General features: G+C 51.2%; 29 protein-coding genes across 29 annotated transcripts; 13 read left to right on the forward strand and 16 right to left on the reverse strand.

The window, feature by feature from the left end:
- Positions 1-11,267: 11,267 nt before the first annotated feature.
- ACET3X_005630 (uncharacterized protein) lies at positions 11,268-12,737 on the forward strand (the record flags this gene model as incomplete). Its single annotated transcript, XM_069451861.1, has 1 exon — positions 11,268-12,737. One exon carries the CDS (start codon positions 11,268-11,270, stop codon positions 12,735-12,737), a length of 1,470 nt encoding a protein of 489 aa, XP_069305990.1.
- A 1,176-nt stretch (positions 12,738-13,913) lies between these two features.
- ACET3X_005631 (uncharacterized protein) lies at positions 13,914-17,381 on the reverse strand (the record flags this gene model as incomplete). The annotated part of the gene is made up of 4 exons (XM_069451972.1): positions 13,914-13,955; positions 14,104-14,632; positions 14,679-17,106; positions 17,156-17,381. The coding sequence occupies 4 exons, from the start codon at positions 17,379-17,381 to the stop codon at positions 13,914-13,916; spliced, it is 3,225 nt and encodes a 1,074-aa protein (XP_069305991.1).
- Positions 17,382-38,919: 21,538 nt separating this feature from the next.
- ACET3X_005632 (uncharacterized protein) lies at positions 38,920-40,842 on the reverse strand (the record flags this gene model as incomplete). Its single annotated transcript, XM_069452082.1, has 1 exon — positions 38,920-40,842. The coding sequence occupies one exon, from the start codon at positions 40,840-40,842 to the stop codon at positions 38,920-38,922; it is 1,923 nt and encodes a 640-aa protein (XP_069305992.1).
- A 255-nt stretch (positions 40,843-41,097) lies between these two features.
- Positions 41,098-42,975, reverse strand: ACET3X_005633 (uncharacterized protein; the record flags this gene model as incomplete). Its single annotated transcript, XM_069452193.1, has 2 exons — positions 41,098-42,599; positions 42,651-42,975. 2 exons carry the CDS (start codon positions 42,973-42,975, stop codon positions 41,098-41,100), a joined length of 1,827 nt encoding a protein of 608 aa, XP_069305993.1.
- A 5,552-nt stretch (positions 42,976-48,527) lies between these two features.
- Positions 48,528-50,235, forward strand: ACET3X_005634 (uncharacterized protein; the record flags this gene model as incomplete). Its single annotated transcript, XM_069452302.1, has 3 exons — positions 48,528-48,540; positions 48,609-49,868; positions 49,919-50,235. The coding sequence occupies 3 exons, from the start codon at positions 48,528-48,530 to the stop codon at positions 50,233-50,235; spliced, it is 1,590 nt and encodes a 529-aa protein (XP_069305994.1).
- A 1,325-nt stretch (positions 50,236-51,560) lies between these two features.
- Positions 51,561-52,829, forward strand: ACET3X_005635 (uncharacterized protein; the record flags this gene model as incomplete). The annotated part of the gene is made up of 1 exon (XM_069452413.1): positions 51,561-52,829. One exon carries the CDS (start codon positions 51,561-51,563, stop codon positions 52,827-52,829), a length of 1,269 nt encoding a protein of 422 aa, XP_069305995.1.
- Positions 52,830-52,957: 128 nt separating this feature from the next.
- On the reverse strand, positions 52,958-53,844 carry ACET3X_005636 (uncharacterized protein). The gene is made up of 3 exons (XM_069452522.1): positions 53,642-53,844; positions 53,542-53,573; positions 52,958-53,325 (listed from the first exon to the last, which is right to left on the reverse strand). The coding sequence occupies exons 1-3, from the start codon at positions 53,729-53,731 to the stop codon at positions 53,217-53,219; spliced, it is 231 nt and encodes a 76-aa protein (XP_069305996.1). The 5' UTR covers positions 53,732-53,844; the 3' UTR covers positions 52,958-53,216.
- Positions 53,845-54,061: 217 nt separating this feature from the next.
- On the reverse strand, positions 54,062-55,799 carry ACET3X_005637 (uncharacterized protein). The gene is made up of 4 exons (XM_069452579.1): positions 55,464-55,799; positions 55,197-55,371; positions 54,301-55,148; positions 54,062-54,247 (listed from the first exon to the last, which is right to left on the reverse strand). The coding sequence occupies exons 1-4, from the start codon at positions 55,710-55,712 to the stop codon at positions 54,152-54,154; spliced, it is 1,368 nt and encodes a 455-aa protein (XP_069305997.1). The 5' UTR covers positions 55,713-55,799; the 3' UTR covers positions 54,062-54,151.
- A 142-nt stretch (positions 55,800-55,941) lies between these two features.
- ACET3X_005638 (uncharacterized protein) lies at positions 55,942-58,541 on the forward strand. The gene is made up of 3 exons (XM_069452590.1): positions 55,942-56,069; positions 56,123-56,179; positions 56,292-58,541. The coding sequence occupies exons 1-3, from the start codon at positions 56,043-56,045 to the stop codon at positions 58,251-58,253; spliced, it is 2,046 nt and encodes a 681-aa protein (XP_069305998.1). The 5' UTR covers positions 55,942-56,042; the 3' UTR covers positions 58,254-58,541.
- A 1,162-nt stretch (positions 58,542-59,703) lies between these two features.
- Positions 59,704-61,238, reverse strand: ACET3X_005639 (uncharacterized protein; the record flags this gene model as incomplete). Its single annotated transcript, XM_069451862.1, has 3 exons — positions 59,704-59,830; positions 59,974-60,823; positions 60,887-61,238. The coding sequence occupies 3 exons, from the start codon at positions 61,236-61,238 to the stop codon at positions 59,704-59,706; spliced, it is 1,329 nt and encodes a 442-aa protein (XP_069305999.1).
- Positions 61,239-62,690: 1,452 nt separating this feature from the next.
- Positions 62,691-63,948, forward strand: ACET3X_005640 (uncharacterized protein; the record flags this gene model as incomplete). Its single annotated transcript, XM_069451873.1, has 2 exons — positions 62,691-63,746; positions 63,802-63,948. The coding sequence occupies 2 exons, from the start codon at positions 62,691-62,693 to the stop codon at positions 63,946-63,948; spliced, it is 1,203 nt and encodes a 400-aa protein (XP_069306000.1).
- A 305-nt stretch (positions 63,949-64,253) lies between these two features.
- ACET3X_005641 (uncharacterized protein) lies at positions 64,254-68,475 on the forward strand. Its single transcript, XM_069451884.1, has 3 exons — positions 64,254-65,738; positions 65,793-66,526; positions 66,593-68,475. The coding sequence occupies exons 1-2, from the start codon at positions 64,448-64,450 to the stop codon at positions 66,479-66,481; spliced, it is 1,980 nt and encodes a 659-aa protein (XP_069306001.1). The 5' UTR covers positions 64,254-64,447; the 3' UTR covers positions 66,482-66,526; positions 66,593-68,475.
- Positions 68,476-70,099: 1,624 nt separating this feature from the next.
- Positions 70,100-71,625, forward strand: ACET3X_005642 (uncharacterized protein). The gene has a single exon (XM_069451895.1). The coding sequence runs from the start codon at positions 70,217-70,219 to the stop codon at positions 71,249-71,251; it is 1,035 nt and encodes a 344-aa protein (XP_069306002.1). The 5' UTR covers positions 70,100-70,216; the 3' UTR covers positions 71,252-71,625.
- Positions 71,626-77,258: 5,633 nt separating this feature from the next.
- Positions 77,259-78,811, reverse strand: ACET3X_005643 (uncharacterized protein; the record flags this gene model as incomplete). Its single annotated transcript, XM_069451906.1, has 2 exons — positions 77,259-78,335; positions 78,386-78,811. The coding sequence occupies 2 exons, from the start codon at positions 78,809-78,811 to the stop codon at positions 77,259-77,261; spliced, it is 1,503 nt and encodes a 500-aa protein (XP_069306003.1).
- Positions 78,812-79,241: 430 nt separating this feature from the next.
- Positions 79,242-82,399, reverse strand: ACET3X_005644 (uncharacterized protein; the record flags this gene model as incomplete). Its single annotated transcript, XM_069451917.1, has 6 exons — positions 79,242-79,251; positions 79,986-80,662; positions 80,711-81,844; positions 81,923-81,990; positions 82,127-82,261; positions 82,321-82,399. The coding sequence occupies 6 exons, from the start codon at positions 82,397-82,399 to the stop codon at positions 79,242-79,244; spliced, it is 2,103 nt and encodes a 700-aa protein (XP_069306004.1).
- A 176-nt stretch (positions 82,400-82,575) lies between these two features.
- ACET3X_005645 (uncharacterized protein) lies at positions 82,576-83,274 on the reverse strand. The gene is made up of 3 exons (XM_069451928.1): positions 83,167-83,274; positions 82,948-83,062; positions 82,576-82,827 (listed from the first exon to the last, which is right to left on the reverse strand). The coding sequence occupies exons 1-3, from the start codon at positions 83,196-83,198 to the stop codon at positions 82,750-82,752; spliced, it is 225 nt and encodes a 74-aa protein (XP_069306005.1). The 5' UTR covers positions 83,199-83,274; the 3' UTR covers positions 82,576-82,749.
- A 331-nt stretch (positions 83,275-83,605) lies between these two features.
- Positions 83,606-84,428, reverse strand: ACET3X_005646 (uncharacterized protein; the record flags this gene model as incomplete). Its single annotated transcript, XM_069451939.1, has 2 exons — positions 83,606-84,220; positions 84,279-84,428. The coding sequence occupies 2 exons, from the start codon at positions 84,426-84,428 to the stop codon at positions 83,606-83,608; spliced, it is 765 nt and encodes a 254-aa protein (XP_069306006.1).
- Positions 84,429-84,788: 360 nt separating this feature from the next.
- On the forward strand, positions 84,789-85,305 carry ACET3X_005647 (uncharacterized protein; the record flags this gene model as incomplete). The annotated part of the gene is made up of 3 exons (XM_069451950.1): positions 84,789-84,824; positions 84,903-85,116; positions 85,172-85,305. The coding sequence occupies 3 exons, from the start codon at positions 84,789-84,791 to the stop codon at positions 85,303-85,305; spliced, it is 384 nt and encodes a 127-aa protein (XP_069306007.1).
- Positions 85,306-85,668: 363 nt separating this feature from the next.
- Positions 85,669-86,311, reverse strand: ACET3X_005648 (uncharacterized protein; the record flags this gene model as incomplete). Its single annotated transcript, XM_069451961.1, has 3 exons — positions 85,669-85,732; positions 85,785-86,149; positions 86,216-86,311. The coding sequence occupies 3 exons, from the start codon at positions 86,309-86,311 to the stop codon at positions 85,669-85,671; spliced, it is 525 nt and encodes a 174-aa protein (XP_069306008.1).
- A 305-nt stretch (positions 86,312-86,616) lies between these two features.
- Positions 86,617-87,297, forward strand: ACET3X_005649 (uncharacterized protein; the record flags this gene model as incomplete). Its single annotated transcript, XM_069451973.1, has 2 exons — positions 86,617-86,952; positions 87,010-87,297. 2 exons carry the CDS (start codon positions 86,617-86,619, stop codon positions 87,295-87,297), a joined length of 624 nt encoding a protein of 207 aa, XP_069306009.1.
- A 255-nt stretch (positions 87,298-87,552) lies between these two features.
- ACET3X_005650 (uncharacterized protein) lies at positions 87,553-88,878 on the reverse strand (the record flags this gene model as incomplete). Its single annotated transcript, XM_069451984.1, has 1 exon — positions 87,553-88,878. The coding sequence occupies one exon, from the start codon at positions 88,876-88,878 to the stop codon at positions 87,553-87,555; it is 1,326 nt and encodes a 441-aa protein (XP_069306010.1).
- A 481-nt stretch (positions 88,879-89,359) lies between these two features.
- ACET3X_005651 (uncharacterized protein) lies at positions 89,360-92,324 on the forward strand (the record flags this gene model as incomplete). The annotated part of the gene is made up of 2 exons (XM_069451995.1): positions 89,360-92,116; positions 92,319-92,324. 2 exons carry the CDS (start codon positions 89,360-89,362, stop codon positions 92,322-92,324), a joined length of 2,763 nt encoding a protein of 920 aa, XP_069306011.1.
- A 4,319-nt stretch (positions 92,325-96,643) lies between these two features.
- On the reverse strand, positions 96,644-97,459 carry ACET3X_005652 (uncharacterized protein; the record flags this gene model as incomplete). Its single annotated transcript, XM_069452006.1, has 3 exons — positions 96,644-97,090; positions 97,140-97,262; positions 97,313-97,459. 3 exons carry the CDS (start codon positions 97,457-97,459, stop codon positions 96,644-96,646), a joined length of 717 nt encoding a protein of 238 aa, XP_069306012.1.
- Positions 97,460-101,251: 3,792 nt separating this feature from the next.
- Positions 101,252-103,065, reverse strand: ACET3X_005653 (uncharacterized protein). Its single transcript, XM_069452017.1, has 3 exons — positions 102,368-103,065; positions 102,248-102,318; positions 101,252-102,201 (listed from the first exon to the last, which is right to left on the reverse strand). The coding sequence occupies exons 1-3, from the start codon at positions 102,588-102,590 to the stop codon at positions 101,320-101,322; spliced, it is 1,176 nt and encodes a 391-aa protein (XP_069306013.1). The 5' UTR covers positions 102,591-103,065; the 3' UTR covers positions 101,252-101,319.
- Positions 103,066-106,906: 3,841 nt separating this feature from the next.
- ACET3X_005654 (uncharacterized protein) lies at positions 106,907-108,878 on the reverse strand. Its single transcript, XM_069452028.1, has 2 exons — positions 107,566-108,878; positions 106,907-107,516 (listed from the first exon to the last, which is right to left on the reverse strand). The coding sequence occupies exons 1-2, from the start codon at positions 108,638-108,640 to the stop codon at positions 106,954-106,956; spliced, it is 1,638 nt and encodes a 545-aa protein (XP_069306014.1). The 5' UTR covers positions 108,641-108,878; the 3' UTR covers positions 106,907-106,953.
- Positions 108,879-109,465: 587 nt separating this feature from the next.
- Positions 109,466-110,591, reverse strand: ACET3X_005655 (uncharacterized protein; the record flags this gene model as incomplete). The annotated part of the gene is made up of 2 exons (XM_069452039.1): positions 109,466-109,700; positions 109,747-110,591. 2 exons carry the CDS (start codon positions 110,589-110,591, stop codon positions 109,466-109,468), a joined length of 1,080 nt encoding a protein of 359 aa, XP_069306015.1.
- A 1,473-nt stretch (positions 110,592-112,064) lies between these two features.
- Positions 112,065-113,197, forward strand: ACET3X_005656 (uncharacterized protein; the record flags this gene model as incomplete). The annotated part of the gene is made up of 2 exons (XM_069452050.1): positions 112,065-112,442; positions 112,634-113,197. 2 exons carry the CDS (start codon positions 112,065-112,067, stop codon positions 113,195-113,197), a joined length of 942 nt encoding a protein of 313 aa, XP_069306016.1.
- Positions 113,198-114,609: 1,412 nt separating this feature from the next.
- On the forward strand, positions 114,610-116,309 carry ACET3X_005657 (uncharacterized protein; the record flags this gene model as incomplete). Its single annotated transcript, XM_069452060.1, has 3 exons — positions 114,610-114,745; positions 114,796-115,189; positions 115,241-116,309. The coding sequence occupies 3 exons, from the start codon at positions 114,610-114,612 to the stop codon at positions 116,307-116,309; spliced, it is 1,599 nt and encodes a 532-aa protein (XP_069306017.1).
- Positions 116,310-116,596: 287 nt separating this feature from the next.
- On the forward strand, positions 116,597-117,656 carry ACET3X_005658 (uncharacterized protein). The gene is made up of 3 exons (XM_069452071.1): positions 116,597-117,142; positions 117,197-117,339; positions 117,395-117,656. Exons 1-3 carry the CDS (start codon positions 116,663-116,665, stop codon positions 117,555-117,557), a joined length of 786 nt encoding a protein of 261 aa, XP_069306018.1. The 5' UTR covers positions 116,597-116,662; the 3' UTR covers positions 117,558-117,656.
- The last annotated feature ends 4,240 nt before the right edge of the window (positions 117,657-121,896 follow it).

The following is a 121,896-nucleotide window of genomic DNA, read 5'->3' on the forward strand; positions in this document are numbered from 1 at the left end:
CAGCTCCTCCTCGTCAACCTGATTGGCTAAGTGCTCCATGAATCTAGCCAATACGAAGCGGATAGCGGCAACTTGCGCTACATACGGGGTGATGATAGCGACCTGCTTACCAGAAAACCCGCCAGCGATCATCTTGCAGACGGCCCGGAGGGTATAGGGAATGAAGTCCTTGTTGTAGCGAGACTTGGTGGCACCGACGATGTCGTGGCTACCTTTGACGCTGACGAAGATGACGCGATGGCCGGAGGAAATGTTGAACTGCTCCATCGCGATCTCCATGGCGCGAATGTTTTCTTCCCGGTCATCTACCCCGGGGGCCACTTCCATACGGCCACGAGGAAGGATGTGGTTGGTGAGAGCGTTGATGTCGGAATTGAAGCGGTACTGTGTGTGCAGGTAAATAGTGGTACAGCCGCCTAGCATCGCACGATGGAAGAAAGGTAGGTCCTGCTGATCACTGAAGACGTGACGTTCCTCCGAACCACCGGCAGCAGAAGGCTTTGGCTGATGGATATCGCCGAAGAACAGGTGGGGTGTTATGGCCTTGCGCTCGACCATCAGCGGGCCCTCGTTATTATAGGCGTGCGTGTACACGAGAGGAGCGAGCGTGCTTGACTCGCTTGACTTGCCAGCCTCGTCGTGATGAACGGCATACGGCTGCTCGAGCGTATGAGTACGCGGCTGCGAGATTACGTCGGAGGTCATGCCAATGGCTACGGCCAGTTGAGCGAGGTCCCTAATGATCTCGTTGGTGAGAGCAGTCAGTCGGCGCATGTCATCGGCGTCGAATTCTTGGCCTGAAGCATAGAGGTCGAGCTGAAAACGGAAATCGCGGTACTTTTTTGGTTGGGCGATTTCGTGTACCACTAACTCGTTCGTATCGGCATTACGCTCCGGCACTCCGGCGAGGCGCAGAACCCACGCACCCTCCGACAGCATTTCCAACTGAAGTCGCTTGTCGGTGAAAGACGACTTTGTCTCGGACGTCTCAAGAAGGATGCGGAATTGCGAGTCCACTGTCAGTGCGTCAAGGAACGCCATGGTCCGCCTGTCTTCACTGGACTTCTCCTGGTAAGCCGCTGCCTGCTCTTTCAGCTGGTCCTTGGTGAAGTGCTCTTCTTCGATGTATTCAAAGTAGGGCGGCTTCTCGTTCTTTAGCAGGACGTTGCGAGCAGCTTCGGACTCCTTGCGAACAACCGCTGTCTCCGTCTCTTTCATATGGCGTCGGATTACGATAGGGAAACGTGCCTGGATGCCAGCGGCCTTGAGCTCCTTCCGTCGCTCTAGGCAGGCCGTGTAGATCCTGAGCATAGCGTCGTCGAGCTGCTTGTTCAACGGCGACGTGACCCAGAAAGCAGCAAGGCGACCAAGGCCATGGATAACGCCAGTTTGTTGAGCCTCGTAGTGCGCAACAGCCAGAGCCTCGATGATGCGTGTCTTGCCAACGCCACCAGGACCTTGGATGAGCGCTACACCACCGGCAAGGGCGCGAAGCTTCTGCAAAACGTCGGGTTGGAGTGAGCGGTTCAGACGCTCCATGATGCTGTCCTTAGCACCGTTGTCTCCCAAATACGCGAACATGCCGGCGAAGTAGTCCACGATCTTGTCGTCTGGGAAGCGAAGGTAGGAGTTGTGGAGGATTTGAGTGACATCGCTAAAGGCATCGCCGCCTCGGAAGTAATGGTTAAGGGCGTTGATCTGGCGCTTAATTCCCACGGTGGCAGGGTTCAAGCGAGCAAAGACGTAGATGCCGCGAAGCTTACGCAATGCCTCTTCAGCTTCAGGCAAAGTACGATAGTTAAATGCACAGCTGTAGTGAACGCCCTCCTTGAACAGGGGCTGCTCGGCGAAGGATGCACCCAAGCGAGGGCGGTAGAGAAAGCCGCCTATGTAGCTAGCGGGCGTGATGCCTGCGGACGGTTTGATCTCAAATCGCCAGGTGTCCGCTTGCTCCTGGTAGGGACTGAACTGGATGTCCACGAAGGCGCCCTCGCGGTAGCTGGCGCCCTCTGGTACCCTGAGCTCGGCGTAGTATAACCGGTCACCGCCGCCGCGAACCTTCATAATCTTGGTGTCGGTGATCTCGAAACCCTTCTGCTTGGCGGCCTTGCGCAGTTCGTGGACAAGGTTCTGGTAGTGCACGGTGACGTACTGTGTGTTGTTCTGGAATGCCCACTGGGGAGGGACCTTGAATCCTTTCGGCTGCTTGTCGACAGAGATCTCCATGCCAGTCTGAGGGTTGACACGACAGTCCTTCCAGTAGAGCAGAATCGGGTCGTTCTTGTATTGAGCTTGCATCTCTTTGTACACGGTATCCATGCGCTCTTGTGCTGACTCTGTGGCGACCGTGAAGAAGTGCAGCACGGTGCCCTCGCCGCCATTCTCGAGGATATCGCGAGCACGATGGATGACTTCATCGAAGATCCCAAAGTTCTGGTGGGAGAAGAACCCCAATCCGTAGAGGGGGCGGGAGTTCAGAGGTTGTCCGTCAGGTTGTTCGGTTTGGAGGTCGAAGCGGAAGTGTAGGAGCATCCCTAGTTCGCTGAGTGCAAGCTTACTAGCAGCTCGCTTAACATCTTCTTGGGAAACCCTTGAGGTGAAGAACTCATCGGTGATCTTCATGGGAAGTACAGTGCAGTTGACGATGTTGTGGGCTGTCAGGGTAATGGAGGCTGCCCGATGAGCGTGGCCACGGAGGGTGATACTAGCGTCGTCGCTCGGATAGGAAATATCCATCTCTACACTAACGGAGGAGACATAGTGAGGGATCTTCCGAGTGAATAACTTTGTTGTGAAGCTAGGTTTATCCAGTGGTGGGGCCATGGTTTGGGCAGGAGGAAGCTCGTCTTTGCCATCCTTGGAGACGTCCTCCTTGGAGACGTCCTCCTTGGAGGCGTCCTCCTTAGGAGCACGAAACTTGCGGGTTTTGATCGGCTGGGGATAGAAGCAATCCGAGGCAACGTGGCCGAGACGGTTACAGCCGTTGCACCTAGGGCCCTGGTCTGCTGCTGGCTCACTAGGGCATTGCTTGGAGAGGTGCCCGTGACCACCGCAGTTGAAGCACTCGTTCGTGGGACAGTCGCGGTAGACATGGCCAACCTCGCCGCAGTTGGAACACGCTTGCTGTTCGAGCTTCTTGGGGCAATCTTTGGCCCTGTGGCCTGGTTCTTTGCAGGTGAAGCAGGCGTGCTTCTCTCGGTCAGGGGCGTCGGGAAGGCCTCCGAGCTGGACAGAGTCTTTGCCGGGTGCCTCCAAGACAGCAATGCCCTGGTCGTAGACTTCTGTATCATGCGGCGCCGACGTCGGCCGGTCATTGACCATGTAGTGCATGACAGACTGGTCGGCCATGCTGGACGATATGCAAAAACAGAGTTTCAACGGTAGGTGAGACTTTGTTTCTATACGGACAGCACATCGTTAGCAATCGATCAGCGGAACAGGAGGCCACAACAACTTACCGACAAGGGTCAATGGGTAGGTAGAGATATCGACGTTGAGAGTGGTTTGCTTTCAAGAGAAGCAATTCGGGGAAGGTGTCAAGTAGTTGGTGTGGAGGAAAGTGTTATTTGTGCAGGACTAGGTAGCGCGAGCGCGAGAGACGCTAACGCCAAGCAAATTTTGCGTTGCTCACCTTGGGTTGTGCGTGAGGAAGCGAGGAGCAAGATAAAGACACGTGAAAAGAAGGATTGGATGGAGAACGATAGGGACGCGAAGAGGATATGGGGATCACCCGAGTTCTACAAGTTGGTACCAAGAGACAGAAGTGGACAGCCAGTCGACCTTTGGGCAATAGGAAGATAACTATCGGACCGGCCATACAAATAAGCGAGGACATGCCAAGGTGAATGGGAGATCTAGCGAGCGTCAAGGCCACAGCAATGCGCAGCGTGTAGCCGGCTACGTCTTGGCTCTCTCCTTCGCGACTACAGTTAGTCCTACGGCTGGGTGATCCCCATATCTCTTTTCGCTTTCTTTTGTTTGGTTCTATCAACTTCTATGCTCGATTCAGTTCACGATGACGGCCAGAACTGCGTTTGGGTGATCCCCATGTCTCTCCCTACTTTCCCTGCTCCTTGTCTCTCTTCTCCCTCTGCTCGCTTTCTATACACTCGGGTGATCCCCATATCTTTTATCAACTTTCTCTGTTTCGCGCGTACGCAACGTGAGCCCGCGTCAGAGTCTTGTGCGCTGTACCCGCAATGCTCAACAGTGAGCGCTCACGCCAGAACCGGGTGGCTATACTATGCCCTACTCCTGGTCATCGTTCTACTAGGCTCAGTACGGGCGACGAGGCTAAAATTACTGGGAGCTTCCCCTTTCACTTTTCACCGCTCTCCGGCTGTTTCCTCGCGCATGTTGCCACAACACGAACGTTGCGACGCTCGCCGCAACACCACCCACCCACCACGTACCGCAGCATCGTCAACCTGCATACACCTTCTACCACGGGTGACTAGGATGGACGATAACACGCAGTCACCCGCCCATCCACCGGCAGGCGACCCCAGCTCCCTTAGCTACTCGGGGAACCAAACAGAGATCTTCCGCGGCTTCGGCATCGACGACGCCACCAGACAAAAGGAGATAGCCAGGACGATTGACAAGATTCTTGTGGACAACTACCCCGATGCACGCAATCGAGGTGCAGCAAAGCTCAGCGACACTGCCAATGAAGACCTGAACAAGAACCTACACGCCCTGGTCTGGAAGTCCGTACCCGACTTCCGCAACGAACCCAAGGCGTGGAGGACAATGGCGATTAGCAAGTTGATCACACATTCTCTCAATCGCCTGAGGAAGCGTAAAGCGGAAGGCGACCATGCTAAAGCCCCAACCCCCAACCCCTTGACGGCAACCTCTACACTCCAAAAGCGCGAGTTATCGCCAGAATCAACGCACAACTCCAAAGACCACCCACCTAAGCGCTCTCGATCCAGAACCGTTCCTACAGGATTCACGCCTACTCCGAACAACGACAAGCCTGCTAATCCTCCCATGCCAACCGCTTCAAATCTCGACACACAGGTACATATATGCGCCGTAAAGGATGGAGAGATCAGCGAAGTAGTCAGCATGGTCGAATTCAGTGACATATGTTAGGAGGGCATCCCCAACTGGGAAAAACTACGCGACGAAGCTGAGCAATGCTACGAAACTGCGCAAGGCCTAGGACTCGATGGATTCGACTTCAAGGGCCGCTTGTTTATCGCTCCAAGAGCAAATCAGCATATCGGAATTGGAAGCCAAGGTGGATTCAACTTTGCTATGCGAGAAATCCCAGCTGGCACAGCCGTAGTGTTTGTCACGACGGTTAGATTGAACGTAACCGACACGCAAGTTGCCTCCTCCAAAGTCGTCCCGCCAGCAGAGGTGCAAGATGGTCAGCAACAAGATGCCACCCACATGCAAGTTGCCTCCTCCGAGCCCGCCCCGCCAGCAGAGGTGCAAGGTGACCAGCAACAAGATGCCACCCACATGCAAGTTGCCTCCTCCGAGCCCGCCCCGCCAGCAGAGGTGCAAGATGGTCAGCAACAAGATGCCACCCACATGCAAGTTGCCTCCTCCGAGCCCGCCCCGCCAGCAGAGGTGCAAGGTGACCAGCAACAAGATGCCACCCACATGCAAGTTGCCTCCTCCGAAGCCGTCCCACCGGAAAGTAAGGAGCTTACACCCAAGACACTCAAGGAGATACTAGATTTGGCGGCCAACATACATCCATTATCCTGGTCGAGGGAAGAATCCACACCTAGCAACAGCGCACACAAGCAGCATCCTGTAGGTCCGTTCTCGTCATACATGTCCAGGAATAACAGCATCGCCTTCCCCCGCACACTTCAACCCTCGTCGTTCACACCCGTGAATCTGCTACCGCTCGCCAGACCTGCCAAACCACCGTCCAGCGCACCTAAGTCCTTTCTCAAGTTTGTCGAGACCTTCCCTTCTAATAGCTACCACGGTAGCGGACTAGACGACCCAATACATATCAGCGACGATAGTGGTAGCAGCGATTCTAGTGACAGCGAGTCTAGTAACAACATGGACATTCTCGTAGACGATGAAGAGGTGCTAGAAGAATGCATGTTAGACGAAGGCGAACCGGAACAACCCCCATTGAACGAACAAGCTAAGACCCAGGCAAACGCGCATTTCTCGAGCACTATGAAGGTGAAGATGGATGGTATGTCTGCTTTTGCGCACGCGCAAAAGTCGAACATAGACTTGTGGGACTTAGCCGCGCAAACCTTCGGCCTTGCGCTCGACGACCTCAAAGGCGACCAGATCAACCTCGGAACTGGGGTCGGCTTAAACCCAGATTTCCACCCGCTACCCCATCAGTTGGTCGGCGCCAAGGATGGCTTGGATGTCCTCGCCGGCGACCGAGGAGCACTTGTCATCGCCGACGACATGGGCATGGGCAAGACGATCACCGATGTCCTCATATGGTATCTCAATTTTGCTAGATCGTACCAGCGCCTCGGCATCAGCGCGACGCCAGACTTCCCCTACACTGCTCTCAAATCGAACGGAGACGAGATAGAGACGCCGAATCTGTTTGGATGCACCTACTTTGTTGCGAGTGCAGCAGGCCTTGAAACATTGGTACAAGCATGGCGTATGATCATGGGTGGCAGCGCCCACTTGGCTCAAGGATCAGAGTACAAGCCACCGAAGCTGATAGTCTTGCACGGTACGGGCGAAGAGATTGTACAGCGTTATGGCGGTGCGAAGAACAGCATCTACTCTAGCATGACACCAAAAGAGTGGGATGAAGTCAACCGTCGCCCTAACTGGTTGAAATCACGATTGGCCTATGGGGAGTACAACAAGGTGTGGAAGTTGAACAACCCGACTAAGGAATGGGCAAACAGCGTCCCTGAGACATCGGACTTCAGACCTCAAAAGACGAGCGTTAGGTTCTTGATAGTCTCAACTCGCGAGTCTTGGAAGACGAAGATCTTTGGCACGCTTGTCGATACCTCTGCGCCCCCTCAGTACAAGAGGCTAAAACAACAGTTAGAAAAGACCGACAAGAGGCATACTAAGAAGAGGGCGGCGTTGAGAGCACAGCTGAGCCTGTGCGCCAAGACGCATATGGACACTTCACGATTGCCTGCGCTTGATGGTCTCGGCCCTTGGCAGGCTCGTCGCATGCAAATATGGACAGACGACAAAGGTGTGAGGGTCGAGGTGTGGTTGGTCACATTCGTTGGTTGCGCTGCAATAATCATGGTCGACGAGCTGCATACCGCCCCGGGTACAAAAACTCAAACCTACACCCACATCATCGACCCCATTTTGGACTACAGGCCCAATGATCATCGTACTGGTATAGTAGGTCAGACGGGCACAGCTCTCACGAACGGGGTCGACCTGGTGTTAGGATTCGCCGACCACGTGATCCAGCGGTTAGTACAAAAGCAGTCCACCGATCCAGGCGCCAAAGCTTTAGCCAATTTGAAAGGGGTAGATTGTACTGCAGTGTGGAGAAAGCTCCTCAATAGCTACAAGAAGTATCACGACGGGATGCAGCGTTGTAAAACCGAGAAGGAAAAGAACAAAGTACAGTCCGCGCTCGACAAGCAACTCCAGTCCGGCGAGATCAAGGACATGCTGAACAATTTTCGGGACATGGTTCGGTGGTGTTTCATAATGCGCGACACCGACAGTCTGGATCCCTGGCGCAAACCCCTCAACGTTGTCACAGCAAAGCTTACTGTCAACTTCACGTATCTGCAGCACGATGCGTGTTACTTCGCTAACGTGGAACAAGAAGAGTCTCGCGTGCTAGCCGCGGTCAAACAGCATTACGAGAAGGAAGTGGAGGCCTGGGAAGACCAAGGGGGAGAGAGCAGCAAGAAGTCCAAGCCCACCATGCCCCCAGGCGCAGTCGCAGACTCCGAGGCCTACCGCATTGCGCGACATGTCAGCATCTTTCCTAACCTTATGGCCGCAATCAACAATTGGGATGCCGACCAGCTTATCGGAGATCGGATCCTCGACCCTCACCGCAGTCTCAGTAATAACAACGAAAACCTCCGCACAGCTCTTGTGAACAGCGACACAATTCGACACTCATTCATCTGGGACATTGCATTGGAGGCTTGCAAGGGCTCAGCCAAGGTCGCATACATTCACAAGACGTTGGAAGAGCTACGCAACAAGAAGACGACCATTCCCCATCCCCGTCCTCGCGCACACCAAGGAGAAACCCTAGAGTACAGAGCCAAGTACGTCGTACTCGCGAGCTCGACATTGTCACGTGCTCTGATCTACGCTTACATCTGCCAAACGTTTGGAGAGAAACACGTTGTTCATGCCTACAACGCCGTGACACGGGACAAGGAAGTACCCAAGTGGAAGAAGGTCTGGGATGAGGGGGGCGGCAAGGTCGACGATGGCGTCTATATTCTCGTGGGTGCAACGGGCGCGATGTGTCAGTCAATATCGCTTACAGAGGGCAACATCTTGCATGGTCTTGAGCCTCAGAGTAACGCGCATATTGCTGAACAGGCTGCGAAACGCCAACATCGCATTAATACGAGGTTCGCCGAAGTCTTCGTTGAATGGCTGACAACTACTGCCCCTCAAGGATGCCGAGACACCATTGACATGAGGATAGTCAAGAACCTCCAAGCTAAAGGCTATTTTCAGAGCACGATAAAGGCGCAAGACTGAGATACTTTGAAGGAATGACTGCCCGGAAATCGCGGAGACATACTGTAACTTTCTCAAGTAGTCTGTAGTACAAAATCGATCCCATGACTCAATACCGATATAGGCGCACCAGACTAACATAGAGTAACGCTGTACGTATTGCCTACTGCTGCCACTGTAGGAAGCCTAGAAAGTTGCCTCTGTTAGCAATAGCAAGTTACTGCTGTACCTAGGTAACGTTGTGAGTGGAAGCGCTGCTGTCAGCCTGACTTGCGGGCGCGTGGTCTTCCGAGTCAGGCCGAATGCAACCTACCACACTAAATACTACTCCATGCTTCGCAACCGCTTCGCAATGTGCCCTCGCTAGCAACCAACCGTTGCGGCAACTTGCGTCCCAAGCCATATCGCAACCGCTTCGCAACGTGCCCTCGCTAGCAACCAACCGTTGCGGCAACTTGCGTCCCAAGCCATATCGCAACCGCTTCGCAACGTGCCCTCGCTAGCAACCAACCGTTGCGGCAACTTGCGTCCCAAGCCATATCGCAACCGCTTCGCAACGTGCCCTCGCTAGCAACCAACCGTTGCGGCAACTTGCGTCCCAAGCCATATCGCAACCGCTTCGCAACGTGCCCTCGCTAGCAACCAACCGTTGCGGCAACTTGCGTCCCAAGCCATATCGCAACCGCTTCGCAACGTGCCCTCGCTAGCAACCAACCGTTGCGGCAACTTGCTTCCCAAGCCATATCGTGATCTAATGACATAGTTTTGTACGACGGCTTACGCCGAAAAGTCAGACATGGATGCGATACAGGCTCTAGCTGCAGCCTATAGGGTATATAAGCTCTCGGCGGTACAGCCACCTACTGCACTGAAATACGAGCTAGACCAGGGACAGGACTTCAACAAGAATGCGATTCGGAACACGGTGCTGTGCAACACCAAGGCGTTTGCAGATTCCAATGAAGCGAATCTACCAAAGCGAGAATCGGAGACTGAACAGCAGCATCACGACAGGATTGCACGCCGCATTTCAGGAGAATCAAACTAGGGCGATCGACTCGTTCGTGGAAGATCTGAGGAACCAGTGGCCAAGGCAGAGTCCCAGCGTGCCGTCCAGGACTGAGTATACTGCCTACCTCGACGTTTTCTCTACAGCGACAACCATTAGGAATCAGTTTGTTCATTGGTTCAACAACCGTCTGTTCATGCAGCAGACTTGTCAACAATCAAGCCAGCTTGATCGCTATCAAGCTGGGGCATCAAGCTGGCGTATCAATCAAGCCAAGCTAGAGTAGAGGTATAAATCAATTAAGCCAAGCTACTATAAGCTAGCTTGATTGTTTGGCTTGATTGGCTTGATAGAATTAATACTCTATAAAGAAGGTTAAAGTAAGTAAGTAAGGTCACGTGGTGATAAGATCACGTGGTGATAAGATTATATAAGGATACCCCTACACTATCCCCTTTTAAGCTTCTTGAAAGGGGGATTAATTTTGTTAAGCTAATCAAGCTAAACAAGCCAAGCTTATTAATTTTAACCATCAAGCCAATCAAGCTAAGCTGAGGTAGAGGTACCCACTAATCAAGCTAAGCTGGGGCACCCAGCTTGATTGGCTTGATTGTTGACAACTCTGTCATGCAGTACCTTGGACAGTCCAGAGAGTTGCCCAAAAGGTGTTAGTAGGTGTATGAAGCCATACCGTGGTCTCTGCGTAACTTGCCCTCGCTGGCAACCAACCGTTGCGGCAACTTGCGTCCCAAGCCATATCGCAACCTTGCAGCTGGAACATTCGGACGCTTTAACTACCTTAGGGCTGGCGCTCCAACCTTCTTCACGCTGCACCTCTAAAGGCAAATACTAGTGTTATATTATTTGGAACTGCGCTCTTAGATGTACGAGGCAGAGCGACCCTCCCTATCTAGGACTACCTCTTTGAGATCTTTCGTGTCTTCAACAACTAAACTTTAGTATTCAATATTATATAAGAATAGCACTCTAAAAAGAGAAATAACATGTATTCTACACTCAAGGACGCGACCTCTTCTGGGATTAGGGACCGTACTCTACCTTGTTAGTCGGTGCGACTATATGCCGCACCTTGCCGGCACGCCCTGGCCCCCTGCTTTCCATGCCACGTCTTCTTTTCTCTGCTGTTATTCTTACTACTTTTCTACCCACACACTAATCGCTGGCTTAGAGCGTCAGCCTTGGTTCTAAAATGGATCAGTTACAGCTCGATAGTGACCATTGTCAGGATAAACACAGCGGAAGAGGCTTTCCTGCACAGTGGGACGCTACAGTCGCTAACAACTTAGCATACAGCCCACCTAACCCGTCCTACAGCAGATTTCTTGCGCGTCGTCTCGCAGAACCATGCCGTGTACCAGGCGATGTACGATACGCGGGATGGATCGTTCCAGAAGTAGGCGACGACGAAGCGTGCAAGCCGGTTTTCATAGCCCACTCGACACTAGATGCGATATGGCTGCTGAAAGAGACGCTGGGTGCCAGCACACTTGACGCAGAAAATTGGGGGCGTCTCACAAGCGCTGCTATGGACTTTGCTAGTAGTAAGTCTCTAGAGCCTAGAAACTTAACTACAGCGCGGCTAATGACGCCAACGGAAGGCATCGCGGAGGACCGCATGGCTATAGACTCAGACAAGGACGATAGCATACCGCCATCAGCACAGAGGGCTACAGGCGACCTTGTGCCGTACCGTAAACGTCCAGCCTCCTCATCGCCTATTCGCAGCGAGATCCGTGCCAACAGCTTAAACCGCCTAGCAATACAGGAGGACAGCGCGGACGAATCGACGGCTAGGGCTAGCGAAGTCAACACTATGACAGTACACGCTGGCAAAGACACAGCTAGAGCGGAGGGGGGACACGAGCGCGGAACAAGCGACGAGGACAGCGAAAACCAGAGTGCGACGACGCCTCTATCCGTAAAGAGGTCCGCAACAGTTACAAACAAGAATCGTCTTGCAGAGCTACGGCGTACAAGAAAGCTAGAAAGATCGCGTGTAATAAAGCTCGAGGCGATAGGCTTAAAGGAACCGCCTGAGAAGATGCCTGCGCAGGAACGTATGGCGTACGGCAGCATTGCGCCAGACGATGAGCCGACGATCTCTTGGATCTTCAAGCAAAAAGTCGCGGAAGATGCTGATTTCTATACAGCCTCGCCAACACCCTACTATACTGCCTGCAGCATGCTAGCAAAAGCGCGTGCTTTTGGAAATGCAACCTCGCAGTACAGCGCTGCGCAGTTCCTGCATAATTGGCGGAAACAGGGCACGCCGTTCTTGGTAAAACCAGTAGATCGTTATGTTCTTACCCAGACGCAAATGTCGCAGTCAGTGGATAGTAGCGCAACACTTCATACTGATGCCGACAATGCATTCTGCTTTGCCTGGGACATGTGCACACGGTACGAGACGATGCTTGCAGCTGTAAACATTGGCACTCGCTGGGCTTTCGCTTTGCTAGGGAAGGCGTACGCTCGCAAGGTCGACGAAATCCAGGTCGCTGATCGTCTAGCCAGTAACGACAGAACTCGCAACAGGTACGGGAAGGGCCAGGCACGAACAGAGGCTATCACATATTTGGTCCATCTGGTTTGCCAATCACCATCTAAATCTGACCACGCAGCCTTTCGTTACCGCCTAAAGCGAGCGACACGATGGTTCGACATAGTTCAAGCTCTAGGCTGGGGATCGCTGCTGCTCATACCCCACGAAGAGGTCTCAAACCATTGGCTCGAGCGTGTGCTGCGGAAGAACCAGCGCGATGTTTTTCTTGAGCTAGTGAAGCGCGAACGGCCGGAAATTTGCACGGCAAGCAGGGCCCTCGAAGCCTGGCTAGGGCCGGATGGAATTACTGGTGCGCCGATTGCTGGAAAGGAGAGGCTTAGCATTGAAGCGAATGCGCTAGCTACGGCGGTGGGGTTAACAGAGATTCCAGACAGCGAAGCCGAAGATGACACTGATTCTGACGCATCGGAAAGTATCCCGGCATCGCCGGCGCCATTGCGACAGATGTCGGTACTTGAATTATTCTGTCCTGTAAGCCCTATAGGTTGAACAATAAACCGGGTTACCTGACGACCCTGAACTATGCGCTGCGGAAAAAGAGTGATGGGCTCGAAGAGCACAATGCTGAGCTTCTAGCGACACTCTACGGAAGTAGTGAGGTAGACGAGAGTTGCTAGTCATAGCGGTGCTTATTAGCAGGTGGGGTGTATGCGTCCGTGTTGCGGAAGCTTGCCAATTTAGTGTTAGGCTAGGTCTGTCGTCTAAGTCACCGGCTGTACCGTGGCTCTCGACGATTACAGCCTGCTAGGAAGCTGCTGTCGTATTGCGATACAGATAAGTCAACAACACCGCAGGCTACAAATCTACAAATAACTACAAAGAAGAGCGAAACACATAGCGGCTTCCTCTCTTTTCCTTAAAGGTTGCCGCGCAAGGTGCTATTACCTTTGCCTGCGGAGAATAGTAACAGGATGCCTCTACACTGTGCTACTTCAGCCACTAATGCAATGTAGACTTCGCAGGCTCTATTCTCTAGTGCCTGCGTCTTTTTACTATTACGTTAATTATGTAAATAGTAGAGAAGAGACACAGTTAAGATTAAGAAACGGATTACATGCGACAACGATAGTACGGTTAATATTGGGGTTGGTGTTTTTCTGAATTTACAGTTAATACGAAATATTTTAAAAAATCATAACACTACGTAACGTGTATTAATCTCTTCAAAAGCTGTATAGGATAGAAGATGTATATAGTATATACGTGTTTTATAGGAGAGAAGATGTAAAATTATAGTGGAAGCTATAATAGCTTACTCTACACTGGGGACTCCTGTATAATAGTATGACATCGGTCAACCCATGCATAATCAGAACTACCAAACACGCATTGAATAAAACCTTTAGCATCGCTCCGTAGTCGCATTAACTCTGTACGTCTCTTCTCAAGAACGGAATCATAGTTGATCGCTATGTCGCTGTTCCTTGGGGAGTCTCGACGCCCACTAGTAACCCGAATCCATTGCAGTTGTCGAAGGAAGCGGTTGTTGCAACCTTTGTGCTCTACCCCAGATAGTACTATGTTAGCAATGCTTCTTACTTGGGAAAAGGGCCTCTCTTAGGGAAGTCTTACCAATCTTCTTCGTCATCTCCCGTACCGAAAGCACCCAACCATCGTCTTCCTCCGACGGGAAGTAATCTGGTCGAAGAGACCAGAGCATTCTTGTTACCAAGGCGGCCGCAAACATTTCAGAGTTCTTGGTTGGTCCTTTGGAAAACTCAGTCGCATTCACCGCTACAGTAGGGGTAGCTGAAGAGGATGCAAGGGTTAACACCAACATGAGCATTAGATCGCATTTTGGCTGACCTAAGCACTCGATGAGGCACTGACGTGCTCTGTGGTAGTGTTCACGAACCTTCTGATTCATGCCGGACTTTGAGAACTGGCCGTCCAACTGCTGAAAACCTTTTTCAACTAGCGGCGGGATGGCGTTAAAAGGGATTTGGCAACCAAAGTCGATAGTACTCTTTGTTTGCGAGCGCCGCTTTGCTTGGTGTACTGCCTCAATCGCTGCCCGCTTGAGGCTGCCCGGTCTCGCCGCTATAGCGGATGGGGCCGGAACGTTACCGACTAGCCGCGTCATTCTCCGGTAGCTCAATCGGCCATGGTATGAACCAGGCACACAGTCAATGCGGCACGCCGCTAGAGCTGACATTATGGCGCTGATCCAGTATTCCTCCTTCATCGCCTTGGCCCTGGCGTGTTGCACGGCAGCGCGTAACACAGTGAACCAGCTCGCGTTCTTTGAAAAGAGGTAGCTACTAGATTGGCCATGGCTGTTAACACACTCCCAGTAGAGCTCTTGCGCAAAGTCGCGTCGCGTCTGGCTTCTCAAACCCGAAGTCGCTTCTGGATAAAAGACAGGAAAGATCGACTCGTACTCCCTGTACTGTGTTAGCGGCTGATATTTGAAACGCTAATTGCACGAACCCTGCAGAGAAGGGGTGCTCGCTTTCAGCCCAACGCGTCACCTGCTCTTGCGCCTCCTGTCGTGCCTGCAGTGTTGTTAGGCTTACGCTTTGAGCATTGCCCCGTCCGCCCTTGTTCAGAGCGCGATAGAATTGGTGTGTTACGAAAGCGATTGTCTGCGGCTTCCACATCTCTTCGAGCACCTCTACTAGGAACTCTTCTGCGCCACGAGGCCCTTTACCTGTGAGCCCACCAAGCTCACGGAACCATACCTCGCTGTGACAATAAGCGGCAACCTGGGGCCCATAGTGGTGGCGAATGGAAGCAACGTGCATCATAATAGGTCGTCCATTGTCCATGCGCGGCCAACGCACTAGGTTAGCATGGCCACTGCCTTGCAGATTGAGCATGTTGGGGTCGATAAACGGCCACCCACCCTGCTCAATGCTTTCTATGGTGCAGAGAGGCCCGAGCACTGAGCCCACTAAAGACCGGGGGAACCCAGTAAAGCAGTAGCTGCCAAGGCGATCGAATGCGGCCACACCTTCCGCTAGGGCAAAAGGCAGCCCTTTAGAGCCAGCAGCCTTGAAGCGACGATAAAACTCGTCTGATGCGTGCGCGAACAGACTAGCAAAGGAGGAGAGAACCTTTGGAAAGATGCGTTCTTTGAACGCGAAGAGGACATCAATGTAGGTAGGTTGTTCCAGCGAGAAGTACCGGATTAGCTGGAGGATAGGTTGAAGCACTGTCGCAAAATTCCGTTGACCGTCAGCTAACTGCGACACCTGCACAGACAGAACTTGCTCCATCCTAAACGCGTACAGTTCTTCCTTTATAGCGGCTTTAATCCGCTGTTGCTCGCGAGCGAACGGTTGGGAAGACGTAGGGTTATCAGGAGTCTGTTCGCCTCGCAATTTCCGCAGTAAACGCTGCCGCTTCGCCGCTACCCGAGGGTTTAGGTTGCCATCCTGATCTGGCAGCGTCAGGGCAGCCGTGGCAATGCCCTTGGTAGCAAGTAAGTTGCCGGGGCTATGGCGTATAGTTCGCTTAATGTTGGAGTACGCCTGAAAATAACCACTAGTCAACACGCTCGCACCGTTGTTCTGATAGCTCATGTTGTCCTCCATTACAGCGAGCACGTTGTCGCGTAGGAATGCTGGGGGCTGCGCGGAGGAGAAGTTGCCGTACGATGGATGGAAGGCAAGAGGGTAGAAGGTAAAGTCGCGCGGGTGTTGGTATTGGCGAACAACGTTGTTGCGATTGGCAAGGAGGCAGCGCGCAGGTGCGAGAATGACACCGACGTCATTAGAGGCGTTAGGGAGGTTGGAAGATGCTATTGAGTGGATGTCGACCGCTAGCGCGTAGGAGACCGTCTCAATGCTCTCCAGTCTATACTTGTCCTCTAGTGCGCGTAGAAGATCCTGTGTGTAGTTATCAAACGGCTGTTGATGGTCGTGCGGCGGGGGAATTGGATCGCCTGTTTGTGTACCGCTCTGTGGGGGCGTAGCCCCCTCTGCGCCGCCTTCGGACCTAGCCGCCGCGTCTTCAGAGTTAGATAAATCATTCTGAGAGTTTGGTAAATCATTCCCAGAGTTTGACAAATCATTCCCAGAATCAGACGTCTCGCTATCAGAGTCAGACGTCTCGTCATCAGAGTCAGACGTCTCGTCATCAGAGTCAGACGTCTCGTCATCAGGGCGCAACCGGGTTTCCTTAGGCAGACTATTGAGTTGCTCAGTAGACAACTCAATTGGAAGGTTCTGCCCGTAGTCATACGCATGGAACGCTGGCAGGTTCTCAGTCCAGAACGGATCCTGCGTGTTCTTGCGCACGTACTCTGGCCACCCTTCCATGAACTGCTCCTGGAACGTTTCCCACTTGACGATTGAGATCGATTGCGACTGGGGTCCATCCAATTTCCAAGAAGCCTCAACACCCTCTCCAAGTAATACGCCTGTAAGGAAGACTTTCTTAATGTACGACGTAAGGAACAGGGCATGGGAGGGTTTGAGAGCGCTGTGCTCAGACGCCTTCTCGCGGCGTTTGCGACGTTCGCTGCCTGACAGAAGAGGGTCTACTGTGCTATCGACAGGGTGCATAACAATAAACCAAGATTCGCGCGTTCCACCCTTTGCAAGACGGAAGGTACGATGCTCCATATCAAACGACAGTCCGTGGCTGTGTTTAGCGCTGTATGGAGCTCGCCAGTGTTTAAAGCTGATTGTTACGTGGTCGAAGAACGTAGAGAACTTCACAATGGGTTGGAGCGGCCGGCCGATGATAATGATAAGGTCGAGGTGGAACTCAGGGATAAATTTGTCCTCAGGCTTGGCTGGTCGGGACCCAACGCGCCTCGATCCGTAGTCTATCGTGTATCGCTTCTGCAGCATTCCAATAGCCTTACTGCCGTTAAATTCGGGGCTGTCTATCATCTTGATAAATCCCTTCACTACTACGTAGTTACTATATGCGTACAAGTAGGATGCTCTTAAACTCACCAGGTAGTCGGTGGTCACCTCCGCTGTGGTCAATAGCCCAGGTAAGTTGATTATTCGCTATTGCGTCTTCGTCCCCAAGGCTGCTCTCGTGGTATTCTTCTCCATCATGCTCGTCAGGTTCTCTATCGTGCTCATCAGGTTGCACATCTTGGTACAGGCCGTCCTCCTCTCCAGCACTGCTGTTATCGTAATCGCTATCGTTTTGTTGTGCAAGATCTAAAGACATGATGATAAGAACAGTATTATATAAAATAGTACGTTGGCTAAGGGCTGAGGATCTTGTAGGGTAGATCGATAGATGATGATCGAGAATCACAATATCCAGTGCAGAGGAAAGAGGAGAGGAACAGTGTCTATTGGGTTAGGGCTAGGGTCAGATACGGATTACTTCCTCCAAGCCCCTCGTTGTTTCTGTCGAGTCTTTTCGCTTGGAGAAGCACTGCCCTCTACAGCTACCTGGTCGCCAAGGGTGTGTTTCTTACGGTGTTTCTTTCGGGTCTTTTCGCTTAGAGAAGCACTGCCCTTTACAGCTACCTGGTCGCTAAGGGTGCGTTTCTGACGGTGTTTCTCTCGGGCTGCAGCAAGGTCGCTTAGACTCAAGTCCTCAATCCCCCTGTTTTGAACTTTGGTCTGCTGGGATGCCTTGGGTATGCGCGGCTCAGTTGAGGGGTGAGAAATTAGCTCTGGGGTAAGCTGGTCCGAACTCGACCGTGCTGAAACGCTACGTGCCGCTTCAGAGACTGTCAGATTGAGCTCTCTCTCTCTGCTAGACTCGGCGTTAGAGTGCCTTGCGGGCAGCGGAACCTCTTGACTTGTATTATCAGAGTCTTCTAGAGTGTGTCTAGACATCCATTCAGTGATTGCGACCTGAATTGTCTCTAGCAAGTCGTTTGCTGCCCTAGTAGACTGGAGCGCAGGTTCGTTGACGACTTCAGGGACCTGACAGATAGCATCACACGCGATTTGTGCGATTGTAGGCGTTCGCGCTATGTAGGTATCGCTTTGAATTAGGCACGCCAAGTGCTTGTTGTGCAAGGTTGGCCCTGTGAAACTGGTCACAATTGACAGCAGTTCTCTCCACACCTTATGCTGGAAGCGTGCGCCGTAGTTCTTGATCTCTGCACTTGGGTACTCGTCAATATAGCGGTCTAGTATAGAGCTTGTGAATGCTTCCGCATTTTGCTGTACGTGTTACAGTACTTCTTGTTGGAGGTCAAGAGATTTTTGATCAGCCTGGCCGGCATGCCTGCTCTGCAGCACGGGCACTAGATACTTCCGCAGTGCGGGTTTGTTGTTGTCGCTGTCAGACACCTTGGCGGATCCGCTGTTTACCCATTGGCTGACGTGGGTCATAATACTCCTCATAAGCTTCCCCTCTTTCTTCGGGGTTTTTAAGAGAGCGAGGATGTTTGTGTACGTGTGTGTGGGCTTTGAAAGTACAGTGGAGTATAGCGCATGGTAGGCCTCATTGCTTAGAGTTGGGAAGAAGCCCTGCCGGCGCGTATGGGAAGGGCCAGGATCCTTGTCTAACTCCTCGCCAGGGTAGAACAGGTCTTGTACGTCATGGGGACTTCGTGCCTGGGGCAGGCTAGCTAGCGTGTTCCAGTCTGCTAAACTGGCGTCAACCCCATACTGCTTTCGAATAGATGTAGAGATGCGAAGTACGTTCTCAAACGCAGCGAACCAATGCTAGACAGTAGATTAGCAAGACAGGTCAGAGTATTTCGGCGGCGGGTTACACATACGTCATCTATCCGACAACTAGCCATCCACTCAAAAGTGGAGAGATTAAACGTTACCTGCCCAATTGCGGTAGAACACCAACGCGTAAGCAGGGGCTGCCAGTTTTGATTTCTCCACAGGGTAACTAGCCGCCGTATTGGGAACTTGACGCGGCTACTAAGCTGAAGATGCTCTCTCATCTCTTTCTCAACTGACTTGCTTGAGCCTTAAAAGAGATTGGCGTTTGTGCAGAACAGGCTGGTTAACTCGGACCATATCTGGCCATGATTGTCAGGGAGCGTAATATCGGCCCGATTCGCCCGAAGTTTAACACGAGTGTCTGGTGGTAGCGTGTCTAAAAAGGTTAGGGGCTGTTGTTCACAGTACGCGCGTTAAGGGGCACCCGCCTTTATCGTAGATGCGGCACACCCACCACCTCTCCTCTTCTCCTAACTGCCGAAGGCGAAGATACTCTTTGAATGCCTCTACACGATGGTGACCCGTAATAAGTTCCGCTGTCCCTCCAGTCACGCTTTTCCAGCTCTTGAACGACGGCCATTCCAATCCTTCCTTATCCGCAAACGTGGCAGAAGTAACTGTGCTCTGAGCTGGCAATTCCACCTTCAGATGATGAAGCATCTGCTCTACGTGTTCCTTAGAACAGGCAATCTGCAGTTGGTGGCTAGGGTCTCGTCGAAGAATACCAGTTTCGTTAAAGATCTCGCAGAGGCGGCGCTGGTGTGCTGTGTCAATAGACCTATTGACACCAAAACTCCATTCTGCGCTAAGCGCATCGATTGGAAACTTCGCTATAGCGAGTAGGTATGGCGCAGCTTGTTCGTGGATAGGAGTTGTCTCTTCAATCTCTGGATCATTCGTACGCTGCCGTTTGCTGTTTTTGGTTAAAACGTTTGCTAGAGGGCGCTTCATTGCAACGTTGTTAGAAAGAACACAGAAACTAAGGTAAGTGGAAAAGAGATAAGAGAAGGTAAGAAAGCAATAGAGAGGTACTACACAAGGTATAAGTAGGCGAGAAGCCGTCTATTCTTGCATAGGCCGCTGTAAGTCTAGCGGTGAGTGTTAGTCACTCTCGCCCCCAAGGGCAGCACCTTACGGCAATCCGCGGCTACTATCTCGCCCCTAGGGGCAGCACTCTACGCCTACTATCTCGCCCCCGGGGGCAGCACTCTACGGCTACTATCTCGCCCCCGGGGGCAGCACTCTACGGCTACTATCTCGCCCCCGGGGGCAGCACTCTACGGCTACTATCTCGCCCCTGGGGGCAGCACTCTACGGCTACTATCTCGCCCCTAGGGGTAGCACTCTACGGCTACTATCTCGCCCCCGGGGGCAGCACTCTATGCCTACTATCTCGCCCCAGGGGCAGCACTCTACGCCTACTATCTCGCCCCTGGGGGCAGCAACTTACAGCACTCTACATCTACTATCTAGATACTACTATACGCACCATCTACGAAGAGTAGACAGGCGGAGGTGCAATTTCACTTATTAGATCTACAGACACAGCATTTCACTAAGCATAACGACAGTAACATTAGCGCTACGTGTACGCCTACTATCTCGCCCCTAGGGGCAGCAACTTACAGCAACTTACCGCAACCCGCGCCTACTATCTCGCCCCTAGGGGCAGCACTCTACGGCTACTATCTCGCCCCCGGGGGTAGTAACTTACAGCAACTTGCCGCAACCCGCGCCTACTATCTCGCCCCTAGGGGCAGCACTCTACGGCTACTATCTCGCCCCCAGGGGCAGCACTCTACGGCTACTATCTCGCCCCCGGGGGCAGCACTCTACGGCTACTATCTCGCCCCTGGGGGCAGCACTCTACGGCTACTATCTCGCCCCTAGGGGCAGCACTCTACGGCTACTATCTCGCCCCCGGGGGCAGCACTCTACGGCTACTATCTCGCCCCCAGGGGCAGCACTCTACGGCTACTATCTCGCCCCCGGGGGTAGCACTCTACGGCTACTATCTCGCCCCCAGGGGTAGCAACTTGCAGTAACTTGCAGCAACCCGCGCCTACTATCTCGCCCCTAGGGGCAGCACTCTACGCCTACTATCTCGCCCCTAAGGGTAGTACTCTATAGATACTATCTTACCCCTAGGGGTAGACCTCTATAGCTACTCTCTTACCTCTAACCCTATGCTAGTTATACTGTTTACCTCTATAGTATCCTTGTTGGCTTTTGGCTTCTTGGGCGTCTTCGCAGTGTGATATTTGTCGTCCGGGTCAACACCACCAGCTTCCAGGGTGCGCTTCTCCTTGCGAGCTATCATCTCATCTGCAGTCAGGTCGATGATCTCGTCTTTGTAGGCGTCCGGGAAACCGGCGATTCGGCGTACACGGGAAGATTCGGAAGTGGCAGCAATGCCAGCCAGGGCGACGGTAAAAGGCAAAAGGTCCGGCCACCAGTCGTCATCCATACCTTCGGCTTCGCGCATCAGTCGAACTAGCTCTTGGCCCTTTTCAGAGAAGATGTGGTAGTAATAGTAATCGGCATCATCGCGGGGGGATGAGACGGCTGGGGTACGAATGAACCCATCGAGGAAATTCGCAGTTGCGCGCTCGACGATTTCGGCTGGGGCGTTCTCTGGGATGAGGTGGCGGGATTCAGGAGCACGGTAGTTGATGAAAGCCGACGCAGAAGCCAGGGACGCGATCAGATTATCACTGTGAAGATGTTAGCAAGGTCCGAACGTCAAGGCAGACAGTAGCGCCCTCTCTTAGGGGTGGCTAGAAAGGTTTTCTAGGAACCCCTAAGGGGAGGCGGCTGGGAGGAACAATCGTGGTTGTCGACATCGCCAAATCAATAATCGCGTGACTTACGAAAGGAGCTGCTCTGCGTAAGAGCCACGCACAATCAGGCGGAAAAAGTGACAGTCTAGGAGCTGGCCTCCTCGGTAGGTCCGGCCCCAAACTTGCTGTTCTCGGTTGTCGTTATCTAGAGTGTCGACCATACAAGCTGCGCGGCAGTCGTTCTGAAGATTGTGTCCGGTGCCGAAGACGGCAGCCGATGCAAACATGGCCCTCGCTTGAATCTTCGGGTTGTTCTAATCCTCTGCGACGCGTGCTCGCTCCCTGTTGTTATTGCCAGAGTAGACGCTGTAGACGGCTATACAGAGCAGTTCCATAACGGTTTGGGCAAGCTCCTGGATGATAGGTGTGTTAAACCAATATATAAGCTTCTCGTCGGCCAAAAGGCACCAGTCATTGTACAGACCGATAATGGCCTGCATCTTGGGTGAGTGCTTGAGGAAGAGTTGAGCGAGATCGGCGTTGGGCATAGACGCAAAGTCGAGCTCAGGGCCCAGGGCGTCACACCCCATGGACCGCGCGGTCTTGAGGAGCCAGCGAATACGCTCTCCGCGGCCACCAGGCTTCATCCTAGGCAGAGCATCGTAGGCCTTGAAAAGGTCGGACTTGTTGTAGAACCAAGATTCCCTATCGCGATTATACTTCTCATCTAGGTTGTCGTCGTCGTCTCCCAGCGAATGATCGACAGGACGCTTCTCGTATGGGACTTCATAATGCAGAAAACCCGTCAAGGGTAGGAAGTCGATGATCTGTAGAGCGCGGGTCGTGCGAGAGTTGGCGGCGGGAATGTTAGTCCCCAAAGAGACCGAGATATGTGTGGTAAACATCCGATTGCGCCAGCGGGCAAGTTGGTTGGTGTACATCCGCTGATCATCGGGGGCGAAGAGGCGCTCCACAGAGTAGACATGCTTTCTAGGCATGGACCTACCAATGGTGTTCTCGGAGTTAACAGGGAGGGCGCTCCCAAAGTCTCGACGCATCACAATTTGTTGGAGGGCGGTCTGCGCAGTCATACCCTGGGAGATGCGCTGCTCGTAGGAGGGGCTAGTGGTGGGAGTGATGAACTTGAGCCAGTTCTTGTACACGAAACAATACTTAAAACTATAAGACGTTAGCACAGCATTAGGCACCTGGCCACTGGATATAGAGATACACATAGGGATACGAAGAAAGGTTTCCTAAGTACCCCCATGGGGCAGAGTAGCGATGGAAGGCGGGGGGGGGGGGGCTTACTTGGGATCCTGTGGGCTCAGTTCGTACGGATTGCTGTGACCGGGGTGGTAGGTAGGGACTTCGCCGCCACACGCGACAGCGTCTTCGTATGCAGCCAATGCACGTTGCTCCTCTGCGACGAGCTCGGGTTTCTCCATCAAACGGATATAGCTCCCAAAGTCTTCCATACCTCGGGGTGCTGGATAGCCGCTCAAGAGAATGTAAGACTTCGGACGTAGCCATCGTAGTGTGCGCCACCAGGAAGACCGATTTCGAAGACCGTCGTGGCACTCATCAGCGAAGACGTAGCCGAAGAGATGTGCCAGCGAGTTGAGGATTAGGCGGGGGTCATCTTCTAAGAACTCCGGAAGATTCGCTGGATCGGCTTGCCACTTAGTCGGGTCGAAAGAACCGAGGGGGATGTTGCGGTCATCACAATAGAGTTGCCAGTTCATCCCGGCTATCTTCCAGTAATTCTGAGGCCCATAGTAACGGGAGAGGAGCTGATACGAGACCACGTAGATGGACCGGGTACCGAGCTCATAGTCCTTGTCCCACACAGGATGATCAGGCTTCGGGAAGTCGTTGGCCACTCGATATTGGTTCTTAGCAATGCGCTTGTCGCCGCCGATGTAGGTGACCTGGAAACATCGACTAAACTTGTTCAGCTCAAGCGCGGTCTGGTGACAGAGACTGGATGAGGTAATATAGAGGGACGGTCGACTCTCGAGCATGGTAGGGGGGGTCTTTCCGGCCTTGATTGCCTCCAGTCGTTGCTCGGCAATAAGGGCAGCGTTGTCGGGGTCCTGCTGAGCAAGCCAATTCAGTCGCGTCTAGGAGTCACGTTAGTTTTATACAATGGGGGGTGCGATGGGGGTTCTGAAGAAACTTTCCAAGGTATCCCGAGGAACATGTCCATAGGGGGTACACAAGGAAGTTTTTTAACAACCCCCTTTGGGGAAATCTCACCTTTGCGATGGTTCCTCCAGCAATAAAGGTCTTTCCCAAACCAATATGGTCAGCAACGATCCCGCCGTTGATCCACATCGCCACAAGATGGGTAGCGAGATCTGTGACCCACTTGGTTCCTATCACCTGCCACCATCGCAGCGCGAAGCTGGTGCCTGGAATCACCTTGTCTTTCATATTTCGGATGTGGGCCTCGATACAGGCCTCGAAGAGGTACTGTGGGCTGTACGCCGCACTGTTCTTCGCTTGTTCAAAGAGTTTCTTGGTTGGGTTGTCTTTCGGCTCTTTCGGAATGTCCACCATGGCAGAGAGAACGTCGTCTTCGGAGCCCACTTCAATCCTACTCTCAGCGCGCCGTCGAATATCCTCGTCTGCCTCAGCAGCGAGAGCGGCGACCGGGTCCAGTGCAGTGTTGACGTCGACTTCTGCAGCCTTGGTGATGAGCGTCGCTACCTCCTTGTTGCGCTCATGCTCTGACTTCATCGCATCTAGGATGGGCTTCTTGCGCTTGTTCTTCATTGGGGCCGTGACAATCTGTCTCATGTGCTCAAGAGCAGCATTGTGGAGAAGAGCCAAGTTTCGAGCGTAGCACTTGTGCGCTTGGGGGCGCTGCCGGAGGTCCTGGACTTGATCAACGCGAGACCTAGCATCCCGCTTCTTGCGCTCAATTTGCTCGGCTTCGAGGGCCAGTTTGGCGGTGGAAGCATCCATGTCCTCCATGTACATCTTGATAACCTCTTCGACGGAGTAGCCGGCAATGTCGCTGACTTCACGAGGGGCAGTGGAAGCACCGTTGGGAGACGGGGCGTCATCTGGGTCGTCGATTTCGCCAATGAACTCATCTGAGAGTGGTTGCACTTTGGCCTTCTTCGGCAGACGACCGCCCTTCTTCCTCAAGTTCTGGACAGTCTGTCGGGCGCCGGCCTCTGCTTGCTCTGGTACAGCGTTGAGCGTTGCGTTCTTGATCGATTGCTGCAGCGCTCGAATAGCGGCTGCCTTTTGCTGTACCTTACGACGAGAGACCAAGTCACGCCGACGCTCAGGGCGCAAGATCGTAACGATGATCTTCGAGAGGACCCAAAGACAACAAGTCGAGACGACACCCTCCCGGATTTTGGCGACATCGAACACACTATGGTGAGGATCGGCGAAGATGGACCGAAGGATTATCATGAATCGTGCCCAGTGAAACTCCTCGCTCCAGTCTGTGTAATCGGATGAAGTCGCAGTTAAGAAGAGAGTTTCCCTGTTCTCGCTGAGGATGTTGGCGACACGCTCGATACCACAGGAGCGCTTGTTAAGTGTGACGTGCTCGGACAGTATTTCGTAGGCCTCGTGGATGGTAGGGTTATCCAGGACGGTGTCGGTAAGCTGTATGGGGGTGATATGGAGAATCTTGGAACAGAAGGCGCCAACGTTTGTGGTCCAACGGCCGAACTTCTCTCCGTCAAGAGTTTGGGCTTCGATGTTTGCTGTGATGCGGCGGGCGGAAGAAGACTCGTCATTGTGCTCATCCACACCATCCTTGACGCCGACGGGCATAACATCTTCTTCAATTTCCAGATCTTCAATGTGGACATCGACATCGACCGCGTCTTCGTCGTCGTCTTCATCAGATAGCGGGGACACTCTGATAATGGGGGTGGTTAGCAAAGTTTTCAATATACCCCTATGGGGGTGAAGTGGGAAACCTTACGGAGGACGCTTCGGGGGCCGGACGGGCTGGTCAGGAGTCTTGGGAGGAGATGGGTCAACATCCTCCATTGGACTGGAGTCCCGCATGGTGTGCTGAGTTACAGTTGAGCCTTTTGATCGTTGATAGTGTATTCTCTGTGCGTGGAAGTGTCAGCAACTGTGGCTTCCTGCTCCATGTACCCCCATTGGGGGTATACAGGAAACTTGGCTGGGTATATTATCCTATTATGGGGGTATATAGGAAACTCGGTGATTGGCGGGGTCGCTGGTTCGGCTGTTTTTGGAGTAGACTCACCTTCTGTCGCTCAGATTGGTGGTGCGTCGCTGTAAAAGCGCCTGCAAGCAATTAATAATTGTTTCTGACAGCTTTTGCAAGGATTATACGCACTCTTACGCGTTGTAGCTGCTGTTGCGGTCGCTGTTTCTTTAGATTTGGCGGTGGATTTGGCGTTGTTGGTTGGTGTTGTTGACTAAGTTCGATAGATGTGGAGAGTGAGAGTCAAGTCAACAGGTCCAAGCGCCCGCGTTTCGCAACTTTCCTGTGTACCCCAAAGGCGATACCCTATAGTACTCATGTGTTAGATCCCAGTGTAGTGGCGCCTAGCCTAACCCCGGACAGCTGTTCCGCTCTAGTGCCCTGCATTCACTGTACCTTGCTGTTTTATGTACCCTATTAGTCGGTCCGTTCTTTTGGGTAAGTCCAACTCTTATATTATACGGTAATATTCTCCTTCATTAATAAAATTAGAGAGCGGGTTCTCACCAGGTCGCTATAGTGTCGTATCTACGTGGTGTTTAGTGAACCGTAATAATATGCTCGTAGACCTTGCTTGAATGCCGGTTTCTCTGTCTACATCGCAGTTAGTATCTTTCACGCCACAACCGTATCGGCACGGGAGAACAAGGCGCCTATGGGGGTCAGAAGACAGGTTTTCTATGTACGCCCAAGCTAATACACTATGTTGACAGCACCTTACCCTTCACCCATTCGGTAGCCTACCGCTGGCTATCAAAACTAGCGGCATCGCTTAGGTTTCTTCCATGTCTATGAACATCTCATGTGTGATGCGGTTAAGACCTAAGATAATCCAACTAGCTTTATGGTCTTCTCCAAAATTCACCACACTACGAAAATGTCGACGGAAGTCATCGTCCCGGTCGGGGTCCCACTTGTCCCCTTCTTCTTCGCGTATGTTTGCTATCCACTGGTTGCGAACAAGGTCGGATTTTGCCCAGAGGTAGGCCCAAGTATCTCGGATCACGAATTTGTCTTTGCACAGATTCCTTCTCTGTGGCTTGTTGTTTGTTCGTGTAGTGCCGTTTATTTGCCACTCTGGACAGCAGTTGGTTGGAAGAAGGCACCACCAGCACTGCCCCTGTCCCCATTTTTCATTCATGCGGATACGGTACTCTTTCACAGTAGCATTAACAAGGCTTCCACATTGGCTCTTCGGGTGATTGAAGTCGTCCCCAGCAACATAGCACACTGGGCAATGTAAAGACCAGAACGTATGCGTTTCTGGTATCTCGTACTCGAATACGTTCGCCCTTTTCTTCGCAGCATCTAGACTAGGGTGAGTGTTGAACTTGAGTTCTCGCTCTTGTCTTGCTTGTTTGTAAGTCGTCATGGAGCTTGTTTGGGAGTTGTCGCGGCTTGGACTAGAGCTTTGCACTACTTATATGTTAGATATCGTCTAGGTACGTAACTGTTCGGATCACCTGTACCTACCCTGACTGTAGTTGCGCTTATGTGTCAAGTTGTTAAAAGGGGACTCTGATGTGACGTTCGCTGTGTTTGGTAAGGTTGGTACTCGACTAGGCGTTGTGTTGTAGTTGGAGGCCTTTGCCCATGTTGGAGGGGAGGACTCGGTATATGGCCCTGTAGTCGACAATACGTAGGGCGAAGGAGACATTATAGTGCCAGTGTTGGAGGTGTAAGGCGTTGTAGGCGCTACTAGACCGCTACGTTTGGCAGGTGTTGTAGGAATAGTGCAGTAGTTAGAACCTATACCATCTTGATGTCCGCCGCCTTCAACTTGTTCAATGTATCCAATTCCTGAGGGACGATATAATCGCTCTTCACAAACATCGCACCGGGCTTCTGCTGGCAGGCACATGGTGCGTTTAGCATTACCGTCGAAGTATTCATCAAGAACACGACGGCGGCACTGTTGTGTACTAGACCTGTGCTGCACATATGCCTGTATCTTTGACTGCATAGCCTCGCTTGCCTTTGCAAAATACGTGTTCTTGATGCCGTTAGAGGTGATCAGAATAGCTTCACACCTACGCCCGTCACGTCCTCCTCTTCCGGTCTCTTGGTTGTAAGATATCAGCGATGCTGGTAGCCCAATGCGGATAACGGTATCGACGTCGTCGAAGTGTATCCCCTCAGTCAACGCACTAGTTGTCACTATACATCTAGACTTTACAGCCCTAAAAGCTTGGATATTTGCTGCCTTGTCTTTCTCGACCATCTTGCTATGGCAAACAAAACTAGTAAGCTTTGTTGCCAACTCTGAAGCTGTTGTAGCAAACTCAACATATACTATCATTTTCCTCTCAAGTCCAATCTCTTTCATAATGTATTCTCCCATCTTGTCAACGCTCCAGATACTAGTGCTACTAATGTAACGCACGGTATAGCTGATATTCGGTCGCGTAGTAGGCTCTCGGAATGGCATTGTGTCGCTTGGTAGTCCTAGCAGTCGAAATGCGTCTTCCTGACAACTAACAGGCATAGTAGCAGATAGAAGTGTTATACGTGTAAAGTACCGCGTAATGTTGTGGAGCTGCAGTAGATGACGACGGTAGGACACGTCCTCAAGGATGACGTAGTGAAACTCATCTACAACTATCCTCTCTAGTACACCAAGTGCAGCTTGCCGGCGGACAAAGGTAGAGAAGTTCTCATGTGAAATGCTCTCTGGTGTAGCAAGAACAATAGATGCAGTCTCGTCACAGGCACCGTGCTGCCAGACAGTAGCTCGGATTCTAAGTGCTTGACATCGCTCTAGGAGATCAGTCCTAAGCGCTGCAAGAGGGACAATAACAATTGTCTGACCGTAACCATGGAAGCATGCAGGCAGTAGGAAGGTGAGGCTTTTACCAGCTCCCGTACCTGCAATGTACACAACTGTTGGTTCACCTGCCATGATAGCTGTAATAACAGCCTTCTGTTCTCCTCTGAAGTGCGCGTTATTGCCGAAATTAGCCTGGAGCAACCTAGAGTAGTTCGCTGAGTCTCTTTCTGCTTGCTTTGCGAGAGCAACTGGCATAACACTCTCTAGTGGGGGTGCAAAGTCCTCTGGAACAGGACTGAACGTAAGGGCACGATGCCATCGAGTAGATGTCTTAAAGTGGGCATCTGGTTGGTCGAACCTGCGTGTAAACATCTTAGCGATGTCAAGAGCGTACACTGCAGTTGCAACCTCCGCAGAATGACCTGCTTGCATCTCTCGAGATTCAGCCTCAGCCTCATCAACAATATCCTCTACATCTTCCTTGGTCAACTCATGTGGTAACCCATCCATACTGCTAATCTTGCGTCCAAAGGCAATAATCAGATGTCTCATCATACTAATGTTGATCTCTTTACCAAGCCAACGCTCTGATGCTCGACGAAGAACTTAGCTGAGTAATTGAGATGTTGTACGTTGTTTCCCACTGTTATCTGGCCAGAGTAGTACACTTTTTGCTTGCTCGTAGTGGTGGTTCTGTAGGGATGACTCAAGCTGTGACTGGACTGCAAGGTAGAAGGGTCGTACAAGCCAGGTGTACCACACGAGAAGAGACCCAATCTCTCTTGGCAGGAAACGATAGATAGTCTTTACAGACTTATCTCTGTTATAACCCTTGTGGTAACGGGGAACAATAGCAACAAGCTTGTTATAGAGGTAGATGTTTCGCATTCCTGTAACAAGACCATTCTCCAGCTGCACACTAAGGAGCTCAGTTCCTCGGGCAGGTTGTCCGCTTGTTAGATGAACAAGACAGAGAAGATGCGCCAGGAACTTCTGTACAAGGTTGCAGTATTGTTGTACTTGAGTAAAGTCTCGAAGATTGGTGACAAGGCTAGATTTGAAAGCCTTGCGGTTGACTCCTCTAATAAGTTGTTGGAAAATGAAATCTTTTCCGTGCTGAAGTTCTAGGTTGCCTGGGTTGAAGACGCTGTATCCTGGTGCAGCGTTCTTTGGGTTGTCAACAAGAGAGTCCCATGGTATAGTGGGAAGACCTGATCGACTAGAAACGTATGCGAGCTTGCACAGAATGCCAGAGGCCTCGTCGTACTCTTTGAATACCATCTGGGTGTATTCGGTTAAATTTGTACGTAGCCCGCGGATAGTAACGTCTTCTCCATTCCAGTAGACAAATGCATCAAGATTTTCTCCATATCGAAATTGGCTTAGAAGGCGCCCCCGTTCAATAAGCCAATTCATAGAGGTAGGGTATTCTGTAGTGAGGTAATTATAAACCTATGATCTGAAGTTGTTTGCGATTGCACGATTGCGATCCTCTGCTGTAGGAGGACTTTCCCCTGTAGACTCTTGTTCTTCTAGTAGACTTTCAACCTCTTGTGCTGTAGTAGCTTGAGAAGTCTCCTCTTGCATATACGCATTAGGCGGTGCCGGAGTATTAACAGGAGGCTGAAACTCATCTCTCAGTTTCTGTAGTGCGGCAAATCTACACATCTTCTTGATAGCTGATATGTGTGTCGCAAAGTTGTACGCCTCTAAGAATCCAGTGCGTGACGGCGACAGTGCGAGGAAAGCAACCGGAGTAGCGAGGGCAAGTTCAGTGTCGCGTTGGCAGGCCGTCTGCTCAATGAGGCTGATCCAGAACTGATGGCAGAGGGCTTCAAGTGCGCCCAGTGACGTTTCGCTATGTCGTTCGTTTACTACAGGAAAGTTGGCTACAAGGGTGTCAAGATACTCTGCGATCTTGTCCTAGGCTTTTTGTTGATGCATCTGTAGTACTAGTGTGGATGGTTGCCTCCATTTCTCAACTAGTACACGGTAGAAGAATACAAAGATCTTCTGTAGTGACAGCGCGTGGTGTAGGTTATGAGACTGGTAGGGTTCGAAAGGAAAGGTGGGTATGTCGGTGCATGTCTCTTGCATTACACGGATACGGGCGTAGCGAGAAGTCTGCAGACTAACATTCTGCCAGGTGCGCACCATGCCCTTAACAGTGGTGTAGAGGAAGAACAGCTTTGGTTCTGCATCAGAGGAGGGAACTGAGACGTAGGCTAGAGCCTCTGCCCATGTCTGGAAGTCCTCAAACGTGCCCACAATCCCACAGGTGGCGATCCAAGGGTTGGTCTGGATAGAGGGAGCCCCTGGGAAAGAGGCGAATTGTTCTACTCGCGCTTCCTCTGCCCAGCGCAATGCTAGACCCAATTGTTCGCGCAATACAGCGTTGTCTTCTTCGCTGTCCTCAGCTATGTGAGTCTCCTCATCACTTTGTTCGGGTGTTCTGTCGCTAAGTGCAGACACTGGCGTTGGAGATTGCGGGGCACCGTGCTCGAGGTTCGGTTCTTTGTCATTGACAGCTCGGTAGGGTGACTCTCTATGGGGGTAGACTGGAAACTTTCGTGTTAACCCCAAGGATCGATGCTCTGGTGGAACAGACTTAAATAGTTGTTGCGATGTAACAATCCGCACTCGTGTGTTGTACCACTCCTCTCTCCTATGAGAACTAGTATTCTGGGGACTATTCAATCCATGTTCGCGGAGATGGCTGTGCATGTTGTGGCGGGCAGATGTACCAGTGATAATCTTAGTGCAAAGACGGCACTGGTGAGATCCTTTGTGTAGTTTGAGGCCAATAAAGGCCTCTACGGGTGTATCGGGTACAACAAAGTCTGTATACTTTGTGTAATAGTCACCGCTGGAAACAAGAGTATCGACGGCCTCTTGAATACAGCGGCGCTCCCCTAGGGTGGTCTCTTCCCGATGCTCTTCGTTGAAATGCGAGAGCACTTTACTTGGAAGGATGGCATACGAGTGCAGCGCGCACGTTATAATCTTGTTAGCATGATCGGCCACGATATGGTTAGGAAGAGACATAAAAGGAGCGTATGTAGTAATAATCAGGGGTGATGGATAGTTGGTGATGAGTGGAATGAAGGTGCGGGGATTTCAGCCTAAGATCATGGCTGAAACCGGAACCCTCGGACCGGCGCGGATAAACCTGTTCCGAGCGATCTGCCTAATTCCCGCTTAACAAGCTTACTCATTATCCACATCGATACAATATGACGATAACTTCACTCCGACTAACACCAATAGCAATGCAGGGTGATGAGGACGCTGTTGCAACAGTAAGAGAGGCAAGCCAGGCAAGGCAGGGAGAAGCACCGTTGTATGCATCGTTTGACGTCAACACTCAGGGTAGCGAGGTGTTTATCGCATCATCGCCCGATGCAGCGTTGCGCTGGATATGTCGTCGAGTGAATAAGAAGACAATCCTGCAATTTGTGAATCGAGTATACGATACACCAGTAGATGAGATTCCAGATTCAGAAGAAGAGCAAAACGAGGGGGAAGAGCAGACGCTGGGGGTCAAGAGAAAGCGAAATAGCGGTGAGAGCAGAACGAAACAGGTCAATCGGAAGCTAAAAGAACAACTTGAGGAGGCTATGGTGCGAACAGTAGCGAGTACGCAGGACCTTATTAGGGCAGCTACCGACGACGTTACCATAGCTCCTGAAGAGCAGCGATACAGGAAGTTTGCTCAACACCTACCTGGCGCAGGCATTCAGGTAGTGGGAAATATGATATCGAAGGCAGCTGCGATAAGTACAGCAGAGTGCATTCGAGATTGGAAAACGCTTCTTCGATTTTGGCGCTCTCAGCACTCCCAGGGCAAGCGGTTATTTGGAGACGATATACCAAAGCTACTACAGCACGACGAGTTAGACCTTTTCAGATCAGCTGAACACAACAACCATGTTACTACATCGTCGGATAGGCGTCTAGTGCTTTCGCAAGTAGCATTAGCAATACCACACGAATCTGGGCTTACAGCGAACGATACAAGTCGGTTTGAGAACCTAGTCGCAACAGCGAAGACGAGTCAGGCTCTGGGCATTACCTTGGAGATGCGACATAGGTGGATTATGGCTGCTCTGACTACTGAGTATGAACGATTGGAAAGTCTCGTCCGGCAAAGACGAGTGTTTACTGGAGGGCGTGGTCGTGGATATGCAACAGTAGCAAAGGAGTTCCTCTTTAGCCGATCCTTCTGACGCGCAGATGGGTCTCCAGCTACAAAAGAGGATAGCCTAGCAGACTAGAAAGAGTTTGGCAAGCAACTGGACGCTGGGAAAAGATGGGGAATTATGAAAGCTAAGTTCGGTATTAGGGTGTTCGCACTTCTACTACGAAAGTTGATTGGGAACGCGTACGTGGAGTCAGGCTTAACAGTTACACGTTTTACGCAATAGGTAGAGATGCTAGCATCGTGCAACGCGAACGTTTTTAAAGCGGCTAGGGTAATTGAGCCATTTTACGTTGCTTGTATGTTAGATCACGCGCCGCCAGCGCCGTTGGCCTTAGAGGGAATAACTGATAAGGAGATTAAAACCTACTATCCGCTAGCTACTCTCTGTCAGCTTAATGATACGCAGACAGAAAGAGGGGAGATTATAGGCGAGAGTGTCTCTAGGGAAGAAGATAACAATAGAGAGGTTGTAAGCGAAAGTGATTTTGGGGAGGAAGATTCTACTATACTAGATACTTAGGTGTATTAGCAGTTAAAGGGGTTGGCAGAAAACTGTTACATGCTTTACGGGCTTATATTTAATAAGAAAATTGCGAGGGCGTGAAAATGTTTAGTTACTTACTGATGGGGGTACTTAGAAAGGTTTTCTATTTACCCCCACCTGTAGTATATAATCTTTACTCCTTTACACTAGTACGTTATTTCAACCTCGCTTTAGGACTAAAATAATCTTATAAGCTTACTGCCTGACTAAGTATCCTCGCTGTCGGACTGAGTATCCTCGCTGTTGGACTAAGTATCCTCGCTATCGGATTAAGTATCCTCGCTGTCGGACTGAGTATCCTCGCTGTCGGATTGAGTATCCTCGCTGTCGGACTAAGTATCCTCGCTGTTAGACTAAATATCCTCGCTGTCGGGCTGAGTATCCTCGCTGTTAGACTAAATATCCTCGCTGTTAGACTAAGTATCCTCGCTGTCAGACTGAATATCCTCGCTGTCAGACTGAATATCCTCGCTGTCAGACTAAATATCCTCGCTGTTAGACTAAGTATCCTCGCTGTCAGACTAAGTATCCTCGCTGTCAGACTAAATATCCTCGCTGTCAGACTGAATATCCCCGCTGTCAGACTGAGTATCCTCACTGTTAGACTGAATATCCTCACTGTTAGACTGAATATCCTCGCTGTCAGACTAAATATCCTCGCTGTCAGACTAAATATCCTTACTCTAAAAGACACTAGGACTAAATAGAGGATATACAGCTAGGATATCTAGCTAATTTTCTTACGCACAGACTAGTTCTTTAAGGATATAGACCCTATATCCTACAACCTTATATAGTTAGGTAGCTAGTTAGTTATTCTTAAAAAAAAGTAGTAGAGGTATTAGTAGTAGAAGTAGTAGTAGTTATAAAAGGTAGTTATAAAGGTTAAAAAGAGTAGAAATAGTAGAAGATAGTAGAGGATAGTATATATATTAAAATATTAAATCTTATCTCTAGTAGGTTTATAATACTATTATATATCTTTAGTATCTAGTATTTATAATATACTATATATATACTAGTAGTACTAAATATAAGTATTTATAAGCTTATAGTTACTTAATTAATACTTTATCCTAAAAAAAAGTCTATAAATATACTATAATAATAATAAAAAAAAGGCTATTAAGGCTAAGGCTAAATTACTTATAATATTAATTATTAGGTAGTAAAGAGAAGAAGGGAAAGTACTATAATAGCTAGTAATATACTAGAAGCTTAGGCTACCTAGTAACTAAGCTAGTAGAGGTAATAGTAAGGTAGCAATAAAGGTAAAGGTAAAGATTTTAAATTAAGTAAATTCTTAATTTACTTACTTATAGAATTATAAATTTACTCTCTTATATACCCCTAGCGCCCCTAGTAGTTAAGAGCTAGGTAAGGCTAATAACTAACTTAGAATAGACTATTCTAGGCTAACCTATACTTAATTAGGTTAATCTAACCTAAAGGGGGGGATAATATTAGGAACTAGACTTATCTAGTGCCTTCTAGTCTAGAATAGGCTAAGATAGACTTAAATACCCCTTCTTATACTATTATAGCTTAATAGCGATTTATCTCTAGTCTACCTAAGAATAATACTACTATTTACACTAATTATTATGTATCTAGTATCTTATAACCCTATTATTTAATAGTTAGGCTTTAGCCTATTATAAACTAAGACTCTAACTATCTATACTTATTTTTATAAGCTTTAAGAGCTAGTAAGAAAATAATTTTAATAATATTATATATTCTAAAACCTAAAATACTATATTATAATTACTACTTATAATCTTACTTTACTACAACGTATGTACTATTATATAGCGCTGCCTTAATACGTAGAAACCCTTCTACTACGTACTTGCTCGGGTGCGCAAAGCTGATGCGGAACATACCTAGCGCCTCGCTATCGAAATTGCCTCCCCACGCTAAGTATACCTTCTGGTTGTACAGCGCTTCTCGGATCTTGTGCGCTATCACGCTGTCGTCAATATCGATCCGCTTCAGGTTGTGATAGCAACGATATGCCTGGCCAAGGTCTGCCCAGACGAACAGGCCGGCCTGAGTACCTGCAGTGAACGGAATGTTGTACTCCTCGAGAAGATCGACAACCAGTGCATACGCAGCATTCAGTCGATGGCGGTTCTTGCGCAAATATTTGGTGGTGAAGGTCTTGTCCTCGAGCATCTGTGCGACCACATGATCCGTGATAGAGGATGGGTAAGAGTAAATGCCCACGGCAGCCACGGCGGCGCGTAACATGCGATTGCGGGAGATACCAGACAGCCCACCCGCCATCCGTTGGCGCAAAAGTCCTTCGACATGCCCCAGACGACATGGACCAGAGCGGCATCAATGACACCGTCGAGCGGCAAGGATAGCACCGAGGTGAAGCAGGGTCCCCGCCAGACCGACAACGCGTATATTTCATCGCTGACAAGATGGAGGCGATGCTTTGCGCAAAGCGCGACCAGGGCGCAGAGTACCTCGCGTGAATAGCAGCGACCGAGAGGATTATGAGGTGAGCACAACAGCAGGCCTCGGACTACAAGGCCACTCGCCCGAGCGCGCACCAATGCCTCCTCGTAGCACTCAATTCCTGCCAGGCTGAAAGGATCTGTCGTACCAAACGTGACGGCAACGGTGCGAACGCGGGGGCGGAGGCCCAAGGTGGCCTCGCCATAGTATGGCCGACCCACCAAGAACACTTCACCCTCATCTGCGAGCGCCCAGGCGACATGCTCGAGCGCACTTGAGACTCCGTTAGTGACCACGATCTGGTCTGCGTCCAGTGGTTGCGCCGTCTTCAGTTCTGCGTTCAGAAAGCCTGCTAATGCTCTCCGTAGCCGTGAGCTACCTACTGGTCCGTCATCGTATGTTGCGTTACTGCCAGCGATCTGGACGTGATTCAATAGGTAAGCCCCCAATTCCTCTCGCATCAGATAATTTTCGGCTACGCCCAAGTTTACGAACCCATCGACATTCTCATACATGTGCCATTTGTCTCCTATGACTTCCCACATCTCGTTGAACGTCGACCCCGCGACTAGATTCTGAGCTCTCTTGGACAGCATTGCGGTGGACATATTCGAGGGCCGGTTGTTATTACGAGAGACTACTCATTGTCAGGAAATCAACTCCCCAAGACCTCATCATCATGTCTCAACCTCACCTCGTCAGTTTGATCGGAGTCTCAACTCTGGGGCGCTCACATCTACTATGGGGGAAGGCTTGACTTAAGTACCTGAACCAAGCACCGCTGCTCTCAACACCACCCGGCACTGTGCGACACTTTAGCTGCTAGTATTTACACATGCTGCTTCCGGTCAGAAGTAACTCTGATATGCATGAGCTACAATAGGGCGTTGCGGTCGAACTAACGAAGTTCGTGAGTATAGTCTGACGCTGACATCAGCATTGCATGCCCTGATAGTGATGCTGGGCAGAATCCTTGTCTCCGTGGAGGAAGAATAGCCCGGGAGATGTGCAATACCACGAATAACCGTTGAGTCTCCTAAATCGAGATCGTGGTACATTGCGCATCAGGGTTGGAAGCTGCACAAGCCAAGATCCTGCTTTTCCTGCATGCAAAAAACATTGGGTTGACACTTGAGCGTCACGGACATTGGGCGAAGGATGAGGGGCAAGGCAAGCGGGGCGTATATCTCACTCTTTTCCTGCATGCTGTGACCCATGCAATCGAACCGCAATATGCTAATTTCGGGCAACATACGAAAAAGTTCGCAATACCTTATATGCAAGTTAGGATGTATCTACCGAATCTAGGCATCGCCCGAGAGTAGTACACTCACCGGATAGCCTCGCCTAACCCAACTAGACTCCAGAACGGAGTTGTCGTTACCCTAAGACCTATCGCTGAACAGTCCATGCGCTGTCTGGTCGCGCCAGACCGCGGCAGAGGTATACTTCGTGAGGTAGTCGGCGAAATTGTTGACATAAGAGTCGTTAGTTCGCTTTCCGATATACCAGGTAGCGTTCCGCACTGCGGTTGCATCCGCGAGACTTCCAAAGGCAGGATTGGGAACGGGCATCTTTGCGGCGAGTTCATCGGTAACGATGTCAGTCCACGTCCTTGTACTGGGGCCGAAAGACGTTTTGAATTTTTGCAGACTGTGCAGAAACGGCGTTCGCGCGTTATGATGGGCGATTCAATTGAACATATGTAGGCAGGTCTGTTCATCGCGTAAAAACCAGTACTGCGCCATACCTGACCGGTACGCGGGTACAACTCGCTCATCATAACTCCACTGTAGGATACATTGTTTGGATCACTATCATGAAACAGCTCGTAGGTAGGGTCATTAGAACTTGTCGAATATGAACCAGAGCCTATACTTGAAGGACTTGTTGCTGGAATGCAGTACCAATCGAGGTAATGACCGATGCCGTACTGGCCATTGCCTAAAGGACCTCCCGGACTGCAACGTGAGTACGCCCTGGGACCCAGGAAGTCTACTTTGGTTCGCATGTTGTTTAGCCAAGCTCAGAAAAGAACCCTAGTTGATCACGAGCATTGAGCCCTCGGTCACCAAAATCATTTACTTGCGCACTTCCTCCATCGTCTCTGCACCGAACCAAGCTTCGATGGCTACTTGATGTATCTTACGCAAGATCTTGTGGCTGAAGGAGGAATCGGCATAGTGTTGCGCACGCGCTATGCTCGCATCGCGTAAGATCGCGGAGGTGGAGGCGCTCGTTTGTTGAGAAGTGTGACTAGGAATGACGACAAGGAAGAGACCTAAACAAGCTCGGCGTAAGGCACTCCGAGCAGAGCCAAAGTGCAAGAAACAGACCAATTTTTCTGGGAGGAATAACGCTGCAGGAACGGGAATTCGCGCCGCGGGTTTGCGATGTCGTCATCGCACGTGGGCCGAGGAGGTCGAGCTATATGTCAGGTGCAGCTTCTCTTCTGATGGCGAAGAGCGCACTAGGGGATGGCTGAGTTAGAAGCACGTGCATATGTACACCGGTACGAGGTGCATACGTTGTTCTTGTAAGTGGATTCGAGAGTGTCTATCCTTAGACAGCGATGACGTGCTCGCGCGGATGACGTGACTGCGATGACTACGCAGATATCAAAGCCCGTGACCAGATACTATGGAAGCCTTGTGAGAGTCTGAATATTGCGGGTGGTGAAGCTATGGTACATGCAACTCAAAGCGTTCATCAGAGAGTAGTACAACCTGCGACCAGAATCTTGCCTAGCTTTCAAAAGGGTGAATGATACGTTCTATCTCGCTACCAGAGTTACTACCACTAAGCCCACGTTCCATCATCTACTACAAGATGTTCTCAGCACACACTCGCTGCATGCGGACTGTCAACCCTCGAAAGCACTTTAACACCCTCCTTCGCCACCTTTCTCAGCTCTGATTGCACCTTCTAAATAATCTTTTCAGTTGTTTGCGGACAGTTTGAACATAAAACAACGCAGCGGCGTGAAGCTGCTTTCGTCTTGATTCGCAATGCCTTTTCGTGACCACCCAACTGCGAGCGCAGAACCTGGTATCGCATTTTGGTAGTTCGATACATATGGATCTTACCTCACTCTAGAACCAAGACTTTGGTGGCTCCGTCCCCTTCAACTTCCGGTACAAGAAATCCCTTGTCCTTCGCAACGCATATGGGTTCGAGGTTGCAACCCCATGCCCGCCTCCTGGTATGACCACCAAATCGAAGTCTTTGTCCGCTTGAGTGAGCGCGTTGACAACCTGCATTGTGCTTGCCGGGTCCACATTCGTGTCCAGCTCTCCAACGGTGAGTAGGAGACTGCCTTGCAGCTCTCTTGCATTGACGACATTAGAGTTCTCCTCGTAACTCTGGTCGACTGGATACCCCATCCATGCCTCGTTCCACCACAACTTGTCCATGCGGTTATCATGGCATCCACAGTCTGCCGCAGCGACGCTATAGAAATCGTTATGAAAGAGAAGAGCGCCCATAGCATTTTGACCGCCAGCAGAGCCTCCATATATTCCGACACGGCTGATATCCATCCAAGGACGAGTCGAAGCTGCTGCTTTCATCCATGCGATGCGATCGGGGAAACCTGCATCTTTGAGATTCTTGTGGCAGACATCATGGAAAGCCTTAGAGCGCCAGTTGGTGCCCATGCCGTCGATGAGGACAACAACAAAACCCTGATTTGCGAGCCGGTGGGCTTCGTCGTGGCTCATATATGCTTTCGGTACAAAGAAGTCATGTGGTCCAGCGTAGATCTTCTCGATAATGGGGTACTCTGTGCTGTTATCCATCTCGTAAGGGCGGAAAATAAGGCCGTAGATCAAGGTGGAGTTATCTCTGCCTGGCGCTGCGAAGCGCTCGGGAACGGGCCAGAGAACATAGTCGAGATTGCCTTCGTACATATCGGCCGTCTTATTTCCAGTCTCGGCGTCACGCCTGACGGTCTTCTCGGCCATGTCCATGCGAGACCATGTATCCGTAAAGGTCGATCTATCGTCGCTAAACTGCCAGGAATGGTCTCCATCGCCTTCAGTCAGGATCTTGAAGTCTGAGCCATCAAAACTCACTCGCGCTAGGTGCGCGTAATAGGGATCCTGGCCGGACACGGCGCCAAAAACCTTAATCCAGATTTGCCGCTTCGCCTCGTCGATGTAGTCCACAGAACGCACAACCCATTCTCCTTTCGTGATCTGGTTCTTCATTTTCCCGCTTCCCAGATCGTAGAGATATAGATGGTTCCAACCGTCGCGCTCACTAGCCCAGATCAATTCGCTCGAGTTCGACCTCTGCACAACCCGATGGTAGAGCTTTTGCGAATAATCAACAAAAGTATCGCTCTTTTCCTCGACTATGCTGCGCACGTGTCCGCTGGTACTCAAGCCGATGATACGCACAACTTGATGTCCCCGCTGATTATAGATGAAGCGGAATTCGGTGCCTTCCGTGTTCCACCCACCGTTCAGTGAGTAGATCTGGTATGGGTTCTCGAACAATGTTCCGTCCGTGGAAACCTCGCGTTTATTCGTCAAGTCGAACATCCGGGGCCGATCAATGGTCACATTGTCACCAGCCTTCAAGTACTGGAATTGGTGCAGACGGGGTTGCAGCTGATCGTAAGGGCTCGACTCCACTTCGTACACGGTATGGTCCTGAGCAGGTGTGGATTGGAATACGACGACAAATCCATTGTCTGGTGAGGGGTACGTTGTGTTGCTGAAGGGACTGTGTTCTGTTCCTGTTGTTGATATCTGAACCTCTTGCCCATTCGCATCCCGATGCCAGACGTTGTTGTTTCTGAAGAAGATGGGTGAATCCTCGGTCGAATTACTCTGGCGTTTGGAAAAGCTTCCGAAATTTTCGTTAGGTATATCTTGCGGCTGAAGCGAAGGCTTGATCGCACGTTCGGAACGCAGGTCATCTTGCGAAGCAGAGATGTGGGGTACAGATATCAATAATAAAGAAAATGCAAGATGCATGTAGCGAATGTAGGTTTGCACAATAGAATGCATATTAACGAATGTGGGTGCGTGAAGCGATTGTGTCTTCAATAGCTATAATATAGCCTTAAAAAAGCACACTAATTAAGGAAGAAGTGTTAGGAAATAATCAAATACTTATAACAAATGCGCGACCCATAAAAGTCCCCGTTAATCTTACGTTACGAGGTATCTCGTGTACTTAGTCTGTGCTAGACGAGGATTCGAAGAGTTTAATTATAGTGCCCGTGCAGCTAACATCTGTGCGCACCTTGTAAAGTAGTTTACTTAATCAAAGTGAATACGCCGTAATTCTCGATCAACGCCTGCTTCAAACGAACTCCTAGTGTGCATCATCGAAATGTTGTCATTGACGACCAAATCGCCTTCATGCCATGAATGCCAATAGCAAACGCGTCGATCATGTAGCAGTAGCTCCAAAGCATCGCAGACGCTCTGATCGCCCTGCTCAATCTTAACATATGTAGGATCGAATCGCGTCTTCTTTTGAGGCCAGCGCTCGTGGAACCTTAGGCAAGGCCGGCCCGTGGAAGGGTGACTAGTAATGAGCGGCATTCCTCGGATGATTGATTGGTCGAACGAGGGTGTTGAGACCGACCAAGTAAGAGACTCCAATTGACTCAAGGGCCGATCTTCAGGTAAATGCTGTAGGAGCAACTTCGAGCTCGAGAACAGGGTGTGGCCGGTGTTCTTAGGACTAGGAGTTACCGCAGCAAAGAACTGGAAATGTGGAGGCACCGGAACGAGGTGCTCGCTTCCATCCTCTTGTATCTCTTTTGTCGTTTTGAACAAACCATCGAAGTGGAAGGGCATCCATTCTTTGCTTAGCACGTTGTTCAGTCCCTCGCTCTCTTCCCCATGGTCTTTGACTTCCAAGACAAGTCCAAACTTCCACGGTGTGGGCACTCCGAGCTCGTGAGCCTTGGCGACGAATTTGTCGCGATTCCTGGTGTGCGTGAAACCACGAAGCACGACAGGCGAATTTTGAACGGCGAGTTCGCGGACCTTTTTTGCTTCAATGTTGCCGATCGAACGGCACTTTGAGCCCTGTGCTGGTCGGATCATGATCCCACATGGATACATGGGCTCGAAGGTTACTGGTACCGCCCAATCGTAGAGGTGTGATCGTTCTCGAAAATAAGACGGCCGGCCATCTTCGTATACCAGCTCCATGTCACTCATCTTTTCGAACTCCTCGCGATGACCAGCGATGAGGGTACCGTCCAATTTGAACGCAACAGTGTTATGCCAGGGTGTCATGTTCTTCTCAAGCGGTAAGACGTTGAGTGATACCTTGTCTTCACAAGTGGAAGGGTGGATTGATAATCTCACGTGGTCGTGGAAGTTCTCGCGCATTGCTCTCGCGAACGCATCTCCACGCTTCATCATGGTCTTGGCAATCTTCTCGACACCTCGCTTAAATCTGCTTTTCGATCGCTCCTCGCAAATGGGATACGTGGCTGCCAAGTCTAGCTCGAGAAAGTGGAGATATGCACCGTGTGTTAGCTGCTTGTTCTCATTAAAAACCCCATGTGGCTCGTCGTGGGTATTATCCCAGTTGTGGCTTCCATAGCGATTCATGAGAGTAAGGCGGATAGAAGATGCTGCGGCAGCGTACGCCATGCCATCGGTCTCTTCATGTAGGTTTGGGACGGCAAGCAGATCTTTGACGGGTGCAAACTCGATGTGTGAATAGCCACGAGCTTTGGTGAGTGCGCGAAGCCCTTGGCCGTACATCCAAACCGTGTTATCAGGTACGCCCAAAAGGTCTGCCAAAGTTAGTGCCGAATACATCTTCTACGTCGCCTACTAGTACTTACCGTTGTACACTATTCCATCCGAAACAATAACGAGTACCGCACCAGGTGGGTAGATATCCTCAATGGCGGCGCAGAGCCCGTTGAGGTGCGCCAGTGCGACATCTTCAGCTTTGTCCGGCAACGTCCCCAATACCTTTGCTGCGCTGTTGGGGCTCTTGAAAGGAAATGCCGGCATAGCCATGCGGATTGCCCTCTTCATTTTTACGAAGTGATAGATTTGGCCGAAGAACTTGATTCCACCCTCGTCGCTATGATCAGAAGCATTCTTGGGTACAGGACTTCTGTATCGAAGGATAGTATCAAGGATGTGTTGAGACATCTCCATTTCTCCTGCGTGTAGGCTTGTGGTGGATCTGCCATTGAAGATTGGAGGTGTTTGGGTTCCAACAAGCGACGGCATCTTGGTTGTGGTCTTGGATAGAGGTGGGTGGCAGAAACAAACAAAAGGATTTTTCGTTGATGGGTGGAATTCTGCGCAGATGGCAAGCTTTTTGAGATGAGCGATTTCGAAACGCAGTTGTACACTTAAAAGATGCGACGTTCAAGCGGCTATCTATGCTAAACAATGTTCCACTCTAACATGCTTTATACTAGTATCTCGAGATAGAAGAGTCTCTAGTGCTATGATTGCGCACACCTACAGACGAGGCTAGTGTGTAACCTTCCTCCTCGAATCCCAAAGCCGCCGTATAATTACCGAAACTTGCGCGATAAACTTTCCCTACCTCGAAACGGTCCTTTAGCATCTCTACGTTCCGGACAAGACAAGTGTGGCCAAGACGTTAATCTTTGATACCTGAAGGCTGTTCTGGATTTGAATTTATAGCAGTAGTGAAGTTAGTCCTAAGCATCCTACTCCACTGTACTACATCATTACAATTTTCGCGATCGTACAACGATTCTGAGCCTAGTTCACCAACGACCGACTCGGCAGCACTTCAAACTGACATAGTAACACGCGTGAATACACGAAGAACTCTTGACCTAGCTATGGCAGTCAGAATGAAGGTGAATATTGGTGATACTTCACCTCAGAGTGTCGCTGCCACTCGGAGTATCATACCAGGGATCCAGGTCATCTCGGGCTTCTTCCTCATGTTCAACTCATGGTAAGCCTCCTGTATTTTTTGCGTCCTCTGCTAACGAACAACGAACAGGGGTCTTATCAACGCGTTCGGCGCGTTCCAGGAGTACTATGCCTCATTCGATCCCCCACTCTCAACTGCGTCCTCCATCTCTTGGATTGGCACTCTGCAGACTTTCCTCCTGTTGGCGAGTGGGTCTGCCACCGGATCCCTCGTTGATGGAGGCCATGCCCAAACTATGGCTTTCGTTGGCTGCACCCTGATCACCCTTGGGTTGATTTTCTCCTCATTCAGTGGGGAATTCAGCGATTCCCAGTCTCCCGTGTACTACCAGGTTCTATTGTCGCAAGGGATTCTGTCTGGCCTGGGCATGAGTCTTCTCCTGGTTCCATCGACAGCGGTCGTGTCTACGTACTTCACGCACAACCGTGCATTAGCCATCGGGCTCGCAGGAACGGGCGCATCCGTTGGAGGTATCATTTACCCAATCCTCACACGCCGCCTTCTGGTGAGCATTGGATTCAGCTGGTCGATGCGGGCAGTTGCGCTTGTTGTATTGGTCACTACAAGCATCGGTGGTGCCCTTTTGTGTCAACGTGCTGAGCTAACGCAGAACCCGGCCAAACGAACGCTTTACGAATTACGATGTCTCAGAGAACCCGTGTACGCACTTTTTGTTGCAGGCATCTTCTTCTCTTTCGCTGGAGTCTACATTCCCTACTTCTACATCGGCGCCTGGGTCAATGACACTGGATTTCCACTGCATGGTATGGACACGTATTACCTGGTCAGCATCATCAATGCCGGCGGGTTGGTCGGCCGTTTATTGCCTAGTCTTTTGGCCGACAATTTGAGGTCCGGCCCCTTACTCGCTCAAGCACTTGCGGCTATTGCTTGTGGCACGCTAGCATTGGTCTGGACACGAATCAAAACGTCCTTCGCAGGATTGATCATCTGGCTCGTCGCATACGGGTTTCTGAGTGGCACTATCATCAGCCTAATTCCGGCTAGTGCAGTAACACTAACAGACGATCTGAGCAGGCTTGGGGGTAGACTGGGAGTAGTCTTCGGTGGAAATGCCCTTGCTAGTTTGATAGGAAACCCTGTTGCTGGTGCGATTTTGCGGAGTAACAACTCAGCTTGGACCAGTCTTGGGATTTACTGTGGTGTGTTCAACTTTGTGGGTGGTTGTGTCCTGGCTGCGTGCTGGGCGTTGGATATTCGTAGTAAGGCCAGATAGCGAGAGGTGCAGAGAGATGACACAAGCGTGCTTTGGTCATTGGAATAGTCGTTATGTTTGGCTGTATCTTTTGCGCATTGCGGTGGAGATTTGCCTGTAGCCGTGTTAAGGGGCAAGAATAGGTCTCGGATAATGTACGGACCTAGCTATTTTCACAAATACAATCCTTGATAGGAAGAAGATGTTTCGCTTGCCGGATAACATGTAATACAAAGCTTGGGACAAGGCACAGATAGGTAACGGAGTTCCCCTGTATAAGGAGTCTGCTGCTAGTGAGATTCGATCCGGACCGAAACGCAATTCTACCAGCAGCAGACCTGCCCTACGATTAGTACGAGGAAATCGTGAAGTACAGGTCACCTGCTCTTCGTTCTAGATTCTTGGCGCATTTAGCGGCCTTTTTTAATACATCTCAGCTGAACGTGACTACTTTCTTACTTAGGAAATTCCGGCCTTTTGCGTAATAACAGGGCTGGCCGTCTCGGATAAGTTGCATACGTTTCTGCTTCTCTAGTAATATGCCCGAATGGGTTACTTAGCCCTTAGTCATAGCTGTTGCTTACAACCGCGAGCGGACAAGTAACGGAACAAGCCTAGCGTAATGTAATATCAAAGTCTATTTTCGCTTTTGCGGAACTCCACTAGTTGCGATCCATTGTCTTGTCGCAAGTCAATATATTTACAAGTATATACAACTGTCAACTTGTCTTCAAACGTTTGTATTCATCGCGCGCAACTTATAGCAAACTCTTCGCAATATTACATCTATTGATACAGCATGGCTGTGCCCGAAAAATCATTTGACAATGGGAACGAACGCAGCAACTTCGAGACTGTGACAAGATGCGAAGAAGAGGTTGATTTACTTATTGTTGGCGGTAAGTTCCCCCGAACTTCTATGCTTCCGTCTATCTCTTTGCCCAAGTTTATGTGTAAGCACGATCACGTATTAACGCTGCCGCAGCCGGCCCGACAGGTCTATTTTCTGCTCTTCTTGCGCGGCAACTTGGTCTTGATGTTTGCATCCTAGATGCGAAGTCAGGACCACTGCAGATGGGTGGCGCTGACGCAATCACTGCACGTTCACAACAGTATCTTGAAGTTGCTAGCAATTTTGTACGCGACTCAAACAAAGATTCAAGGATACTAGGAGAGTTGTTGAACAAGGGTGTGAAGTGCAACAGTAAGTCTCCTCTACTGCTTTGGACAATAGGCATTGTCGATTGATTGATCCTCAGCAAGCTCCATCTATGCGGGTGGCGAGTTCACATCTCGTCAAAGTCATTGGTGGAACGGCATCCCACATACATTCTACAACAATTTGTTGATGATTGGCCAGCCTTTCATCGAGCGACTTTTCGTTTCGCACCTTGATATACCAGTCAATTACTCAGAACCTGCGCTCTCCTTCTCCCATTCCATCGCACCGCTGCAAGTTACAGTGCAGACACCGAAACGAACAATCAAGGCGAAATACTGCTTGGCTGCTGATGGAGCGCGAAGCTTTATGAGGGGCGAGCTAAGAATTGGCTGGGAAGGTACGAAGCCTAACATGGTTTGGGCAGTACTGGATTGTTGGATCGATACCACGTTCCCTATCTGCAGAGAGATTGTGACTTTGGAGTCTGATGGCGAATCTCGGATGGCATGGATCCCACGGTAAGCATACGAGACATGGTTTTCAAGAACTTCGCTTATTGATGACCCCATAGAGAGAGAGGCATGCAGAGGTTTTACGTGTTGCTTGACGGGGAAGTCACGCTGGAAAAGACACAGGCCTCAGTTCGACGACACATGGCTCCACACGCGGTTGACTTTACGCACATTGAGTGGTTCAGCAAATTTGAGGGTAGGTTATGTTTCCCGGATAGAAACTATGTCAGATGAAAGCTAAAGTATGTGCAGTCAAAGAGCGCGTAGCGACCACATTTCTGCATCCGACTCCCCAGGGCCCCTTCATCCTGGCCGGTGATGCTGCCCATGTCCACTCTGTCAATGGCGGGCAGGGGATGAATACCGGACTTTCCGATGCCTTCAGTTTGATATGGCGCCTATACTTCTCGATCAAATGCCCTGGTCTTCCTCTAGACACCCAGAACGCGATAGTCGAGAGCTACGGCCTGGAGCGAAGATCTACTGCCCAAGGCGTTATCGACGTTGCTGCTAAACTAGTGCGCACCACAACCACAGAGGCCAAATACTATGTTGATCTCATCGAGCAGAACTCGGGTTTCATCACTGGTATGGGTGTGGCTTACTCGGACATGGGCTCACCGTTGGTCAAAGAGTCAGCGCAAGGTGTTTTTGAGGCGGGAAAGAGATGTCCAGATCTTTGGCTGCGGGAGCCAGGCTCAGGCGACTCGATCCGACTTTATCAGAAAGTTCGCTACGGTCGATACATCCTTCTGATGGCTGGCAAGGCCGCTTCAGTTCAGCTAAAAGAGGGAAGATCTGAGTTCCTGTCGATAATCAGGCTGGGGCCACTACGCGCCATGGGTTTCGGCACTGACAGCATAGATGGAAACACCAATGACCAGGGAGATGCGTTGGAAGCATTGAGTTGCTCATGTATCAAGAAACAAGACAACTATGCAGTGTTGGTAAGGCCGGACTGTTACACCGAATTCGTCGCAGACGTAGAGTCAGTGGTCAAGTACTGCGAAACAAGATTACCAGGCCTACTCTTAAGTTCTTAGAAGAGGAGCAGAATCTAGATTACGCAATAGAATCTGGAACTTATCTAATGTCTTTTGTTCGGCGCTGATGGCTCATGCGTTCTTGTCCGCTCCCAATCATATCTCGGCACAGCTCGCTTTGTATGATTGACGCAGTGCCCAAGCCTAGGCGTCCTGTCCATGACTATGTGATTGTTGTGTTCTTGTGACAATAAGAAATCCAAAACAGGCACGAAATGATTTTGGCCACGGTGTCTTCAAGCTGGATGCCAATTTACTGATTAGAGATATGTTCCCGGGATCATCCTTGTCACCCAGGCTGAAGGCTAGATTGGCCATGTCCGTTTGGCAGAGAACGTTATCTCGCTCTCAGAATGCTGGGTTCGGTACATTGTGCCGTGACATCCCTGGACGGTTGGCCTTACGACCCGTGGTTGTGCTTACGGGGCGTAACAAAACCAAAGCTACCGTTCCCCACAGCACAACCCAATGATTGTTGGCAAACTGCCTTCTCGAGAGCCAAAGGCAACGTTACATGTGGGGCGTACCAATAGGACGGCCTGATGGAGTTTATTATAGCGTGCCTTGGACTACGAACCATATCACTGGTAAACTAGTTAGTTATATACCAGGCTGAATAATTCGATATCGACATGCTCGTGAAGGGGCGTATGGGGCAACAGGGCGTAGCATTTAGAAGGCCTCATGAATTAGGATGCCTTATACTGGGCAACCTCGTACTGGTGGATTAATTCACTCTGGTCACGACTTCGGCACGTTGTTGTTGACATGCCTGTACAGGAGCTCAAAGGGCGGACGGAGCGGAAAAGTCGCCAAGAAATGTGTCTGCAGTATATATTGCAGGTTTTCTCGACAAATGCTCGTCAAAGGTAAGCTTCCAGTCGACAGAGCGATACGGCGGCCACGAACTCAATCGACGTCGACGTTCTCGTGGTAGGCGGAGGATTCAGTGGCGTGTATGCGACATGGCGATTACGAGACGAAGGTTTCAAAATCCACCTGTTTGAAGGCACTGAACGACTAGGCGGCGTATGGAGTAACAACACCTACCCTGGAGCTCGAGTCGATTCGGAGGTTCCATTCTACCAACTTTCCATCCCGGAAGTGTACAAGACATGGACGTGGTCTGAACGATTCCCCGGAGGCCAAGAATTGCAGGCCTACTTCGACGATGTCGACAAAGTCCTGGATATCCAGAAGGACGCCACCTTCAATGCGCGAGTGAACAAGGCCACTTTCGACAATGAGCTAGGCCGTTGGACAGTGCAGACCGAACAAGGCCACGTCGCTACCTGCAAGCACCTGTTGCTGTGTACGGGCTCCACTCATATGCAATATATCCCGAGATGGGAAGGAATGAACCAATTCGCTGGAACGCTGCTGCACTCTAGCAAGTGGCCGAAGGGTGGCGTGATTGCGCACGGAAAACGAGTTGCCGTGGTTGGAAGTGGTTCAACAGCCCTCCAAATTGTTCAGGAGATGGCACGAGAAGCCAAACAACTCGTGACACTGATCCGCACACCAAACATGGCCCTCCCTATGAAACAGCAGAAGCTTTCTCCTGAGAATCAGGATGCGATGAAGGGGTTTTTGAACGGCATGCTGAGGACAGCTGCACGGAGCGCATATGGTGGGCTCCCATGTAACCCACCGCCCGTTGCATCGCCGCAGATGTTATCTGCAGAGGAGAGGGAGAAGTTTCTCGAAGAGCTGTATCAGCGCGGTGGCTTCAATTTTGCAGCTGGAAATTTCACGACTGCCTTGCTCGATCGCAAAGACAACCGCATGGTCTATGACTTTTGGGCGCGAAAAACGCGTGCGAGGATTCGAGATCCTGTGAAGCGAGATGTCCTTGCGCCTCTCGAGCCGCCGCACCCCATCATTGCCAAAAGGAATGGTCTTGAGCACGACTACTACGAACTGTGCGATCAGGATCATGTCAGAGTGGTAGATCTAAAGAAGACGCCCATTGAGGCCTTTACCAAGGCAGGCCTGATGGTCGGAGGGGAAGAGATACCGCTTGACATCATCGTCCTGGCGACTGGCTTTGACACTTACACGGGCGCGTTCTCCACGATGGGTGTCCAAGGCACCGATGGAAAGAATTTGATGGATCAGTGGAAGGATGGCGTTCGAACGCATCTTGGGTTGACGGCTCCCTATTACCCCAACATGTGGATGATATACGGGCCTCAGGGTAAGCTTCGCCGCATGCTTGGCGAGATGACATGGCTAACAGCTGTACAGCGCCGACTGCCTTGGGCAACGGACCAACGATAATCGAGGTTCAGGTCGACATTGCCGTGGACATGATCAAAAAGATTCGGGGGGAGAAGATCAAGTACCTCGATGCCAGGCCTGAAGCGGCACAAGCGTGGGCAGATGATATTGCAGCGGTGAGCAAGATGATGTTGTTTGAGGATGCGGACAGCTGGTATATGGGTGCAAACGTCCCTGGGAAGAAGCGGGAGATACTGAATTATGTTAAAGGTCTAGTCGAGTATGATAGATCGTGCAGGGCTGCAATGCCGGACTGGGACGGGTTTGTCGTTGAGAAGGAATGAAGGTGCGACACGAAGGGTTTGGTTTGGCCAATGCGGCCCTTACCTAGCGATACCCCGCACATGGCCTTCATTGCAACGTGCGGGCTAAGCGCATCTCAACAACCTCACTCAAGTTTACACGTCATACCTAAAGCAACTCAAGCTTAATAGAAATTCCCTTTCTTTGACAGACATCCGCAGACATGCTTCCGTGCGCATGACCTGTCATGCGGCAGTCGTTCACTGCTTCCTTGGAAAGCGGCAATTGCGATGCACCTATGCGACCCGGGTAGCGTCTTACCCCACCTCGAGTTACACTGTTGGCCTGCGAATTTACGTCTATATCTCCCTTACTTGACTTCACCGAATGCCCCAACACCAAGCAGTCACCAGAGATGGTTAGTAGGGTCAAGCCGTGTCGCGTCAGATGTTGCAAGCCACAATGATCGGACACGGATGTCCATAGCCCCTACACCATTGCCCATGAGCATACGCTCGGTTGGGCAATGCTTCCAACATTGGCGAAAGGCTCGGTCAATGGCAGCTGGCAACGTACACCATTATGCCCAATGCATCTTATCAAACGGTCTTCGCATGCACAGTAGTTGTGAGTCTCAGTTCTACCGAATCATGTAGATTCCTCAGGCCAGAACACGGCTGAAGCGTGCTCTGACCGGTGTCCAAATTGGAGCTTAATTGCGCCTTCGTGCACTGTGATAGGATAAATTCGTATACTGATCGATGACTAGGTGAACACATAGAAGGATGTAGTACGACTACTTGAGGCAGCAGCCAGGTGCCTCCTTGCCTCAACTCCTCTGTCGCTCTGTCTTCCGAGAAAGGTCTCCCACTTTCTTGGAGTATATACCACCCTCGCCATTGATATGCTGTCAGTTTGCATTGCTTGTTAGATTATTCAACTTCACCAACATCACACAATCATGCCTGGCAGGCGTCTGGTAGTCTGTTGTGACGGAACTTTCCAAGACGGCAGTGGATCTGGACAACACACAAATGTTGTGCGCCTTCAAAGTTGTATCGCCAATATTCCTCGACAGCGCAAATTATACATTGAAGGAGTTGGAACCAACGAGACATTGACGCTTGAGAATGGGCTCAAAGGTCTCACTGGAGAGGGTACGGTTCGGGTCCTCAAGCTAAGTGCATTGCAATACCAACGTGTGGAAGGTCTACCGGAAAGGATAGGTCGCGCATACCAGTGGATCTGTCACATGCGTTCGTGAGATGAACATTCCTGGGAGAGAGATGAAATTTATTTCATTGGGTTCTCACGCAGCGCCTGCATCGCAAGAGCTCTAGCTGTTCTGATCAGCGACATCGGCATCATGTACCCATCCACCAACGTCCAATTTTGGCCCATCATTTGGGAAGAGTGGCACCGCCAGAGAACAGACAATTCACTTTGGCCAGCGACCTGGACCGGACTACATGAGGCTGGGCACACCAGGCACCTCAAAGTCAAGATAAAGGTTTGCGCTGTATTTGACACTGTCAACGCACTGTACTCCTCCGAGGGGCGCAGCTTCTGGTTTCTAAACGATCCGAAAGTCGAGGATTCCATCGAGAATGCCATCCAGGCTCTTGCTCTCCAAGAGCATCGCCATCTCTTTTCCCCAGAAGTCTGGCAGGGATTCGACGAACAGCAAAGTCTCGAACAATGCTGGTTCTTGGGTCATCACAGCGATGTTGGTGGAGGTAAAGTTGGTGCTAGCAACATTGCTCTGATCTGGATGATCACACAGATCAAGAAGTGCAGCGGTCTGGAATTCGATGAAACCAAGGTTTCAGACACTCTGGCCACAGTCGATCTCCTCAAACGTGGCAAATTTATCCTCAAAGACTCCGCTTTGTTACCTGAGGGAGGCGATCGTATACCTGGTAGATACGGGGAAGGAGTCGACCTTACTAACGAGTCCGTGCATTGGAGCGTACATACTCTGCAACACCGGGGTCTGTACAAGAACCGAAGGTCGCGCCTACCGTCACAGCAACTTGCCTTGCAAGGCTTCGAGTGGGATGAGAACCAACCATCGGGTCCTTGCTGGTCCAACCGAGGCACGGACAAGCACATACCTGAACAGCGAGTTGAAGCGGAAGAGGCTCGACTCATCCGAAAGTGGGTATCACAGCCCGAGCGATCATGGTTCTTACCAGACCATCATCTGCAGAGTGCGAGCAGCATTCCGTCTCAACCGGTACTGGCAAGCTATGCTTCAACCAGCTATGCATCCCCAAGCACCCAAAGCTCGTACAGCAGCAATACGCCCGCCACGACCGGAATACTGAACAATATCGGTTCCTCTCATTACACGACTACAACATTGCCCAACGAGTCTAGCCATCCTATCATTGTCACGCCAGCTCACCTGGCAGCGTACGGAACGCGAAACCCTTCACAAGAGATTCCAGCCCAGGATGAAAGCTACTTGGACGGCAACAACGGTCTATTATGGAGTTTTGGCCCAAGACGGTTGACCTTGCATACGATAGATCCTGTGACGGGTGAGAGCCTCGTTGCACACTATTACTCTAGGGAGGACTTGAAAACATGGGGTTTTTATCGACAGAGCGGAGAGTTTGTTCGAATTGGTTGAATATTCTCGTGGGCGGGTGGTCTGCTTGCATCACGTACGTAGATGCAGGAGTGTAGTGTTGCTTTTCAACCTCCTGGGGGGCCTACTGTATCGCGATAATCATTGGGATGAGTTTTGGGGAACGGTTGATTGTACTAGTGATACATGCAATTCCGATGTTGTGTCCTTTCCGTACCTACTCATAATCACCAAAAAGTAACAAGCCAAAGTAGTGCCATTCCCACAACGCCAGCAACGCATACCCGGGTATCATTTCACACTTGACCAGAATCCTTGCAGAACGCCAATCCCATCATAATCAGATCCGTCACCACGGACATCCCAACGTATACCAACTCGCTAGGCCACCGATGCAGTATACCCTCGATTCAGCCGACGCACGGAGCCTCAGCCCTTGTACTTCCTCAACACATCCTCACTAACCCTCTTGACGCTCCTCGCCGATACGCTCCTCTCTCCGCGTTGTTTACTCTTGATGCTCGCTTCGTTGATGAGTCTATGTGTGCTGTCAGTCTAGATCCATCCCTCTTCCAATCTCCATCGCATTCCCGCCTGGCCCACGAGAGGACATGCCAATCCCATGCGCTCTTCCCCCACGACCTCTCTCTTTCCGCATTCATTTCTCCTTTGATCGCGCGTCGTATTGTGTTGCGTCGCGTCGTGTCGCATCGTAGACTAGGCTATCGAATGGTGTATTGTGATAGATACGTACTCTTGCATGAACAACGCATAGTTGAGATAGATCTGTAACTGCAAATTAGTCTTCCATTCTCCCATACTCTATCTTCTGTTTTGCTGTTGTTGCGACGAACCAGTATATCTACATTCTTGCTCATCTGCCGGTTCGAATGCGCCTTGACAATCTTCTTGACGGTGCCACGGGGGTAGAGAGTTGGCGCCATGGTTATCTCTGGAGCGGACTGTACAAGAGCTTCGCAGCCAGTCGTTGGGTGGTATTCGCAAGAGGATATTCGCAGTGGGGTGCGGGGTCGGGGCGGGGGCACTTTGTTGTGAGAGATGCAGTGAGACGTGTTTGGGTTGACGTCGATGTTTGGCAGTGCAGTCCGTGCGTCGACGCGCTGGCACGTGGGAGGCTTGATACAACACCACTCATGCAGGGAGGAACGCAGGTAGGCCTAGACAGTGGCTGTCAAACTCAACAAACCCCCAATAGTCGTTTTAGCACATCACGTCGTAACTTGGAATGTTGAGGACAAGCTCCGAAGAAAAGTCTCATGCGAGATTGCATCTACCAGGACTATCACAAGATAATGTTACACAAACGAGATGCTCCATCTAACTGCGCTACATGATCACTGTATCTACACCTTGAGGCCAAGATCCGCAGCATACGGTAGTACGAAGAGATCACCGACGGACGACACCGAGGCGGTGTTCTCGAGGAGCTCCTTGGCAGCCTAGACGCCGTGTTAGCACGTAGCACATAGGAAACGACATTGCAGCGACTCACCTTCTTGACGGACTCTTCTGTTACACCGTCAATCTTCTTGGCGACCTCGTCGATCTGGTACGGTTGGGTGTTGTGGATCAGGCCGTTGCCAGTGAGCTCCAGACCAGCGCGGATGTCCTGGCCGTGCTCGAGCTCCTTGAACTTGGCGGCGGCCTTTGCCTTGGAGACCTCTTCGCTTGAGATCTCGCCGGCGGCGATCTTCTTGATAGCATCGACGGCGGCCTGGGCGGTTTGGGCAACAGCCTTGGCGGATCCGGTGATGGTGGTGTAGAGGAGGCCGGCGTCGGAGTAGATGGCGCTCGTGGTCCTGACCTTGGCGCCCGGAGCAGCGGCCTGGCCGAGCTTGGTGAAGCCCTGCGACCACTTGACGGCCGACTCTCCACCGAGCAGCGAGCTGAGGACGGCGATCTCAGGCTTGTAGAACTTGCCGGTAAGGGAGCTGGAGCCGGGGAAGGCAATGACCATGGCGTTGCCGCCGTCGTGCGCGATACGCTCCTCACCACCGTAGTACTTGGACTGGTCGGCTCCGATGCTGGGCTCCTGGACGGCGGCGCTGGGCACGTTCTCGAAGAACTCACCGACCCACTTGGAGAACTCGCCGTGGTCGGCGCCGTTGGCTACGACGGCAAAGTTTGGCTTCGCGTAGGCAATCTTGGAGTACCACTCAATCGTCTCGGCGTCGAGGTACTTGGTGTAGGGCGTGGGGGCAGCCGAGGCGGTCGGGACACCGAGGCCGCGGTGGAAGGCGAGGCTGTGGGCGGACTGGGTGGCCATGTCGGTGACGCTGGCGAGGAACTTCTTGTGGGCGAAGTGGATCATGGGGAGGACTTCCTCGGCGTAGACGTGGGCTGTGGGGTGTCAATGGGAGCTCTGCCATGTGCTTGCGGGCTGCATACGCTGGTACTTGGTGGAGCTGGCGACCTCGCCGAGCAGCTCGACAAAGTAGGGCAGGTCGTCGCGGAGGAACTTTGCCTCGAGCACGAGGTTCTCGCGCGAGTGGTGGGCGTTGAGGCTGGCGCCCAGGAGCTCGGATTCGCGGACAATGCGCAGCGTCGACCGTCTGTCGGTGCCCTATGCCACGGGTCAGTCGGCTCTGATAGCATTGATATGTAGGTGCATATATGTATATATATATGTATCTATATACAACTCAGGTGTCGTACACGGAACGCAAAGTTGGCCAGGCCCTCGGTCAGGCCGGGCAGCGGCTGGAAGCGCGTGCCGGCCTTTGCGACGAGGGCGAGCGTCGTCGTGGGCCCGGCAAAGTCTCTGCTGGCGTACTTGACGCCCTTGGCCTCGCCGGACTGGTACTGGAAGGAGCCTGAAGCTGGGGCAGCGAGGCCGCGGCGCTGGCACTGCGGCAGGCGGGCTGCTCGCTGCGCGCCCCGGCAGGCGGTCGTTCGGGAGAGCATCGTGTGGTAGGCGCCGGGCGGAGGGCTGGTGCGGGTGTGGGGGACGGCAATGGATGGAAAGACGTCTGGTGGTGAGGGCTGTCGGGAATGTTCGTCACAAAGTTGTTAGCCCGCCAAGCCGAGTAAGTGCCATCGCTCCTGCCAGGATTGGCCGGAGCTGTGGGAAGGAACGGGCGCCGACGACCCCACCCGCTATCATTTTCCAGACCTAGCACCTCACTTTTGCACCCTCGCGACCACGACGACTGCACCTACATCTCTGTCCTCCACCAATGTCTCGGCGGTAGCACTACCCCCTCCTAGATATCTGGCAAATATCTAGGCCCAGACATGTCGTACAACCAGCGAGAGACTCCGGTAAGATGCGCCGCCGCGCCCAGCCACATGAATCACAGCCAACCATGCTCCAGGTCCTTGCTGAACTCTGCACCTTCCTGGTCGAGGATGTCTACGGTGAACTTGCGGCTGTATGTTTGACCAAACACGCCCTCTGCGCACCGTCGCGCCCGAGCGCAGAAATCTTCTGAGTCCAGGCATGCGACGGACGCATCCACCCAACACTGTTCTGACTCCCCACAGCGCGTATACTCGATCCTCGCGCGCCATGGACGCCAGAGTCTCGCGTCCATCGCACGCGCATCCTACCTGAACGGGCGGCAGATCAAGTACGGCCTCGTCATTCTGCTGCAGCAGCACCTCATCTTCCACTCCGGCAGCGATGCGCCCTTGACCTACTACGAAATCGACTGGCAGAACTCGTACGCAATCGTCCGCTTCGGCAAAGTAGTCAAGCTCGTCCAGGACCGCTTCGGCAAAAAAGCGGCAAACGTCATGTCCAACCTCCTCGCTCTCGGCCACACGCGCATCGCCGATCTCAAGGACGCCTACTTCCCACCCGAAACCGAGAGCGACGACGACTCAGACGACGGCGCGGCCAACGGGGCAGGCTCCAAGCGGAAGCGTACCAACGGCAGCCACGTCAACGGCACGGCAAGGACGAACGGCGTCTCGAATGGCGTGCCGTCCGAGTTGGACGACGCAAAACCGAACCTCACAAACGGCCATGGCAAGACCAACGGCGTGCACAAGGCGGAAAAACCGTCCAAGGCCGACAGCGTAACCCACAACGGCGCGCCAGAAGAGCCCGGGCAAGAGCAGGATGAGAGCGACATTACCTCCGTCGACGAGCTTTACGAGCTCATACAGCTGCTGATAGAGCGTGGGTGGGTCAGGACAGTCACCGAAACACAGTACCTCTCCCCAGGCGACATGCACGACATGCTCTACCAAGAGTCCATCGAGCAAGACAACGCAGGCATCACACCGACCGGCACCAAAGACAAAGATGTCGTCAACAGAGGAACCCTCGAACGCAAACGGGCCATGCGCGACGAATGGCTCACAGTCCCCAAATTCGCAAAGAGCGGATACTCCAACGGCGCCAACAAGCGCGTCAAGACGAACGGCGCAAACGGCTACGCCACGACCTCATCCGACGACGACCTCGTCATCCGCGTCAACCCGGAAAAGATTGCAGTCGCCATGCGCTCAGAGCAGCTTGTCCACCTCGTTGAGCAACGTCTCGGCTCCGTTACCGCGCGCGTGTACCAGACCATGTTGCGCATGCTCGAATCCAAGACACCGCGGTGCTGGGAAGAATGGCCCGATCCACCCTTGCCCGGCGGCGAACCCAGTGACACCTCAATCGACCCCCGTTTCCTTGTCACTGCGCGCGACGTCGCAACGAAGCTCAGCCGCGAGCGCAACGATCTCGACATCTTCGAGGGCATTGATCCCAATGCCGCTGTGCAAATTACGCGCAAAGGCCACGTCAACCGCACAAACATCTGGACGCAGCCGACGGATCCCGCAAAGCTGAATATGGAAGAGAGAACCAAGGTCGTAGACAAACACATTCAGATGCTCGCCGAAGACCCCTTTCACTTTGTCACCTGGCACTCCCGTGCCGGCTTCTCACAGTGGCACATTGAGTTTGACGAGATTGCGCGCCAGATTATACAGACGGAGATTGAAAATACCATTTCGGCGCGCAAAGGCTCGTTGGGGGTGAAGCTTGTGCGTGCGCTAAGGAAAAAGGGAAGATTGGATGAGAGGGCCATGTGCAACGTTATGATGATGTCTGCCGCTGACGTCCGGGGTATCGTAAACGATCTCACGATCCAGGGCTTCGTCCAAACACAAGAGATTCCGAAGGTCGACCGGCGCGAAGCAAAACACTCGCTGCATCTCGTGTGGTACGATCGCCAGCGCGCGAGAGAAAAGTTGCTGCACGACACGTATAAAGGCATGGTAAGGATACTGCAGCGCATCAAGTACGAGAGGGAAAAGATCGAGTTTACGCTTACCAAAGCCGAGCGCTCGGATGTCATTGGCAACGAAGAAAAGTGGCTGAGCACGCGCGAGCTGGACGACTTGCGCAAGTGGAAGGAGGTGCAGGAGAAGTTGTTGTTGCAGTTGATGCGCGAGGATGATCTGGTTGCTGCGTTGAGGGACTTTCACGGTCCGTTGGTGTCTGCGTGATGGAACATGGGCAGAGCAAGAGTAGAGCAAGAGATGGTGTGCAGGCAAGGGAACAACTGACATGGGCGTTTCATGGTAGCGGGGCAACTTACATATGTCTGGGTCGGTTTTTTTCGCTTCATTGCCCCCGGATCCAGACTCCAAAAAAGCATTCGGTACGACTGATACCCTTTGAGCATATGGGCGGCGTTTTCATATATTGGAAAGATCTAGCATTTCGCGGAGGAAAGACATGTAAGAGTTACATCTTTGCTGTAGATCACGCTATGTAGTATACACTTCAACGAGTTTGAGATCTTCTTCTGCATGAGAATACACTCGGTGTTGAGTATTATTCAAGTGCTACATCAGATCAACCTTGCACGGTGAGTATGCTTGCACGATAATGTAATGATAGCTGGTTATATCTCTATCCTATGTGATTCACATCATGTAGTTGAACCCAAATCATCGTGACTTCATCGGCCGCAAAGAAGCGGCTAGGCCAGGCGCGCACCTTACATCTGAAGCCCATGTGTTCACCCGAGGTCGTGACCGACCAGCAGACTAGGTTCTTACACGTCTAGATAGGTCTAACTCTTCTGCTCCCTTTTGCGCGGTCGAGCAGCTTCGTCTTGAACAGTACGTACTTGTTCCACCCTTGTTGCCTAATTGTTGCGAGTATCACTTTCTAAGCGGCCTGAGTATTGTCGAAGTTGACTTCCTTGCCTTTGACTGTGGTTTTTGCCTTTGGAGTGCAGCAATGCTGTAGGAATAGGTTGATGAGCCTTTGCTTGTTGCTGGCCTCCTTTCCAAGGTTTGCAAGCCTTGAAAGTTCAACAAATAAAGTTCAACATAAGTAGGCAGAGAGGGTTTGCTACTATTAGGCTGATCTGCTGCTATATTTATATGCGAGGCGTAGTTGGAAGCGACTATTAACTAGTTTTGTGTTACAGTAGAGGTCTTCGCCCTAAAGGCGCGGGTATACAGTCGTGTATGCAGGGGCATTAGTATGAAAGCAGCTATAGAGGTATGAATGAATCACACGAGTGTGATGACTTGTTTCTCAAGTCCGTGGAAGAGGTAATCTTCGTCTCGACTAACGAAGCCAAGATCAGCCAAACCAACTCTTCGAAATTGTTTGTCTGCTTCTGTCCTTTGCAGTATAAGACAATGCGCCATCACGTTTCTGTTACCGCGGCAAGGTGAGACCTCTAGATAGAAGACTTGGAGAGGAAGATCGTCCCTTCGTCGATCAAGAAACCCCCTCAGCCCGAGGCGCCCATGTTCGGTTTCCAACCACGCTGTCATGTCATTTTCTTCTCTTCTGACCAGTGTTCCACCACCACGCAGTCTACCTCGAACGCATATGCTACTGCCAGGACACACTTTTCCGTATGGGTCCCGACCAGCGAGTTTGATGTCTGTGCGTACTATCTCTAGCTCGTTGATGCCGTTGTCTCCACGGGGGTTAATTCGACTCGCCGTCGATGCCCAAGACCATGATGGGGCGCAGTAATCCGTTCTGCAGACTTCTTTGGACGCAGCAGAGGTAGCGTACCATGACAGCGACTGAGGCAAATGGTCTTGCCACAATCCTGCGATATAAGAGCCGCCGAATCGTTGTGCAAAAGCCCTCGCCAGTCCGCTCAGGGAAGGGAGCCTGTCGGTTTCGTAGGTCAAGGAGCACCGGGAATACTCGCACACTAAATTCATCCACAAGTCTACCAGTGATATGAACCACAATGCGTCGTTCCAGTCGTAGGAGGGATCAGAGAAGGCCCGGAAGGCATCATTTTCCTGCGGATCCCTGCTTTTAAATTTCTTTTCCCGACGTCGGAATTTCGACTCAGATTTGACTATGCTGTTGCACTCCCAGTAGGTTTGGTTTTGGCCAAAGATCAACTTTCGCTTTGACATCAAGCGTTCCTGGAAGACCCAGCCGCGCTGGAACAGTGGACCGTTGACTACTTCGTCTTCGTAGCCGTAGAGTCCTTTTGCAACAAAGACACTTAGCTCTGTTGATCCATCTGCATCTGTGTATGGTAGGGCCACCATGTTCTTGATTGTGGCACGATCCTGAAAGAATCCACCCTGACTATCTGATGCAGAGGCGGCCATGATGGTCAGATAAGCGCCGTTATAGATATCTGCCATCTTGGCAGACTCCAACTCCCAGTCTTCCGGGTCGTCTTGGATAATACACAGGGAGTCGATCCAGATATACCCGACGTCTAACTCCCGTGCAATCTCTATAGCGTCTCGGAATGTTCGGGGAAGAAGATCCCAAGCAATTGACGTGTGGAAAGGCTTGAGCGTTTCAGCAGTTGTGAGCAGACTGTTCGTGCCACCCCAGCGATAGCTGACTGCTAGGTACTTTTCGATAGGATTTGAGTTGTCCACAATTTTGATCTGCTCCGACCCGTCCGCAGTACCTACTGCCAACAATCTAGACGGAATGGTGGCATCTCCCTTCGATCCGTGGTCATGATTGTCAAGGCAATCGCTCAGCCATTCTCTTGCTCGGTCGAGATCTGAAGCAGCTTTGATACATCTGCCCGACACATGCTTGGCGGCGGCGGGCTTGCTACCTGTATTTATAGTCAACTCTAGGTATTTCTTCTTGATGCCCGATCCAAGGAGTAACTCCTAACCTTTGGTCGTAAAGACAGCCAGCTTAAGCGTGTGCCCATTCTCAGACTCAATCGTGATTTCACCAATACCATCGGTGGGAAGAACGCCATACTCGCTCGCATATCTCTTGTTGTGGATGATAAAGTCCCCTTCGCTATCTTCAGATCCAAGCCAAGGATCAGAAGCGATCAGGTCACAGAATGCACAAATTAATCTATTTTCCTCCACCAAAGGTCGGGGCTTTGAGATTGTGAAGTCCTTTACCTCACAAAGCTGCCTGATCTCATGTCCCAGGTTGCTGCAGTGGTCACAGAGACGGCCCGCACTCGCCAGGGAAGTACTGCATAGGTCAGGCGACGTCGCAGAGGACATTTTTCGTGCTGTGTGGAATGTGATAGCTGGATACGTCGTTGAGTGTAAGAACGTCCGGAAACACTATCGATCGAAAAAATACAAGTAGCACTCGAGACTTGCTGTGCGGGGCATGCAGGTAAGACCAACGGAACTACAGCGACATGTGCAAGCAGGACGACGAAACGGATTGAGACGGCCAGAATATCATTCACCGGTTTTGAGCCATATGCAGACACCACCGGCGCTGGCGAATGACAACAGTTGTAACATAACAAGAATAGCCTGTCCTTCCCTGTGGTTTATCTTGCCTGTTCGCCCTTCGCATGCTGGTGGACGATGCCCCTCACCTGAGCTGGGAGGCTGAGTGTACGCTTCACCTGGTGCACCAATGCCTGGATGACACGGAAGCTCGAGAACTTATCCTGGGGACAAATGGCCCTGGGTCCACATGCAGGTATGGCCGCATCGAGAATTCCAGACGCACATCAAGCAGCTGACTGAAGAACAGCTTGCTCGTCCGAAGGCCACAATCTTCAGGCCATCAATGGTGCGACGAGTGATGCGACGTTAAGACGCTCCGTGGTCAGCAGCGCAAGCAATATACATGCCGCAGCGCGATAGATTAATCCGCCCGAGGTGAACCGGGAAACTCAACCTCGTAAACAAGCGTCGAGCCCTGTCTTCATCTATCAAACCGGGTTGCAGGTGTTTGCTTCGTGGGGGCGACATGTACATCGCGACGTCGAAAGATGTAGAAGTGGAGGTGTCGCAACACAAGTGGAGTTTGCAATACTCGGGAGGATGCTGAAGTGAGGGACACGCGGAGACTTGGGTTGAAGCGCGCTACCGGTAGCCGAACTCCGCCTGCTTCCGTCTACCCAACCACATCCCGCACACCACCCGTCCATCATGTTCACATCTGCGCTAAGTACCATTACAGCTGCACCGACCGACCGCCATGAATGCGACATAGTCCATATATGAAGTCAAGACGATCTAGTACCTGTCCGCCTCTAGTCAGCCTCAATCCTGCGGTCGCCACAAGCGACGTCAAGACATTCCAAGCTTGTACCTCACCAAGAGCCACCGGGACAAACCCAAGACCCCGCTCGGCAACCGGAGTACACTGCCTAGCACCCGTTGGTAGCACATCACCCCTAATACACCATCATCAAATGTGGAGGCGGGCCGAGTCAGGAGGCAGCACGTTCTGTGCATGCTTCGAGAAGATCCGGGGGCGCAGGTACCACGTTGACAGGATCAAATGACCGAAAGTGTGCCTGGCGATGTTTTGAAACGTATCAACGGCGGCATCACGGTCATTGACGCCGGCTGAAGTAATATGGGTATTGATGAAGGCAGAGTTGATCGCCAGTACTAGGGTCGAGCGAGAATGTACAAATACGTCTTCTTGAAGGCGGTGTTGTTCTTCTCCACGCACTCCATCTCACACTCTCTTCTTTGGTCAAGATGCTATCTAACATCCTTTTCACTGCTGCGCTCGTAGCAGGCGTGGCTCAGGCCCTGCCTCAAGCGACCAGCGCCTCGAAGACGTCCTCCACCGCTCGCCCAACGACCACCGCTCCGGCAGCGACTGGTAACCCGTTTGCTGGCAAGGACTTCTACGCCAACCCATACTACTCATCTGAAGTCCATACCCTGGCCATGCCATCTCTTCTTGCATCCCTGAAGCCCGCTGCGTCCGCCGTCGCCAAAGTCGGTTCATTCGTATGGATGGACACGATGGCCAAGGTGCCCACCATGGACACCTACCTCGCCGACATCAAGGCCAAGAACGCCGCCGGAGCGAAGCTCATGGGCACCTTTGTCGTCTACGACCTACCCGACCGCGACTGCGCAGCTCTTGCCTCCAACGGCGAACTCAAGATCGACGACGGCGGTGTCGAAAAGTACAAGACGCAGTACATTGACAAGATTGCCGCCATTATCAAAAAGTACCCAGACGTCAAGATCAACCTTGCCATTGAGCCCGACTCCCTGGCCAACATGATCACAAACATGGGCGTACAAAAGTGCTCGCGCGCAGCGCCTTACTACAAAGATCTTACTGTGTACGCTCTCAAGACACTCAACTTCCCCAACGTCGACATGTACCTTGACGGCGGCCACGCCGGGTGGCTAGGCTGGGACGCCAACATCGGGCCCGCCGCAAAGCTGTACGCCGAGGTATACAAGGCGGCTGGCTCGCCCCGCGCTGTCCGTGGTATCGTCACCAATGTCAGCAACTACAACGCGTTCCGCATCGGCACCTGCCCGGCTATTACCCAAGGAAGCAAGAACTGCGACGAGGAGCGCTTCATCAATGCTTTTGCGCCGCTGCTGCGCGCCGAGGGTTTCCCGGCTCACTTCATTGTCGATACGGGACGCAGCGGTAAGCAGCCCACTGGCCAGCAGGCGTGGGGTGACTGGTGCAATGTTTCGGGCGCAGGCTTTGGTATCCGTCCTACTACCAACACTGACAATGCGCTTGTTGATGCTTTTGTCTGGGTCAAGCCTGGTGGCGAGGTATGTGATATCTCTCGGAAAATGTTTTGCAGGATGCATGCTAACGATGGTATAGTCTGATGGTACTTCTGACCAGTCTGCTACGAGATATGATGGTGCTTGCGGCAGGGCTTCTGCTTTCAAGCCTGCGCCCGAGGCAGGTACCTGGTTCCAGGCTTACTTTGAGATGTTGCTGAAGAACGCCAACCCTGCTCTGGCATGATTTGGGAATGTTGAGGTTGGGTGGAGGGTTGAGACTAGACTTGTGTCAGCTTAGGAGGGAGAGTCGAACAATGTACTGTATATAGCCGCGATGGCATCTTACTCTTCGACGTCAGGCTGGAAAGAACTCATGAATCAAGAATTTTTATGATCGATGACAAGTTCTCTCTTATGTCAAGGTTGGTGTATGCCACTGTTCCCTGTTGTTACCTTGATGCCCACCCACGTGGGGGCTGGCAGCGGGAAGCCACATGTCTTGGCAGGGGACAATAGGCGATCTTCACATCGCGCGACCCCTACGCCACACTTGACCTGACAGCCCGCGCCCCACCACTCCTTGACCGCTGCCCTTTGACGTCCCTGACGGCATCACCCTTCGCGTGCATCGCTTCTCCCTACACGTGCGATCGCCCCACTCTCGCTCACCTCGCAGCGCACCCATTGCGCCCACCAGACACTCATGCGGCCCCAGTTGTATCGATAAGGCAGCGGAGAGGGCAATGCAACGCCCTATGCTTTCACCTCTGCGGTCGAGACTGCTCCCATACCTCGCCGCTACTGGCGCTTGTCTCGCGCTATGGACCTCCACGGTGCCCAGCGTCCAGGCTGCTGAAGTCCTCACGACCCCCGACCACGACGTCCTTGACGGCCCTGTGCTTTACGCTCTTCCCAACGCGGATGTGTCGCAGTTCGGAGATGGAGGATACGACGGCGGCGAGAGCGACGGCTATGAACCGGACTTTGCGTATCTCGACCGCAGTTTAATTGGGCGGCAGGGTGACGTGCTGAACACGTTGGTCAACAACCAAGGGATGCCAAAGGACATTAACCCGGAGGAGACGATGTACTTTGTGTTTAAGAAGGGCGAATTGCGCTTGAGAAGCGCTCTTGACGACGTTCCCGCAGAAGCTCTGGAAGCACAGGGAACGGACAATGTTTCTGGTGAAGCTGCGTCCGAGGAAGTCGTTGAGCCTGACACGAGCGTCGCGATTGATGAAGACATGGCAGGATTGGACAAGCGACAGTCTGGTGCTAATCGCGTATGGTTGACGGCCAACACGTGCCGCCAACCCATGCCGAATGGAAACGCGACGGATGCCATGAAGAACCATCCCCAGCTCGTCATGTACGTCTCCACGTCAGCGCGGAACAAGCGGCCGGGCCCGGGTGCTACGCGAGATACTCTGACCAACACAACGGGCGTGCTCTTCGATGGAGGTTACGCCAGTTTCGAGCTCAATGCAACTTCAGACGTGTACATTGGCATCGGAGCGCCGAAGCTAGAAGAAGACTGGTTCGGCAGCTGGCATTTCGAACTCGCCGCCAGTACCGATGGACCCTACCACGGGTACAACGAAACTACGCCTTTCTTGTACATGGTCGATACGGACAGCGAGTCTGCGCTATTCATCACGTACGACTTGGGCGATTCGAACAAGACGGAGGATGTCGAGAAATGGAGAGAGCAGAACCCTTTCCACATGTACGCTTTCCCAGACGATGAATGGACGCCGGTCACAGGGCTGGAACGATCACATTGTGCGCTCAAGGAGCAGTTCAATGTAAACACGACGAGGAACTTTACCATCGACACGAGTATCACGACAAAGTTTAGCGGCGACAACTTCATGCCCAAAAGCCAGTTCCATGTCAGAAACTTGCAAGCCGCAAAGACATACAACGGTTTCGTAGTCGTGGAAGGAAGTCAAGAGCCACTCTACATTGACAAAGTAGGCACAACGCGGGGCGGAGGTCGTGTCTTCCAGGCCTTTAACTGGACCACAAAAGCTGGTTCGTCGACACACTCTCCCTTCCCCCATATACCCTACTAATGTCTTTACACAGACGACTCCTGCCAAGTCCTCTTCGACCTCGAATTCTGCGACACTGTCGCCTACGCCGTCCCCTCCAATCCCCGCTTCAAATACAACGACACGGCCCTCGCAAAAATCTACGACGACCAAGCCCGCGCCTACTACGACAATTTCACAAAGTCACTCGCACAAGTTGCTTGCGACACCGTCTCCGAGTCGCAATACTCGCTCGCGCGCACGTGCGACGACTGCGCGCGAGACTACAAGGCCTGGCTCTGCATGGTCCTCATGCCGCGCTGCGAAGACTGGACCGCAAACGCCACGGGGCTCGTGCCGCGCAATATCAAAACGCCGTTTGCCAACGGCTCGCTGCCGGATATGCTGCCTGGGTTCAATGATAGCGCGGCGTATATGCGGAGCCGCAATCCGCTCATCGATACGGAGATACAGCCGGGCCCGTATAAAGAAATGAAACCGTGTGGGGATATGTGTTTTGATATTGTGAGGAGTTGTCCGGCGCAGATGGGGTTTAGTTGTCCGAATGGGGCGCAGAGGGATAGTATGTATGGCAAGAGGGATGAGGATAATGAGAGGCTGACGTGTAATTTTCCGGGCGCGGTGGTCAAGTTGAATGCGAATAGTAGTGGAGAAGCTCTGGGGGTGCAGATGCAGGGCGTGGTGGCTGTTGCTGGAGTGGTTGCTGCTATGTTGTTGGTTTGAGATGGGAGGGGTGTCGCCTCTCCTTGGTATTCAGTCAAAGAAAAGGTGTGCGTGGTAGCATTGTTCTGGCGTTTGAAAGCGAATATCATGTCTAACCTAGTCTTTCGAAAGGCATCTCACACACTAAACTCCAACCTATTCCCCGCAAAGTCTCTTGCAAAAAACCTCGTCGGATACTCCACGCCCTCCGCTCCACTATTCTTCGCCCCAGGCTTATCCGCCATCAGCGGCGCGCTGTCCCCTTTCCTCTCAAAATGCGCCCATATCTTTACTTGCAGCTCATTGAGCGCTTCGACACTACCAACCCGGAAACAGGGATGGCGCGATGAATCATGCGCAAAATCCTCGGGTTTGCCGATTGCGATGTGAACTTGCTGGCCTGATGTGCCAATGTCGAACCATGCGAGTGTTTCGCGTTGCAGATGGGGTACGGGGCGGGGTGTGAGGCCGAGGGTTTGGGAGTAGAATTCGTCGGCGAGGTGGAGGGCTGATGGGGGAACCACGAGGTTGATGTGGTGGATGCCTGTTATCATATTAGGCGAAGATGTAAGATGAGTTTGTTATGCAGGTAGAGTGGTAGATGCTTTGTGTGATGCAAGGACTTGGCGCTGTATGACGGGGTGAATGCTAATGGCGGGGTGCAGCCGTGGATTCGAGTGGCGGGCGCGAATCGGAGAAGACATTCAACCTGCGCTCAGCGGACGATATGTTTTACCTCTAATTGGTACATCTCTCTAGCTACTGCTTATCTTGATCTTTGTATAAACACAACTTCAGCAACGTTGGATACTTCTCGACTTCAGGCTCATCAAAAGTTTCAATCAACGCCGCAACAGCAGGATGCATGCCCGCCTGCACCATGACAGCCGTCCACTCATCCATCGGCAAAACGCTATACTGATTCCCTACCTTAGTCAACCCGATATCCGCCATATGCGCCATCGGAATCACTATATCACCTAAGTTGTTCACGTACGTGATGCTAGGGCGCCCTTGATCCGGTAACTCGCGGATAACATCCTTGCAGCACGTTCTTATAGAGACGAGATCGAATGCACCAGCGTTGTAGTTGACTCTTAGTACTATCTGCGTCTTATGTGTAAATTACAGGAGCGAATCTACCTAATTAAAGCCTGCGCGCTTAACTATTGCGTTTGCGCCGTCGCGGATGATAGTCGACAGGCGCTGAATGACTATGCGCAAGCCGTATATCTCATGGACACGCTCGAGCATCTTCTTGCATGTCCATTTTCCACACATGTAGCCGTGTGCGCCATCGGCTGGCGGGTCCTTGCCCGTCTTCGTGCATGAGATTGGTGGAAGGGCTTCCAGCTCAGCGAAGCGGGTCACACCAGTCGACAGAACACAGTGAAGAGGGATCGTGCGCTGAGTAGTACTTGAGATGCGAAAGGTTTGAAATATTGTAGATGGTTGCGTCGGCCTCGCGGAAAACAGAAGTCCAGGTACCAACGTCTAGGCCGAAATGGGTGAACGTGAGGTCACCATTGTAATACACGAGGCGCTTATTTGGAGGTGGGAGCTCTCAACTTTCGAGATACGAGCTGAGACGCCAGACTGCTAGACTGATAATCTTCTGGATTGAAGACTGACCCACGAGCGTGTTGAGAAAATAATAGTCAAGGAGACCGCTGCAGCTATTAAGGACGACGACTTCTGGTGTTCCTGTTAGTCTAGGCGTATCACTAAGCCTGTCGAGAGTAGACAGGTTAGGTAGGGTGATCTCCAAATCCCAGCCTACGATGGTAAGCTGCTAAGCTTAGTTTTGCCCTCTGTATTGGAAGTCTCTGCATCCGATACGTTAGGCGAATTGGCGCGGGTGCTTATAATATAAACGTCGCTAGTTGCGGCTGACGGCTCAGTCTTCTTAGTATCTAGGGTTAAAGCGCCACTCTAAACGATATTGCCTTGTTAGATCTGTAATACGAGTTCTGTAGGAATGCTTTTAGCAACTAAATCCTTCAAGCTAGATATGCGTACGTTGTTGGCTATAGTCTCCAACACCAGAATACTAACACAGAAGTTTTTAAGAAGCCACGACCGGACGTCCACAGAAAGCCGTGGATTGAAACCAAGATCTACTCCCCGCATCGTCATCGGGTCATTGTCCACTGTGAACATCACAATAGATTTGCTTTATTACATTCGCGACGTCGGCCTGGGAGTGGCAGGCATGCAAAGGCTCCTAGGTGAAAGCCGAGTTTGTCGGCTTCAATTTATCGCCATTGGCGGCAGACTTGTGGACGCGGAAACAAGTAAGCATTGGGTTAGATTACTATAGAGAGACATCGATAGTGTCTAGGGTGATCTGGAGTATACCGGTCGAGATTTCCAGTCCACTAGGATTATCCATGCACTCGGAAAAGATTTGACTGAAATCTTGCTCTAACAAGTATGCACCTTGATGCTAACGAGCGCAGGATTGAGTCGCATCTTGCTTTGATGGACATTGTTGTTTTTGCTTCTTACACCAATCGCACGAGGAGCGTTTTGAGGCTGCATAGGACACTAGCGACATGGCGTAAATTCAAAAGCAGAGCGGGTAGGCGCGAGGGGCAGGGAGATGGGTGTGTAGGTGGATATCGCACACAAGTCATTTCCCGATTGCATTTGACAGCCGTGTTGTGATATCATTCTTCGAAACAGTTCTGCCGGCGCTATTGGCTCCGGATCGCCGGTGACTCTTTGTGCCAGTGCTAGACGGGCCGTTGAGGCCACCCCGCATACTAGCTTGCCTAGAGTAGCGGATGTATGTTGAAGCCCAACGGACGAACTTTCGATGATATCGCAGTTACGTTTGTGAGCGCGGTGTTCGCAATTACACCGTCGTCATACTCTATCAATGTCTGAGCGACACTGATCCGGACCCGACCCGAACCCTCCAAGCTTGTACGAAATATACTCTGAGTAGACCTTATCACACAACATAGATTGCATAGATCCTCTTGGATTCTCCTCCATTGAATACAACCCTAGTATAGCTTTACAAAGACCCTTCGAGTATAGTCTCTTATAACCGCAGTAGTCAAGTAGCCAGACTTGTCAACAATCAAGCCAGCTTGATCGCTATCAAGCTGGCGCATCAAGCTAGCTAAGTAATCAAGCTAATCTTAAGGTTTTTTATTATTAATCAAGCTAATTTTAAGGTTTTTCTTATTAATCAAGCTAATCTTAAGGTTTTTTTTCTAATCAAGCTAATCTTAGCTTTTTTGTAGATCTTTTACCTGATTAGGCTAGCTCACTCCCTGCTTAGGAGGGTAGCTTATATTAAGCTAATTAAGCTAAGCTCATTAACTTTAACTATCAAGCCAATTAAGTTAAGCTAAGTTAGAGGTACCCACCAATTAAGCTAAGCTGGGGCACCTAGCCTGATTAGCTTGATTGTTGACAACTCTGCTAGTAGCGCTGTGGATATATTACTATGATCGGACCGATTCAGAGTGGGATCATTGCGAATCCGCCTTGGTCGGCATTGCGGAATGAGCTGACTGATGCGTATAATTTCGTCCGGGATCAGATCTCTGTCGTTCAGTCTTCAAGATCCTTTGAGCATATACCACAAATTGTTCATGATGCTGGTGACTAAATCAAATCACTACTTAAGGCCACTCATATGTTGAATCGATGTACAATCAAGCTATCAAGAATATTACCTTCCTACTTTACTAGTCTACTGTCGCAAAGAGCCTGAGAATTTTGTTATATTGTTACCTCGAAATGGCTTCCAACCCAAGTTTCAACGATAAAACTAGCGCTCTTGAAGTCGCAAGTCACTACGCATCGCAAGCTCGCAACAAGATTGTGCTGATAACTGGTGTTTCCAAAGGCGGCCTTGGAGAGGGCATCGCCCGCGCTTTCGCTCACGGAGGTGCATCTACCGTTATCGTGACTGGAAGGGACGACACTCGTTTATCCTCAATTGTCAGCGACCTTGCCAGAGACTACCCTTCGGTCAAGATTCGTCCGCATAAACTGAATCTCTCTTCTCTTGAGGCTACTCGTCGCTCCGCAAATGAGCTTCTTAAGGATGACACTGTTCCAAAGATCGACTTCGTGATCGCAAACGCCGGCGGTGTATTTCAGGGTCCCAGGACACTGACGTCGGATGGTTTGGAGCCAAACTTCGCCATCAACCACCTCGGCCACTTCCTCTTCGTCACCACTCTACTCCCCAAGCTCCGTCTTGCGGCCCAAAGCTCGGCTCCCGGAGATACACGTGTAGTCGTGATCAGCAGCGTCGCCGTGAATCTGTCCCCCGTGCGATTTGCAGACTACAATTTTGACGGCACAGCCGTTCCAGATGACGAAGCACCAAATTGGGTTCTTCTCAAGGAAATTCTTGGCATCGAGGAGCACGAAGGCTATGATTCGTGGATTGCATACGGACAAGCCAAGACAGCAAACGCGCTCTTTGCTGTGCATTGGAACACTCTTTTCGCTCGCCAAGGCATCTTTGCTTTCGCACTGCACCCTGGGGCCGTGCAGACTCAAGCAGCAGAGACAATGCTCCGCAGCATGGGTGAGGAGCTAAAGGCAAGATTTTCGATAACATCGGACAAGAATATTGATCAAGGTGCTGCGACCGCATTGGTGGCGGCACTGGATAGTGGGCTGACGCCAGAGAAAGGCGTGTTTCTGGACGACTGCCAAGTCAAGGATGTGCCCGAGTACGCGGTCAGCAAAGCAAAGGCAGAAAGGTTGTGGAAGTTGAGCGAGGATGTTGTCGCAGAGAAGCTTGGAATCGCCTTGTAGCTTCATTAGCGGATGCGTAGAGAACGGCCGATCTCCACGAGTGTGTATAGCCGTCTTTGAGTCTCCTGGTAGAGGTCTCGTATGGCAGTGATCATTGGATGGAAGTCTCAATCCTTGTCTATTGTCGGGTTCAGAGCTCTGTTACCCCACGCCCATAGTATGCAGCTAAAGTAACATACGCCGTAGATCATCGCAGATTTGCGAGTCACCGCTTGTCCGGTCAACGAATCGATCACGTATTCCAGCAGTCCACATCGAAAGTCAAACATGAAACACTTGTTCCTGGGATTGGTTGATTGATTGTGGCTTTACATCTCATTTGATACTAGTACTTGGAGAACCACCGGTAGACCTATGAAGATAGTATCGTAGAGCCCACTTCAGGGACTGTGCAGGCGGTGTACCCGACTTGTAATGATGAAACAAGTACTCTTTATCATTTACAGGCCCCGTAACTGGTTTGGCTGTGGAATTGTGAGCATCTGTAGATCAGGATTGTACAAGAAGACTTACCATCCAGATTTGCAATATGCGTTAGTGGTACCGCAAAAGCCACCAGACGAACAGCATTAGCTGTTAAATAGACTGTTTGCACACGTGTATCTACCTTTAGTAGCTTTGTAATTACTGTTTAGCAGAGCTACGTTAGACGTAAGATATACGCTAGAGAATAATTTTTAACTGTAGAACTGTTAGCATACAACTATCCGCAGATAGAAGGAGACCTGTTACGAACTAGCCTTGAGCATAGTGATTCACTGTGTTACTATAGTTTCTAACGCTGCTGCAGCAATTTCCGAACGTGCTCCCTCCGCACGTAAGACCAGCGCTGCCTCCACATGTACCATCCATTGAGACCTTGCCAGAGGAAGGAAGTCCACCAGACCCACCCGGACTGAAACAGTCACCAAAGTTTGATTGGCATCCTGTTCCACAATGAGAGCTTGTAACGCCACAGTAGCTAATGGAAAAAAAGTCAGTGGGGAAGGAACTTGTGCACAGCTAACAGCAAACGTACCCAGAGTTACTGCAGCAGTTTCCAAACAAGGAACTTCTACATTCGTAAAGTTTTGGCCCACCACAAGTGCCTAGAAAGTTGCAATCGCTCAGTACTCATATGCTTCCTACGTTGGATGCCTTGGTTTCACGTACCATCAGGCGAGATACTCGCATCAGAGCAATCGCCGAAGGCGACCTGGCAATTTGCTGTGCCTAGGAACAAATTTCAACTTGCGGGGACATATCATTGTTTCACTGAGTCTTACAATGTGCTGCGGTAGAGCCACAGAATCCAGAAGAGCTGCAGCAATCACCGAAGCCAGAGTTTTGACACTTGTACTTATTTGTACCACCACCTAATAACATCAGTCAAGAGATACACTTGTGTTCATATTTACTCACAAGTACCATTGGGCGACAGATCAGTGACAGTACAAGCACCAAAGTCGCTTTGACAGCCCGCAGTACATGTAGTAAGTGATTTAGCACGAGCCATTGTTAGAAGAGAAAGAGATACACACAATGTGCGGATGTGGATCCGCAAAAACCAGAAGTGCTACAGCAATCGGCGAGAGGCGAGTCCTTGCAAACATATTTATCTGCACCGCCGCATGAGCCGTCGGGACTAGTTTTCCCCGTACTTAGTTGCAGAGGTGGAGTGACGTGGTTTGTTTTGTTGTAGGACCAAGGATCTCGGAAACTGACTTCACAGCCTCCTGATTAACACAGGTATTCAGTGCAAAAGGCAGTAACGTTTCCACATTCGCCTTAAGCATTACAGCAGTCGCCCCATTTACCTCCACAAAGTTTGTTGTCGTTCTGCTTGCCGCATTTTCCGTTAAGACTATATTGGTCAGGAATCCCCATGCACGCTCCTAAAAAGCAAGTGCCGGCCATACAGTCCCCCCTCAGACTCAGGATTGGCTAGCAGTACACTCTAGTCAGTGCAGATCATCTTGATGCGCACAATATGTTCCTGCATTTCTAAGTTTCCAAATTACAGCATTGTTTGTCAGTGTTGAGGCAAGAAGTGTTTGCATGCGGAGGACCACAAAAGCCATCATCTAATGCGAGCTGCTAGATATCTAATGATGCTTAAGTGAGATTCTCATCAGAATATTGCATACTAACAGCCTCAGACATAGTACTCAGTCTTTACTTTAATATTGTCGCAGGTAGGCTCCACTGTGTGATTGAGTCCGAAAAAGTCATCGACGCTGATACCATACCAGCCCGCGAGTTCCTGACATGTGTAATAGTTCACTGTAGCAGTTGTAGATGCTGTGTACCGGCAAACTACCTGGCCGGTCGTATATGTAGCCTGAGTGGAAGCTGCACAGAGATATATTGTAAAGAACAAAAGGGTGCTGTGAAGACCCATGATCGTCAAGACCTGCTTAGGAAGCGGCCTAACAGTAGAGCATGCAGGCAGGTAAAGAAGCTGCAAAAATTTTCGTTAAGTGGATCTTGTTCAGCATAGTAACTAGAATAACAAACACGAGCTTCTACCAATATCATGCATTTGGATTATACAGTTGGTAAAAAAACTCCTGCAGTTAGACACAACCTCGCGAAGCTGAACAACCTTTCGTCCGGCTATTAAACAACGGAGCATCATCCAGTCTACCGAAAATGCGGTTAAAGTGTGCGTTTCTACGCACTTACGTCTGAAGCTGTGCCGCTACCCCTGATTCATTGGCTGGTCATAATGCCAAGGCTGCGCGTGCGTATCGATTTCTTACCCATCTAAGATGCCAAGACACTGTCCTTGCAACTCAGGCTGCTTGACTACACACAGAAAGACCCTCGCGTGTTGGACGAGCGAACCTACATTAGCGTCCGTCCCTACTCAGGTATCTACCTTATAATTATTGGCTATCAAAGTGCGACCTAACTTCTAGGGCAGCTCCCGGCGGAACAACAGTTTACAAATCCCATACTGGTGAGGCCGAAGTCGTTCCATCACGATGTCAGGTCACGGCTTTGCGCCTGTTTTTATCGGCGTACTACTTGAATGCATCAAACAGGAGATTCTTTTGAAATTGCACTGGAGCATCCTCGGGGCCGTTGACAAAATCCACATGGAAACTGGACTCCTCCATGACGGTTCCGAAGAGCGCCACCCCTTTCTGTCCCACCCGCTAGCCATGGAAGCCCTTACCGTTCCACCGGTGAGCCGCGTTGAAATCTACAGTGCGGACATCAGCGAAGCTATGCACTTTCACCTAGCTTCCGAAGACTATCCATACAAGTCTCATACTATCGAAAACGCCGATGGAACTCCAGTCACTATCAAAGATTTTGTTGTCTCTGTACACAACTACCTAAGCCAACACTGAGACATTCTGATCTATTATCGCAAAACGGTTGGCTTCAATAACAAACCACCGCCACCAGGAGCGGTTATCGACCCCGACTCCCGGCTGTCTTACTATACGCCCAGCGCACACGATTTGTTCTTCAAGCGCGCATCAACCTCTGGATTCTCGAACCCTTGATAGTTAATGTATCCACATTTCTGGAAGGGGAAGTCGGAAAATCTGCCGAGGCGTTGTGGAAGTCTCAGCGAGCGGCTGCAGCTGTGGCGGCTTTGCGTAGAGCAAACGCGTAAGGATCATAACTTTCGAGACAGTACATGTGCACAATCAAGACTCTATTATGTATTTTCCCTGGTAGACTCGGTCGTTGCATAGCTTCTCACGCTGCTTACTTCACATCGCGGATTCTGTCAGCTCGTTCTTTCCCTGGTAGCTTACAGACAACTCGTTGTCGGTGACTCCTGAGTCTGGATCTATCAGAAGTAGTCTGCATGAGTATAAATTATCAAGGCATCTTAACAATCTAGGTAAGTAAACTCTTGCCGTAGCGCAGGGCATGTCTCAGTGTGTGTATGAACCAGGATAGCGCGAAATCGGTTTGAGCGTTGTAGACATTAAGACACCGCGCGTTCACATATGCGACACAGCTGTGCTTTTAGACAGTGAAACGTTTCTAGAGACGTCTCACATAACTAGCACTTTCGATAATTGAGGAAGACAGGCTGTCCAGCGATCTCCGTACCCACGCGCCCATATACTCTTGAGGCTCCGTATTGCAATAGGAACATTGCAAAACTGCGTACGGGCGTAAATCAGTTCCATGCGGTGCACAAGGAAATCTCGTTGAGCCTGATCTGTTGAAGCTGCTCCGGCAACGAAGTACACCCAGACCAGTGCGTGAGCACCACGAGCGTCTGGTAGGATTTGCGATACCATGTCTATGAGCTGCTGAATGCAATGTGCCTGGATCGTGTTATAGAAAGCTGAACTTGTATCTGCGTTCACTGCGGACCGCATGTATATGTCGCATGCGGAGATAAAACATTGCCGTATCAGATCCGCAAGGCATCTATCTTCACTGCTCTCTGAGAGATGTGGGTATGCCAGCCAGTCCATCAGAGACTCAGAAGCTTTCATCGTCGTAAGCAGACCCACTTCCTCGCCGAGCAGTGGTACTCCAAGCAACTCAAACCTATCAGGTGTTAGCAATGATACTGTAGTACTCTAGGTCACGTACATGTGGGTTTGCGCCTGCAAGAAGTTCAATAAGACGGGGTCGGCATCTCGGCCAGGATGACTCTTAGACAAGCTGAGCAACATCGAGATGAGGAAACCATAGTCTGCACTCCCTGTTACTGTCTCTCCCACAAGGAGTACAATCAAAGTAGCCCATGTGAATTTATTAAATACTCTATCCGCGGACTGCTGCAGAGAGGCTTTGCGCAAGCATGAGATGACGGCCGCACGTCCAGCCTCAGCTGCTTTCTGGAGTTCGGGTCGCTGACGACTGAGATGTTGAGCCGCAACAGCAATGACCGCGTGACGGAGTACCCCACTCTCGATTGACATTGGAAGCACTAAAGACCGATAACCATTCGCTTCGTCGTCAAGCACGACCATGACCGGGGCGACGATATCAGAGACTGTGTTGGGGTTAGTAGATGCCTAGGGCTGTGGTGAAGACATCAGAATAGCATACAATACGAGAAGAGCATCCGTAGTGTCGGCGCTACCGGAGCGATCCAAGGAACCACGTCGTGATGCTGGGGGTACGCAGTCACAGCCGAATGATCAGTTCGACAGATATCTTCCACTCCATCTTTGTCCTCCTCATTTGGTTTGGTTTTTTGTAGAGAGAAAAACAATGGACTTGCATAGTGTGCTGATTCCTCTGGGATACCAAGCGTTGGCTTCATCATTCTCTTTGTAGTGACAGCCTCACTTATGCCACATGTCCTCTTCTTTGCTCTTTCTTCGTCTGGCCAACATAGTACTGTTTGGTGACTCGTAGTGGTTGGTAACTCATGCCATCCATCGTGTTCCTCGGTCTTGGGGATCTTGCAATCTTTCAGCCGACCCCTTCTAGCCACTCCTTCAGCAAATCGTATCCTGCCAAGTCCAGAACACTCGATGCCTTTCTTCGCACATTTGAGGCACGATGGCTCGGTTCTGTCGCAGACGATCCGACGGCGTGAGCATTGGAAACAGCCCCGCTCTTTCTTCCCAGTTGCTGCTGCAGGCATCATTACGTATGTCTTGGATCAATCGGTTTGACAATTTCGCGGATTGGCCACAAACGCAGGCCCACAGCTATCGCTTCATCTCATCTGTACTGGTCCAACGCTGGACTGATACGTGTGAGAATTCAATCAAGCTTGCAGAGTCGTCATGTCTGGAACGTGGGCAACTTGGTGGAGAAATGTTTAGGAAAAGAGGAAGGAATACTAAGTGCGGTTGTGCGAATACGTGGGCCGAGGTTGGCTCCGGCGCTAGCGAACACGTGTGTCTAGATCTCATGCTCCTGTAGCACGTGACGCTTATCTTGGTGCAGATGTTCGGGATTGATACGAGTACACAAAGTCTACTGGAGTGCCTCATATAAATGCGAAGAACAGTGAACACGTCTGAGACGTAGGAGAAGCTTCGTCGCGAATTGTTGGAACTCTTCCTTATGCTGCAGAGTCTTTAGACTACCTCTTCTCACAGACTGCTCTTCCCACCTGGTCATGTGACTCTATCAGCTCCCTTCGCACCTCGAACGCAACCCTTGTGCCTTCTTCAATCGCGCCGTCAATAAAACTCCTCCAACCAAGTGCCCAATCCGAGTTGGCAAACAACACATTTCCATGCCTCTCGCGCATATGATCCAGATGTTTCGCAAGGAACCCAGGAGACGAGAAGAACCACGCGCCCTTTGCAAACTCGTCTTTCGACCAGTTGTGAAATACCAGTCTCTCAATCTTCGGTTCGTCCTTTTGTTGCACGAACATGTTCACAACCGCACGCTTAGTTGCGTTGATATCATCTTCGGGGTTAATGTGTTTGTTGCCACCGCCAAAGCAGACAATGTGCGTATTGCCTGCAGGCGTTGTGCCATCGCCAATGGCATACATCAGCTCGTTGTGCGGATACGTGACGCCAGTCCACGAGCGAAGATCCTTGTTCGAAACCTCTGCGTGGACTTTGACACATTGATTGACATGGCCTGTTGCAATAGCTTCCCTTTTCCCAGCACTAAGGGGCGGATCGAAGACCACATCGCACAACACGTTCAAAGGCATCGCTGAGATTAGTCGTGCAGCGCTGTACCTGCGACCATCGCGTGTTGTGACTTCGACTTCAGAACCCGTGTCCTGAATGTTCTTCACCGGACTGTTGAAAGCGTACGCGAGACGCTTCGTCGCGAGTGCTTCCTGGAAGAATTTGATTGCGAAGCTCGACTGTCCGCCCTTGAACTTCCAGGTGATAAGCATGTCTATGCAGCCTGCATAGGTGTAGCCACAGATGGCCCACCAATGCATGAATTCCAGGAAGCTTGTTGTCGCAAGAGTGGCACCACTGCATAGTAGGACGAAGGATTCCACGGCAGCACGCTCCTGTGGCGATAGTGATGGCGCAATCTGGTCGATGCGATCTTGAGCGGAGAGATCGTCGAGTTCCGTCGCTTTAGGAACGTGAAAAATGTCGTAGGGTAGAGGAATTGTGTTTCTTCCATACGCTCCATCAATGTTCGTGAACTTGTTCAACGCTGCGATAAGAAGCGCATCCTTGACTTTGTCAGCACGCGAACTGATACATAGCAATATCTTGAACAGACCTCCTCATCGTGACTCATGGTAGAGCCTCCAGACCCCATGTTCAGTTCGTAGTGATTGACCCCATGTGAGAAGTCAAATGACTTCTCCACGTCGTTCATCATCTGATATCTTACAATCTCTCGCCAGGTATTCGATTGGCCCCAATGCACCCATGTTCCTCCCATTTCAAACGGATAACCGTCGATGTTCGATGACCATGAACGGCCGCCAATCCGATCTCGACCTTCCAGTAGCAACACTTTCAGCCCTTCGGCTGTGGCATTGCGTGCGGCTGTGAGGCCGCAGTACCCAGCACCAACGACAATGACATCGTAGAATGTGTCGTGGTCCGAAAGGTTCGTGGGAGGTGTTATGACGCCGAGGGACGGAACGCCAGCTTTGAGGCCGTCCGCAGGCGTCCATGTGTAACCATCGCGAGAATTCATATTTTGGCAAACAGGAGATTGATGAGGTGGAGGTTGGATGCAGGCGTTGTAAGATTACCGGGGACTATCAATCCCAAATAGCATTTTCTCGTGGTATCCAGTGTCCCACATCGCTTCGATCGTCTCCACGACTCAATGCCGCTATCATGCGCAGTGAACCTTTCATTTCAGGGCAATAAGGTGAGAAGGCGGCACCATATGCAATAGAATGGGTCCAATCTCGGTCCAGGCGAAAAACATGTGAGCCCATCCTACGAACATGGTCACTTGATTGGGCGATTTCCTGGCTTCCAGCTTCGCTGCGCAAGGTTTTCGATTTTGTGGTGTAGCAATCATGTTCGGCGTATCTTGGGCGAACTCATTCGATCTGCGGTGGGGTAGCAACATGAAGCTAATCTGCCTTGGGTTAGCAGTTTCTCCGATTAGCATCCTAATCGGGACTGAACTTGTCAGCACTTCTTCCTTGCTCTCATTGTATGAAGACGGGCCCGCATAATACACTACAAAAAAAAGGCTTTCACCACGTAACAACACGGCATCAGATTTTTGGGCTGAAAGGGGCTTGGTCCTCTGTTGGTGTGGCTGGGACCTTGATAGGTGAGGCTTAACTTTGAAGGATCTGGGGTTGTAGACCAGATTTTGTCACTCGCTGATTGAGAAGTGCTGCAAGAGCGCATGGCATACCTCAAAAGCAAGACTGGTTTCTGATGTTACGAAATCAAGTAACCCAGACAAGGGTCAGAGTAAGACATATGATGTTCAGTTTAACATACTTAACGTCCATGATAACGACTCCAACCCAGAGCAGCCTGGTAGTGGAGAAGATATCGCATCCGAAAGCGACTTCAGATACGAAACCAGTCCTTCCACACAGTTCATAACCCGACGATTACACGGCACCTCCAGACTGCTGGTAAAAACACACACACAACAACGCCCTCACACCCTAACCACCTTCCCCACCACCCACCCCTCCGCATACCTCTTCCCCTCCCCCGCCTCCGGAATCTCAATTTCAATCCCCTTCCCCACATCCCCCCCATTCTCACCCATCACACAATCCCTCACCCCCTTAACCGCCAACCCTAGCCCAACACAACTCGCCACCAACCCCTTAATCTCCTCCGCCCACCTCCCCTCCACCCCTTTCGCCCTCGCCGCCCCAGCCCCCAACCTCTTATACTCCACAAACGCCGCTTTCGCCGCATTAACATGCCCATCCAACTCCGTCCACAGCACCGAGTCCATATTCTGTACATCTTTAACAAAGGCGGCAGGCGGCGGATCTAGCACGGGTCCGTAGGGCAGGCTGTGTGCTTCAAAGTCTTCAAACGGGGGTGCTTCTGGTGGCGAGAGCGCCAGGAACGGTTTCATACGGACTTCGTAGCGGAGTTTGTTTGTGGAAAGGGAGGAGCGGCGGGGCAGCGGGAGTTTGCGGAGGTACAAGGCGATGATGTAGAAGCGTGCTAGGGCGAGGGCTAGCTCAGCTGTGCCTGTTGCTTCTGCGAGGAGGGATTCGAGAAGGGGTGTTGCGTCTTGTACGTCTTGGACATCGGCGAATCGTTTCTCTTTGCGAAAAGAAGAAGAGAGCGCGGAGGAGTGTGCGTCGACTCTCTGCAACAACTCCTTCCTCCGCGTCGCGATCAGCCCAAGGAAAAGATACATACCCGCATACTCATCCCTCAAATAAATATCCTGTTCAAACCCCAACAACACCACCTTCTCCACCATCCACAGCTTCTTATGGTACACCCACGTACTCAGTCCAAACTCCATGACCCGCCGTTCCACCCCGCCACCGAGCTGCGCCGCCGCCGTCGCTATATCCGCATCAATGGATCCAGCATCTGCCTGCAACGCATCCCACGCGGTAATAACATGCGTCAGCATCCTCCTTACCCGACACCGATTCTGGCTCACCGCAACCCACAAATCGAGATACGCCTGGCCCGCGCGCTCGACAAACTCATCAACTAGCATCGCGAACATGAGCCGTGGCGGTTTCGGGAGCAGCGCGTTGCGCGGCGGGGAGAGCGTCCAGTTCATGGGATCGAGCACGGGACTCGCGGTCAACACGAGGCTTTTTACGTCGGCGAGCGGCAAGGACACGGAAGTATCCAGGACGTCCGGGTGGAAGAGTAGTGTAGATAGGTACGAGCGCGCGTACGTCAGCGGCGCCGGAGTGCGCGACGAGAAGTGCCAGAGGAACGCTTGGTATTCCAGCGGGTCGTGGGGCAGGAACGGGAAACGGGTGCTTTCGTGGCAGTCGGTCGCGAGCTGTGTTAGCTTCTCGATTGCGTCTGCGAAGGAGAGATCGACGATGGGTCGTGGCGGGACTGTAGACGCGAGACGGCGTTGCATCTTGGGACTGAATGCTCCGGGCACGAACTTGCCGAGCTGGTGCGTCGTCTTTATCCGGTCAATGTTTTCGAGAACAGGAGGCCAGGAATACGAGATCTGGTCCAGCGCCAGATCCAAATCCAGCGCGCGGAGCAGATACTTTCTCAGTTCCAGACGCGAGACGATGGCGTGCCGGAGCGCGTCGTTGATGTCGACAAGCGCGGGATCAGCGACTGTTTCCATTGCTGCATCGAGTTCTCGCAAGAAAACATCCATCGGCACGCTCACAAACAGCACCCGGTTATACGTATGCGTACAGAAATCTTCTTCTTCAAAGTAGTCTCTCCCCGTTATCTTTGCAATCACAAAGTCACAGCCCTTGATCACCGCGAGACAATATGCTCTGAGCACCTCCAGCAATGGACCCGGCCGTTTTCCATCCGGGACATCACCTCGGAAGAACTGTGCTTGCGAGAGGATCTTGGTCTCGGGCCAGAGCAACTTGTCAATGTAGACAGAAGTGAATAACGTCTGGGAGAGCGGGTATCCCGTGTGCCATGCCATTTCGTAGCAGAGGAGTTGGTCCATGATACCTATTAGCTCCTCGGGGAGGAGGGGGGAAAGTGTGTCGTAGTCGTCTTCTAACGTCTCGCCTGGGAGGAGGAAACCAGAGTCCATTTTTGGGTCCATGATCTAATTCGCATAAATGAGTATATTCCAAGAGGAACAAAGAAAGGAAGGGGGGATAAGAAAATAGTAGCAAGACCATACCTCAATCGCCCCAATGGATTCAAAAAGCGTAAAATATTCATCCTTGACAAGTTGACCGACCTCGAGAGCTGGTAGGAAACAGAGTCTGGTTAGCCACATCAACTTTGACTTCTCAAGGATAGTACCGGTACAACGACATGACGATGCTCGCAGATAGCCCCGCCATGCCCCTCCTCCACCACCACCACCACTCCAAATACATACCATTACACGCCCTCGTAAACTTGTCCGTCACATCATGAATCTTGGGCTGCACGCGTGATTGTCTCAAGGACAAGTTAGCAGAAGTTGGCGGCTGGACAGTAGGCGCAGACTCTTGCGCAGCAGCATGTGAGGGACCTGAGTAAATCATCAACACCCATCATCATCAAGTATCTGTGGACAAGGGAGAGAGTTACCAGCACCATCTACTTCGTAACGCGCATGTGCAGCGGGGCCTGTGCTGTTGTTGTGGCTGTGGATTGCATCTTCGGCCATGGTTGTGGTGTCGTCAGTCGTCGCGGGTTGCCGATGCGGGCAAAGATTTGTTGACAGGGCCGGTAGTGAGTACGTACATGCGCGTTGGATTACAGGCTCACGCAACGAATGTTACATCAAGGTCACGACAAGCGATCCTAGACATATTACAAAGCGCATGAGATTTTGCAGTGAGGCAGAGAGAATGGCGGCTCAATTGTTGGTGTGCATTGGCTTTAACTCCCCGTCCAGCTTGATAGCACAAAACATGCATCCATCAGCTCTCGACTTATCCCCTCCCCACTGCATCATTCATCTCCATAGCCACCTCCAACTACACATGCTCTATCCCTCGCATCGTATCGCATCGTTTACGAGCTCTTAGCCGCTTCAGCCTGGGCCTGGAGCGCCGCAGCATTGAGGTCCTTCATCTCGCCCTGCTTGCCATTCTGTCCATTCCATTAGCCTGTATCCTGCACTAAACACAATCCCTCCCACCATCCTCCTCCATCTTCATCCCCTCCTGCCCCCACCTATACCGTGTCGTATGCAGTGCAAAACTAACTCACCTCCCACTTTGCGAATCGCAATTCGCTCTCGCCTCTGCGCTCAGCAGCAATTCGCTTATCCTCCTTGAGCGAGCGGCGCACGACGCGCGATGCAACGGCGATGTAGCGGTTGTAGCTATTCGATGTCGTCAGTCGGCCTGTCCACAATTTCTTCTCGAGCCCATCTCCAACGTCGCTCTAACAGTGTCTGGAAACGGGCATGCAGGGGCCAATGCGTACGTGAGACCGGCAGCTTTCCACGCGAATGCCATTGTGATGGTAGGTTTTCGTTTGCGGGGGGTTTACGATTCGTTGGGTGTGGACGGGTGGGTGGATGCGGTGGTGAGGTGCAAGTGCCTGAGCTCCCGGCGAGATTTCGCGGATGCCGGGGCGGAGCTCGAGGTCACGTGAACAACGGGTTCGGAGGTAAACTAGCTATTGTCTCTCCAGCATTCAAATAGATGCCAGCATATCCAGACATTTGTTCAAAAAGCTACTCTCCGTTCCCCTTGCATAACGAAACCAATCGTACACATCTCTCTTCGTAGACGTCATCTGAAGTCATGTTCATTATTTTCATAGCCAGACGGCTACATCGTGATCTACATTCCCCATGTGCACAGCTGTCGTAAAGTCCAGCTTGCCCTACACCTTTCCACTCTGTCTGACCACACTCTCTCTACTCTTCCATGGCCTCGCCCCCCTCGGCCTCCTCCCCACCCTCCTTATTCTCAAACGTAGCATCCAACCACTCCGCAATCTCCTGGCCCTCATAATGCACAAAGTCCTCACCAATGCCACCAATCCCCACACTCGTATTATCAACCGTGAGTTCCTTGTCCTGCGACAACGACTCCTTGAGCGCCCTCAACGCATGCTTGACCAGCTCCTCCCTCCCCGCACTCTCAAACGAATCCAGATGGCGCTCGAGATACGTCCGTGCCATCTGGCTGCGCGCACCAATGCCACACGCCACCATCTCCTGTGTCACGCCGCTGGGCTGGAACTCGAACAGGTGCGGGCCCTTTGCGTCGACGCCCGCGATCAGCAGGCCCACGCCGTACGGCCGCCGCCCGTACTGCTGCGTGTTGGTCTGGGCGCGGTCCGCGATGCGCGACGTGATTTCTGAGAGCGGGATGGCGCGGTCGTAGGTGAGGCGCGAGGCGAGCGACTGTTGCTTCATGAAGTTGGAGAGGACGCGGGCGTCGGAGGCGAGGCCGGCGAGGGCGACGCCAAAGTGCGAGTCGATGGGGATGATCTTCTTCTGGTAGGAAGAGAGTTCTTCGGCGTTTCGCTGGGGGAGGGGGGGTTAGATGTTTGTTTGTGTGGGGGCGTGGGTGAGATGTAGGTACCTTGATTGCGGCGAGGACTGCGTGCGTCTTGCTGACGATGCCGACGACGACGGAACCCTGCTTTACGGCCTCTTGTGCGTACTCGACCTGGAAGATGCGGCCCTGTGGTGAGAAGGTGACCGAGTCGTTGTCGTAGTTGTTCCGGAACATGATGGCGGCGGGGTGTGGTCTAAAGCAGCAGAATTCCCTTGGAAGTTTTATTCAATCCCACTGAGATTAGTGGCGAGAAAAAGAGAGAGGGAGAGAGAAAGAGGGAGAGAGAGACGGGTTGTGTGGTAGCGTTGCTTGCTTGTCGTGAGGCAGCGACCTGTTGACGACGATGAGCTCCAGAAGCTCTAATCTTGGCAAAGCGCCCTAGCGCGCGTGCGCCGCAACCTCACCACCACGACGCCTCTACCAGCGAGCCGCAACCATCACCGCACCCTTGCATCCTCGCCGGGCCGAGCATCCACCCAGGCACACGCCGTATCCTTCACGCACACGCACACTTCTGCCCTTTACGACGCCACCATGGCCGGCATCAAGACCATCATCGGCCTGTCCTTTGTACGTCAGCCCGTCGCATCCACGCGCCTCGTCTTCACATCACACTGGGATTGCGCTAACGGCCGTGCCACTACATAGGTCCTCGCCATCGGCTTCCTGCTTGTCATTCTCTCCGCCGCGCTCTTCAAAAACTACCTCACGCTGCTCGTCGTCGCAACCTATGTGATCGCGCCCCTACCCAACTGGCTGTGCGGCCGGGCCGCGAACCGCGATGACTTTATGGAGAGCACCGGGAATGGCGTCGTCGACTTTGGGCGCTTCCTGACGGGCTTCTTTGTCGTCATGGGCATTGGTGAGTGCACGGCAGAGATGTGCGAGGGCAAAGGCGGATTGACTAACATGCGCAGCCCTGCCAACGCTGCTGTGGCATTCGGCTGAGATTGCGGGCGGCGCGGCGGCCATGTCCATTTTTGGTGGCCTGCTGATATACGCGACCATCATCAGCTTCACCCTCTTCTTCCAGGAGCAAGAAGACTTCTGACTAGCCGGCGGAACTCAGGAATGAGGGTCCGCTTACAGTCTTGGCAGGTGCGAGAGGGAGGGATCTGAGAACAAAGCTGGAACCGGAAGGCCGGGGCGGTGCTGCTTCATGTACATGTTGTACCCATGGTTTGAGCGTTTTGTACAAGTATATCGAACATAATGCATAGGACGCGTTACGCTGTCCGTATTGAACATGATCTGAGATCGCTGAACTAGACACAATACAACGCAACATGTTCCATCTCCCGTACTCGTACATAATTAAAGCCAGTCCATCTGTACCCAGATATCCCATCATGACGCGCATCGCATCCTCGTCGCATCATCGTCGCACATCCTAGCTCGTCCATCCGTCCGCAGTCTACAACGCCAGGTTGTACGTATACTCATCCTCCATGTTCTGCGCCACCCAAAGCACAGCAGAACTACAACACGTTAGCACGCACCCAAACCCACACACCACCATCGCACACTCACCTCAACATAACCAACCCGTTCGCAACCACATTCCCCACGCCCAACCACAGCGTCGGCCACGTGTGCCCCACAACCACAAACTTCATCACCATGACCACGACGCTCCCCGCCAGCCCACCCGCCAGCAACGCGAAGCCCAGAAACAGCACGAGCCGCGCCTTCCACGCGACCCCGTTGCCTGAGTACGAGAAGCTATCTGCCGACAGCCGCGACTTGTCGATGCTGTTGATGACGAGCATGCCCAGCGCGCTGCAGATGCCCGGGATCCAGTCGATGAAGGTGATGTGGACGGGCGGGTCGGAGCCGTTCATGGCGGATTTGGACCATACGGATATGTCGATGAGGGTGTAGAAGCCCATTGCGAACTGTGTGTGTGTTAACTAGGCTAGTTCTTGGGAGCATGTTTGGGTGGAGGTGAAGATGCGACGTACCAGCGCTCCGGCAATGTAGACGCCGGCTGTGCGCGTGTTTGCGCTGTTCATCCACGCGGGCTTGGGGAAGCGGAAGAGGCGATTTGAATCGTCCATGTTGAGGTACGGTATACGGATGCGACACGGGTGTGTGTTCTAGCGCCGATGGCGTGTTGTTGTGAGCAAGGCGTTGAGCTTGCGAGGTCCGAGCTATGGCGAGCTGGTGTTGCGGTTGCGGTTGCGCCTGCGAGGAGAGAGCGAGGATCCACATGGTTCGCGCCTGCGCCTACCCTAACTACCCTTGACGTCCGTCGGCATTTAGCAACCTCCGACATAATTTCTCGCAAACCGACTTTCTTTGCACCCAGCTTCTACCTTTTGCGCCAACCTCCACCTTACCTTTTCCAATCTTCTCCCCCAAAATGGCCGCCTCAAAACCCTCGTCCAAGGGTAAATCCAAATCCGGGTCCACCAAATCCGGCGCCAACAAACCAAAAGCGAAATCGTCTTCGAAACCCACCGGCAGCGCGCCCGAAGGAATCTCAAAGCGCAAACAGAAATCCATGTCCCTAGCCAAGCCCGGCGGCGCACAAAAGACAAAGAGTCTGGCGTCGAAAGACGGGAACAAGAAGAAGAAGAGGGTGTATTCGGAAAAGGAGTTGGATATCCCGGCGCTGAATGGCATTATACCGGCGGGCATTGCGAAGCCAAAGGGGGTGAAGAAGGGGAAGAAGTTTGTGGATGATGCGGCGAGTATGGTATGTAACAAAAGTACCTCCACTTGTAGGTCGTCGTGCTAACCTGGATATGTACAGATGGCCATCATGTCCGTTGTCAACGCCGAAAAAGAAGGCCATCTCGAGTCCAAGATTGCAAAAGCGCGGCAGCTGGAAGAGATTCGCGAGGCGAAGCGGAAGGAGGCTGAGAGCAGGAGGTCGGAGAAGGATCAGGCGTTTGAGGAGAGGAAACAGGATCTCAAGAAGAAGAGGAAGAGGCATAGTGAGCCTGGGGCGGGTGGTGGCAAGAGCGACGAGAAGGAGGGGGAGAGGATCAAGGACAAGGATAGGAAGTTCAAGGCGAGGAAGAGGGTCAGCTTTGGATGAGCGGGTGGAGACAGGCGAGGCACGGTCAGGCGTGGCGTGTACGAAGACGATGGGTTGATGTCGAGGAACGCACAGCGTGAGAGCACGTGCAGAAGAATAGCAGCGGAGTGTTTTGTTTCACGCAAAAAGAGTCGGGTCAAGGTGCTGTACAAGATCTACGCATATCTAAAAGTCTATGATACCCCAATCAAGTTTAATCCAACACAAACCTTCCATCCAAATCCAAAACTTCCATGTCTATGTCTATATCTCCGTCTAAGCATCAGGCAATATCAACCTCCTATTCTTCGGATCAAAAATCGGATACTTTTTCCCCTCCAACCCGCCCATATCCACACCCTCACCCCCATCCACTCCCTTCATCGCCCCAAAATCAACCTCCTCGTGCACCTTTTCCAAAAACGCCGCCGCAGCGACCGCAAACCAGCGCCCCCCACCCACCATAAACGACCCCAAATGTCCCCCCCAATCCGTCGTAACCAGCAGCGCATTCGGATTACACAACACCTCCTGGTACGGCAGTCCCGCTTTATTACTAATCGGATCGTCTTCCGCATTGATCCCCAGAAACGGGATCCGGATACCCAGCAACGCATCCACGCACTGCGAGTCCCTATAGTACGCACCCTCGGTCGGATACCCCCACGTCGGACACTGTACATGGCGATCGAATTCGTGGAGGTACCGCGCGGATAGGAGCGACGGCTCGTGGATACCTGGGTTCTGGAGGATGGACTCGCGGTGTCGGTGGTACAAGCGTTTGAGATTGGAGCCCATGGTGCGCGAGTAGATGTGTAAGCCCAGGTACGTGGATTGCAGCGTCGTGTTGCAAACTTCTAGGTTCCAGGGATTGGAGCAGGAGACTGCGGCTTTGAGGGTACATTTTTCGCCTTGCTCGCCGCAGTAGTTGGTTAGTATGTTTGCGCCGAGACTGAAGCCAATGGCGTACAAGGGGCGGTTAGGGAACAGGGTGTGCAGTGTGGTAACGACCTGGCGGAGGTCCCAGGTTGCGCGTGCGTTGAAGAGTTGCGGCGTTGTGATTTTGGAGAGAGCGCAGCCACGGCCGTTGACCACGCAGGCGGTCCAGGGTTGCGAGGGGGAGGTGAGTAGTGGATAGAGGGTTTCGCGGAGGTAGACTTCGTGGGAGCCGCCGGAGAGGCCGTGCAGGGCGATGAGCATGGGTTTGGTATCGTCGCTGGCGATGGCGTCCCATTCCTTGGGTGTAAAGTTTGTGGTGCGTTCGGGGAGCTCCGTGGTGTCGTTGTCGACTTTCATGCGGGCGGCAGATGCCTCGCCTTCCTCTTTGCTGACGACAAAGTCCACAGCAAAGGTCCCGGGGTAGACGGAGTAGTTAGAGTCGAAGATTTGGCGCTTGTAGTAGATGGGTGGTCCTGGGTCTTTGACGGCCGTGTACATGGTCTGCAGGTGGCCGTTGAAGAGGAGGGGGTTTAGACGGCATGGCGGGATTGAGGATTTTGCGATTTCAAGTAAATTGGTCTTGGAGCCGGATTTGGTTTGGAGGGGCGTCGGAGAGGAGTGACATGTGTAGGTTGTCTTGCTGTGGCCGAAGAGCCAGGACATTGTGTGCGTGGGCGGAACCTCCGGAGGCTTGGTGTGAGGTTTGCAAGCTGGATATGCGTATCACGTCTGAAGATAGGGCCGTATAAGAGTACAAATTGACACTGAGAATGTCTTCCTAGCTCTTTCACCGCTCGTGAGGTCAATTGCCGTGTGCGTCTGATACTAGGCGGTCAACTGCCCCAAGTCCCTCCGTTCAAACTAACTTCCAAGGAAAAGCGAAAATGCCGTTCAGTGCTAGACACATGCACGACATGCGGTAGGAAAAGACGGGGCCTCGGTATGTCTACGCACTAGCCGGCATGTGGTAGTGGCAAGCGCGCGTCTGTCGGCCAATGGCGCTCAAGGGACCTGGCGCGTTCGCGATTACCCAAGTCGAGTTCGCGACTGCCCATACACGTCGTCGCAGTCACACCCCGCTACGCCCACAATGCAACGCCCATATCGCCATTCCCGGTGACAGTCTGGCTGAGCCTTCCGCGCCATGGACCCGCGATACAGCTGGCAGCCCCAGGGCTATGCAAACGGCCATGCAAACACGCAGTATCCCCCATATGCGCCGCCTCCGCAACAACAACAGCAGCCGCCGCCAAACGGCTTCCAACACCATGGCTACCCTCAGTACCCGCCCATGCCCATGCAGACGCCCCAGGCGTACCCTCAGTCACAGCCCGCGCCCTACCAACTCCCACCACAGCCCGCCATGTCGCGACCCATGAGCCAGCAATATGCGCAGATGCCGCCCCAAATGGCACCCCAACAGCAACAGCAACAGCCGCCGCAACCGCAATACCAACGGCAGCCCCAGGTCATCATCCCCGCGCGGAGCCCCCAGTACGCTTCTCCCATGCACATGCCGCAGATGCAACCCCCGCGCATACGACATGTCCAGGTACCCGTACAGCGCACGAGCAGCGCAGGCATCGCGCAAACAGATGGCGCCGCGGACCACCAACGGCGATATAGCGCACAGCAGACGCCCAACGCGCCCGTCTCCAAGCCGGTGCAGCGGTCGCCCTCGCATCAGGAGAATGGCCCAAGACTGCAGCAGCGGCCGGTGGTTACCCCGTCGAATGGCCAGGCTCCCTATCGACCGCCGTTGCAGCCGCAGACGACGCCCCAGCAACAACGAGTACCGCCGCAGTCGCAGTCGCAGGTCACACCCCAACCGCAGCGCATGCCATCGCAGCCGACGCCTCAGCAACAGCGGCCTCCACCGTCTACGCCCCAACATTCGCGCCCTTCACAGTCGACACCCCAGCAACCGCGGCCCCAGTCGACTCCCCAACAACAGCGCATCCTCCCGCCGTCTCGGACACCCTCGACCCAGTATGGCAGCCCGTTTCCTCAACCCCCCTCTTCGAAACCGCGAATGCACCCCCAGGTTGTCATACCCAAAACCTCTTCCTCGCACCAGCTCACGCCCACGAAGCGTGCTCATGCGCCCCAGAAAGCGCTTCCCGCTGAGCTCTCTGAACTCTTGCTCACGGCTGCAGACGAATACATTGCCGTGGCGCGAGGCATGGGGTCGCTGTTTATACGGGAAAGAAACGAGGCAGACGTGCGGCAGTACTACAGGCTCATGTCCACTGCCATGGGCTGCATGGATACCGTACTCAAGGACTTCAACATGCCGCCTAGGGACGAAGCAAAACTGCGGCTGAGATACGCTAGCTTGCTCATTGAAGAGACGGACATTGGGGCCGCCGACGTCTCCAGTCGGATCGAAGAGATTCTGTCAAAGCAGATATCACTTTGTGGACGCCATCGTTTGCAAGATCTCAAGTTTGCTGCGTTCCATCTCCAAGCGCGGTATCAGTTCAAGACCAATCACCGCGCCGGCCTCAAGTCACTCGACAAACCGATACAAGAAGCGGAGACCTTTCAACACATCGCTTGGGTGTATGCGTTGCGCTTCCTCAAAGTCACCCTAGCGTTGCAAATACCGGGTCGTGTAGAGGTGGCACTGGCTCTCCAGCAACTCCATGCTATACAGGACCACGCCGGCCGACGCGGCGACCGTGCCATTTTTGTCGCCTGTCACGTACTCGAAGCCATGATTCATTTGCGGTCGGGTGCGCCGGATCGGATAGACAATGTCCAGCGCGCCATCGCAGCAGCTCGCAGCCTGCAGCTCCAGGTATCAGCCAAGCAACTGGGCTCGTTCGGCACCCTCATTGACATGGTCGACATCGCCAGTGGTATCCAAAAAGGGAGCCCGGACCCACAAAAGTCCACCGCCCTGCTCGAGTCTATACTGCGCGACAATAACGATCAGACATGCCCGCACAGTAGCGTCTTTACTGTCCTGATTGAGCGAAGCTTCGGGGGTAATCTCACATTCGACACTGCTGGCGTCTTCCGGAAAAATGCAGAGCAAAAGGACGAATTAGTCTTCACATGGCTGCCAAAGGAAGATCTGCAAGCCCTGTGTTTCCACATCTGCGCTCTGGATCAACACGTGCACGAAAAGGGCCTGAACTTTATGAAAGAAGCACACGCGCGGTTTCGTGAAACGGCAAAACGACGCGCCTTCAACGGCATACCCGTCTCCATCGCTTTTGCACGCATAGAGTGGAACATGGTACTCGACTGGTACACCATGTTCGCCATCGGCCTCATGGCACATAACCGCAACGAGCCCCAAACCGCCGCCGACGCCCTCTCGTTCATGAAAAAGAAGATTGGCCACACCCCTTACAATAACCAAGAAGCTTTCGCCCGCACACTAACCTACTTCTCCGCCATAACCGACCAGCTCAACGGCTCTCTAAAAACGTCCCTCTCATCCTACGCCTCTCCCCTCCTCACCATACCCGAAAAAGCACACGCTACCCCCACGAAAATAGACATCACCGTCACCGCAGCCCTCAACCACCTCCTCATCCTGCGCTCAACATCGCACCCGCAACACCACCTCGCACCCCCGCTCCTCGCTCAGATCAAACCCTACGCCGAAGACCACGCCAACCAATACCTCCGCATCGCCTTCCGCCTGCTCTCCGCCTTTTACGCCGAATCTTCAACCTCGATCCTGCAACAGAAAAAAACGGTCCAAGCCGCCGTCGGCCTCGCACAAGAAATCAGTAAACGGACAGCGAATTACGAGTTTGTGGCTATGATGATGTGTTACTTTGTCGCGAGGTTCTTTGCGGATACGGTCGGCGAGAAGAGTATCCAGGCCATTCGGGCGGCGAGGAGTCAGGCGGGCAAGGTGAGGAGGGGCACGTGGATTGCGGTTGTGAGTGGGATTGCGGCGGCGGTGTATGCGAGGAATGGGTTGGGGGCGGAGGCGGAGAGGGCGGGGAGGGAGTGGGAGGGGGTTAGGGGAGTACTGCCAGCGGTTTTGCGGGGAGAGGGGGAGGATGATGCTGAGGATGATGCTGAAGGCGAGGTGGATGCGGATGGGGATGTGGATGTGATGTATTAGGTCCTGGTTTCAGATGTGACGTTTTCACGTTTGATAAGTGCATAATATACTTTGTGACGATGTCTTAGTTTCTATAAACAAGATGAATGTGCTGGTGACAAGACGCAAGTACAACGCGGTTAAATGACACTGTATTAAATCGCAGTAAAGGTGTGTTTCCCAAACACCTTGTCTCACTGTATGCAGCTGTATATACGTTTAGTTTCTATAGGGCTGCACCAACACTCCTAGCGTCAACGACTACGACACGGAGTCGAATCACGCATTCGTCCATCGCGCTAGAAGATCATTCACAATGTCGTCCTCATTCCTCTCTGGCGGATCATAGGCACGAATAACCATGTCTCTCGGCCGCCAGAACGGGGAAAACAGTCCTGTCCTTGATCTGTGAAAACGATAGTCGCTAGCGGGTTTTTGCTGGTCCTGACCAATCACAGGAGAATTCCCATGGGGCGTCGTCGGCTCTGGAGTTTCCTCGTCTACAACGGATACTTTTTCTTGAATTGACGAATCATAAACCCCACCGCTACAACTAGGAACAATGTCTGGATCTGGGTGAGAAGGCAACGGGAGAATGTCGACTTCTTTGGGCTGAAACGCAAAACGACCAATCCGAACCGCATCTCCCTGCATTCTCTTGCTGTCCAGTGTCGAATACGCAGCTGTTGGCAACGAGGATACTTCCGCGATACTCCGCTCGCGAATGGAAATATCTGGTGAGGATGATCTCTGCGATGCGACGATCCACTTGAGCGTCGTTATCTCCAGCACGCCAAAGACGCTAGATACAGTAGTATCAGATTGTAAACTGATATACGCGACCTCTGCCCCCGATCCGGCCATGCACGTTTCTGTGATGAGCTTTCGTTGTTCAGGAGTGAGTTCCAGCATTGTTACGTATACGTCGAGGTCTTGGTCCTTGTATCCTTTGACTAGTCTCTCGAGCGAGCGATAGGGCAGATTCATTGAACAAACTGAGAGAGAGTCTCCAAAGCCAGTCTTGAGCCCTTTGAGACAATTAGTGGTCCATCCCTGATAATAGAAGGGGTTGTTGCTGACGCTAGCGCTCGGTATAGCTGTCAACACGTTTACAGAAATCGGGTCCGGCGTCGGATCAGAAGATGGTGACGATTCCGTTGGTGCTTGGCGAGTATCCTGTGGTTTCCGTCCTGGAGAGAATTGCTCTTGCCGCTCATCCGAAGGGTCGGTTGCCTGTAGTCTGACTGGTTCTTTGGATCTAGAGATCGAACGTGATTTAGCCGAACTTGTTTCTGTTGTTACGGCGACTGGGGTCACATCTTTGACTAACCCTTGTCCTTGAGTTTGCGTGTTGCGATCAGGCGCTGAAGATGCATCTATTGGACTGGTACTACTGCTTGTACCAGGAAAACCACGCGCCGATACACCGATCACTGACGAGGCCGCAGCATCCTGCCGTAGTGTGCGTGGCGAAGCTTGCGTTACCATCGTACCTCTGGATCCTGATGTATGTTCTCTAGATGTGCCCCGACTGTGTTCAGCTGTCACGTATCCGTTCGTCTTGACGTTTTTACGGTTTCCAAAAAGCTTCAGCAAACCAGTCTTTTGTCTTGGAGCGTCGGTCAAAGTGTTCCCATTGTGTGCCGTCTTTGCGCGCGCTCGCTGTAATTGTACGATAGAGGATCTGATTTCCAATCCTTCTCCTGCATGAACCGGTCGCTGGTGTCCATTTCTCTGAGCAAGAGCGAGACTTGCTACAGCAATCATGAGAATGAGATTACCCTTGGAATCTCTGAGATCGATGCGCAAATCGTCGAATTGGGGTTGCAGAAATGGCCATTTTGCTTTTTCAAGTCGGGATAACTGGATCTTCGAATGTGAATCATGGCGTTTGCCAATCTGGTCGAACGCTCGGCGTAGTAGGAGTTCAATCTCTGTAAAAACTGTCCTACAGCGTTGAAGCGCTTGAGAGATATCGTTTAGGGCAACTGAGTTGAAGACCGATTTGAGAATGCCTTGTGCATCAGGTTGAGGAATGATCAGCTCGCGCACTTGATTGAGAATTGCGCATGTGCTGCTGATGTCGTTCGCGATGGCGGTAACTCTTTGATTGGCTGTCGCAACCTTTTCCGCGAGTGCATACAGCTTCACAGAGGCTTGTACGCCGGCTGCAGTAATGCCCACCACAGACCCTGCGATGCTGAGAGGGTCCGCCATTGCGTGCTTTTAGGACGCTAGCTGTGTGGCTTTGAGCGAGGAATAGTACATTGAATGGACAGAAAGAACAGATCCAAGGACATGCCACAAAGATAAACAAGTGGCAGGAAGGCTGAGCTGCGCCTGGGGCTGTAAGCATGAGGGCGCTTACCGGATGCTGCGTATTGGCCACCATGTCAGCCAATGGCTGCATGGCTATAGCAATACAAGTCAGCCCTACCTTGCTGGTAACACGCCGGCGACTCTCAAGGCATACCTGAGATGGGCTCCGAGTGAAGCCTATACACTATGGGATTCGAAATGCAGCCAAAAGTTTGGTTGATGCGATACTCAAAATGAGACCCTATCCGCTCGTGTTTCCATCAATCCTGCTGCTTGGGATGCGAATTTGGATGATTCGATTGATTGTCTGGGAACTTGCGCTGCTAATTTGATAGTGCATGCATTCTTGCAGGTTGAAGGGTATTGGAGGTAGAGAAAGCTAGCAGCCTCCACGCAGTAGGAACAAGAGGCTCGCGCCAAGGCGCTAAACCACAACTCATCTAGTCAGCGATGACAGTCACCTCCACAAAGTCATCAAATAAGATCCATAAGGAGCTACATCTCTAGCTACAAAGTTTGATGTTGTCTATAGATGCGCAGTCTTAGTATTTGAACATTAGAGTAGTTGACTTATCGACATCTGCAGTCGGATATTAATCGGACGGATGACAGAATCATGGTACGACGTATCGACCAGAAACAACGAGTCTTGTGGGGTTACTGGGTCGTTGTGAATACTTTTTACCATCAAGCTAAATAGTCAGCCATCTGCATTAACTCCAGCCGCAAGACACATAGTCGATGGAATACTTCAACTGTGTAAACCCGATATCTCCGCACTTGACCCACCCTTATTCTCATAGCATCCAAACGCCGACCAGCCAGCATGGGTATTTCTACATCTAAGCTCCTCAGCATTAGAGTCTTCCACACTTCTCACAAGTCACTATTCCAATGCAGTCCTTTCGCCTCGTCCTTTCAAACAATGGCACAGTGCAAGGCGCATACACCATCCCGACTCAGTCACCCTTGCCAGTAAAACACCGCCCTTTGGTCGTTGCCCTCCATGGTGGCTGTTATGATCACCAATACTTCGATGCACTACCAGGATATTCCGCCTCCCTGATGAGCAACACACTGGGTACTCCGTTCGTGTCGATCGATCGGCCTTCCTACGGCGGCACAAGTTCAATACTGCCCATTCCATCCGGGTCTGACTTCACAACGGAAAGCGCGATTCAGTTACATCGGTTCATCCTTCCGAAACTGTGGGAGGAGTTCGGTATTCCGCATGGCTGCAAGTGCATTGTTTTGCTATGCCACAGCCTCGGTGTCATGCCTGGTGTCGCGGTGGCAGCGCTTCATGCAGACGAGAAGGCACCGGAGTATCCATTAGGAGGGATCATTGCAAGTGGTATGGGAAACACGCAATCCAAATCCTCGAGAGACACGCCTCCTCAGTATCCTCGCGTAGACGATGATCATGCACGGTGTCCAATCGAGCTAAAAGACGCCGTTATGTTCAAGCCTGGTACTTATGCACCAGAAATGTTGGAACAAAGCGAACGCCTAAACGCGATATGCCCTATACCGGAGATTGTTGGGTTTTCAACACAATGGATGCCTGTCTGGAAGGAGAAATGGGCACCAGCCGTGAAAGTGCCAGTCATGTATTCGCTAGTGGAGGATGATCCATTCTTCGAGGCTACGCAAGAGGAGCTTGACCGCTGCGTCAGAGCTTTCAAAAACAGTGTCCGAGTAGAAGTTAGTCTGATTCGGGGCGCTCCGCATTATGTTGAGTTGAGTTATTGGGCGCAAGGATGGTATGCTCGGTGTTTTGGCTTCGCACTGGAGTGCGCCGCTAGTTTCGCCGTTACAAGCTCCGATGCCTGAGTCGGCGCTCTATCTTTAGCAAGGACGTTAGTGGCATGTAGAACCTGACAAAACCTAAGTTCTTCGTAGAAGTGCGTCACCTCCATCGGAAAGCAGTGTTATGTTCGCTGCCGTGATGAATGAGTTGATGAGTCGTGTATTGTTGCAACATATGGAAGCTGCAAATTGTAGCTCTTCAAAGTACGCACCATATCTCTGTTGTAAACATCAGCCTCTAATGGCATCTGCCAGTGGCTGGAACCAGGTCTCAGCCAGCTTCTTGTTGCCCGCATCATTCGGATGCACACCGTCGCCAGTCATTGTATTCGTATTGAAACCAGTCCACGCATTCACAACCGTTACAGGGCTGTTTGCAGTCGTCTTGTTCGCCGCCCACGTCTGAATCGCGTTATTCAAGGCCACAACGCGTGGGCCGCATTCAGCGCAGTTGGACGGGTTCATTGGGATGATCTTCGCAGCGAGGATCTTCATAGTAGGTTTCGAGACGCGCATCTGGTCTACAAGCTTGCTGAAAGCGGTGGTGATCTCTTGGGGCGAGCGGTTGCTCCAAACGTCGTTGGTACCGAGGTGCATCATGACGATGTCGGGTTTGGTGGATGAAAGCCAACCCGGTAGTTGGTTCTGGTTCGCAATGTTTACCGCTAGGAAACCGCCCTGCAATTGTAAGTCGGCCGTCGGTATCAGAAAATGGACAGAACATTACATGTCCCTCGTTCTCGCCATCGTATTGGAAGCCGCAGCCTTGGCCGGCCAAAGTGCCTACGAAGTCGGTGTTCTTGATGCCGGCTTGTTGGAGCTTCTGCCAAAGATAGGCTCGCCAGCAGCCCTAGACTATTGTGAACTGTGAGCTGATGTAGTCGAGCATCGGGTACATACTGGGCTACCCGTGATCGAATCACCAAGAGCCATAATCCGCACTGTAGATTGACGTCCTGCAAGTTCTGTTGGAGCTGCTGCCACCATGACCACCATGGCCGCCATGGAGAGCACCGCCAGAAAGGTCGAGGCGACAGTGATGTACATGGCTGCTAGATTAAAGACTATATGTTTCCTTCGAGTAAAGAATGGGTTTTATCGTGAATTGCAATTCGCGTACCGCACGATGCGACTTATGTATGCTCCATGGTATTTGTTCCGTGTACATGGGACGCTGTAGCCATATCTACTGAGTTGTTCCGTCCAGATGAAAATTTCGCAATAAGGCTTGAAGAAACGCCAGTGGCGTCTGCGACGATGCTCAAGTTATCTTGTCACAAGATCTGATCGTTATTAGAACCCAGTCTTCAGAATACTGCTGTATCCTATCCCAGGGACAGCGGTTCATCTATACATGACGTGCCCCGCAATGCGACAATCTATTCCTTCCGTGTGGCCCTAACAGTCAGCTTATTTGTGCTGAGGTAGTTGCGCATCGGACTTAGTGCACGTCTCTGTTTGGTTGCGCCTTTCAGCGCGCGTTGGATGGCCAGGAATATGAGGGCAAGCGTCGTACGTGGAGCAATAAAAGCGGCTCTGCAATGTCCGGGCCCATAGTGGTTACCCAGGTAGCTACCCCACCCTTAAGGTATTGCAAGGCTGTCGGCGCACGCAGCCTCACCCCAGGTTGTGCATGTCTTTCTTTTCCGCAGCAGATGTACGCGTTCGCTGTTCGAGGCCGCCATGTGGAGTCCATGGTGGAAGTGATGCGAAGGAGGCAAGGGGGCGCCGTAGGTCACGGATGACGGGCCCCACCGTCAGGTAGTTCTGCCGAGGTCTTCTCCACATAGCCTTCATTGCGGTTGGTCATCGCTTCCAAGACTTGCGTAATCTTGAGTTCTGGAGCAACGGTCAGGACTACTCTCATTCGACATGCCGTGTCTTTTGTGACATGGTACTGGCATTTTGCTCACTGTATCTTGCGTTTCTATCACAACCCAGCAAGAAGAACCCATTAGAGCTGATAGGTGCGGACATAGAAACCGTGGCAGGGCTATGCAATCAGGTCGTTATTGTTGAGTGCGAGGATAGGGTTCATGGTAACTGAGGTACAGGGTTTTCGGCGCATGCTCAAGGATCTCTGGAGGCCAGAAATCCTTAAATGAGCGCATAGCCCCAGCAGAACCTGTCACTCACTCACTACCTACATGGGTTTTTGCTCAACAGAAGAAAGTAAGACATCGGGACATCCTCCCACCTCTGATATGCAAGTGGTGCGTATCTACTGCTGGTACGAACACGCAGGCTGCAAACAGTACTACAGGTGTTGATAGACGGCAAGTAGTTAGCGATTTCGTAGGTCCCAGCACTCACACAACCACGATAACATTAAGGGTCATAGAAAATCGTTGCGCGTTAGCCCGCGCCCAATTCTTTGGACATGTGCGATAGCCAAGGAGACGTGGTTGTCAGAGCGCTCTAGGTGATACAACCAGCGTGGCCATCCAAGCTCCAGGCCCTTACAGTCTGTCACCTACAAACCCACATGTGCAAAGCAACGAAGCTGATTGCACGGATTTCAGTTTCGACAACCTCGAGGTTTGATAAATGCGGGATGAGGGAAAAGGGGATCAGATTCGGCGGTTCGGGAAGACTGAAGGCCCGGAAGTGGGTCCCGCATTCCTCCGCTGCACGCAATCAGTCACCAGGGATGTCGCAAAACTTTCCTCCCATGCCCAGCGAACCCAGCGACTGTACAGACATCGATAGTGCACAGGTTGCCGTGCGTTCTGATGCCGAGACGACCATTGTCGGCACACCTGATGGTCGTTTCGAAGACGTGGGTCCTCTGGACATGCAATCGCGTACGACTTTGAGACTTTCCTGTTGGTGAGCAGCTTGTTCGCACTCCATGCAGCACCTTGATCAGAGATTCCAAGTTACGCGGAGGAATTTTGCGCCTTCTGATTTCTTGCTCGGAGCTGATCAGCCTCCTGACCCTCCCACCGATGGATTTGTGCTGTCACATGGTCGAAGCCACCGCGATACCGATTGGGCAAAGTTTGGCATCTTCTGTGTAATAGCTGTCAACGAAAAGTGTAGCGGTAAACTTATTGAGTTGATAAAGCGAACATTGTAGCATTGGCACGACTGCCGAGTCAAGTATCACTTATACCGAATATGTGTGTCTGGCAACACCACGTCGCTACATACATCCATTCACAGTGTACTCAGCCCCGACCAGCTATGCAGAAACGTCTGTGCCTTCCAGCTACATTCTACCAATGCCGGTCGCAATTTTGCGACATGCAAGCAATCGCACTGGACAATATACGATAAGCTGGGAATAGAGTTCGGCTAACGCGACGAAAGTTTGACGTATCGCGGCTCGTATGGAAGCTTTGACAATGTTCGCCCAACGCCTGAAGCTTCGACACAGATTGTCGTACATATGTACGACCGCACGGAGGATCTGCGATCTAATCGCATTCGGACGCGAATCCGGCGCAGGCCAATGCGAGCGGCTCGAAGCGTTACTTGTCGTGAGCGACCATGGTCGTGTGAAGCAGCCCATGACTAAACTAAAACTGTTCGCGGATTACTACATGGAACAAGCAATTTCAACGTCCCGTTGCGGGAAGGCATGTCAGAGCTGGAGAGTGTTCAGCAATCGGATGAATCATCCCGTTGACAGCGGACCAATAAAGCTGTATCTGGACAAAGAGAATCGGGTAGATAGACCAAGTCTGTCCAGCTAGAACAATCACTCGCAAAACCAAGCCGGAGGAATATGACGCATGCGGAGATTTGCTCGGGGGGATGCCGAGGTCGTATCGTGCGAACACCACAAGTCTTCCTCGCCTCGCCAATCGCATCGTAAACATTGCTGTTTCCGCGTGAACTAAGAGATCTCATCATCTAAGGCACGACATACCCAGCGCTGTGGTTCCCCAGGTTCTGCTGCACTTCTCCATGCCGATCCCCGATCCTAGCGCAAGGGGACTCCGATGCACTTTGACGTAACATGCGTCCCGTAGCACAACCAAAGTCCCGAGGCGTTTCGCGGCTCAGGAAAGCATCGCGCCAGCAGCCAGCGCGGCATGCACGGAGTCGAGTCCGTCGAGATGCGAATGAACCGGTTAGATGTTCCGGTACCGATTCGGTCCTTCTCACGACATGACATGTGCGCTTACATATCTAGAGTCCAGAGCCCGGTATCTGCGAGTCGTGAAAACCACCTTGCGGCCTGACAGACAATCGGGCCGCAGCTGGGGAACGGGCTCGAAGGATCCGAGCGAAGGATGGATGTGGAGATGCTGAGTTTCAATTTTCAATTTCGTTCGTTTTTAGCACCGCCAGCGATATCGCATAGCTGATAGCCTCGCGGAGAGGTTTCAACAGGCCTGTTATCTCCAAATGACGGCGGCTGGTTGTGTTTGACAAGCGTTAATGTTGAGGATTGGTGCTTTGCTACTTTGGGCCTGCTTCACCCGATTGGCCCACCGTGTAGAAGCGTACCGCGGCACACATTCTGCACAGCCAGTGACGGGCTGTTCTTAGGCTGATGTTGTGGGAATTTCCAGGATTTCTCCTTAACAAGCTTCCGCCGGGTGGCGTCTTCCATTCGCCTATGCGATGACGGTAAATAGTGGATGGCGCTGGGGTCAGCCATTCAGAGGACACCGGACCTCGAATACATCAACGAGTGGTTGAAATACGAAAAGAGTTATCTTGCGCACCCGTGCAACCCTGTGTCAGAGTCCTGGGAAGCCAAGCCGGAAGTCCTTGCACAGCGGCACGACACAACACCACCATGCATTCACCGGTGAAAAGCTTGGGTCAGGGGAGTCAGAACAGTTGCCAAACTTCATGCGCAGCAGAGGATATTGAGGAAACATGGCGATTTCTATTCATGGTAATTTCTATGGAGAGATCCACATTGCAACAAAAGAAAAATGTCGTCTTTACTACTGGCTGTCCCCGCCCGACCACTGCGAATCCTTGCGCTCTGTGACCAAATCCTTCTGACTCTCGCTATCGCTAATCCGCGAGCTCTCCTCGAAATGCTGTTCAAAGTGTCGCGTAACATAGATGTTTTTCCCAAATATACCCCCTTCCTCAGCAGGTGGCGTGCTACTTGCCCGGGCCAGTCCCAATTCCAACTCTTCTTCATCATGTTGTGCGGTACTTCTGACACCGTGAACGGTCCGGATTTTGGTCGCGCCGGTGCCAATCGTGCCATTTCCGTATGCATTTCCGTATGCTCGGTCCGATTGGACAGTGGAAGAAAAACCGGGGATGATCTTGATAATCAGTGGCTTGAGCGCAGGAAGCGATGCGCACACGATAGCTAGGTTCATCTCGATGTTAGACCAGTAGGCAGCCGGTGCGCTGTAGTATGTGGAGTCGTCGGGGTTGTTGAGAAGCGGGATGAGAGCGTGCAGGCGGAGGATCGATACGATGCAGACGAACCAACCGATAGTGAGGATGGTCATAAGCGCGAGCCTCTGACGCAGTGCGATTTGCAGTGTCCAAATGACACGAACGGGGAGGAAGGCCACGACGAGGTCGGATAAGATGTTGATGCTGGCATTCGCATACCAAATCGACCTGTTGTCGAGGCATTTCGCACCGGGCCGCTCCAGTATTTTCCAGTAGGCATGGACAGGAACACATGTGAAAATGGAGGTGAAGAGCGTGCTGATACCCCAAGCTACGCAGAAAGCCATGATGATGTAGAGTGGTATACGCATTTCTCGCAGAGTAAATATCCGGCTGTACTGGAGAAGGATGGAGATCTTGGTGATGTTGAGGCTGTTGTTGTAGAAGATGATACTCCAGAATAGGTACTATTCGACATTAGATTCGAAGTGCAGATGGGCCTCAGATTCTTACGCGCAGAATCGCCTCATTTCCAGCTGGGAATTCGACGAAAACCGCATGCTTGCCGTTACCAGCGTTCACCTCTGGAATTGGTTAACGCCTGGCTCGTCACGGGCGCGGTGTGTGTCTTACGCATTATTTGGAATACTCCAGTCACAATAGCCAGCGCCATAGAGCACACAATGGTGTAGTCCTCCCATCCTAATGCTCTTCCCAGGAACTGGAGCCGAGTGATGATACGCAGGGCGACGCAAATCCCCGATATGCATGTAAAAGCAATAACGATAGATTTTGTGAGCGGACCCCGATCCTCTTTGGCCAAGGCAGCCAACTGTTCCGGTGGTATTTGGTCCATGGCGGCTGTGAGGTAGAGGGAAAGACAATGTGACACACTTAATTTGTCGATGTGTGAAACAGGTTCGATGTGGTCACCATGGACGCTCCTTGCCCTATGTATTCGCAGTCGCCTGTGTGTGTGGAGGAGTACATATGTCAGGTCCTGCGCCCAAAGGTACCTGAACTACGAAGGCTGCACGGGCTAGTGCGACAGTGTACACCAGACTGGGATGCCACGTCGTTTAAGGAGGTATCCGAAACTCAAAACTTATCAATGGACCACACCCTGGAAAGCAAGTGTGAGGAGGATCTGGGGAGACGGCATGCCTGACGGAAGCGCTAGACCTAGCTGACGGCAAGAACTTGGACACAAGCCAATGGGACTGTGCACTCCTCCTGATTAGTCGCGTAAATGCTTCAGCTTCAAGGGTACATCTCCAAACCGAAAAGGTTGCAGTGGCGAGCGTAGTCCTGTGCACTCGGCCCGCCGCGAGTAATCAGACGGTATGCGACATACGGAAATCACTTGCATGATGCACTGTGCGTATTTCCCATGGTGTGTGGCGAACCCTGCTGTCGATATGAGGAACGCCTTCGACACCAGGGATCAGGCCATCGGGTTACCGGGTGAAGATCATGCTGATGTTCGACGAATGAGCTGACATGTGGCGCGTCGTATGTTGCGCCAAAAGTTGCCCTGGATGAACACACCACGCTGCTACTGAAGAAACGGGAGGCCAAGATTGCCCGGCAACGGTACTATCAAAGCGATCAATTGACTCCTTGGCATGTTGCCATTTGTGAGTTTATACCTCCAAAATCGTTCTCCTGCGTTGCGAAGTCGGAAATCTGCGATGTTGTCGCTCAATCACATCTTTGGCCAAGTTTCCCAAATTCAGTACCGTCGATCGACCCACGTGCATGCCGTTTGCGTGTCTATGACCGTCACATGCTGGGCTTTTCAGCAGAGACACCGGGCAAGGCACCGCTTGAACTTGGTAGTGGAGCCACCGAATACCGGCTAATTTGTGTGGTGTAATCTGTCCGCGCTTTTAGTGTGACGCTAGAGCACTTGATGGCGAATTATTGACGCCCAGAATCATCCCTGCAGATCGGATCTCAAACTCTATTGTGTTTGGCTGCCTCATAGCGTAACAACCTCCAGCTTGCGCTCTGCTCCGCCATTCAAGAGAGGCCTTGCAAATAGCTGGACAGATGTATACCTACACATGTGGCGTGACGCTGCTGATGCGGGTCGCGTCCGTCCATCGTCTACTAAGGCTCCCGAGGTCTCCCTGAACGTCTCCGCGAGATGGAAGTCAGGGTATCACGACAGATCCGCCACACTGCGCGTTAGCATGACCGACGTCGTCCCAACAGGCGCAGAAGGCTTTGCGGCTTGGGTTGCCGTGTGTGTGTCGCAAGCACCGTACGAAACCGTGGAAAGAATGTGGTTCGTAAGTCGCTGCACTTTCCTACTAAGGCGCCATCGAACATCGAACACGGCGGGTAGACGAGACAGTCTGAGATCCCAAACCACGCGGCATTCGCTATCAGGGACTTTTCCTGGAGGATCATACGTGAGGAAAGGTCTGTTTCGTATTCCAATGATGCCTAGGAACCATGGCCAATGCGAGTGCTGGGCTACTGTGAGCACAATGCGGGATGAAATGACATCGGGAGAATCCTGATGCTGCACGCCTTGACAGGGTCGGCTAAGTGGAAGGTTTGCGCTAAGTCAGCAATGCATCGGGCCCAGCTCTTTGAACACCAGCCCTTGGAATAGGTTCCGAGCTCTCTTTGGGAAACAGATGACACCCATAGTGAGGAGTCATGATCACGTCGCATAGCCTACGTTGGAATGAGTCGGTGCCCGCAAGGGAGACGATCCGGGAACTTCGGGACCAGTTTCTGACACGTGGTCTAGCCGGGACGGCGCGTCCGTGCGCAGCATCTAGCTTGGCACACCAACCCCGTTCCAGGCTCAGAGACTCGTTTCGTATGAGCTGAGCTGTCTGTGAACACCATCAGCTTGCGCATTGAACTGAATCTCTCTGCTCGCCGCGTAGATCTCGTAATAATTCCAACAGTTCGGGATTGCTGCAGGCGCCTTCCGTCGTCACGTCATCTATGACACTACCTGGGCATTAAAGGTTTCTTTGCTCTCATCGCGCTGGAGCACACACGCCCAGCACTGTTACGTTACAAACATCATACAGCGTGCATCGTCAGGGACATCTTGAATCTCATACAGAGACGCGCACGCCGTTGGTCCGACATCTGGAGGCTCAACGACTGGGAATCCCCAGGTAAGCGAAGATGGCGTCAGGAACCCTGCAGGAAGCTGATCTGACTGGAGCATGGAAGCATGGTTCTGGCACAGGCTAGTAAGTCTTCTTGGCGAATCAGCCAACTATCTCTCATTGGAAAGTTTTCAAAACGTAAACGTTTGACACCAGGTACACGGCGCGTCACTCTGGAGAACCTCTTCAAGCGTCACGGTTATACCCCCGTGGAAAGCAGGAACGATCAACGGCCCCTGATCTACAACCACTATCTTAGAAGCCTCGCCCCAACATATCACATCGCATCAGCACGCCATTGGTGACTGCGAAGGTGTTGTTGTAAGTGCGCAGGAAAGTTGAGTTGCCAATGTCACCTGTCTATCGCCGCTCAGGTCCAGTGGCGACGCGTGTTAGTCATAGCCACATGCTCAAGGACCATGTGGCTCGCATTAAAACACGGAGCAGACACTTCAAAGTCAAGACTTTCGACTCAGGTGATCGGTGAGCTTACTTGCGGACATTGAGGCCTCTGCTGAGCATCCAGACATCGCCAATCTGTCCTACGCCTCTGAGACCCCTATGGCTGCAAAACCAATCGCGTCAGCCTAAATCCGCCCCCTAGTTCTGAAGGCCGGTTACCCGATTACCGGTACGCTAGATCTGCGCTTCTGGTCTGATCTGTCGCAGAGACTGGAACGAAAAAGCAATCTACGCATAGCGCTTGCCGGACACAACTCCGTGGATATGGACGGAGATGGTCGATCATTCGACGATCATACTTGTGTGTGTCGAGCTCATTCCCAGATACTGCAGGCGAAGTCCAAGATCTCCTTATCTGATCAGCATGAAAGTATATGTTTACTAAACAGATGATGTGGTGGTGTGAGGGTTACTATCAAAGGTCATCTAATGGCGCTGCGATGATATAGGCAATGAGCTAGTAATCATAAGAACCATATCAGATCATTGCATGCGAATGATGCAGATAAAGCGATCGGGGTGCAACCATCACGAATAGTAGAAGATTCACAGCACTTATCTTTTGGCCAACTAACGATCTGTCACATCCGGACATCGAGCTGTTGGAAGCTGAGGTAGCCTTGAACAGCTTGCCATGTGCTCGCATATGCACGCTGCGGTAGCCATGCTAAAATGTTTTCTACACTCAAGTCATAGGCGCAACTGCGAAGCCTTTCTCTTGAGTCACAAATATACCTCTTCTGCACATCGAGATAAGGTGTTGTTGATCCGAGAGTGTTTTGCCTTCACTAGTTCAAGTCCTCAGGCGATGAGAAGTATCTCCTTTTTCTACCTTGTTCGAACCTTCTCCCATGGTGGAAGGGAGAAAGACGAATAGACCATTTGACATGCAGGCAGTAAAGTGTATTCAACTTATGTTGTAGCTGCGCTAGTAGAGACTACGCATTCAGAGTCTACAAATGCCTACACAGTCCGTATACGCTGATTGGCGAGTATACTACTGTGATCTCATCGTCAGAGGAGTCCATGACGCCGCTAATCGTTCTGTAATGCGCATCCCGGAGATGCATTCCGACTTGATATGACGCACGATAAGCTTTTCTTGCGACTAGGTTCGATTTCAAGAATAGGAAGTCAATGTCATCATGAGCTTCCAGTGGTCACAAATCGCTCCGTCTTGCCTCCTAAGCATATTCTTGTCGCTACCCAACTATCGCCACCAGAACCTGCAAGTGTATGGCGAGGTTGATAGCACCGTTTGTCTTGTACAGGAACGACTGGGCGGTCGATCTACTCAACTTTCTTCTCCCCCTGAAGATTGTAGTTATCAGGTCCGGTCATCCCCATTCTATGGCATGCCAGGATGCAGGTCACAACTACTTCACAGTATCTGAAGAGATAGTCAACCGCTGAAAAGTACAGCTTACCATGAATGGTAGGGAGTTGGTATACACAACGAAGCATACTGGCCAGAAGCTTGGCAATATCTCAGCCAAGTATCCAACAATGATTAATCTCAGAGAAGGTGCAATAGGACCTCGTAAGGATTTCAAATCAGTGTCTCATTAACGCTAGCTGTATAGCAGACTATCTTAAGATTGCCACAGACCGTTGAGTTCACCGAAACTGGGCATACTTGAAATGCGCCGGGGTCAAAACAGGCTGCAGCTCGCCATATGCGTATAGTCCCATCATCATACCTGTAAAAGGCTGACCGACAGATGGATTGCGTGTCATGATCTGGGTATCAATGTCGCCTAGCCATGTCCACTCAGTCTTCTGCTGCGGACCATCGTCGGCCTGTCGGTATCCAAAGCGGTAGCTCGTGGCAGTGCTGTCAATCACGAGCTTCATCTCACCCTTCTCTGGGATGGCGTGCTCTACAGATTCCATGTCCGGTCGTGTGAGTCTGATGACTCGTTTTTGTTGGCCGTCGCGATCTGTAAGCGCAATACCGATGCTGGCGTAACAAGTATGATTCCACCATAGCACTGTGCCGGCCTCAACGCGCGGCACATCAGGTTGGAAATCCAATTGAGTCTCCCAGACCACCGGCCAATGTCTTTGCTTTCGCAGAAACAGCGTTGGACATGTGGGCATCGACAGCGTGTAAGGACCACCATTCAAAGTAAGGTAGTCGTCTCGCGCTGTCATAGAGTAGTCTTTCCTCACAGGTGTATCTGCGCATGTGTTAGTATTGTTTCATTGACCAGCTTCTAGGATGCTCACTCTTGCGGTACCACCCAAGACCGAGTCTGATACCACTGAAATCGTCCTTCCATGCCTTATCCTCATTGAGCATATACTTGTTTGGTCCGCTCATCTGCAAGGTGACCGGTTTTCCCTCGTTGAATATCGGCCAGTTGCTCTCCCAGCGAACTGGAAGCAACATGGACTCGCGCCCGAAAACTGACGTTCGCCATTCAGCACCTTCCTTCCTGGGCCGTACGCCTAAGCACATGGCCCACCACTGGCCTTGGGTATCTTCAACAATATCGCAATGACCAGTGTTTTGGACCTCGTCGTCTATTGTGTTGCGCCAGAGCGGGTTGTGCGGTGCTTGTTCCCACGGTCCGAAAGGGCTTTCGCGACTCCGGCTCACATATTCGCAGTGCCCGGACTCAGTTCCTCCTTCCGCCGTGAAGAGATAGTAGTAGCCGTTCAACTTGAAGAGATGTGAGCCTTCTGCAATACCCGATTCAGACTCCCGGATCATCTTTGGCGTGGACTTCAAATTACCCGAAGCAAGGTCAATTGTAGATACGTGGATGGCAAAGTCTTTCAGTTTCGAGTCCGGGGAGCGATCGACCTTTCGGTAGGTCGAAGAGAGATACACCTGGCCATCGTCATCCCAGAAAAGGTCAAAGTCGAAGCCGACCTGATCAAAATACACAGGGTCAGACCACGAGCTCTCGTTCCAGATGTTGGTGGTTTTGACGTAGAAGCCACGTGGCCATACGCGATCGTCGCTCTGCGGTCTATATCGATCAAAAGAGTTGGTGATGATGTAGAAAGTGCCCTTGTGGTAACGAATGGTTGTTGCCCAGACTCCGCCTCCTGGCTCCGGAGTCCTGATATCGAGTTGAGACTTGCGCGTGAGTGCGTGACCGATTAATTTCCATTTGATAAGATCTTTGCTGTGATATATGGGCGCTCCGGGGAAGTATTCAAATGATGAAGTAACGCAGAAGTAGTCGTCGCCAACGCGAATGACAGATGGGTCTGGGTTGAAGCCTGTAAGGACTGGGTTGGCGAAAATGCTCATGGTCGAGGTGGATATTTCTTTTCTGGTCTCGGGGGGCATAACGTGGGATGAGGCTCAACATATGGAGTATTCAGGCTGATCTCGATGCGGCTCCAATCTTCCGTTACGCGCCACATGCCGCGCATCCTGTTCGGCCCATCCTGCCGTTGCCATGGCTGTAACCAATTGACAGCTGTGTTTTTGCGGCTCAAATCGCGTGGGAGTACGATGATGAGTTTTTCCTCGAATCACAAAATTTGCGGGTGTATCTCATGATGTTCCGGATCCTTGGGGTAGCTGTGGATCATGAAAGAGACTCGGGGTAGATGGATGAATGAGGGGTAGGCTTGGCGGGCTAAGGCGTTCCTTCACGGGCGAACATCGGCAAACCTCGGGCTTCCCAACAGAAACAACACACGTTTATCCCGCGACACAATGGACGTCCCAAAACGCATCCGCACTAGCTCGTAACAGTTTCAGGACGCAGACTCACTACCTTGGACGGAAGAATTTGGGCTAAGGACACATTGTGCAGCGCTGGAAGCTTACTATTGTAATCGCGACGTGTCAAGACAACACCACATTTGGCTGCACGCGCCAGAAACGAAACAAGCATGTCATGTGTTACACCAAAGCCCTAGTATGTGTTCGGTACTTACACGAGCTGCATCTCGACGTTGCCAAAGCCACGTAATCGGATCCGGCGTGGAGTTGGTTGCATGTCGCTCGAGCTTGTCTCAACATCACTGACACCGAAGCTCTCGTTGGTACTATAACACGCATTGTGGATCACAATTATGCGGCAGCGTGTTGGTTGCATTAACCTATGGTGGAGGTCGGGATCTCTATCAAGGATCGTGCCAACAGTCAAGCGAACTAAACAACTTAGTAGGTGACCGCCATACCGCCAGGAAGTTCCGTCAGCCAACCGCCACTCACACCAACATCCTCAACCGCCTGCTGTGGCTTCTTGCACTTCATCGAGTCTTGCGCAGACTGAATCTTCAATACTTGGCAGTTGGCATTTGCACATTTGCCGCTGGGCAAAGCATCCATGGCCTTTTGTAGCGAGTCATCCTTCCAGCCAAAGAGGTAGTCGCCGTGCTGGCCGTACCCCGTGCTGTTTTCAGTCAATCACCGTTATAGGAACAAGGGAGGGGACTCACCCGTCACCAAAGCTGTACACGAATGGCTGCTTCCCAGTACCGTACCAGGCGTTATTCTTATACCGTCCGGTATCCCACATGATCTCATACATCACTTGTGGAATGGCCACCGGATGCGTACCAGGGCAGTTCGGAGTACCCAGACCACCGCTGTTGGAGTATGCGACGTGGCTCTTATGGTCTGGGGAATCAAGATTCTTCCCATCCCAGCAAGAAGGGAAGATGATGGTTGCCCTGATTCCACCAGGACAATACTTGTTGGGCAGCTCCGCCGTGTCTTTTGCATCACACGGCGCGAAGCCCTCACCATTTTGCAAACATCTGTGGCAAATGCTTGCCCTATTAAGCTTCTTGGCCATAGGATCGCCCGCAATCATGCGAAACCCTGGCTTGAAGGCCGTCATCTTGTTGTTCTTGGCAGAGTATGGCATGTAGTACACTGTCATGCCGCCGTCCTGTTGAAGTCCTACGTTGGCGAATTGGGGTACACGCTGGAACGTACCATTCTCAGGCGATTTAAAATAGAGCGATGCAGTCCAATAGTTGCTGAAGTCCTCACTGTACGTGCAGGATGTACAAGTCGAACGAGTCGGAGGATCAAAGACGCCAGGCTCCATCTGCAGCACATCAGTCAATGTCTCGCTGATGCGATAGACGGGTCGTACGGTAAGATTGAAAGAATTCCCTCCAATGATCTGATGTGTGTGTGGTGATGGTCGTTGACCGGGATTCACCAGCGGATCAGCTCTCTCGACAGTGAGTTGCGAGCATGCAAAACGGAGCATGTTCTGCGCAATGACGCTTTGCGTCAACAGTGCGCCGGCGGCGATGGTGGACCAAATCATGGCGAAAATGATATCTCGAGTTCCTTGAGAGTTGCAAGAAACACGAAGTTGATGCTTCAACGACTTCTTAAGCCAAGCAGCAGATACGACAGCAAGCGTAGGCCGGTGGCCGCTATCAGTCGGTATATTGGAGTGTGACGGCGACTATACCGTTCTTGTTGCTTTCGCCAATGAAAATGCTGACAAGTATGTCGTCGCACGTCTTGTGACGATTGTTCAGTAACGAGCCTGTGGCGATATCCCGATTTGATCATTTGGATGAAGGCCTTAATTAACAACAAGTATCGGCAGTTGCAGCGATAGTACCGAAGGCAAATCACGACAAGCTTTTCGCTTCTTAAATTGCCGGCAGGGTTGTCGTGGTCACAACCGAACGTTGTACCAGCATGGTGTTGATTGATGCTACCATCGGATGATGACTTTCAGGCCTGAGTGTACCGGGAGATGATTTCGGGTATACACAAAGCAGACGACACCTAAACAGCCAACGAGTGCGGCTATTACGCCCTTCTTCGGTTACCAGCGTGCATCATTATGGGAGAGAGAGTCTCAAAAACCCAATGAGTTTGGTCGTATGGAACCCTCGGCCGATGCTGCTCCCAGTTCGGCTACGACTACCGGATCTGGCAATCTGCGGGGTTTGACCGAGGATCTCCTCACCAACCTAGACACCCGCAATGTTGAATTAGACCCCAGCCATGTATACAGACACGATGTGTTTTCCGATTCAATGTTCAATCTGTCAAAGATATCGGTATCGCACATGCCAGCATGACGCAACAGCCGCTCTCTGCTTCCTCCTCAATCGCTGGCTTCTTTCAAGCTCTTCCGGTACTGCCACCACAATACACCAATCTTTCCTCCCTTCCGGAAGCTCGCCAATCTCGATTTTCAGACTCGTCGCAAGCCTCGGACGATAAGGTCGTTGTGGACGACATTTGGGTGGAAGAAGCTGAAAGAGATCGGATACCAAGAAGGCATCGTCTCAGTGGCTTATGATAGATCTCATAACGCCTTCAACAGACGCGTGCAACAGTTCGTCGGAAATCATGTATGGAGTTCGACCGGTACTATGACCGGCTGCCCTCAAAGCATGACTGATGGCGCTGCGACACTGTTAGGCAAGCACATGACCGACTCTGATGGTGATCAGCCAGGACGAGGCGGAGTACTAAGAGAAGCATACAATCGGCTTTGTAGTCGCGACCCGGATGTCGCTTGGACAAGCGGGCAATGGATGACAGAGCGATCTGGTGGCAGCGACGTATCCGGCACGGAAACACTTGCTGCACGTACGACATCGCAGGAACTGGCTGAAGATGCGAAGATGGGAAGAGACCGCGACGCAGTCGGTATGCGATTAGGCTCTTGGAGGATACACGGTTTCAAGTGGTACAGTAGCGCGACGGACTCTGAGATGGCCGTACTTCTTGCACGTACAGACAAAGTGGCTTATCGGCGTTCTACATACCCATGCGTCGAAGGGTGGGTACTCAGTCACAGGCTTCCGATATTCTGAATGAAGAGGCGCAACCCCAAACCGAGCTCAATGGTGTTCGCATCCAGCGCCTGAAGAATAAGCTAGGAACGAAGTCACTTCCAACTGCCGAGCTCGAACTGAATGGCGCACGCGGATGGCTCATTGGTACTGAAGGCCAAGGCGTGAAGGAAATATCCGCTATCCTCAACATCACGCGCTTGCATACCGCTGGTGGTAGCGTTGCGAACTGGGGACGCGGTCTGGCTATCTGCCGTGCCTACAGCAAAGTACGCAAAGTTCGTGGCGGATTACTCCGGGACAATCCCGCGCATCTGGCATGGATGGCTGAAGAGACGGTCAAGTACTGGGCAGTATGCACTTTACGTACCTTGGTGTTGCATTGCAAGGTGCTTTGGAGCAAGATTGGGATGAAATGGTCGCGAACACGAAAGCTGCGCAGTTGATACCCAACAACAAGACTACGGTGGCGGTTTTGCTGAGATTGCTGCTGCCCGCGATGAAAGCCCAAGTCAGCGTGGCATCCGTTCATGGGCTTCGGCAGTGCATGGAGTGTCTCGGTGGTGTCGGATACTGCGAGAACAACGAAGACGGCAGCTTGATGAACATTGCGAAGATTTATCGCGACAACCTCGTCAACCCGATATGGGAAGGTACCGTCAGCGTCATGGCGGAGGATGTCGTGCGAGTGCTTACCGATAAGCGGTTGGGCAATGGCGATATCTTGAACAACGTTTTCATGCCGTGGGTCAAAGACTTGCTCGAACGGTGTTCTTCTACCTTTCATGATGAAGTTTCAATCATCGAGGACAGACTTCAGGCTCTCAACAATCTTGTTCATAATGCGCAGAAGGAAGAGCTTCTCTACCGTGGGCGAAATATTCTCGAGCACCTGATGGTCGTTGTTAGTAGCGCTGTGCTAATGTACGATGCGAATGCGAACCCAGATGCTATCGCGCGAGAGATTGCAGTACGATGGGTCCGCACGAATGCACTCTCTCCGCAAGAACATGCGCGCGCCCAGGATTGGAAGATTCTGTCATCCATGGACAGGCGCATCTTTCTTGGAACGCCAGACGCTGATTTGGCAGTGTCAGCGAAACTTTGAGTGAAGCGTAGTGTTAAAGAAAGTCAAAAGACATGAGAAGGGGCTTCACGATATCTAGCTATCCGTGGTACGCCGCCAAAACCAAATAGCGCTTGGAATGGATTGCGAAGTAACATTAGCCGATACTTGCTTTGTGCAACTATTTGACCTTGTTTATTTTCTTCTAGACTAGCGATGTGCCGAATATCAGGGCAAAACTTGTCCACGTGGTTCATTCAGGGTGATCATTGCTACCATAGCTGCTTATCTGATCGTCGAGTCATACTGGGGACATTTACCCTGTCTTGCAAATCCTAGCAATTTCTGGATACAATTGAAGAAGCCTAGACTACCTCGCGATACATGGCATACAGGTAGCTGATCTATATCGTCGTCTCAAGAGGGACATTCCCTAACAACGTGAAAGGAAAGTTCTGTCTTTCAAAAGACAAGCCAATCTCACTTGATAGTGTCACGCGAATTTTAGGTCTAACGAAAAAAGATGCGGTTAAGACATTTCAAGGTTGAATAAAAACCTGACAAGTCAACTTGCCAAGTAAGGCTACGGGAGTCCGTCAGCGCGCCTCCCCGCATTCTCCGATGCGACATCCCGAATGGCGCCCGCCACCACCGCAGTGGGTCTCCACTTCCAACGCCGAAAACAGTCAAGCTTCACATTTGCCACAGCTTCGACAAAAACTTGGTGAAAGATGGGGAGAGGAAGCATGCGACGCTCTGCGCCTTGTCGTAATATCGAAGCGCAACTTCTGGGTCGAAGGGAAAAAAACAACACCCCAGGGTCTTTAAAAACAAGGGCAAAAAAGCAGAGAAGAAAGCTCAAACCTTATGCCAACAGTCGCCGAGGGTTCGGTTGCAGCTAGATTGATTATGCACTAAGCACAAGTTCATTGATAGGGCTCTAGGGCTTCAGCCTTGTACCTCACATCATGCAAGTTGTGGGATCAGCGGGTTGAGCGACTGTGCAACGATAGAGCTTCCCTTAATGCGTTTGGTAGCGTTGATAACACCTACCGACCCGTCCTTGACCAGCCAAAGCTTCATCCATCCCCGTTGAACAGGGATTCAAGAATACACTACGGAAGTGCGAATAGACCCCGTCGCCTCGACTTCCCTACACTCAGTTTTTTTACTACACTACTATTCGTCGGTCTAGACAGATACCGCAGTAGCTGACACATCTGGTGTGTTGGGGGAATTAATCTTGGTTGCTGATCGTGCACAAAGTGAGGTCTCACCGCATTAGTATCAGTGCCGAGCGGTGTCTCCTCCGCGGTCCACCAGATATTGATGAACCGTAGACCGTAAATGCGCCGAGTGGTTACAGGACTATAAGATGGCTTCTCCGCTGCAGGTTCGTGTTCAACTGCTCATCATCCAAGTAAACAGTTTGCGACAAGTGAAGCAGCTTCAAGATGGAGACTGACAACAGCAACGTCGAGCTCATCCCTGGGACGGAGATTGTCCAGGATAGCTCAGCACAGAAGAAGTTGATACCCACACCCTCTTCTGATCCCCGAGACCCTTTGAACTGGACCCGGAAATGGAAGCGTACGTTGTTCGCCATTAGGGATCTCAGTCTTCGCTGACAGCTTTCCTAGTCATGGTAATGGCCTCGCAATGGCTCTTCACTTGGATCTCCGTCACCGGTGCTCTGTCCATTGCGCCCATGTTCCCTCTCCTGGGGGCGCAGTTCCATCTCAACAACAACCAGTTGGCTATGCTGACTGGTATCACCGTCATCACGCTCGGTTTTGCCAACTTCATCATTGTACCGCTGTCCAACATATTTGGTAGACGTGCTGTCAGCCTGGTATTCTCGGTACTCATTCTGTTGTCATGCGTATGGCAGGCAATGGCGACTAGCCATAGCAGCCTGCTGGCGGCGCGTGCTGTGAACGGTCTAGTCTGTGCGACGAGCGAAAGCATCCCTGTGCAGATGATTGCGGATGTCTTCTACCAGCATGAGAGAGGCCTTTGGACGGGAGTTTACTTGTGAGTAGTTTCTGACCCACGCCGTTATACAGCCTCTAACGTGTCATGTAGCACCGGCTACTTCATGGGAGCTTTCCTTGGCCCAATCATGGCGGGGTCAATGGCAGCACATTACGGTTGGCAGTCATTCTTCTGGTTAGAGACGGCATTGTCTGGCGTCTCCATCATCCTCATCGCGCTCACCTTTCCTGAGACAAAGTACCATCGCGGTAACGCCATGTTCATCGTGCAGACTGGCAGCGACAATGAAAGCAGCGACAATCAGAGTAATCTCGAGAAGCGGGTGACGCAGACTGGGATTCAAGGCTCCGAACGGGATTCGCTAGAGGCACCCACTACCGTGCAAGGACGCCCCTCTCGTGCGCAGTTCATGCCGTTCATGAAGCCAGATGCTCGGTGGAAGATGTTTGTTGTGCGCGACACTTGGACGCCGATCAAGGTCTTCTTCAACCCAATCATCCTATGGGCTGGACTGATGCTTGCCGGCCCGGCTGATATCCTCCTCTTCTTCAACCTCACCGAATCGCCTGTGCTCGCCGCACCGCCTTACCTTTTCAAGCCAGATCAAGTTGGCTACACAAACTTCGCGTTCGCAATAGGTGCACTGTTTGGTTTGGCAACGGCAGGTCCATACTCCGACTGGGTATCTGCTCGCGCAGCGCGTAAGAACGGCGGCATACGCGAAGCAGAGATGCGATTGCCTGCGCTATTCATCTACATGATCATCACCATGCTCTCGATAATCCTCGGCGGCGTTGCCTACCAGCAGCAATGGGCATGGGGGCATATCGTCGTTTGGGGCTATGGTTTCGCTGGTCTCAGCGTCACAACCGTGCCCACCATCGCCATCGCATATGCGATCGACTGTTACAAGCCCATCTCCGGTGAGATTATGGTGGTCGCGACAGTATGCAAGAATTTCATCGGTTTCTCGTATAGTTACTGGGTTTTCGATCTTGCTCACGAGAGCAAAGATGGGTGGATTACCCCCGCCATGGTCATTTTCGCTTGTGCGATGGGGCCTGCACTCTTCGTCTTCCCATTGTACTTTGGATTAGGCAAGAGAATCAGGCGCTGGACGAAGGACAGCGATGTTCATCGCATGGAGGAAGTGATCTAGATGATCAGTGGTGGTGGAGGTATTGACGCGTCGGGATCGGCTCTCTGTGTTCGTGCCAAGGGTGATTTTGTGCGATCGTTGTCTTAGTATAGCATAATATACCCCTCCTTCTTGTCCTTAAGCTCTTCGCTCTCTCATTTGTACCTTACAGTGTTTCTGTCCGAAAAACTGGATGATGAAGATGAGATGTCGGCCGAGTGGATACTTTCTAGACGGCATTGTCAAAAGTGGGTCGCAGATCTACGCTAACTGTTGACGTCATCCCAAGTTTTCCACCAGCGGGCGTCGCCAAGTAGTCTGAATCATCAATCCATTTGCGTCCATACGTCGATTCATATCACTCGCATCTAAACATGTCCATCTCTAGCCTCCAAGACAAGGTCGCGATCATCACCGGTTGCAGCTCCGGTATCGGCCTAGCAACAACACGTCTGTTCCTCGAACGGGGCGCGTCAGTATTCGGCATAGACATCGGCGAGCAGCCACAGAAGCTCGCTGAAGACTACTCAACATTCACCTTCTATAAAACCGATCTTACCGAGTCACAAGCTGCCGAACATGCTGTAGCAAAGTGCGTCGGCAAACACAACCGCATCGATGTACTGGTCAACTGCGCGGGCGTGAGCGATGGTTGGAGCAGCGCCGACACGATTCACGAGGAGGAATGGGAGAAGGTCATGTCTATCAACCTAACGGTGCCCATTCGCATGATGAAGGCGGTGTTGCCGGCGATGAAGGAACAAAAGGGTGGTTCTATCGTCAACGTTGGAAGTAAAGCAGGAACCTCGGGGGCGAGTGCTGGTATTGCGTATACTGCGAGCAAACATGGTCTGGTACGTATATGCCTCCTTTCGCGACACCTTGCAGTAGTACTGATAGTGCGATAGGTGGGTGCTACAAAGAATGTTGCTTGGCGATTCCACAAGGAAGGCATTCGGTGCAATGGCGTTTTGCCTGGAGGCGTTGCAACCAACATCGCATCATCAGTGCAGATGGAGCACTTTGACTCCGCTGGCTTCAATGCTTTCTTGTAAGTCTCAAACTAGATTGCATGTTTTCTCCTTTGCGCTTACTTACACGAACAGTCCTGTCGTGCAAATGCACGTATCGAAAGACAGTGAGGGCACGCCGGTTCCCTACATTGGGGTAGACAATGTGGCGCGTGGAATTGCTTTTCTGGCTTCAGAAGAGTCTACGATGATCAACGGCGCAATGATACCGATTGATAACGCGTGGTCAACTATATAACATGACCTTGCTCAGGTAAAAGAGTAGCTGCATCAGTGACTTAAAGCTGACAATATGCTATCATATCATTGCTAAGATATCACAACATCCTATCCAGTGAGATTCTTTTGATATCAAAAGTGTCGACTTCTTCAGTCTTTCAGACTTTCGCGGTCACGTCTCTCGCGTTCCAGCCTTTCCCCCTTGAATCTTTCGCCTTTCAGTGCTTCAACCCATCGCATACCTATCTCATGCCCAGATAGTGGCTGTCTAGAGTGATCATTTGGTTTTCTGAACTCCTCGCCAATATACTGACGCACAGACAGCTCTATGTTCTAAAGTTTTCTGTCAGTATTAATTTACGATATGTTAAGGTCCTACTTACCTCACTAAAAAGCTCGTGCAGTTGTTCCTTCTCCTATTACAGATTACTTAAAGAATGCTTTTCTAGAGGTCTAGCTACCTTGTAGTTATAGAAGAGCCCTAGAGTTAAGGAGAAGCAGTTTAAAATAGTTAAATAGGACTGCGCTAAAGCATTGTCGTACTCCGCAGCAGTAGACTTTAAGCCTATCTAATAGCTTTAGGGGCAATAAGACAGATATCTATATTTTAGTATAGACAAGAGACTTATAGGATCTTTCTTACTCTATAGTAACTAACTACATATACAAATATCGCTAATAGGAACTCGCTTTGATGCAGTCCCCTAGTTTAAGGCGGGAAATTAGATATACTTTGTAAATAGAAATCTGTAAGGTTTTTAGGAAGTGTAGGGTCGTAGAAGGTGGTCAATTCTAGGTTAGCAGAGTTAATAGATTCGCTGTAGTAGCTGAGCTATAGAATACTTAGAGAATTTAGCTATGTCGCTTTTAACGCAACTCTTGCGATACATACTAACATTATAACTGTTCCTGGCTGAGGTTATTCTACAGACGTGACATTTAGTAAATGCCATTTACTCTTTTAACCGCACATCCCAGTCTACGTCGTCTTCTATAATCAGTGCGGATGATAGTCGATTTTCGACAACACTTCCAGAAATCAGCTTCTTGCATCAGTTTGGGACTCTTACTCACGTCCTGATAATATTTAGGTGACTTCTCCAGCTCCCGCGCGTGCCGAAACCTCCAGCATTCGGCGGCTCACTTCCCTTGATCGTTTGAGCAAGGCACTAGTGATTGGGATTGTAAGGAGGATCTTACATATGGTAAGGCTGCTTCCGCGATATCTTCCCCCTTCACGGCGTTTGTGAAGTCAAGCTTCATATCAGTGACCGATGTCATCAGTACCAATGCATCTCTGCGATCAGTCCGGAATGGCAGATTGATGACAAAGATCTTCTCAAATCCAAGTGTTTGGTTTACGTCGTGACTTCCCCCTGTTTCATAGCGAGATGATAGGTATTGCGATACGTAGGACTTAGACAAGGGTGCATAAGCCCATAAAGCACAGAGGAGTCCAAAGAAAAGTGCAAGTTTGAGGTGCATTTTGGATGATTGATTGCCCAATAAAGCCCCCAGTTGCACACAGTAGATACAGAGTGTTGGAGAAAATATACCAAGATTTGATGCAGAAGAGCGTTACTAAACAGCGTGCCCAGCTTTGAGTACCAAGACTTCGAATGAGCAAAGATCTGATGTTGCCGCGGAAGGCCCGCACTTCCACATAGTGACCCCAAGGTTTCGGTGAGATTACGGAGGTCGAGGTAAGGTTGACGGCTGACGATTACGCGGTCTAGACAGCTCACATTGATTGAATGTGGAACTTTTGTGTGGCGGATAATCACAAGAAGAGTAACCCGGATGTAGATCTACCTACTGTTTCAAGGTTCTCGATATAAAAATTCCAAAGTCGTCCCGTTTAGGGTTCTTACGTGCGCAGAAACATCCGGATTCCGGAGCATTTGACTGACTCAATCAACCTGGTTCGGTTGATCCATTGTTCCTTACCGCCTTATCTGTAATTTTCTCGAAAGCGGCTCATCAGCCTCAAATAGACCCTTGGTCTTGGAGACTTCAAAGCCTTTTGCTCTTTCATTCTCACCTCTATCGGTGGTCAGGCTCCATGATCCCATTTTGTCTTTGGCTTTGACTCCAAATACCAACCTCGTTCCGAAAATGCGCATCCCCGTGTCGAGACCAGCTCAACGTTTGCGAGCTGGTTTCTTAAACCGCGACGAAACTCAAGCTACAGGATACCAAATTGTAGCTACGGATGCAAACTACAAGGATCTCTTCACCCTGACTAAAAAGGAAAAGAAAGCACTCTAATTTATGCTACTAGTAACGCTACTGCTAATCACCCTAAGCTTCTATTACTAGTAGATATAATACCGCTATCTACTAGCTCTAAACGGCGATCCTATAAGTATATTCTTAAAAATCTAACGCGGCTACGTGATCCTAGACATAATTACTAATAGTACCTAGAACCTTTCTATCTTCCCCGCATCTGCTAAAGCTAACCTTTCCTAGTACCTAAGTACGTAAAGAAGCTATTAGATACTTTAGCTATTTTAAAGAATAATTAGAGACTATATTTACGCCTAGTAGGTAATAATATACTGTCTATTAATATTACAATTGTATGTTATAATAAAGACCTTTCTATAATACTAGATACTTTCTAAGCTACTTTAAATATAGACTAGCTAAGCGATAGGATATAGTTTATTATCTTAGATAATAGGGTATAGAACAGTATAGAAAAGGGTGTATAGATATTACAAGATAAGTACCCTAATAGTTACCTTTTCTATATAGTATAGTAGAGGACTCTAGTAAATAGTTATAAAGTAGGAAAGCTAAACTATATACTAAAGTATATAGTATAACTCCTAGGAGGCTATACGTCCTTTATTATAGGACTAGATACTAATATAAAACTAGTAAGATACTAGCTAAGAGTATAATTCCTATATCTACTTAGAGATCCTAAGATAGGGTTTACCTATCTACTATCTTACTTCTATAATATTCCTATAAATAATCCCCTCTTATAGTTATAATTTTTTATTTTCTATAAGTAGGGGGGTATTATTAAAATAAAACTTTAAAAAAGTAAAAAGTAGCTATCCCTTTACTTATTAGTTATAAAAGTTAATAAAAAAAAGATAAAGTAATAACGCGATTTAAACGCTAGACTAATTAGTATTTTAAGGTAGTAAAGCTCTAACGTCTATACGTAAAAACTAAAGTTAAAAAAATTTACTAAAGGTAACTAAAAAGATACCTAGTAAACCTTAGTAGGCCTAATAGGGATTACTAGTATAAGCTAGTAATATAATTATAATATATTAAAAAGGGAGGAGGATATAGTATCTTTACTATAATTAAGCTTACCTAGAATTTTATACGTTTCTATAAAAGCCTAGCTACTTCTAACCTTTATACTTTAAGTATCCTACTATATATAATTAAATTATACTATATATAATTAAATTATACTATATATAATCGAAATATCTTATATATAATTAAATCGTACTATATATAAATATATATATTTCCTCTTTATCCTTATCTAGGAAGTCTTCTAGCCTAGCCTAAAAACCCTAGCTATATAAGTACTAATTAATATTTCTATAAGTACATAATATACTTACCCTATATATACTTAGGAGCTACTTAGAGTAGTCCTTAATAAGTTAGATAAGTAATTACCTAAGTTCTACTACCTCTTATAGACTAAGATAGTAGATAATATTAATATAATTAATACCTCTAATATTAGTAATATTATTATATAGGTAGCTATTAGGTAGAGGAGGATATAGATAAGGAGGAAGGGAGAGGAGCTAGTATATATAGCTTATATAGATAGCTACTATAGCTATAAGCTCCTTATATTTAGCTACCTTATTATTCTTAAATAAGGTACCTTTAGCTAAGAAACTAAGAACTAGCTATACTAGTAGATAAAGGATATTAAAAGGGTATTAGAGGAGTAATATCTTAAGCTTAAAGAGAGAGAGTTTAAAGAAATACTATAGAGATAAGAGAATAAGGTGTAGATAATATTACTATTAATATTCCTTTAACTAAAGCTAATTATTAAGTAATAGTAGTAGCTATACTATAAGTAGTTAGTTAGTTATTCTTAGGAGGAGGTAGAAGTAGTAGTAGTAGAGGTAGTAGTAGTAAAGGTAGTAGTAGTAGAGGTAATAGTAGTAGAGGTAGTAGTAGTAAATGTAGTAGTAGTAGAGGTAGTAGTAGTAGTTATAAAGGGTAGAAATAGTAGAGGATAGTAGAAGATAGTAAGGGATAGTATATAAGTTAGAAGGGTATATCTTATAGTCTCTAGTCTATATATAATACTATTATATATCTTTAGTATCTAGTATTTATAATATACTACGTAT

This window comes from Alternaria dauci, chromosome 5, assembly GCF_042100115.1.
Source record: "Alternaria dauci strain A2016 chromosome 5, whole genome shotgun sequence".
Taxonomy (NCBI): domain Eukaryota; kingdom Fungi; phylum Ascomycota; class Dothideomycetes; order Pleosporales; family Pleosporaceae; genus Alternaria; species Alternaria dauci.

What these genes read in the sequence shown, in the direction of transcription:
- ACET3X_005658 (XM_069452071.1), top strand. Translation starts at nt 116,663, where the DNA reads ATGTCCATCTCTAGCCTCCAAGACAAGGTCGCGATCATCACCGGTTGC. An exon ending in CTGCGAGCAAACATGGTCTG is followed by an intron (nt 117,143 to 117,196) that starts GTACGTATATGC and finishes ATAGTGCGATAG; the next exon opens with GTGGGTGCTACAAAGAATGT. An exon ending in GCTGGCTTCAATGCTTTCTT is followed by an intron (nt 117,340 to 117,394) that starts GTAAGTCTCAAA and finishes TTACACGAACAG; the next exon opens with TCCTGTCGTGCAAATGCACG.
- ACET3X_005645 (XM_069451928.1), bottom strand. Translation starts at nt 83,198, where the DNA reads ATGGCATTCGCGTGGAAAGCTGCCGGTCTCAC. An exon ending in TGGAAAGCTGCCGGTCTCAC is followed by an intron (nt 83,063 to 83,166) that starts GTACGCATTGGC and finishes GACATCGAATAG; the next exon opens with CTACAACCGCTACATCGCCG. An exon ending in TGCGATTCGCAAAGTGGGAG is followed by an intron (nt 82,828 to 82,947) that starts GTGAGTTAGTTT and finishes TGGAATGGACAG; the next exon opens with AATGGCAAGCAGGGCGAGAT.
- ACET3X_005641 (XM_069451884.1), top strand. Translation starts at nt 64,448, where the DNA reads ATGCAACGCCCTATGCTTTCACCTCTGCGGTCGAGACTGCTCCCATAC. An exon ending in TAACTGGACCACAAAAGCTG is followed by an intron (nt 65,739 to 65,792) that starts GTTCGTCGACAC and finishes GTCTTTACACAG; the next exon opens with ACGACTCCTGCCAAGTCCTC.
- ACET3X_005638 (XM_069452590.1), top strand. Translation starts at nt 56,043, where the DNA reads ATGTCGTACAACCAGCGAGAGACTCCG. An exon ending in ACAACCAGCGAGAGACTCCG is followed by an intron (nt 56,070 to 56,122) that starts GTAAGATGCGCC and finishes ACCATGCTCCAG; the next exon opens with GTCCTTGCTGAACTCTGCAC. An exon ending in TCTACGGTGAACTTGCGGCT is followed by an intron (nt 56,180 to 56,291) that starts GTATGTTTGACC and finishes GACTCCCCACAG; the next exon opens with CGCGTATACTCGATCCTCGC.
- ACET3X_005654 (XM_069452028.1), bottom strand. Translation starts at nt 108,640, where the DNA reads ATGCCCCCCGAGACCAGAAAAGAAATATCCACCTCGACCATGAGCATT. An exon ending in TCTTGGGTGGTACCGCAAGA is followed by an intron (nt 107,517 to 107,565) that starts GTGAGCATCCTA and finishes ACACATGCGCAG; the next exon opens with ATACACCTGTGAGGAAAGAC.
- ACET3X_005636 (XM_069452522.1), bottom strand. Translation starts at nt 53,731, where the DNA reads ATGGCGCCAACTCTCTACCCCCGTGGCACCGTCAAGAAGATTGTCAAG. An exon ending in GCAAGAATGTAGATATACTG is followed by an intron (nt 53,574 to 53,641) that starts GTTCGTCGCAAC and finishes TTGCAGTTACAG; the next exon opens with ATCTATCTCAACTATGCGTT. An exon ending in TATGCGTTGTTCATGCAAGA is followed by an intron (nt 53,326 to 53,541) that starts GTACGTATCTAT and finishes CAGCACACATAG; the next exon opens with ACTCATCAACGAAGCGAGCA.
- ACET3X_005653 (XM_069452017.1), bottom strand. Translation starts at nt 102,590, where the DNA reads ATGGACCAAATACCACCGGAACAGTTGGCTGCCTTGGCCAAAGAGGAT. An exon ending in TGGAGTATTCCAAATAATGC is followed by an intron (nt 102,319 to 102,367) that starts GTAAGACACACA and finishes AACCAATTCCAG; the next exon opens with AGGTGAACGCTGGTAACGGC. An exon ending in GAAATGAGGCGATTCTGCGC is followed by an intron (nt 102,202 to 102,247) that starts GTAAGAATCTGA and finishes AATGTCGAATAG; the next exon opens with TACCTATTCTGGAGTATCAT.
- ACET3X_005637 (XM_069452579.1), bottom strand. Translation starts at nt 55,712, where the DNA reads ATGCTCTCCCGAACGACCGCCTGCCGGGGCGCGCAGCGAGCAGCCCGC. An exon ending in TGGCCAACTTTGCGTTCCGT is followed by an intron (nt 55,372 to 55,463) that starts GTACGACACCTG and finishes CCCGTGGCATAG; the next exon opens with GGCACCGACAGACGGTCGAC. An exon ending in CAGAAGAGTCCGTCAAGAAG is followed by an intron (nt 54,248 to 54,300) that starts GTGAGTCGCTGC and finishes CACGGCGTCTAG; the next exon opens with GCTGCCAAGGAGCTCCTCGA.
- ACET3X_005642 (XM_069451895.1), top strand. Translation starts at nt 70,217, where the DNA reads ATGGCTTCCAACCCAAGTTTCAACGATAAAACTAGCGCTCTTGAAGTC.